Consider the following 121,049-nt stretch of genomic DNA (forward strand, 5'->3'; position numbering starts at 1 on the left):
CGTGGACACGCTTTGCTATGCAGCCGCTGCTCTTCTCCCCGGAGCGCCACTTTGTCTCCTCCCCTGCTACACGTCATTCAAGCAGCCAATCAGCACAGAGCCTCATTATCATAGCCCCCCCCGCCCTGAAAATGGAGCACAGAAAAAGGCTTTAGAAGCGGTAAAACTATAGACAGGGCCCACAGTCTGAATTTCTGATTTATGTAGAAAAAACAAGCTTTAGATTGTTTTTAAGACATTCAAGGCCTTTTTAAAATATACATTAAATGCCATAATATGTCCCCTTTAAGTCCTCTATTCTAACTTTTCCAATAACACAAGGGCTTATGGGTAATTTGCTGCCGTCAAAGCCATCAGTTCAGTATCAGCTCGTGGTTTGTGCAGCTTCTTCAATCTGTTGTAACAGTAGATAATATAATGTCTGCATGGTCATGTGACACCTATGTCGATGGCCAAAGAGATGTAATCCTGCAATATCTGAAACAAAAACAAGCGAATAAAGTTGAGTGAATTGCTTGGACGGCAGCCAGACGTGGGGGGGTCGGGTTTAGCCGAGCGTGAGAGACAGGCAAGGTTGTGCAAAGGTTATTTCTGGGTGCAGGAGTTGAGACTTTGGGGACGTGGACCTGTCAGTCCACCAGAGTCCCGGGGTCAGGGTGAAGACGAGTGGAAGACACATTTCTTTGTCAGCGCGCAGAGAGCCTGCACGGGTTCGGCTCTTTGTTGTGAAGTCCCAAGTCATTGAGTCAATAGCCAAGGAACATGACACAACCTCTCACAGTCACTCGGCATCAAGCCCAACAGAGAATGGCATGCTTTCCATTTGACTGCACCGCGGCCCCTGCGAGACCCCGCCTGCACTCCAGAAACACGGGAGCTCTCAGCCGCGGACACGACGACGATGCAACCTGCTCCCAGACCTGCACATCGCTCCCTCCGAGGAGCCCGGCCATTATCTCCGCCGGCCGAGGCCTCGCACGACCGGCGGCCGTCCACGACGGGGAGTTACATCACGGTAAAGTAAAAGCACATTTTGATTAAAGTGATGTCAGGATTTATCCTCCGACAGTGGGGAAAAAAAAGCCTCGCCTTGCCTGCTCTCTGACCGGGCGCTGACCCGGTAAATGGCCCTTTACCGAGAGCAGAACTCAAAACGCTTATAGCAAACATACATCCGGATGAAAGAGCTCCATCAGATGGAAAATCTGGTTTTCACATCAGACATGGCTGGTTTGGTTTTATCCTCTGTGAGATCCTTTAAAGATAGCTTTATACGATTTGCAAAAACATGAAGAAATAAAGATTTCAGATGTCCTATAAAAGGGAAATTAAAAAGCGGTATAAATCTACTCCCTTGGCTGTAAGGAGAACTGCACAAACCCTCTGGTGATGGGTCGTTTTAGAGGTTTTAGAGGTTTGATACATAATTATGAGGCTCAGGATGACGCCATATTGACAGGAGCTGGCTGTGTCCAACCCGGGTAACCCGAAAACGGTCAAACCTGTCGGCTCTGACCTCAGTTACAGACAACTACAGTAGTAGTAGTTGTCAGTAAGACAACGTTCACACTGCAGGCCTTAAAGCTCAATTCTGATTTTTTCCCATATCCGATTTTTTTGTGTGGCTGTTCACATTATCTTTTAAAATGTGTCCTATATCAGACTGGAGTGTGAACGCATCACGGCCCTGAACTGACCCGCATGCGCAGAGGAACAATAACAAAGACGTCAGCACGCCGTCATACGGCGGTAAACATGGAGGCAACAGAAGAGAGTGTACATGGGTATATTTTGAAGTTGTTGTGTGGTGGAAGCCGACGAAACTGTGAGCAAGTGTTAATGAAGAGGAGAAAGAGGAGAAAGAAAGCTGCATTTTTAATAATGGCTTTTTGTGGAGCGATGGCTGCCTCGTCTGTGGAGAGGTGTGTGTGGATGCCGACTCGGAGTCAGGAGTGGTGGGATCATGTGAGTGGTGGGATTATTTTGATATGCTCTCAAATACGGACCGGTTACGATTAGACCCCTCTAATTTAGCTTGTATAGTAGTGTCCCCCCAAATACTTATAAGGTCCAAGACCTCACTGTCCCTCCACTGATTAGCTCCGTCGCCGCTATCCTCCATGTTTGTCTTGACCTTTTCTGATCGCTTCCGAGTGACTCCCGCCCCCGCCAGCGCAGTATTATGACAACGGTCGCTCTCAAGTGACGTCAAAGTCGCATTAATTCCGACCTGGCTGTTCACACTGAGGTCGCATTGCAAAACATCAGACCTGTATCCGATTTAGAACCACATATGGAAGCGACCTGAATCTGATTTGAAAAGATCAGATTCCATGTGACTTGTGCTGTTCACACTGTCATAAACAAATCAGATCTGAGTCACATATGAGCAAAAAATCGGATTTGGGTCACTTGGGAACTGCAGTGTGAACGTAGTCTTACAGACAACTAGAGTAGTAGTAGTTGTCTGTAACTGTTGTAGTTAGTTATCCTAGTGTAGCTCCTGTTCATTTATGATCCTAATCCAGCCTCCTAAAGGTGGGTCAACCAGAGGACCCGGCTGCTCTGGAGATGATCTGGGCTCCGTCCTGATCAGGTGGGAACCAGCAAACTCCCGGGTCGAGCCTAATGCAGAGCTGAGATTCATTGCAGTTCCTCGACTGACCACTAGGAGGCTCCAGCATCGAGTCAATCAGAGTGGTTACATGCAACATCTAAATCCAATTATAGCAACAATCCAGTTGAGGATTAAACTGGATTAAAGTGGAGTTTCCCAGAAAATCCAAGTAAACATGCATGAGAAGACAATCGATTAATGAGTGAGGTGCGTTTGACTCCGCGATGCTACAGTAGGTGGCTCCTCACGCACTTCTGCGTTGGCGTTCTTCCAGTTCCTTCGTTGTTGCTCGTCTTCTTCTTCTTCTCTTACTGTATTGATAATCTGGTTTTCATGATGTCGTCACTTCCAGCAGGGGGAGTCAGTAGCTCGGCTAAGCGCGGGTTGGTAAACATGCTGGAATAACTTGGATTAGGAGCATTATCTGGCACCAAAAGCTCGATCTCAAGAGCTTCAGTTTGGTTGGACTACAGCCCGACTAAGGTTTACACGGGGTTGTTAAAACTTCTATATCTATTATGTCATACAAAGATGGTTATTAATATTATTATTATTATTATATTACTACTATTATTATTATTATTATTATTATTATTATTATTATTATTATTATTATTATTATTATTATTATGATTATTATGTATAGTATATCATATTATTATTAGTATAGATATCGGATAGGTGAATGGATGAATGAATGGGATGCCTGGGTCTGGGGCCCTCCGTTGTTGGGCCGGCGCGGGTGTCGCCCTGTTGGGGGGTTCCCTCTCTCCGGGCCCGTGTCCGGTCCCCCCCCGCTGCCTCCGCGGCAGGGCGCCCCTCTGGTCTTGGAGGGCCACTTTCGTGGGGGCGGGCTCACCTGCCCGCGTCGGCGGCCGGGGCGGCTCTGTCTCTCCGGGCAGGCTGGCCCCTCGCCGGGTGGGGGTCGTTGGCCTGAAGGGTGAGGGCCTCCTGGCTGCGTGTCCGGCCCGGAACGGGTGGCCGGGGATTGTCTGGGTCGCGGTCCGCCGCCGCGGGATCCCTGGCTGCTTCTTCCCGTGTCGTGGGGGCCCCGCCCGCGGGCCCCCTCGGCCGCCCCCGGGGGGGGTGGGGGGGGTCTCGCTGGCGGTGGGTTGCCTCCCTCCTACCTCTCCCCTCTGTGGGGTTGCCGGTGGCCTGGGTTCCGGGTTCTTCCTGGTCGGCCCCTGGTCTCGCGGGTGGCGGGGTTGCTCCCCCCCCTCCCACACTATAGATACACTTCAGGTGGAGCTTTGTTTGGTTTATTTACACACACACACACACACACACACACACACACACACACACACACACACACACACACACACACACACACACACACACACACACACACACACACACACAAATAGCCACATATATGCATACACACACACAGTTACATTTAGCCACACATACATATACACACACACACACACACACACACACACACATACCCACATACATACACATAGCCACATAGACATATACACACTCACGTGTACGTATACATATTCATACATTCATGCATGCACACACACACACACACACACACACACACACACACACACACACACACACACACACACACACACACACACACACACACACACACACACACACACACATAGACATACATACTGGCGTGTTCACCTGCATGCTCGCTCTGTAGTTTTTGGGGTTAGTTAGCGGTAGCTTAGCTCAGACTGTGATTTGGGTTGATTGCTGCTTGTGTTTTGGTCGGCTCCGTATTGGTTTTGTTGGTTTTGTGTTTTGTTTTTGTTTTTTGTTGCAGATTTCCAGTGCTTAACGTGTGCCTCCGTGGGTTCCTGCTTCCTGGATTTGCAGTGGATGTCACCCCCCCACCCCCCACAAATTTTTTTTTTTTTAAATCACTGGGTTTGTATGTATATATTTATGTATGTATGTGTATGCGTATGTAGGCGTATATATGTATATAATAAAATTTAAAAAAAAACTTCTATATCGGTCAGATTAAGGCAACAATTCGATTTTCTGTTAGTGTATGTAAACGTACTGAGTCTGTTGACTCCCATGTTAAGATGTCCAACTTTAAAGCAGAAATATACATTATTACAGCCTTGTTCAAAAACCATTTATATCTCAGTTGTTTGATTTCACTTCCATGGCAACTCTGAGGGGGGGACTTGTTTTTGTACAACTTTAGGATCATTTATATTAAGCATTGCATTTATTTCTAACATGATTGATTGACAGGCTGCTCAGCCAATGGCTATGTTTTATCCCTCCCTCACCTGTAGTCGCCATGTTACCAAACAGCAGTTTGTACTAACCCAGTCGGCTGAATGATTTTTTGATTTTGCCATCGAATCGACGCATTTAATGGGATATTTTGCTGTAAACGTCAGCAGAGCGTCGGCTGGTGGAGCTGGTAGCCACAGCTAACTTTGATTGACGTACAGTAGTCGTGTTCCTGTCGGCTTCCCAGGTAAAAGGGCTGCGGGCAGTATGAGGAAAACGTCACGTGACTTAATGGTTTGATCCGGCACCTTTGACCAGGGAAACGGTACCTGAGGGTCATCTAGTCGTACAGTTAACAGCAGAACAACCCATATTATCTTTGAAAAGGAAATAAGTTTCCTCTATCATGTCTTTATTCATAGCTTGAAAGTCAAATTCCCTAAAAGTAGTTAGTAAAGTTTGAATAGACTGAAGTACTTCTGTCCTTATTATACTTAATATGATTTTACCCAATTAAGTTCTTTAAAATCGTCTCCCTGTACAGTCGTCATGGATGCTAAGTCTCGTTGGGGAGATGTAAATATGTTTATTTCTGCTGTTATGTTGGACATCTTAACATTGACTTGGTTTTCAGGCCCCTGGTGGTCTTTGGAGGAACTTTATGTTTAGTAACTTCATTGCTGACGACAGACAGTTAAAGGAGCATGAGGCTCCTTTTAAGAAATGAGACTCTCTAGCGCCACCCTTCACCACGACGGCCGTTGGGGGTACTGCAGCCAACAGTGAAGCCGGCACGGGAGAACGGGGAGAACGTGCATGCAGCGTCATGTGACGTCACATCTGCAGGACAGCGCGGGAAATTCGGACTCCGAATTGCAGCACATTTTGCAGCACACAGCCTGTTCAAGGCAACGGAGAGATACACTAGAGGAATCATTCTTTTGGGTTTGGAACGCTTCATCTGACCTTATTACTAGAAAACTTAAAATGTATACAAATTTTTTTCATAAATCCTGCCTCAATCCTGCCTCATGCTCCTTTAAGTTGGACGTAGCCCCTTTTTTGTTCCCCGAGGTGGTTCTCTCTCTTTTTTTCTCTTCTCTTCTTCAGTTTCATCCCCCAGGTTTTAAATCAGTAGTAACTTTAGATACCGAAATGCATCTTTTCTGGACACGTAAGATCTTATCACCCAGCAACTCCTCATAGCTTTGTTGATATCCAGGGGTCAGACAAGGTCAAATTAAAAACAAAAATAGTATATTTAATGAATTTACAATAAACATACAATCATGTAATCTTCACCAAGAAATATACAGAACTTAAAGCTTTTGAATATAAATTCATGGAATTCAAAATAAATGTCAAATAAAAAGAAACTCAGAGAAGCAACAGGGCATTTCTAAAACTCTTGAGTAAAGCTTTGAAAATATAGGTGATGTGTATATATATATAAATATATATATATACATATATATATCTATATATATATATATATATATATGGATTTATTTTACTTGAATGCCCTTCTCAACAAAAAGAAAATAACACTGCAAAGAGCCTTGAAAATCACACACTGGAAACCACCCACAGGATAAGCAGACCAACCTCCAACCAGCACACGCTTTTTCACTCGGATCAAAGGCAACATGCTGCCTAAAGGCTTAAACCGAAGGATCGTTGGAATATGAAGAGTTTCCTGTTCGTAAGAACTGATTATTAACAACAGAAACAAAGAATCGTGGCCTTATTTACAAGAAAAAGCTGGTAACTGTCAGCAAAACGTTTGGTGAAGCCGCCCCTAGAAACACGAGTTAGTGCCAGCAAACTCTTCACACGGCAACGATCCCGAGTCCGGTAGTAAAAGTCCCACCACAAAGCAAGGCCATCATCATCATCAAAAGAGAATCATGAGAAAAAAGTAGAATGTAAAAAATAAAAACATTTACACTCTCAAGCTATTTTTTCTCATCACAAGGCAGAAACATGTGGAGCACGTCGGTGCCGGATGAAACAGTCCCGTTGCCGCAGGTTGAGAACAAGGTCCTGCCAGCGTTTCCCCGCCAGAAACACCCGGGATATGTCGGCGTCTTTAGTCGCCTTTGGAGTGTCGGAGGTTACAGTGCACAGGTTGATATGGCACAACAGGGTTCCCGTCAGAAAAGTCCCGGAGAGGAGCTGACCTCGTCTACTGTGCGGCGTCGGGCCGCCGCCCGACATCGGTGCCACTCGTTTTCAAGTGAAGCTGCGTTTCTCTTTTCTCCGTTCGGACCAAAAAGCAACAAACAGCAATCAGCTTTTGCCGCTGATGTGGAGAGAGAGAGAGAGAGATCGATCTAAATTAGACGAGATCTTCACTAGTAGAAAAGTCCTATAACAGTTGTTACATCCTACATATTACTGTTTTCTAGAGCAATGTACAATATTTTGATAGGCAAAAAGTTTTTGCAACACTTGTGTACGATTACGGGAGAGAAGTTTGGACTGGGTGACGTCACAGAGAGGCTACGGAGGGCCGGAGCGGCGTCCAGCGTGTGGAGATGTTGCAGAAACACGTTGTGTTGTCACTTTGGCACTTGTATGGCACTACTATGTACAGAGGAGTCAGTGTTAAAGACGGGTTTCCACCTGGAGGAGGTCGCTGTGGAGAAGCTGGTGATGATGTCATGATATCACCATGCCCCTTGCGTAGAAACATGGAAACTCTCTGTCCCTTCTCAGCATTTAGGTCCAGCAGTCTCCCGCGCGGAGACTGGATGCTCGTGTTTTTAATGTAGGCACTGCCTAGTCAGGTAAAAATGAGATCTTTTTCAAGGATTTAAACCTCGCAGCAACATCTCACATGTATTTATAACTGCAACACTCACACTTTACAGCAAAAAAAAAACAAGCCGAGGTTTCGATTCCGCTAAGGGCTGATGTTTCGTTGACTTGATATAATATTCTCTTCAGTGAAACTGCAGCAGCATCAACTTAATGTTTAAATCTGTATACTGTATATTCATTAAGATGCAAAGCAAAACATAGAACATGAGTAGAGTAGATCTAAGGTAAAGAGAAAACAATAGTTTTCTTAACAGCTCATGGGAACACGTCTTTTTTCTTTATGGTTAATAAAAAAAGTTTGCCAGCAGTGAACTCAGATTTTGCACAAATATCAGGTAAACTGGCCCCCGGAGGCAAAGTCCTGCTCCCCGGGGCCTCTAACACCTCTTCTATGCATCATTGAAACAACAACCATAGAATATTAATGGCAATACTTTAATTTTAGGGAGAATCTTTAGGTTTTTTTGCACATATTTTGGCTGAGTTCGGTGGCGTCTAGGAAACCCGACAAGCGTCATGCACCACGATGCATGTCACAACAGGACATTTAAAAGTCTTCTTTGTGTCAGAACACATCCTAACTAGCTATTTCTAGTAGTTCCTTCCAGATTCCAGGGTCTCTGGTCCTTCACCGCTGCTGTTTGAGGATATTGATCGCACAGACGGTGAACCGATCAAAGCGTATCTCTCTCTTTTTTGCTATAACTTCGTCCAAACCTCAAAGGGATCACACATTTTGGAAATGAAATGTATTACAATACTACATTTTTGATGCAAAACATAGAAAACACTTACAGAGTAAGCCTGAAAAAACACTACAGTATATTATTTATATGTCAGAAATCAGAGGCTTATTCATTTCCTTAAAAAAAACAAAACTGTATTCATACAATCACATCAGTGTGAGTGATTATTATCAGCTGAGGTTTAATAGAAATTAAAAAAAAAACTTATATCGCAATGCAGTATGCATTATAAAGCATTTTTATGGTCAAAAATATAATTTCGAGGCCATTTGTGTTTTGTTTTTTTTTCTCCCGCCACCAGCCGACCAGAGTCTGTAAAAACGGTGAGTTCATACTGAAGTTTATTTCCATATGCACGCATGCATTCAGCAGCATGCATATAAATGAAGGAACTGGCTGCGTCTGCCGCCATGACGGGGTCTGGAGGGCGTCACCTCTGCAGGTTCAGAGGGAGCCGGGTCTCCGGGCCTCCGGTACCGGTGCTGCCGGCGGCCGAGGCCTCCAACGCGGCTCTGCTCCAGCTCGGAGAAACAAGATCTCTGCACCGGCGTGCAACCGGCGTCACTCTCACGGGTGCAAACACACAACGGCGCTGACGAGTCGAGCGAGGAGTTTGATAGTCTGAACGAAATGTCTCAGGTAGTTTCTATCTATCTCTTGGATCTGGGATAAGCAGCGCCTCCGACAGTCTGTCGCCTCGAGGAAGAATCTTTAAAAAATAAGTCTTAGCTTCTCAAATGATAAAAATCTGATTTGTTTTTTAAATTCTACGTGTTAAAATAGGTCTCATCCAACAACATTCACGTTAAAATACTAATCGGACGGCGGAGGGATGAGCACGTCGTCTTCTTTAAAGCTCACTCCAGAAAGGTTTCGGGGGGAGGAATGGGCCGAGAAATGGAACGAAAACGTTGAATCTGGCTTCATTATTCTGTTTTTAATGATTTGTAATGGATTTAAATTAATGTTTGTGGGGTCGGGGGGTTACTAGTCCCTCTCTAATGTTGCCCGGTTCCTACGAGGAGGGTCCAGGTAACATCACGGGTCAATAACCTGTCTGATAGAACCTGGTCCTGATGTAAACCTGGTCCTGGTCTTTAGGGGGGGGGCATCTGTGATTATTCCCGTTTTGACCCTTTATTGCTGCCGATCTAAACTCTGCCATCAGTAGCAGAAACCTTCCCCCCCAGTTGACATTCTAGCTCAGGGGTCGGCAACCCAAAATGTTGAAAGAGCAAAAAATAAATATGTCTGGAACTGCAAAAAATTAAGTCTTGTATCAGCCTTAGAATGAAGGCAACACATGCTGCATGTATCTATATTAGTTATAACTGGGTCCTCGGCTGCAAATGTAGCAAATGTCTTTCCACATGACTCTTTTTGTTATGCGAATCTATGGAAGAGTATTGGGGCCAGGCAGGAGAAAAATAAAAATATTTTAGAGGAGGAAGATTTTTTTTTCATTATGCACTTCGAGAAAAAAGTCGAAATGTCGAGAAAAAAGTCAAAATGTCAAGAGAAAAGTTGAAATGTTGAGAAAAAAAGTCAAAATGTCGAGAAAAAAGTAAATTTATTTTGAAAAAAGTCAAATTGTCGAGAAAAAAGTCGAGATTAATGTTGACGTACAATTTCGAGAAAAAAGTCAAAATGTTGAGAAAAAAGGCGAAGTTTCGACTTTATTCTTGAAATTGTATTTCAACATTAATTTCGACATTTTGACTTTTTTTGTTGAAATGTAATATTTATTCTACACATTTTTACAGCATTGGAAAACGTTCAGAATGTTTGTGTCATGTTTGTCCTCCTACAGAAACCATATTAACACAAAAAATACATTTCCCTCCCCCATCTATTTCCATTTTCAAACATTTTTGAAAAAGCTCCAGGAGCCACCAGGGCGGCGCTAAAGAGCCGCATGCGGCTCTGGAACCGCAGGTTGCCGACCCCTGTTCTAGCTGAACTCGGGATGCTGGATGAACAAAATAGAGCCTGTTCTGGGCATCATCTCTCTATATTAGTATATATATATAGATATATATATATATATATTTATTCATAATTTGATAGATATGAGGTTTTAATTTAGAAGAAAACAAGAGCCCGGCTGATGAGATCGATCTGAACGAAGACACGGACGACACACGGCACATCAGCCCGGCAGCAGCAACGACCTGCACCTATAAAACCGACTCCACGTTGTCGCTCATGTCGTGGTCCTCCAGGTTGTAAATGAACTTTGTCCTGTTGGTGGGGTTCTGGGTGATCTCCTTGCCCAGGTTGTCCAGAGTCACGTTGGAGGCGAACAGCTCGGTGGGCGTGAGGTAGCCCTCGCTGTTCTTGATGTACCTGCGGTAGTTCTTGCGCAGACACTGCCAGGTGGTGGTGTAGAGCACGAAGGCCGAGGACTTGAGCACGATGGCGATGCTGACGTACAGGTGCCGGTACGCCACGTTGTCGTACAGCATGCACGCGCCCTTCTCCCCGCACACGGTGCTCCAGAACAGACAGGTGGAGTCGATGCCCATGCCGAAGATGAGGGGGGGAGGGATGAAGCCTGGTGGGGGGGAGACAGACAGACATATATATATGTTTATATATATACAGCACTTAGGCAGACCTCACAGATCCACCAACATGCTCGAAACGGAGTAGGATTGAAGTAAACACTTATCCAGTCCTACCCCTGAATCTACATACATTCTTACATATAATAAGACGAGTTTCAATAAGCTTACTTATAAAACACCCATACCTACTTTAATAACTGTTCTATACAGTGATATAATACTCAATTACAGGACTGTCTCAGAAAATTAGAATATTGTGATAAAGTCCTTTATTTTCTGTAATGCAATTAAAACAAAAATGTCATACATTCTGGATTCATTACAAATCAACTGAAATATTGCAAGCCTTTTATTATTTTAATATTGCTGATCATGGTTTACAGCTTAAGAAAACTCAAATATCCTATCTCAAAAAATTAGAATATTCTGGGAATCTTAATCTTAAACTGTAAGCCATAATCAGCAATATTAAAATAATAAAAGGCTTGCAATATTTCAGTTGATTTGTAATGAATCCAGAATGTATGACATTTTTGTTTTTTTAATTGCATTACAGAAAATAAAGAACTTTATCCAATATTCTATAATTTTCTGAGACAGTCCTGTATATATAAATAAATATAGTCAAAATCAAAGCAAATCAAAGCAAACAAAAGAAAACAAAACAAACGCCCATCATTTAGTCGTGCTACTATGTATGTATGTAATAATAGAAGTAATTATAATGTATAGTATTACATTATCATTACTTTACTATAATACTACAATATAATAGAGAACAATAGCCAGCAATGATATAACAATATACTTGAATAACTATATAAGAGTAGATATGCTATATATACTGGTTCATATATTTACCTCGTATTATATACATAAAAATGACTATAAATCTATATATCGACATATCTACATATAACTATAAATCAATATATATTAATAGAGATATAGATACACAAATACTGTACGTATAATACAACTCAATATATTTATATACATACCTACATATAACATATCTATATCCATGATATACGTCTATATCTACATATATTCATAAATGTTTATTTGCATCTGTATTTTGAATAGAATGTTTCTTTGTAACCTTTTTAAAATGGTGATATGTTTCTACTTTGTTTTATCTCCATGTTCAGGCTGTTCCACAGTTTCACTCCGTAGGTCGACGTAGAAACTCTTCAGTGTTTCTGTTGAGAACTTTAAAACTAAACTGACCCCTGGGGTCGGAGCTTTCAAATGTATGCGTGTCGACACTCGGGTGAAGTGACTTCAGGGGAGGTGAAACATTGCTCTGACATTTGCACCGCGAAGTAAAAGTCCGGGGGGGGTTTCTTACCGATCAGCCTGAGGAGCAGGAACAGAACTCCCAGGGCGTAGGATTTCAGCTCCGGACTCACGGTTCTGGAAACGAGACGGGACACAAGAAGCTGGTGAAACATCTGGAGACGTCAGCTGACGCAGGTCAACCTCACATTTCAGGGAGAAAGTTATGAGAGATTAATGCAAATATAAACTCAATAAATTACAGTTATTACTTGTGAACTTCATATACGTTGTGCACCATTTCTCAACACACAGTTGTTTCGTCAAGTTGTTAGTTGATTGGTTTTGTGTCATTTAGATTACTGTTCAGTTGTTGGTCTTCTGCATTGAACAGTCGTCTACAACTACAACTACAAATGGCTCAAAACAAGGCTGCAACACTTGTTCTTGGTTGTTCTCCAAGAACAAGTGTTGCAGAAACGCATGAACGTCTCTCCTGGCCGAGGGTTGAGGGTTGGATATCTACTATTGTACTTACATATTTCCATAGAATTATTAACACTCAGACTCCTAAATGTCTCTATAATAATATCACTTATTGTTCAAATATTCCTTCATAAAACAATCGAGGGGTGAATAGTGGTGGGATTATGTTACCCTGACCTAAGTCTGACTCTATGAAGAGGACAGAACTTTATAGATCAGCTGCATATTGGAAACTCTTCCAGGTGATTCCTGACATCAAAAGAGGATTTGGAAAGAAGACTAAGAATGTATTTGTTGCATCACCTTAACATCATATACTGTTGCTGATTGAATGAGATCAATACATCAAATTATATATGATTTGTATGATGTTTTTCTTAATTTCTTATTTGTAATTTTATTTTATTTTTTTTAAATGTACTTTATGAATTGAGATTGTGTGTTTGATTTTGTATTTTATGGTCCGGACCCCAGGAAGACTAGCTTTGGTTTTGGCGTCAGCTAATAGGGATCCTTTTAATTAAACAAATAAACGTTATATGTATTTCTTACAGCTGCAGAGCAGGACCATCACCTGAAACATACTATTCTATTACTGCATAACAAATTTTTAAGTGATATTCTGTAATATTCATCATTCCTTGGAAGAAAGTCATGAGAAATAAATGCAAATATAAACTCAATAAGTTAAAGTTGAATGCTTTAATTAATATTCTGCCTTCATTGTTCCTTGGTTCCTTCAAGGTTTCTACGAGCAGAAGCATCGCTCTGCCTCCACATGGCTTTACTTCAGGGATTTACACTTTATTCTAATATAAAAGCAAGATTCAATTCTTTTTACTTTCAATTTTTCATATTTAAACCATTTCTATCAGTGTCTAACATCTGCTGCAAGATTAAAATGCATATAAATCTAATAGATAAAGGTTTTAACAAATCTTGGCACTAACCATTGTTATACAGTATATGCAGACATTGTGTGTTGTTTGGCTGTTAGAAATCGTTATAACACAGTCTCTGCATGACGTAAGTAAAAATAAAAGGTACATTTTTGCTGGATATTTTCAAATTTCAGCCTGGACTGTTGATAAACCCACTTTTATATAATTGTATAATACACATAGGCATGTACTTATGGATATGTGTATGTATATGTGCGTATGTGTGTGTGTGTGTATGTATGTATACTGTATCAAAATAATATATTATATATATATATATATATATATATATATATATATATATATATATATATATATATATATATATATATATATATATATATATATATATATAATATATATATATAGATATATATATAAGCTTATAAGTGCAATTGACTATCTGTTAATGTTTCTTTGCTTTTCTATTGTTTCTTTGCTTTTCTATTCTCTTTTTGGTTTTCTGGAGGTCGGTAGCCACAAAAAGAAAGTTGGTAATAAAGGATAGGCTTTTATAAGCAGTTTGCTTCAGCCTATGCATATGATTTATTTATGTATTTTGTTTTATTCTCTAAATCCTAAATGCACTAGTTTATAAAAGCTAACTTTTTTTCCCCCTTTTTTTTCTTGTGAAAAGGTTAGGCGTCATAAGCTTAGGCTTTGGTCCTTGGTTAAAATTGTATAATTGTATAAAATTGTATATATATATATCTATATATATATATATAGATATATATATCTATATATATATATAGATATATATATAAAAATTATATTTTTTTGTATTACACTGATGATTTACACTTGTACTCTGGATTATTTGTGTTGTGGAATTTGAAAGGACCAATAAACTAAACTAAACTAAACCTTTACACAAACATTTTCGGTTTAGCAGGAATTCTGAACAGATTTCAGCAGGGATCTGCTGCTTTCTTTGTGCAGTGCATTGTGGGAGCAGTCATTATATCATACCACCCCCCTTGTGTGGGTATTTAATCCCTCTCTCCCCCCCAGCCAGGGCCGGCTCAGCAGGCCGACAGCGCCCTCTGGTGGCGAGTCCCGGTACCTGATGAGGATGATGACGGAGGGCGTCTGGGCCATGGCCCCGATCATGCTGCACACGCAGATCACACACAGGAAGGTGAGGAAGGCCTGCTGGCAGCCGGGACTGGGGCACTTCCCCGGCAGGGCCACGGCCTCCTCGCCGGTGCCGGACACGCACGTGCAGCTGGTCAGGTTCTGGTGCAGAGACGAGAAGAAGAATCAGAATCAGCTTTATTGGTCAGGTTCTGGTGCAGAGACGAGAAGAAGAATCAGAATCAGCTTTATTGGTCAGGTTCTGGTGCAGAGACGAGAAGAAGAATCAGAATCAGCTTTATTCGTCAGGTTCTGGTGCAGAGACAAGAGACCCGGGGTCAGCTCGGAGGTGTTGTGCAAGTTCATATTTCTCATGAACTAGTTCAAAGTTCACATAGTTTAAAAATGTTCACAGTTCACGTTCATAGTTCACCATTTTCATTTTGAACTAGTTCAAATTCAGTTCATTTCAATATTTTTATGTGAGAAGTACAAATGAAACGCGCCCCTATCCTAAAACTGTTCACTGTAGGCTACACCAGTGGTCTTCAACCCTGGTCCTCGGGACCTCCTGTCCTGCATGTTTTAGATGTTTCCCTTCAGCACCCTGATAAAAATGATAAAAACAGACTTGTGCAAGACCCGGATGACAAGCTGATGACGGCCATTGATGATGCAGGGAAACATCTAAAACATGCAGGACAGGGTTGGAGACCCTGCTGTATACAATCATTTTTTGTCCTAGTTGCAGTTGAGTCTTTAAATCTCCAACATTGTAGTCCATTATCAGTTTGTCTCCCTGTTCCAGGTAAATCCTCCCCCTGAAGGTGCAGCAGGGACTGGGGTCGTTTGGGGCTGTTGGGTCTTCTTGGTCTTTCCTGATCACTTTGTTTGATTATCAAGGACTTGCAGATATTTCCTCCCACTGGACGGATGCTTTAACTCCACATGACGTTTCAAATGTGAAGTTGATGAGGCAGACGCTCGGACTAGTTTTCTCCAGACAGGTGGACATAATTTGCACAAAAGGGTTGGATTTTTACCGTCGGACTCTCTGGGAGACGATGTGTAAAATTCCCACAGATAATGATAAGGATCATCATCTGACGTCTCGCTGACGCTGCGTCTGCAACGTCTCTCTCTTCACTGGTCATGTAAAGACTGCACCGGGCTCGGGACGCCGTTGCCATGGAGCTGGTGCCCGTTGCTATGCTAGTGTGTGCGCTGCATTGTGGGTAATGTAGTGTGAAGTCGTCGTCTAGTCCAGTATTTTAAATGTGCCGCCCGCTGGTGAAATAAGAAGGATTATTCTGTAATAATTGCACCTAAACAGTGAAGCTGAAACTCACATAATCTGAACAGTTCAGATTCCAGTTCATGATCTGCAGAATGAACAAGTTCACGTTCAAGTTCTTTACTTGCAAATATGTTGCGTTCAGTTCAACGTTCTCACAGAAATGAACGTGTTCAATGAACGCGTTCATGCACAACACTGCACCTGGGTGTCACATGGGTGTCACATGGGTGTCACGTGGGTGTCACCTGGGTGCTCAGGAGACACGGGGGAAGTGGTACGGCGAGCCGTTGTAACCTTTAATGGCTAAGTTTGACTATCCGGAACAATGCAGATATCTACAACTGCATTGTGACTAGTCGTAATGACATTGTGACTAGTCAGAATTTTCATTCAAGATATCTATAAAAAGTCAAAACTGAATTACAGATATCAGCAATGACGTCACTTAAAACCACATTCGACTCAACACATCCTAAATGACAATTGTAGATGTCTGTAATTACATTTTGACTTGGCAGAATGGAAGTTAAAAGATATCTCCAATTTGAGATATCTCTAATTAAAATTAATTTCAAGATGTCTATAACTTGATTATAGATATCTACAATGTCATTTTGACTAGTCATAATTCCAGTTCAAGATATCTACAACTTCGTTCTGACGAGTCAAAACTTAATTTAAGATATCTAAAAAGGACAATGTAGATATATCTAGAATTGAGGGGAATTAAAGATATCTTGAACTGGAATTATGACTAGTCAGAATTCAATTGTAGATATCTGAAACTGGAATTACAACTAGTCATAATTCAGTTGCAGATATCCGTAGTTCACATTACAGATATCTGCAACTGAATTGTAGATATCTGTAATTAGAAACCCCACACACATGAATGGACAAAGTGACGTCATTTGTCTTGGGCAGAATGACGTTGTTGATATCTGAAATGACGATTGTGGACAGGAAGAATGTAATTGTAGATATCTGAAATGCTCTTTTTGACTAGGAAGAATTGAGTTGTGGATACCTGCAACACATATCCAGTCTAGCTGTTAATAGAGCCATAGAGGCGGCGTCCACTCACTGGTTTGATGCAGCCGGCGAAGCAGGCCGAGAGGTAGGTGACTCCGTTGGAGCCACAGACGGGGCTCACCGACGCCGTGTAACAGTTGCAGTTGCTGATGCACGCCGACTCCGGCTGCTGCCAGGAATGCAGCGTCCTGTGGAGGTGATTAAAGACCACCGGGAGAGTTACACGACTGCAACACCTCCTCTCCTCCCTCGTCACACATTTACTCATGGAGCAAGTGTAACAGTGGAGCAAAAAGGTATTTAGTCAGACACCAATGTCAAGTTCTCCCACTTAGAAAGATGAGAGAGGCCTGGAATTTTCATCATAGGTAACTTCAACTATGAGAGACAGAATGGGGGGAAATAATCCAGGAAATCACATTGTAGGATTTTTACTGAGTTACTGTAATTATTAAATTCCTGGGTAAAATAAGTATTTGGTCACCTACAATCAAGCAAGGTTTCTGTAACTTCTTCTTTAAGAGGCTCCTCTGTCCTCCACTCGTTACCTGTATATACTGCTCATATTTCTGTAATTATACATATTTTATATATATTTTTTATTTTTTACTTTTTAGTCTCTTTTTACCCCTCCCCTGCATGTGTGTGCTAAGTGTACTGCTGCCAACAAAATAAGTTTCCCCACTGAGGGAGAAAATAAAGGATTATCTTATCTTATCTTATCTTACCTGTATTAACTGGTTATCAGTATAAAAGACACCTGTTTTAACTGGTTATCAGTATAAAAGACACCTGTTTTAACTGGTTATCAGTATAAAAGACACCTGTTTTAACTGGTTACCAGTATAAAAGACACCTGTCCACAACCTCAAACTGTCTCACTCCAAACTCCACTATAGCCAAGACCAAAGAGCCGTCAAAGGACGTGAGAAACTAAACTGTAGAACCTACACCAGGCTGGGAAGAGCTGAGATGAACTTTTGCTATTGACCAAATACTTATTTTCCACTTTCATTTGCAAATACATTCTTTAAAATCAGACAAGAAGAAGTTACAGGTCTGTGAAAGCCAGAAATCCTGCTTGTTTGTAGGTGACCAAATACTAATTTTACCAAAAAATGTACCAATTAATTCAGTAAAAACAATGTTATTTCCTGGATTCTTTCCCCCCATCGTCTCTCATAGTTGAGATATACCTGCGATGAAAATTGCAGGCCTCTCTCATCTTTTTAAGTGGGAGAACTTGCACAACTATGGAGCTAGAACAGTCTCATAATTCGCAAATGCACACACCGTTTCACAAATGCACAGGACAAGTTTCACAAATGGACACACCGTTTCACAAATGCACATGCATGCAGGAAGGCATCTGATTGGTTTCAGATCCTTCTGTGTTAAAAAAAACCTATTCGTGGATCGAGTCACGTCAGGAGAGTCTCAAAAGTCACACGCAAATCCAGCGCAGCTCACAGACAAAAAAACGTTTGTAAATCAGGTTATATTTGTGTGTGCATCAAAAATACATTTGTATATCTTGTCCTACGCACGTGTGAATTGTTCTGTGCATTTGTGAACGGTGTGTGTATTTGCAAATCGGCGTGTGCATTTGTGAAACGGTGTGTGCATTTGCAAATCGGTGTGTGCATTTGTGAACGGTGTGTGAATTTGCAAATCGGTGTGTGCATTTGTGAAACTTGTCCTGTGCATTTGTGAAACGGTGTGTGCATTTGTGAAACTTGTCCTGTGCATTTGTGAAACGGTGTGTGCATTTGTGAAACTTGTCCTGTGCATTTGTGAAACGGTGTGTGCATTTGTGAAACTTGTCCTGTGCATTTGTGAAACGGTGTGTGCATTTGTGAAACTTGTCCTATGCATTTGTGAAACAGTGTGTGCATTTGTGAAACTTGTGAACTGGTGTCTGACTAAATACTTTTTTGCCCTGCTGTATTTCCATCGCTCTGCTGCTGCACAGACGTGCAGAAACCAACCGAAGTCATCTCCCCCCCCCCCCCCCTCTGTAGGACCCCCCCTCTTACTCGTTGCTGTAGGACCCCCCCCCCTCCCTTCTTACTCGTTACTGTAGGACCCCCCCCTCTTACTCGTTGCTGTAGGCCACCGTGACTCCGGCCACGGGCCCCGTGTCGCAGCCCAGGAAGAGGAAGGACACGTAGCAGGCGGTGGACACCAGGTTGACCATCATGGCCATGCGGACGGCTCCCAAAGCCGACAGGTTCAGCTTCTTCACCAGCAGCCCCCCAAGAAAGATCCCCAGACAGGCACAGGGAATGGCTGTCATACCTGGAGGGGTAAGACGAGTGGGAAGGTTCCTTGAGAGGGGTTTCTGAACGTCAAAAATAACATTAATATGTTCTTTATATATGTATATATATACTGTATATATATATATATATATATATATATATATATATATATATATATGTATATCCTTCTTCTTCCGGCTCTCGATGAAGGCGGATGCTTTTTCTGCTCCTCTCCCTTATCTATCTGCCCTGCTACTGCTTTTGTCCTGTCTCGTCTTCAGAGTTTCTCCTTTTCACTCCTCCGAAACTCTACAATCATGGAATTGATTAACTGGTCGCTCAGCACAATTGACCAAATTTTTGCGACAAGAAGTCAGGGGGTAAGGGAGCCCTCTTGCCCCGATGGGACATTTTTTGCTGGATACAAAATGGATTCCTACAAATATTGGAAACCGTTGTGTTTGGCGATCCTGTCTGTCGAGGACGTTGAAGATGCCTTCATAATTAGATTTATGATAGCAGGATTTCTCTTGATCGGAGGAGGGGGATTCCTGGTGTACCGACAAACGCGTAAGTCGTCGACAGCTGTTTTGGCTCTTTCAGAGCTGCCGGACGTGGCTGAAGGGACAAGCAAGGCGATCAACACTCAAACTTTAACTTTGTGGGAGCAGAGCCGTAAGCTGGATTCTCGAACAGAATCGCAGGCTGGCGGCGGTCTTTGAGCTCATTGGCAAGATGGATAAGATCTTGGAGAAGTTGGAAGCTCGGCTTGGCGGGAATTGATCACAAATTTGTCTGATTGGAGTCGCCATTGATGAACCCGAGACTGAAGGCAGACGGAAAATTACTGAGTCTGTCTGTTTTGCAATATAATTGTTGATTCTATAATCTGGCCTTGACAGGGCGGTTTTGGCCGATCGCTCTGGTCACAATCTTCTTGGTGGAATGTAAACAAGGTGACTCTGCCCCCACTAATACTAACCCTCCCCTCTCAGGAACATCTGTGGACCTGTTTTCAGAACTGACCGGGCCGACTGATAACATCAAGGACATTGGCTGAGGAGCAGCTCTGAGCCCCCACACACCAACATGCAAGTCTTCTTGTGATGATGTCTGTTCCTTTGTGTGCCGAGATGTTTTTTGCACCTTGACACTGTGTATTATACTCAGTGTGAAGATGTTTATTTTTCTCTCTCTCTCTCTCCCCCCCATGAGAACTAAAACTAGATTTAGACTCATGAGAAGACATGAAATGATAAAATTAAAATTAAGGACTGATGCTTTTCATTAATTTATTCTTGTCTACTTATTTTTTTTCTACATTTGTGATTTTTCTTTTTATTTCTTATTATATGTTATTAAAACTTTTCATTATCAAATTTTCTGTAGTCTTTTCCCAATGTTCCTTTTCCAATTGTATTCTCCTTTTAATTGTTCACAATTATTCCAACGACTCTGAAAGGAATTTAGATGATAGATGACTGGAGGAACTTCTAACATCCTTACACATCACACCTCAGCTGAAAGTGAGTGTTATTTCCTTTTACATGAGCTAAAATGCTCCGATATAAGCGTACCTAGCAGCTGATTGGCTGAGGAGGTGGTGAGGTTGAACCGTACCTAGCAGCTGATTGGCTGAGGAGGTGGTGAGGTTGAACTGCTGCTCCAGGTATTTTCCCAGGAAGGCGGCGAAGCCGGCGACCACGGCGATCTCCATACAGGCGGCCAGCGTGATGCAGCTGAACACGGGGTTGGAGAGCAGGTGCCGGGTCACCCGGGGGATCACTGGTGCACACGAGAAAACATATATGTGAGGATAGTTCTATACAATATTAACTATAAAGCAAGGACCAAAAGGAGTAGACTGAAGCCTAAGCTTATGACGCCTAACCTTTTCACAAAAAAAATGTTAGCTTTTATAAACTAGTGCACATCATTCGATAGAGTATTTATATAAGCAAAAATACAATAATACATACACATACAGATACATATACATATACACATACACACACATGTCCATAGGTACATGCCTATGTGTATTATCCCTTTGTTTTATATGTATTAATCATTTTATATTTATAGATGCTTTTGAATTGTAATAACGTGCTCCACATTTTCATTTCTGTATCTAAACTGTTCCACAGATTAACTCCTGTCACTGAGATCATCGTTGTTTAACGTTGGTTCTTTGTTTTCCTGAACATAAATGTTCCTCTTAGTTCATATTGGTTAACTCTGCTTTGGAAGAGCTTCTGAATACTGTCAGGAAGTGTTTTATTGTTGATTTTAAACATAAATTGCGCTGTTTTAAGGTCCACTAAATCTCTGCATTTAAGCACATTTGAATTTACGAATAATCTACTTGTTGGTTCTCGATAATCTGCTTTGTTTATAACTCTAATGGCTCTTTTTTGTAAGATAAACATCGGGTCTGTGATTGTTTTGTATGTATTTCCCCAGATTTCCATACAATAAGTGATGAATTGGACAATGAAGCAACTGTATAACATTCAGGGAGTCATGAGTGAGGATGTCCTGGTTCTGTGCAATATTCTGATTAACTTAGATTCCTTTGCCTTTAAATGATCAACATGTGGCTTCCAGCACAATTTATGGTCAATAACACCCAAACATGTATGATCATAAACTCTTTCTATTTCAAATTTAATTCATCATAATTTCTATGTGATTATTAGTTTTCCGATATCCAAACAATATACATTTTGTTTTATATAAGGGGACCTATTATGAAAAACAGGTTTTCTCTTGCTTTAACATTTATAAAGTGGCCTCCCCTCAGCCTGCCAACTCAGAGAAGGAGGAAAGCAACCAAATTCTGCAGAGTCTGTACAGCCGCCCGGATGAGCCGTCCAGTGTGATGTGGATCTACGAGCCAATAAGATTCTGCTCCTCAAAGTTACGGAACCAAAATGCAAACCACCCACAACTATAAAACCGTGTAACTGCATGAGCGTCCGACTATCGTAGCACTGCGTGACATCGTCTCTCTGTCCATCTCCCTCCAGCAGCTGAACTTTATTGAGGTTTTTGTAGTGAAATGAGGAGGAATCATAGAGATAACTTCTCATTTCAACTAACTGGATCAGCCGTTCCTCATCATGACTGTTTCCTACAGCACTTTCAACGCGAGTGACAGGAAGAAAATAGAAGCAGGACGTCCGACAAATGTTCAGATCAAAACGGCCAGTTAGGACAGTCCAATAGAAAATAAAGCAATGGAATTGATTTTGTCGCTGACGCTCGCTCACATCGCATGCAGTTGTTATGACACGGTGTAACTCCTCTGGCCGGAGCTTCCGCCATTTTTTCGTAGCGGTGTATCGCGTCTTTCAGGCAGCGAATAAGAGAATGGGATGATAAAGACATGGTTTAGAGTAATGATGCACTGATTGTTCGGTAACCGAAATTGTTCGGCCGAAAATGGCAAAAAAACACTTTCGGTGTTCGGTGGAATAAGTGGGAAAAAAAAACGAACAATTAATAACGGCGTTGTAATATAAGGAAATAGACTGGCCGCTCCCGTACCGGTTGCACCACAAACATAAATCGTTGTCTGACCAAACCCTGCTGGGACCAAACCAAAAAGTAACCACATAAGAATTTTACCAACATTCATCAGGAGGTGGAACCAAAACAACAATGCTGGGAAATTAAAAAATGTTCAGTTTTTTTATGTTCAATAAATATTTTCTACCTTGTAATTTTGTAAAAGATTTTTTTTCTTTTAAAAGCATGACTAAATCAAATTTATTTGATTTATGCAATGGTGAAAAAATTGGCAAAATAAATGAAAAACTGCGAAGAACCATGTTCGGTATTGTTCGGTATTCGGCCAAGTGTTTATTATTATTTTCGGTTTCGGCCACAAATTTTCATTTCGGTGCATCACTAGTTTAGAGGCTGAATTTCAAATTTATTTAGCAAAAACAATCAAAAGCTTGTTTTTAAGACATTCAAGGCCTGTTTAAAATAGTGATTAGATGCCATAATAGGTCCCCTTTAAATTGAATGATAATTTATTGGTATCAAACCATGGCTTTATGGTTTTCATAAATGACTGCTCCCCTTCCTGTGCTCTCTGCAGCTCTACCTCTCAGGTGCTCCCAGACCGAGAGCCCACTGTTCATGTCGAAGCCCCGCATGGCTCCGTTGGGTTTGGAGTCCTGGTGCTCCAGCGTCAGCGAGGACGGCAGCATGGCCTGCTCGCTCTCCCCCCCGCTGTCCAGGTCCTGCTCGTCCAGCGCCTGCGGGAACCCGAACATGAACAGGGACGACAGGAAGAGTAAGGCACCGCACAGGAGGAATCCGCCCCACCAGGCCCCGATCCAGCGAGGGTCGTCCGGGGTGATGTCCAGCTTACCTGCACACAAGGTGGACAATCATCATAATTAATCATATGCTGTGACAATCCACCTCCAATAATCATGTCTACCTCGTACTACTGCACCTTTCACTTTTTAAAAATGTATATATGTTAATAAGAGCTGTCATTTGTCTATTACCTATTTACTATTACCCAGAGGTGGTAGTAACGAGTTACATTTACTCACTTACATTTACTTTAGTAAGTTTTGGGAAATGTTGTACTTTTAGGAGTAGTTTTGAATCACTATACTTTTTACTTTTACTTGAGTAGATTTGTGAAGAAGAAACTGTTCCTCTTACTCCGCTACATTAGGCTACGTTGAGCTGTTACTTTTCTTTTATCCCTTTTATCCACGTACGTATCAATCTCATGACATCACTGGGTGATTCTTTGGGAAAAATGTTTGTTTTTGCATGTTTTGTCACATTTACACAGACTCAAACACACACAGAGTTTCTATGAGTTCATGTTTGTTCTAGTTCTGCCTGGTTAAAAAAGAAAAGGCTTGAAATTTTGTGCTACTTGTGCTTAATTTATTTTTTTATTCTGTTATTATTTTATTTATTTTATTATTTATTAAAGCACTTGAATTTACTTTAAGATTATTTTAATTTAAGCTATTTTTTATTTTTCATTAATTTTAATTTGTTTTATTGATTTAATTTGCCTGAAGATGATTATTTTGTACTTTTGTCTCTTTTAATGGTTGTTTTAAAAAAATAAATCAGACGTTACTCAACAGTTACTCAGTACTTGAGTAGTTTTTTCACCAAGTACTTTTTTACTTTTACTCATGTATTATTTGGATGACTAATTTTTACTTGTACTTGAGTCATATTATTCTGAAGTAACAGTACTTTTACTTGAGTACAATTTTTGGCTACTCTACCCACATCTGTTATTACCTATCTACTGTAGAGTGAGTGAAAAAAACGAGTCAAATTCCACGTCTTGTCTGAAAAACAAACATGATTCTGATTCTGATTCTAAACAGCAGTGTTACGCCGCGACCACAAGAGGGCGCTGTTAACACTGAAGCTTTAATTTACATTAGTAAAGGATTCGGTTAAAGGGACATTTTCTTCTATTCTAAGGATTTGTTGCTGCACCGTAAAATAAAAAATAGACATAATAAGGCTCATTACTATTTCAAATCAAGGAAGAATAAGATAACATTTCACTTTCAGAAAAGAAACAGATTTTCATAAAAATCTGTATGTTTTTCTTACAATCTTCATTTAAACATAAATATAAATGTAAATGTACTTTATTTATATAGCCCTTTACAGACACCTCTAGGTGAGCCAAAGTTCTTTACAGAATAAAACATACAAATATACAACATACAATCATAAGACAGAAGAAAAAATAAATAGAATTAAAAAGAATAAAAGAATAATAAGTTTCACCACACTACTGGGTATTAAAATCCATTCTAAATAAATAGGTTTTAAGCCTTGATTTAAAAAGGCCCAGGTAAGATATGATATACGTATTTTAAATTGACTTTCCTTCCTATTTTAATTTTACAATTGGAATTGGGAATTATGGTTCCTCATTCACATGTAGTAAATAAATATATAAATATATTTATAAATATATAAAATAAATATTAATGACAATTCATTTTGTAAATATCTCATGATTATGGAATTGAATGGCATGGTCTTTTTTATTTTATTAATTTAGTAATTACTTACTGGTGTCGATAAAGAGAGCATCAACATAGACTTTGGTACAAACAGACCCTAAGATGAAGCCACAGGCCGGGCCGAACACTAACGTGGAGAATAAGATACCTGGAAAGAAAAAACAGAGAAGGAGAGAAGAACATGAAAAGTCAGATATTTTCGATGCACCAACAGCATTTAACAGCATTTATGGCAAGAAACGAGCGTGAGGTGACCGGTGCAGTTCGCCTCGTCGCCCACCAGGGGGCAGCATTCTGCAGCCTGCAGGGGCCGTCACTCACAAACGGAGCAGAAAGAAACACCTCTCTTTGTTCTAGTTATCTGAATTCACGGTGCTTCATCACAACCCTCCTAAGAACACTGTAATATTAATTCACAAGGCTGCGCGGTGTAATTGATCTCATAGCAGATTCCCAGCAGGGTTATAAATTATCAAGCAGATATGGTTTCTGGGTGGAAGTGCAGCTCCGCTTCACTGGCTCTTAAACGCGCAGGTTTTCATCAAACATCAGGCTGAGCTGGACTCCGTGTGTGGCAGTTAACCCTCTATTGGCTGACATATGAAATAACACCCCTAAAAGACTAAATACATCTTTTTAAAAATGTTTTATTATAAGTGTTGATTAAATATTGAAATTATAAAAAAAAAAACACTTCCAATTTTGTATTTATCAATTTCTAAATAATAATTTTTCCTATCACTATGAAAACAGCAGGTACGTTTATTTATGTTTTATTTAGTTGTTCATATTTTTATAATTTTTTGCCTTGTATAACCTTTTTTTTTAACCTAGATCCAACAAAGGTTTGAGAAATTCAACTAGCAGGCTTATGAGTCAGCCAAAACATTGACATATTTCAACCAAAAAAGACCAATAATCTTTTAAAAGTGTCATCTTAAGACTTATCCACAAAAAATATCAAAACAATATTCTTTCACTCATTCATGTGCATTATTCTCTCATTCGTTCATTTTCATAGTGTATATATATTTATTTTTCCTGTTTCTTATTTTCTTTACATAGTCTTTCTTTACATAGTCTTTACACGTGTGCACTTTTACGGAGCTGCTGACTAATCTCATTGTACCATTATAATGATAATAAAGGCTTTCTATTCTATTGTATTCTAAAAAGCATCTCCAGGCATCCTGAAAATTCATCCCATGATCATTAAGTAAAGTACCTCCTGCAATAACGGTTCAAAGTGCTCGTGTCTGCAATCTGAAAGAGATCTGCCACGTCTGAGCTGATCTTTGCAGTTTTAAAACGAGACTAGAGCAGGATGTAGGTTTGCAGATGAGCATGCAGGTGAAGAGGTGGCGTTATATACTCAGGACCAGGGAGGGTTCATCTGTTTTAAGATGATGAAGCAACGTTTAAAGAACAATTCACTCAGAAATACATCGATTCAAACTATATGTGTCTTATCCGAGAGTTGTTGCAATACCGGAATACCTGCCAATACTGCTGAAAATGCTGAGTATTTACATTTGTGCATCACCTAATTTAAAAACAGAATCCCAGTTCGTATCTATTTCTGTAAAAGCCAGCAAAGGAAGTTGCACCTTCTGCATTTCAACTACAGCAGAGGCATTAAAATGGCAATATCTTCTTATTTAAGGCTGAAAAAAAGGGCTGTGGTTTCAATAGTCGGTAAGAAACTGCTTAAAAATAACAAACAAACCAAAGCGTGTAAGGAGCCAATAGGTGAAAAAACACAAATTTATCAAGTTAAAGGGAAAGACGGAAGTACCGTAGTAACAAACTCTGGAGTTTGCTTTCAGAAATGAGAGAAAATTACCAGTTGGATGTCTAATTGGACGTCTGCAGAGTTTTCCAGGTCAGAAACTCATCTGAAACTGCTCTGTGTCAGTAGATGTGTGGCGATCAGCTTCATGTCAGACATTTGGACCTCTAACATGTTCAGATATCAAAACATTGATGTTGTTTTCAGTTCTAATTAATTTAATTGTATTTAGATCGGATCGATTAAAGTACAAATAATCTCTGAGCGCGTTTCAGAGACCCAGAACACCGAACAAATATTTCAATTTTACTTATTTGTTGCTGCACTTTCATTCCTGAATTTCTATTTTTAGACAGATAATCTTTACTTGAAATTAATTAAATTTAAATAAAAAATTGACATTAATTAAAAAACTGTCAAATATTTTAATTCAAAGAAGAAGCTAAACATTAAACTGGTATCAGTGCTCAGTGTTGGAATCAGAAACAAAACAAAAGGAGTCAAAATATGTTAAATCGTGACAAAAACTAAAGTAAACCCCATTTTTCAATTTTTTTTTTCTCTAACCACTGGCCACTTAAACCTAATCCATCCTTCATCCCTGAAATATACAACTTTGTGGCAACATTTAGTATAAACATGGAGTACTTCAAAATGAAAATAGACTCGATTCCTTCTGCTCTTTCATGCTTTCCAATCCCTCTGCCTATTTACAGTGAGAAGTTTTCCAGCTCCTGAACTGTTTCCCAGAAACTTCATTATGAGAAGTCGAGGATATTAACAAAAGATTGAAATGTTTTTGGCAATTACAAGCCACTTCCAATCTTGCTTTTCTCTCAAAAGTACTGGAAAAAGTCCTAGCGGTTCACCTCCAGGACCATCTTGTGCACAATCACCTCTGAAAAAGTCTGGTTTCTGTTCTGCTCATAGTACAGAAACAGCCCCGGTTCGAGTTACATCCGCCCCACAGATGGCAGCTGACCCCGGCTCATCTTCCATCCCCATCCTCCCTGGTCTGTTGGATGATTTTGACTCAGTTCACCACAGTTTACACTCCTCAACTGGCTCCACTTACGAGGCTCTAAACCGGTTCAAACCTGACCCTACTGACAGGACAGAACACATTTCCATTGGAAGTCTAGGATCCCAAACACAAACTGTCACCTGTGGGGTCCCCCAGGGAGCAGTCCTGGGTCCTACTATGTTCACAATATACTTGCTTCCTCTTGGTCACATCGTAAGACGCTATGGAATCTCATTTCACTGTTATGCCGATGACACATTACTGTATATGAAAACAGACTAAAATCCTGTTATCTTCCAAAGCTTCTCCATCAAAATCATTGTTGCGGAAAAACCTGCTAAAACTCTTTAACACGTTATTTCCAACTAGTTGAATAACTGGACTGAGAACTGATTGTCTAAGTTACCAAGAATAAGACTTGAGGGATGCTCCAGATTTTGGTAGATTTAATTATACATAAATTACACATATAATAACAGTTGCATGCAAAAGGGTCAGAACATCAGGCATCTTGATGCAGAATGAAGATGAAACATAAGGAGCATACTGTTATTAAAGCGTAGAGGATGATTCATTGTAGTAGACAAAACATTGGTGTTCCCACGTCTAATCTTTGTTTGGGAACTAGTCTGCACCGGTAGTCGGCCGAGGCTACTGTACATCCTGAGGTTCTCAGCAGTTTTGTTTTCATCAAGTTTGGGAAACACTTTTTCCCATCACAATCATCATCATCATCATCATCATCATCGCTCTTTGCAAACCCTCACTTGCTGCCTGGAGGAGATGAACGTGTGGATGGAACAAAACTTTCCTCATTAAAACAACTAAAACAAACTGAAGCCCCACAACAGATTGACTCCTCCAACATTTACTTTCTCTGGCCACAACATCCTCATTCCAGTATAAGAGTTGACCCACAACCATGTTAAATACCTCAGTAAGAACTCCTTCCATCCTCTCAGAAATATTCCCAAACTCTGCCCCATTCTTTCCTCGTCAGATGCTGAACTAGTAGTCATGCTGTTATCTGCTCCGGTCTGGACTCTTGTAACTCCGTTCTCACTGGTAGTCATGACAAGACTCTACAGAGACTAAAATACATCCAGAACAGCATTAAGAATCATAATGAGATCACAGAAATATGAACAAATCACACCCATTCTCCACTTCCTCACTCACCTGTGCACTCATGGCAACGCCCATCCCACCTCCAAGAACTTAACCTGTGTCTCCTTTAAGTGTATTGCGTGAAGTAGTGGTCGAAAATTTCTGATATCTGACTTTCAGAGCTTGGTGGGTAATTATTTAAAATGATTAATACTGCGGTGAGTAATACTCGGGTATACCACAATTTATATTTATAAAATGTTTTACTATTAATTTGCGCAACTTTTAACTACTGTATGTCAAGTTTTTTCTTTTCTTTCATATTTAAAGGGGACCTATTATGAAAACCAGGTTTTTCTTGCTTTAACATATATAAAGTGGTCTCCCCTCAGCCTGCCAACTCAGAGAAGGAGGAAAGCAACCAGATTCTGCAGTGTCTGTACAGCCGCCCGGATGATCGTCCAGTGTGATGTGGATCTACGAGCCAATAAGATTCTGCTCCCGTTGTGACGTCACGACAGGAGCATAGGTTTGGCCTCCGATGCGTGAAACCACTCCCACAACTATAAAACCATGTAACTGCATGAGCGTCCGACTATCGTAGCACTGCGTGACATTGGACACTCTCTGTCCATCTCCCTCCAGCAGCTGAACTTTATTGAGGTTTTTGTAGTGAAATGAGGAGGAATCATAGAGATAACTTCTCATTTCAACTAACTGGATTAGCCGTTCCCCATCTGTGACTGTTTCCTACAGTGCTTTCAACCGGCTTTCAACACGAGCGACAGGAAGAAAATAGAAGCAGGGCGTCCGACAAATGTTCAGCTCAAAACGGCGCGCTGCATCGCTGCGTCGCTGCGCTGCGCTGCGTCGCTGCGCTGCGTCGCTGCGCTGCGTCGCTGCGCTGCGTCGCTGCGCTGCGTCGCTGCGGCCAGTTAGAACAGTCCAATAGAAAATAAAGCAATGGAATTGATTTTGTCGCCGACGCTCGCTCGCATCGCATGCAGTTAGGACACGGTGTAAAGGCTGATTTATGGTTCCGCGTTACACCAACGCAGACCCTACACCGTACCCTACGGCTTAGGGTCTGCGACGATTTAACGCAGAACCATAATTCAGACTTAACTCCGCCGACCGGAGCTTTTTTTCATAGCGGTGTATCGCGTCATTCAGGCAGCCAATCAGCACAGAGCCTCATTATCATAGCCCCGCCCACTCAGAATCCTGCATAGAGAAGGAGGTTAGAAACGGTAAAGATAAAGACATGGTTCAGTGGCTGAATTTCTAATTTATATAGAAAAAACAGCTTGTAAAAAAAAAGCTTGTTTTTAAGACATTCAAGGCCTGTTTAAAATAGACATTAAATGCCATAATAGGTCCCCTTTAAGATCTAGGGTACAACTGGAAAAAATAGTATTGAGTTCATAAGTTTTTTACTTCTTCCTACTCCTTATTATATTTATTAATTCTCATCTACTTTGTTTACAATGCTACATTTATTATTTACTGATTATTATTGTTCTTTTTTATGTTATTGATTCATTGTTCTGCTGTTTTATTTATTTATTTATTTGTGCTTATATTCAAAATAAAAGATATCAAATCAAATGGATTGCTAATTTGTTTGACAGATAAAACCTGCCTAGATTCCTTCCTTTTAGTGGGCCGGCACTGATTCTCCCTCAGCAGAACTCCTTCCCATCACCCTGCTGTGCTCACGTACGGGAATCTGACCAATAGCAGCCTCTCACTTCCCAACTTTCTGAGTCAGATGACTTCGGCTCGGTTGACTCACTGATGCCAGAAAGGCCGGAGTCATGTGACTGAGGAGTCATGTGACCGAGAAGTCATGTGACCGAGGAGTCATGTGCCCGAGGAGGTCTGCAGTCAAACACAGCCAACTAACAACCTCCCAGCACATACTGTAACACCTGATAACCGACGCATGTGGGGGTTCTGGCAAATGCAAATGCAAAGACAATACCCTGTGATGGCCCGTCTTTCACCTGGAGATGATTAAATAAGCTCCAGTAGACCCCCCCCCCCTCAATACTGTAGCGTGTATAAATGGTGGATGTGAGGATGAAGCAGCGTAGATGATCTGATCTACAGCTACATTAATGCACAATATTCATCCCCTCAGCAGAAAACAGCTGATGAACGCGACAGAGATGTGCAGTTTGCTTCGTCATTTCGTGACTGAATAGTTCTGCAGAAACAGCTGCAGGACGCCACTATTTCAGGACCGGTGCCAAACTGCTATCTGCACTCGCTCTTCCACTCGCATATCGGAGGTCTTTTCTCTGCAGACGTGAGGTAAAGGAGCTCTAACCTGCAGTCTAACACTCCCAACTGTTGGCTGCAAAACATTTGCACTAAACTGGTTTTATTTTGTCCAGTAATGTCAGTTAGTCCCGGACAGAAAATTAATGTTTGGAGCAATTTCAGTGTCTATGTTGGAGTCAACATGGAATCTGGTTAAACAGCATGTTTTTACACAAGAAATAAACAGCAGACTGAAAACTAAACATGTAAAATTGTACAATGTTTAAAATAAGCTGAAGGTATGGCGTTTAAATCCAGTAAAATAAAGGCAGAGTGTGAATCATTTAGGACTAACTGACCCTGCAGTAACTGCAGTTCTGTTGCTGAGGATGCAAAAGTGCTGTTTTCTGTGAGCTGCATACTGTATGTCACTGATGGGCTGGAAACGTGCATCACAAACCGAGGAGTGTGAGAGGAACCTTCTTTGGGAGGATATATTTATGTGGAGACATTATTTTTTTAAACCACTTCAGCAAGGAAATCATTTCAAAGGTTCAAGATACTGGACTCAAAAGAACAAGTTGTACTGATATTTAAAGACCCAGCATGCAGGATCTAGTGGTCTATATATATATATACACCGTATTTTCTGGACTATAAGCTGCTACTTTTTTCATAGGTTTTGAACCATGCAGCTTATACAAAGGTGCAGCTATTCTGTGGATTTTTCTTCCACCGCTCGGGGCGCTCTAACCGGAATTAGAATCAAAACTAAGACAAATAAATGCTAAGAAGAATACGCTACTTCTTCTTTAGCAAATAGAAGTAGGTAGAAGCAGATTTCAAACAGATAAATAGATAAATAAATAGCGGTTATTTTCTCTTGGTTCTGTCCCGTTTTAATCAGCAAAGTTGCTGCCGTGTTAAAAGGATCTATTTAGGTACAAACATGTACATCATTTACAGTTCAAAATCCTTCTGTACATGTAGTTAATATCTAATCTAACAACATAAATATCTGCGGCTAAATATCTTTTTTTTTTAAATAGAGAGGATGCGGCTTATATGCAGGAGCGGCTTATAATTCGGACCATATATATATATATATATATATATATATATATATATATATATATATATATACATACATATAGACAGTACAGACCAAAAGTTTGGACCTTCTCATTCAAACAGATGGGGAAGTGTGTCCATATATATGTACATACATGTACATATATATATATATATAAATATATATATATATATATATGTATATATATATATATATATATATATATATATATATATATATATTCATCATCATCATATTCATCATCATCATCATCATCATTATCACCATCATCATCATCATCATCATCATATATTCAACCTGCTGCCCTGTAAAATAAAAAAACACACTAATCCATAAGAACAAATCCTGGTGAAATTATACAACAACAAGGAATACACACACTATAAATGTCATTCTACTTTGCCTTGCTTTTATTTCTATTTTCAATTTCTTTTATTATATCTTATTTTCTTTTATTTATGGCATTTTATTTATTGTGGTACAAAATGGAGAAGCGTTCCAAATTTCATTTTATGTCTGACATCCAATGACAATAAAGTATTCCTATATAAGCTTAAAAGTAATCCTGCAAGCCAACAAAGCCAAGTTTATTTTATATTCTGCAATGCACTTAGCTTTCCCGTGAGGTTTTCTGTGTAGTAACTTCAGGTCACGTGCACAAAGATGTAACTTCAGGTCACGTGCACAAAGATGACCAAAGCATGATTCCAGAGATGATTTATTGAAGCTGCTGGGAGGCTGAGAGCTTCACAGATGTCTTAGGTATCCATGCAGACCTCTGGCTGCTTCAGCTCGCTGCCGGCAAAGTGTACTAAAAATACGCTCTCCGTATCCACATGATGCTATATCTGCATGTATAATATAAATAGTCTGCATATTGTAGACATTCTCACAGAGAATTAGGGTTTACAGAGAGTTCAGAGATACAGTATCAATATTTATTACATGCTAAAGATGTCCTATGACTGAATGCAATGATAGAACTTAAAAATATAATATTTATAATCAGACACAATACTAAAAACATTTTACATTTAACTAATTTCCTGTTCTTCCTTATGCTTCTCAATATTTTAATTGAACAAACAGCCCAGGTCGACATCTTTTTGTCTCATCTCCATCACTTTCTTCTTGTACTGTATTTGTGATTTTATTCCATTCGGTGAAAGGGATCCATCTCAAACAGAGATTATATTCCATCATAAAGATCTCGTTTTCTCACTGACGTCACAACTATATTCTGATGTAGATTTTCGAGTTTGCTTTGGTTGTTGATGTTTGCTTTGCTGCATGATCCCAGGTTTATTTGCAGCCCTGATGACATCACATTTATCTCTACAACGAGCTCGTGTGTAGTTCATAGTTGACTCAGTGGCTGCAACGTGTCCAGTTCCTGTTGCAGCACAACAAACCTAAATCATCATCTCTCACCTGCCATGCTTAACAGTGGGTACAAGAAGCTTCTTATGAAATACTGTTTTGTCTGTTTTTCTGCATTTCTCCGACCATTGCAGGGAATATCAACACTTTTTCAGCTGGACTGGAAGATTGGCATCGACTCCAATGCTTTCCACCTCTTAACAATCTTTCGCACTTTTGAACTCCAAGTTGTTTGGAAATAGTTAGGTGACCCCTAGCTCAGATTATGGAACATCACAACATTTCCTACCATACTTATGCCGATGACACACAACTCTATATTTCAGTGTCATCGCGTGACTACAGTCCCCTGATCTCATTGAGCAACTGTATTGTCCGAATTTTCTCCAGTTAAATGCAGAAAAGACAGAGGTGATCATTTTTGGCCCTAAAAATGAAAGGGAAAAGATCAGCGCTCACCTCGGCTCCATGTCATTGACAGCTACAAATCCTATGGAGCCAAATCAAGGCCAAAAGTTTTGCTAATTTGAAAATAAAATTTGAACCTGAAAATTCTTTTTTACAGTTTCAATTTTATTTTTTTCAGTATCAGATCTTTTTTTCAGTTTCAAATCTTTTTATTTCAGTTTCAAATCTTTTTTTCAGTTTCAAATCTTTTTTTTTCAGTTTCACGTCTTTTTTTCAGTTTCACTTCTTTTTTTTTCAGCTTGAAATTTTTTTTTCAGGTTCAGACTTTTGGCCCCGATCTGGCGTGGGGGGCGTGGCATCAACTGAGAGGGGCGTGGCATCATGAGTGACAGCAGAACAGAGAAGGCGGGGGACGTTCCTCAGTCATGTTGCCTTCAGGAAACGTAGGTTGCAGAAGTTATCAGTAGAAGTTTGATTCAACACTGTATATACACCATATTCACGTGATTGGCAGTGGAAAAAACTGATACTAGTTACACATTTTTGTTTAAAAAGCTGTTTTAGACCGTACTTGACACCAATCGCAGTATAAAAGCAATAAACTATGCCAGACTGTACAGTTCAACAGCCACACTTTAAAGTTTGACATTTCCCACTTCCACATACTACCAAGTACGGTCTAAAACAGCTTTTTAAACAAAAATGTGTCACTAATATCCGTTTTTTCCACTGCCAATCACGTGAATATGGTGCATATACAATGTTCAATCAAACTTCTACTGATAACTTCTGCAACCTACGTTTCCTGAAGGCAACATGACTGAGGAACGTCCCCCGCCTTCTCTGTTCTGCTGTCACTCATGATGCCACGCCCCCCACGCCAGATCGGGGCCAAAAGTCTGAACCTGAAAAAAAAATTTTAAACTGAAAAAAAAGAAGTGAAACTGAAAAAAAAGAAGTGAAACTGAAAAAAAAGAAGTGAAACTGAAAAAAAAAGATTTGAAACTGAAAAAAAGATTTGAAACTGAAATAAAAAGATTTGAAACTGAAAAAAAGATCTGATACTGAAAAAAATAAAATTGAAACTGTAAAAAAGAATTTTCAGGTTCAAATTTTATTTTCAAATTAGCAAAACTTTTGGCCTTGATTTGGCTCCATACAAATCAAGCCAGAAATCTGGGTGTAATTATTGACTCAGACCTGAACTTCAACAGCCATCTAAAGTTTATCACCAAATCTGCCTATTACCACCTAAAAACATTGCTAGAATTAAGGGGATTCTGTCTAAACAAGACACGGAAAAACGTATTCATGCATTCATTTTCAGTAGGTTGGATTATTGCGATGGCATCTTTACAGGCCTGAACAAGAAATCTATCAGGCAGCTGCAGCTGATCCAGAACGATCAGAGTCCTTACAAACACCAGGAAACTGGACCACATTACACCAGGAAACTGGACCACATTACACCAGGAAACTGGACCATATTACACCAGGAAACTGGACCATATTACACCAGGAAACTGGACCATATTACACCAGGAAACTGGACCACATTACACCAGGAAACTGGACCATATTACACCAGGAAACTGGACCACATTACACCAGGAAACTGGACCATATTACACCAGGAAACTGGACCATATTACACCAGGAAACTGGACCACATTACACCAGGTAACTGGACCATATTACACCAGGAAACTGGACCATATTACACCAGGAAACTGGACCATATTACACCGGTCATGAAATCACTACACTGGCTTCCAGAGAGTTTAAAATCTTACTTCTGGTCTACAAAGACCTGAATGGTCTTGGACCAGAATCCATGCTGGATCTGTTAGTTCCTATGAAGCTCCCAGACCCCTGAGGTTCATCTGGATCTGTTAGTTCCTATGAAGCTCCCAGACCCCTGAGGTTCATCTGGATCTGGTTTGTTGTGGTTCCAGTACCAGAACCAAGCAAGGTGAGGCAGCGTTCAGTTATTCTGCTCCTCACCGGTGGAACAAACTTCCTGTAGACCTAAGGTCTGCTCCAACTGTAGATCCTTTAAATCAGGGCTAAAAACATTACTGTTTACTGAAGCTACTCCTAAATTAAATACTTACCTGATGTATTCTACTGCCCTTATTTTTACCAGCTTGTGCTTTTTATTATTTGACCTCTTTTCTTATGTCAGGTTTTGACATTTTCCCCCAGTTTGTGTTTTCTGTTTTGCCACACCTGTTTTCCATCTGCCCTGATTGTCTGCACCTGTGTCTCATTATCCCCTGTGTATATCTGGTCTTGTCTTTCCCCTTCTCCCTGTTGGTCCGTACTGTTTGCTCCCTCCATGTTCTCCCGTAGTTTCTTGGATTCCTGTTTTTGTTCTGCCCTGGCCATCCTGCTCTGCAGCGTTTTTTGGTTCTTGTTTTTTTGGGGAATAAACTCAGTTTTTGGAACTCCTGCCTCTCGCTCTCCTGCTTTTGGGTCCTCAACAAACCACACTTTGTGACATCTTATCACTTTATTTCATTTTATTTGTTATTTAAGCGTACTCTTAAATTAAATACTTGTGATTTTTGAAAACGAATCGGCACAGATTACTTTTGTAATACTGTATTTGACCCGGTATTTGTACGTTTTGACCGTATAGAAACGTAATTCTCGTCAGTTGTGTGAAATAAGACCTGGAAACAGACATTGCGGCATTCAATTGTCAAACTGGTTTAATTCACCGTACGAATTGTTACAAATCACTTTTGTAATTCTGTATTTGACCCGGTCTTTGTAAGTTTTGACTGTATAGAAACGTAATTTTTGCCATTGTAAGAATGAGATGAACCTGCTGGATCTACTGCCCTTACTCTTTAACAACTTGTGCTTTTTATTATTTCACCTCTTTTCTTATCATTTAATTTCATTTTATTTGTTATTTACTGTTTAATTGTGTCTTGCCGCTTTTAATGTTGATGTAAAGCACTTTGAATTACCTTGTGTTGAATTGTGCTATACAAATAAACTTGCCTTGCTTAGTTTTTATAACCCTTTCCAGGATGATGTGCAACATCCTCTGCTTCTCCACGACCTTTGCTTGTGTCTTTTTCACATAGTATTGTGTTAACACACCCCCCCCCGAATGCTCCAGATCACCAAAGTGACAAAACATAAAAGGTTTGCACAACTGCTGACCTTTTACTTTTGGGCTTGACTGCATTTTAGCTTATTAATATGCCTCTCTGATTAATTGAATTCTGCAGGCGGTCTGTGCAGCATCAATCTTGTCCGTGTAATTACAGCACAGAACATAGAGGGAGCTTGTTAATGTTCTGACACTTGGTGTAAAAACTGCTGAAAAGGACACTTAAGCTAATATTATTCCACTGGTGTAATGAGTCTTCTGCAGCCAGCAGTAATATCTGCAGCTGTAGGAGAGGTCAACGCTGTGTGGGACAGGCCTCCGTTACCTCGTCATGCTGCCTGCACATAAATAATTCCTCACTCAGACTCACATTATGGCACACTTCAATCGTTAGCCCTTGGTATCTTGGCAACAGCGCTTCAGAGCAGCGGTCACATAAAACAACCTGGGCCGGCTCGAGTGGACAGTGTGTGCTGACTCAGAGTCCATCCCTTCTTCTGCTGTCCCGCAGAGGAAGAAAAATGACCCGGCCGGAGTGAAAACATTTTGATGAATTGGACTCACAACTTGCAGTCTCACAGCGCTTCATTACACGCATTACTGGGACGGACACCGGCTATGATTTGATGCAAGCGGAGACAAGCGGACGCTATCTATTACAGAGCTGAACGCCACGCTTTCCACAAACTGCTCTGGGTTGTACTTTAATGCATAGTAGATAATTAAACTTTGTACTTCTGCAGTGTAATTTGTTATATTCTTGCTTCAATTTAGCACTCGGTTGCATCTTCAGCAAAGATATTCGGTGCTACTATGACTAAAGGGCATGTAACCCTTCTGTAAAGTTGGTTTGGGCAGCGGAAATTATGACTAAATATCGTCGTTAACGAACCTTCATCACCTGAGGAAAACGAGACGAGACGCAACGAAAATGCTGGTCATGTGACGATAATGATAATTAAATATATAAGGCAATATCGTTGAGGAATAAAAACAAGACTAAAATGTAGATAACAAAATAAAAACTAAAAAAAAAGCTAAGCTAAAAAAAGCTCAAATGTGTCTTCATTTTCGTTGACCAAAACGAGACGAAAAGAAAAACAAATGTTTCATCCAAAAAGAAAAAGACAGGGAGAAATGCGGAAAAATAAATATGTTGTAAACTCAAATTAGAGTCTTCTGTATCTGGAATGAATGTATTCTTGAGTCTATAAGGTAACAATAATATAATAATAAGATAACCTTGTTTGAATTGTAAAATGGGTTTGGCTAAATACAATCTTTGACTAAAACTAGACTAAAATGCTGAGACTTTTAGTCGATTGAAACTTGACACGACTAAAAGGAGAATGAACGTGACTAAAACTAATAAAAACTAAAATGATAGCTGGACCCAAAGACTAAAACAAAAATTGAAACAGACTTATAAAAACAATACTATATTTCTGATGCATCAACGTTGGCAAAGCTGCAGTTATTACTCCTCCATCTATAATAAAATGACTTAATTAATTAAAAACAAAAACATTTCAGCTAGAGGGAAAACTGGGGACTTTCCACCTACACGCCACAGATTCCTTTTTTTAATGCATTCAGACACACACGTTCCAAAGTATACACACACAAACTTAAATTAAAAAAGTTAGATATGATTAACTGGGATGAAGGAGGGTTGATCGCGGGGTGTTTGGTAATCTAAGGACCAGGGGCCTCATTTATAAAGCTTGCGTGCACACAAAACAGTGCTTGAAAGATGCGCAAGGCACCTTCTACACAAAGGTTGGGATTTAAAAAAATAAAACTAACGGAAAAATGTGCGTATCTTTACGCAAACTTTGATCCTAGCGCACAAACATTTTGAAGATATGGGGAACTGGCGACGCAGGCGGTGAGGTGGTGAAATGAAGCCAGATTCATGTCATACTGTTAATGTCATCACATATCAGACTTATAATATAATAGCGCTGATTGTGTCCCTCTGTGTGTGAAGCTCAGCGTCAGTCAGGACTCTGGTGCTGCTGCTGCTGCAGCCGCGGTGCAGGACACGCCAGGCCGGGAACCTCCTCGTCACCCACCGCGACAACTGGAGAGTGACTGAGGGCAGAACAAATGAGTGCCGGCCACTCTCCTCTTGGCCTCCACCTTCAGATCGCACCACTTCTTTTTTATTTCTGCCACAGATCTGTCCGTGGAACTCACGGCATTTAGCGCAGCAACGACGTTCTGCTACTCACTCGCTTTCTTTTTGTTAGTGATGCCACTACTGTGACCACCAAATAATGTCGTTTTCCTGGCCTCCACCTCATCCACAACATCTCCATCTCAGTCTCCATGAAATTTAGTGGCACGGTTGCCTGGCTCGACACGTCTCATTCATCCTGACGCACAGCAGAAACAGGCTGCAGGAAGCCGCTGCGCATGCTCAGCAGGCTCATTCATATGCAAATACAGTCATCAGGTACTTTGCATTGCCCATTCTTGGTAAAAAGTGGGCGTGTAGAGGGCGGGATATGAGGCGAATTCACATGCACAACCTTCCAGCTGGAATGTGATTTATAAAGCGAACATTGCGTGCAGATGTGCGTGCACACGGTTTTATAAATCAGGATTTTCTTGTCCGCACGCCATTTTTGGCTTTTGAGCGCACATACACTTTTAGTATGAATCCTACGCACTCTTTTATAAATGAGGCCCCAGGGCCTGGTGGTCTAAGGTCTGGGCTGGGGCGGCCTGGGCGTGGCACAAGGCCCATGGGTTGTTTTGCTGTAGACGTCTTTGACGCTATTATTAGTATAAGAGTGTATTTACAGGTGTGTGTACCTCTCCCTCTCTGAATATATGTTTAGAAGTGTGTTTGTGTATGTATGTACTGTATGTATGTATGTATGTATGTATGTATGTATGTATGTATGTATGTATGTATGTATGTATGTATGTATGTATGTATGTATGTATGTATGTATGTATGTATGTATGTATGTATGTATGTATGTATGTATGTATGTATGTAACAGAGACATTCAAAAATACTTACAGGCCCTACAGACCTGCATGCATCTCTCTGTCTTTCTCTCTCTCTCTTACTCATTCACTCACTCACACACACATGCACACACACACGTCTTTTTTTCACTCTCTCACACACAACAACACACTTTAGGAAAACTAACATCTGCTGCAAGATACATACCTTATAGATAAAAGTTTTACCAAATCATGGTACTAACCATTACTATACAGTATATGCAGACATTGTGTGTTGTGTGGCTGTTATTTGTTTATAAGTCTTCGCATGACATAGGTAAAAAAAAAGGTACATTTTTGCTGGAGTTTTTCAAATTTCAGCCTGGACTGTTGAAAGGATCAGGAAGAAGTTTAAATGTGACTCATTTATGAGTCATTGGGGATTGGCTTTGAAGATGTTTCTGGTTAGATAGAAAGAATATATATAATTAATTAAAGCTGCAAGCAGCGATGAACGGGCCCTCGCACTCACGGCCACCGCCCCCATAAGCATATCAGAAATGACACCACCCACGACTTCCTATGTCAAAACATTCAAAAGTTATAGCAGAAAAAAGGGACAACCAATCAGAAGAAGGGGCGGGGCTAATTAAGGCCAACAAAGCTTAAGGACTCATTACAGAATCCCATGACACCACCCACAACTTCCTATGTCAAACCATTCAAAAGTTATGGCAGAGAAAAGTATTCTAGGGGGCGCTGTTGAGCCGTTAGGCCACGCCCATTAATATATGAAATATCAAATTTATCGCCAAGCCTGGCTTGCATGCAAAATTTGGTGACTTTTGGAGAACTATCAAATATGGACCAATCAGATTTCAAAATGGCCGACTTCCTGTTCGGTTTCGGCCATGGCTCCAAGAGATTTTTCTTTAAGTTGTGCCATGATACAGGTGTGTAGCGATTTTCGTGCATGTACGTCAAACCGTATTGTGGGGCTTGAGGCACAAAGTTTTCCAGGGGGCGCTGTTGAGCCATTTTGCCACGCCCATTAATCCAAACCATGAAACATCAAATTTATCGCCAGGCCTGCCTTGCATGCAAAATATGGTGACTTTTGGGGAACTATCAAATATGGACCAATCAGATGAAGGGGGGCCGCGCCTTTTGGCGTCTAGCGTCGCCACGGTAACACTTTTGAAAGAGAAAAGTAATGCGTGTAGTCGCAGGATAGAGACGCACATTTTGATGTATAACACACCTGGGTTCACGATACGGTTTGGGCCGTATTAATTCTCGAAGGAATGGCATATATTGCTCCAAAATTACGCGATTAATTCAGAATGTTCAAAATGGCCGACTTCCTGTTCGGTTTCGGCCATGGCGCCAAGAGACTTTTCTTTTAGTTGCGACATGATACAGGTGTGTATCGATTTTCGTTCATGTACGTCAAACCGTATTGTGGGGCTTGAGGCGCAAAGTTTTTTCTATCTGAACCAATCAGATGAAGGGTGGGCGCACTTTTTGGCGTCTAGCGTCGCCACTGTAATGCTTTTGAAAGAGAAAAGTAATGCGTGGTGTCGGAGGATGGAGACGCACATTTTTATGTATAACACACCTGGGTGCACGTTACGGTTCGGGCCGTATTAACTGCCGAAGGAATGGCATAAATTTCGCCAAAATGACACGATTAATTCAAAATGGCCGACATCCTGTTCGGTTTCGGGCATGGCACCAAGAGACTTTTCTTTCAGTTGCGCCATGATACAGGTGTGTACCGATTTTCGTGCATGTACGTCAAAACGTATCGTGGGGCTTGAGGCACAAAGTTTTCAAGGGGGCGCTGTTGAGCCATTTTACCACGCCCATTAATGCAAACCATTAAATATAAAATTTTTCGCCAGGCCTGCCTTGCATGCAAAATATGGTGACTTTTGGGGAACTATCAAATATGGACCAATCAGATGAAGGGGGGCCGCGCCTTTTGGCGTCTAGCGTCGCCACGGTAACACTTTTGAAAGAGAAAAGTAATGCGTGTAGTCGCAGGATAGAGACGCACATTTTGATGTATAACACACCTGGGTTCACGATACGGTTTGGGCCGTATTAATTCTCGAAGGAATGGCATATATTGCTCCAAAATTACGCGATTAATTCAGAATGTTCAAAATGGCCGACTTCCTGTTCGGTTTCGGCCATGGCGCCAAGAGACTTTTCTTTTAGTTGCGACATGATACAGGTGTGTATCGATTTTCGTTCATGTACGTCAAACCGTATTGTGGGGCTTGAGGCGCAAAGTTTTTTCTATCTGAACCAATCAGATGAAGGGTGGGCGCACTTTTTGGCGTCTAGCGTCGCCACGGTAATGCTTTTGAAAGAGAAAAGTAATGCGTGGTGTCGGAGGATGGAGACGCACATTTTTATGTATAACACACCTGGGTGCACGTTACGGTTCGGGCCGTATTAACTGCCGAAGGAATGGCATAAATTTCGCCAAAATGACACGATTAATTCAAAATGGCCGACATCCTGTTCGGTTTCGGGCATGGCACCAAGAGACTTTTCTTTCAGTTGCGCCATGATACAGGTGTGTACCGATTTTCGTGCATGTACGTCAAAACGTATCGTGGGGCTTGAGGCACAAAGTTTTCAAGGGGGCGCTGTTGAGCCATTTTACCACGCCCATTAATGCAAACCATTAAATATAAAATTTTTCGCCAGGCCTGGCTTGCATGCAAAATTTGGTGACTTTTTGGGCACGTTTATGGGGGCAAAAAGGCCCTCCTTTCGTCAGAAAAATAATAATAACTAGAAAATTTCTGGAAATTTTGATATGGGCATGCCCTACTGCCCATTCGTCCCCTCTTGCTGCTTTGGTTTGGGGCTGTAGTGGTTGTGTTCGGGGTGGTTCTATGTCAGTTTGAGGTGTTTTTACGCTTGTATTTCATTCATTCCTGTGCTCCCAATAGTTATTAATGGGGCGCGCTTTTTGGCATCTAGCGTTGCCACGGTAACGCTTTTGACTGAGAAAAGTAATGCCCATCGAGGCAAGATGGAGACGCATCTAACGATGTATGCCGTGCATGGGTGCACGTTCCGGTTCAGGCTACGTTAACGGATAGGTTTTTTTTTTTTCACCATGGTACAAAACCCCATCCGAATGAATGGGGCCATTTGGCCTGGATTTTGACATAAAATTTCCTTAATTCCCAGCTTCATGAAATTTGAGTATGTTGAATTCCACAGCGTGCCGAGTCAGGGGACATTTGTACGATGTCTCTACGATAACCTGTTGCCTAGCAACAAGCGTCCAAATTCAAACAGAAATAAAAAAAAAAAATGAAAGGTCAATATCGCGAAAACTGTAGTAATTAGCATAATGAGGTTGTAGGGGCCGTTACTGCCAATCGGGCCGAGTGTTTGAAAGTTTCAACCATGTCTCTACGATAAAGTTCGGCCGAGCAATAAGCGTCCGAATTTTCGCCTTTTTTTTTGCTTTTTGGCATCTAGCGTTGCCACGGTAACACTTTTTACTGAGAAAAGTAATGCCCATCGAGGAACCATGGAGACGCATCCAACGATGTATGCCATGTATGGGTGCATGTTCCGGTTCAGGCTATGTTAACGGATAGGTTTATTTTTCACCATGGTAAAAAACTCCATCCGAATGAATGGGGCCATGTGGCCTGGATTTTGACATAAAATTTCCTTAAATCCCAGCTTCATGAAATTTGAGTATGTTGAAGTCCACAGCGTGCCGAGTCGGGAAACATTTGTACCATGTCTCTACGATAACCTGTTGCCTAGCAACAAGCGTCCAAAGTCAAATGGAAAAAAAAAAAAAAAAGAAAGGTCAATATCACAAAAACTGTAATACTTGGCATAATGAGCTTGTACGTACCTTTAGGGACAATCAGGCCGAGTGTTTGAAAGTTTGAACGATGTCTCTACGACAAAGTTCGGCCGAGCAATAAGCGTGGGAATTTTCGCCTTTTTTTTTGCTTTTTGGCAACTAGCGTTGCCCCGGTAACCCCTATTACGGAGAAAAGTAATGCCCATCGAGGCATGATGGAGACGCATCCAACGATGTATGCCATGCATGGGTGCACATTCCGGTTCGGGCCGCATTAACGGACGAAAAAAAGTGCGGAATAAGAATAATAATAAAAAGAAAAGGGAAACCTTTTCTAGATACTAATATATCGCCTTCATTTTCATGTTTTTCCTCGTTTTTCCGGCCGTGTTTTAGTTTTTGGGGATTTTTTTTTTCCACATCAGAGCGGGGTCATGCTGTACACCCGCTGGTGCGCAGTGGGACTTTTGCGACTTTAGCTTGTTAGCAAAATGCTAGCAACATTGCCCTTTGGGCCATTCTGGACGATTGCAATATGGTCATGCCATTACTTGGCATGCCCATAATAATAATAACGCGAAGAATTCCTACAGATACAATAGGGCCTTCGCACTGAAGGTGCTCGGGCCCTAATTAATTTGTAATTTCTTTATTAGGGCCCGAGCACCTTCAGTGCGAAGGCCCTATTGTATCTGTAGGAATTTTTTTTCTTTTTCTTTTTCTTTTTCTTCTGACGAAAGTCAGACCTGGCGAAAAATTTGATATTAAATGGTTTACATTAATGGGCGTGGCAAAATGGCTCAACAGCGCCCCCCGGAAAACTTTGTGACTCAAGCCCCACAATACGGTTTGACGTACATGCACGAAAATCGCTACACACCTGTATCAATACACAACTTAAAGAAAAGTCTCTTGGCGACATGGCCGAAACCGAACAGGAAGTCAGCCATTTTGAATTAATCGTGTCACTTTGGCGCAATTTATGCCATTCCTTCGGCAGTTAATACGGCCTGAACCGTAACGTGCACCCAAGTGTGTTATACATCAAAATGTGCGTCTCCATCCTGCGACTACGCGCATTACTTTTCTCTTTCAAAAGTGTTAACGTGGCGACGCTAGACGCCAAAAAGCGCGCCCCCCTTCATCTGATTGGTCCATATTTGATAGTTCCCCAAAAGGCACCAAATTTTGCATGCAAGCCAGGCCTGGCGATAAATGTGATATTTCATGGTTTGCGTTAATGGGCGTGGCAAAATGGCTCAACAGCGCCCCCCAGAATACTTTGTGCCTCAAGCCCCACAATACGGTTTGACGTACATGCACGAAAATCACTACACACCTGTATCATGGCACAACTTAAAGAAAAGTCTCTTGGAGCCATGGCCGAAACCGAACAGGAAGTCGGCCATTTTGAAATCTGATCGGTCCATATTTGATAGTTCTCCAAAAGTCACCAAATTTTGCATGCAAGACAGACTTGGCGATAAATTTGATATTTCATGGTTTGCATTAATGGGCGTGGCCTAACGGCTCAACAGCGCCCCCTAGAATACTTTTCTCTGCCATAACTTTTGAATGGTTTGACATGGAAGTCGTGGGTGGTGTCATGGGACTCTGTAATGAGTCCTTAAGCTTCGTTGGCCTTAATTAGCCCCGCCCCTTCTTCTGATTGGTTGTCCCTTTTTTCTGCTATAACTTTTGAATGGTTTGGCATAGGAAGTCGTGGGTGGTGTCATTTCTGATATGCTTATGGGGGGCGGTGGCCGTGAGTGCGAGGGCCCGTTCATCGCTGCTTGCAGCTTTAATTTATTAAAGTCTTGGTCATACAGACAATAACAACAAGATGTGCAATATCTTTTCTATTTCATACATAATTTGTTTCTGTTTTTTTGCACTGTTTTTTATCTCATACTGCAATATGTTCTTCCTCTGTATATAGTTTATATTTTTTTATTATATATTTTTTACTTTTTTATCCTCTGCATGTGTGGTTTGTGTGTACTGCTGCTGCTCAAAGTGAGGGGAAAAAATCTTATCAGTAGAAAAAGTCTACAAAAGTTAAAACAGCTATGAGCTGAAAAAGCAGTATTTTTCTTAAAAATAAATAAATAGGAATAAAGCAACATTTCCTAGTACTCCTGACTTTCTGACCCAGTGGAAGCGAGCAGCGGCGTATTTCTGTATGTGTGTAATAGACTTCCTGATAATCCCCTGTTTTGTGGCATATACCTGCTTTGGGACTGCAGTGTAAGTCGAAACTGGTGACGTGGAAAATTGCAGAATCTATACAAAACGTGGCCTGTGATAACCTCTCATAAGAACAGACGGTTATTGTTCCAGCTATCTGCTTCTGGGAGACCAAACCTTTCCCTCTCAGGGGCCGTCCAAGGACACCTTGTGTGTGGAGCAGCCAGACCAGAAAATGATTTACCCGGGTTTGGGTATTATCACTCTCTCGCTTCGCCTCTCGTGTTTATAGAACTGCGCAACACAAATGTTTTCAAAATAAGATAGCACACGCTAAAAAACACATTTCCTTGATTATCAGAAGTATCTGGAGAACTTAAATGCAGGCTCACATACAGTACGAGGCAGACGGGTGCTGAACAAAAGATGAACTTTATCAGTTTATCTCATCAATAAACTAATGCTATTCCAAAGCAGGAATTTGCAGGAAAAACTGAATCCACAAAACTGAAATCCAGAAACAACTAACAGGCAGGATGGACGAGGACTGTAACCATGACGATGTAGGAACATCCTCTCGCAGAGTGATGCAGAAAAACTGATTCATGCGTTTGTATCTTCTAGACTAGATTACTGTAATGTAGTAGTAGTAGTAGACTTCCTCTAGTTAGTGTTTAGTAAACCTCTAGTTAGTGTTTAGTAAACCTCTAGTTAGTGTCTAGTAAACCTCTAGTTAGTGTTTAGTAAACCTCTAGTTAGTGTTTAGTAAACATCTAGTTAGAGTTTAGTAAACCTATAGTTAGTGTTAGTAAACCTCTAGTTAATGTTTAGTAAACCTCTAGTTAGTGTTAGTAAACCTCTAGTTAGTGTTTAGTAAACCTCTAGTTAGTGTTTACTAAACCTCTAGTTATTGTTAGTAAACCTCTGGTTAGTGTTTAGTAAACCTCTAGTTAGTGTTTAGGAAAGCCTCTAGTTAGTGTTAGTAAACCTCTAGTTATTGTTTAGTAAACCTCTAGTTACCGTTTAGTAAACCTCTAGTTAGTGTTTAGTAAACCTCTAGTTAATGTTTAGTAAACATGTAGTTAGTGTTTAGTAAACCTCTAGTTATTGTTTAGTAAACCTCTAGTTAGTGTTAGTAAACCTATAGTAAATGTTTAGTAAACATCTAGTTAGTGTTTAGGAAAGCCTCTAGTTAGTGTTAGTAAACCTCTAGTTATTGTTTAGTAAACCTCTAGTTACCGTTTAGTAAACCTCTAGTTAGTGTTTAGTAAACCTCTAGTTAGTGTTTAGTAAACCTCTAGTTAATGTTTAGTAAACATGTAGTTAGTGTTTAGTAAACCTCTAGTTATTGTTTAGTAAACCTCTAGTTAGTGTTAGTAAACCTATAGTAAATGTTTAGTAAACATCTAGTTAGTGTTTAGTAAACCTCTAGTTAATGTTTAGTAAACATGTAGTTATTGTTTAGTAAACCTCTAGTAAATGTTTAGTAAACATCTAGTTAGTGTTTATTAAACCTCTAGTTAGTGTTTAGTAAACCTCTAGTTAGTGTTTAGTAAACCTCTAGTTATTGTTTAGTAAACCTCTAGTTAGTGTTTAGTAAACATCTAGTTAGTGTTCAGTAAACCTCTAGTTAGTGTTAGTAAACCTCTAGTTAATGTTTAGTAAACCTCTAGTTAGTGTTTAGGAAAGCCTCTAGTTAGTGTTAGTAAACCTCTAGTTATTGTTTAGTAAACCTCTAGTTAGTTAGTGTTTAGTAAACCTCTAGTTAGTGTTTAGTAAACCTCTAGTTAGTGTCTAGTAAACCTCTAGTTAGTGTTTAGTAAACCTCTAGTTAGTGTTTAGTAAACATCTAGTTAGAGTTTAGTAAACCTATAGTTAGTGTTAGTAAACCTCTAGTTAATGTTTAGTAAACCTCTAGTTAGTGTTTAGGAAAGCCTCTAGTTAGTGTTAGTAAACCTCTAGTTATTGTTTAGTAAACCTCTAGTTACCGTTTAGTAAACCTCTAGTTAGTGTTTAGTAAACCTCTAGTTAATGTTTAGTAAACATGTAGTTAGTGTTTAGTAAACCTCTAGTTATTGTTTAGTAAACCTCTAGTTAGTGTTAGTAAACCTATAGTAAATGTTTAGTAAACATCTAGTTAGTGTTTAGTAAACCTCTAGTTAATGTTTAATAAACATGTAGTTATTGTTTAGTAAACCTCTAGTAAATGTTTAGTAAACATCTAGTTAGTGTTTATTAAACCTCTAGTTAGTGTTTAGTAAACCTCTAGTTAGTGTTTAGTAAACCTCTAGTTATTGTTTCGTAAACCTCTAGTTAGTGTTTAGTAAACATCTAGTTAGTGTTCAGTAAACCTCTAGTTAGTATTAGTAAACCTCTAGTTAATGTTTAGTAAATCTCTAGTTAGTGTTTAGGAAAGCCTCTAGTTAGTGTTAGTAAACCTCTAGTTATTGTTTAGTAAACCTCTAGTTAGTTAGTGTTTAGTAAACCTCTAGTTAATGTTTAGTAAACCTCTAGTTAGTGTTTAGGAAAGCCTCTAGTTACTGTTAGTAAACCTCTAGTTAATGTTTAGTAAACCTCTAGTTAGTGTTTAGTAAACATCTAGTTAGAGTTTAGTAAACCTATAGTTAGTGTTAGTAAACCTCTAGTTAATGTTTAGTAAACCTCTAGTTAGTGTTTAGGAAACCTCTAGTTAATGTTTAGTAAACCTCTAGTTAGTGTTTAGGAAAGCCTCTAGTTAGTGTTAGTAAACCTCTAGTTAGTGTTCAGTAAACCTCTAGTTATTGTTTAGTAAACCTCTAGTTAATGTTTAGTAAACCTCTAGTTACCGTTTAGTAAACCTCTAGTTAGTGTTAGTAAACCTATAGTAAATGTTTAGTAAACATCTAGTTAGTGTTTAATAAACATGTATTTATTGTTTAGTAAACCTCTAGTTAATGTTTAGTAAACCTCTAGTTACCGTTTAGTAAACCTCTAGTTAGTGTTAGTAAACCTATAGTAAATGTTTAGTAAACATCTAGTTAGTGTTTAATAAACATGTATTTATTGTTTAGTAAACCTATAGTAAATGTTTAGTAAACCTCTAGTTCATGTTTAGTAAACATGTAGTTATTGTTTAGTAAACATGTAGTTATTGTTTAGTAAACCTCTAGTTAGTGTTTAGTAAACCTCTAGTTATTGTTTAGTAAACCTCTAGTTAGTGTTTAGTAAACCTCTAGTTATTGTTTAGTAAACCTCTAGTTAGTGTTTAGTAAACCTCTAGTTAGTGTTAGTAAACATCTAGTTAGTGTTAGTAAACCTCTAGTTAGTGTTAGTAAACATCTAGTTAGTGTTTAGTAAACCTCTAGTTAGTGTTAGTAAACATCTAGTTAGTGTTCAGTAAACCTCTAGTTATTGTTTAGTAAACCTCTAGTTAATGTTTAGTAAACCTCTAGTTAGTGTTTAGTAAACATCTAGTTAGTGTTAGTAAACCTCTAGTTAGTGTTAGTAAACATCTAGTTAGTGTTTAGTAAACCTCTAGTTAGTGTTAGTAAACATCTAGTTAGTGTTCAGTAAACCTCTAGTTATTATTTAGTAAACCTCTAGTTATTGTTTAGTAAACCTCTAGTTAGTGTTAGTAAACCACTAGTTAGTGTTTAGTAAACCTCTAGTTAGTGTTTAGTAAACCTCTAGTTAGTGTTAGTAAACCTCTAGTTACTGTTAGTAAACCTCTAGTTAGTGTTAGTAAACCTCTAGTTAGTGTTTAGTAAACCTCTAGTTAGTGTTTAGTAAACCTCTAGTTAGTGTTAGTAAACCTCTAGTTAGTGTTTAGTAAACCTCTAGTTAGTGTTAGTAAACCTCTAGTTAATGTTAGTAAACCTCTAGTTAGTGTTAGTAAAGACTCTAGTTAGTGTTTAGTAAACCTCTAGTTAGTGTTTAGTAAACCTCTAGTTAGTGTTTAGTAAACCTCTAGTTAGTGTTAGTAAACCTCTAGTTAGTGTTTAGTAAACCTCTAGTTAGTGTTAGTAAACCTCTAGTTAATGTTAGTAAACCTCTAGTTAGTGTTAGTAAAGACTCTAGTTAGTGTTTAGTAAACCTCTAGTTAGTGTTTAGTAAACCTCTAGTTAGTGTTAGTAAACCTCTAGTTAGTGTTTAGTAAACCTCTAGTTAGTATTTACTAAACCTCTAGTTAGTGTTAGTAAACCTCTAGTTAGTATTTACTAAACATCTAGTTAGTGTTTAGTAAACATCTAGTTAGGGTTAGTAAACCTCTAGTTAGTGTTAGTAAAGACTCTAGTTAGTGTTAGTAAACATCTAGTTAGTGTTTATTAAACCTCTAGTTAGTGTTTAGTAAACATCTAGTTAGTGTTAGTAAACCTCTAGTTAGTGTTAGTAAAGACTCTAGTTAGTGTTAGTAAACATCTAGTTAGTGTTTATTAAACCTCTAGTTAGTGTTTAGTAAACCTCTAGTTAGTGTTTAGTAAACCTCTAGTTAGTGTTTAGTAAACCTCTAGTTAGTGTTAGTAAACCTCTAGTTAATGTTTAGTAAACCTCTAGTTAGTGTTTAGGAAAGCCTCTAGTTAGTGTTAGTAAACCTCTAGTTATTGTTTAGTAAACCTCTAGTTAGTTAGTGTTTAGTAAACCTCTAGTTAATGTTTATTAAACCTCTAGTTAGTGTTTAGGAAAGCCTCTAGTTAGTGTTAGTAAACCTATAGTTAGTGTTCAGTAAACCTCTAGTTATTGTTTAGTAAACCTCTAGTTAATGTTTAGTAAACCTCTAGTTACCGTTTAGTAAACCTCTAGTTAGTGTTAGTAAACCTATAGTAAATGTTTAGTAAACCTCTAGTTAGTGTTTAATAAACATGTATTTATTGTTTAGTAAACCTGTAGTTAATGTTTAGTAAACCTCTAGTTCATGTTTAGTAAACATGTAGTTATTGTTTAGTAAACATGTAGTTATTGTTTAGTAAACCTCTAGTTAGTGTTTAGTAAACCTCTAGTTAGTGTTTAGTAAACATGTAGTTATTGTTTAGTAAACCTCTAGTTAGTGTTTAGTAAACCTCTAGTTATTGTTTAGTAAACCTCTAGTTAGTGTTTAGTAAACCTCTAGTTAGTGTTAGTAAACATCTAGTTAGTGTTAGTAAACCTCTAGTTAGTGTTAGTAAACCTCTAGTTAATGTTTAGTAAACCTCTAGTTAGTGTTTAGTAAACATCTAGTTAGTGTTAGTAAACCTCTAGTTAGTGTTAGTAAACATCTAGTTAGTGTTCAGTAAACCTCTAGTTATTGTTTAGTAAACCTCTAGTTAATGTTTAGTAAACCTCTAGTTAGTGTTAAGTAAACATCTAGTTAGTGTTAGTAAACCTCTAGTTAGTGTTAGTAAACATCTAGTTAGTGTTTAGTAAACCTCTAGTTAGTGTTAGTAAACATCTAGTTAGTGTTCAGTAAACCTCTAGTTATTATTTAGTAAACCTCTAGTTATTGTTTAGTAAACCTCTAGTTAGTGTTAGTAAACCACTAGTTAGTGTTTAGTAAACCTCTAGTTAGTGTTTAGTAAACCTCTAGTTAGTGTTTAGTAAACCTCTAGTTACTGTTAGTAAACCTCTAGTTACTGTTAGTAAACCTCTAGTTAGTGTTAGTAAACCTCTAGTTAGTGTTTAGTAAACCTCTAGTTAGGTTTTAGTAAACCTCTAGTTAGTTAGTGTTTAGTAAACCTCTAGTTAGTGTTAGTAAACCTCTAGTTAGTGTTTAGTAAACCTCTAGTTAGTGTTAGTAAACCTCTAGTTAATGTTAGTAAACCTCTAGTTAGTGTTAGTAAAGACTCTAGTTAGTGTTTAGTAAACCTCTAGTTAGTGTTTAGTAAACCTCTAGTTAGTGTTAGTAAACCTCTAGTTAGTGTTTAGTAAACCTCTAGTTAGTATTTACTAAACCTCTAGTTAGGGTTAGTAAACATCTAGTTAGTGTTAGTAAACCTCTAGTTAGTATTTACTAAACATCTAGTTAGTGTTTAGTAAACATCTAGTTAGGGTTAGTAAACCTCTAGTTAGTGTTAGTAAAGACTCTAGTTAGTGTTAGTAAACATCTAGTTAGTGTTTATTAAACCTCTAGTTAGTGTTTAGTAAACATCTAGTTAGGGTTAGTAAACCTCTAGTTAGTGTTAGTAAAGACTCTAGTTAGTGTTTAGTAAACCTCTAGTTAGTATTTACTAAACCTCTAGTTAGTGTTTAGTAAACATCTAGTTAGTGTTAGTAAACCTCTAGTGAGTGTTAGTAAAGACTCTAGTTAGTGTTAGTAAACATCTAGTTAGTGTTTATTAAACCTCTAGTTAGTGTTTAGTAAACCTCTAGTTAGTGTTTAGTAAACCTCTAGTTAGTGTCAGTAAACCTCTAGTTAGTGTCAGTAAACCTCTAGTTAGTATTTAGTAAACCTCTAGTTAGTGTTTAGTAAACCTCTAGTTAGTGATTAGTAAACCTGTAGTTAGTGTTAGTAAACATCTAGTTAGTGTTAGTAAACATCTAGTTAGTGTTTAGTAAACCTCTAGTTAGTGTTTAGTAAACCTCTAGTTAGTGTTAGTAAACCTCTAGTTATTGTTTAGTAAACCTGTAGTTAGTGTTTACTAAACCTCTAGTTATTGTTTAGTAAACCTCTAGTTAGTGTTTCGTAAACATCTAGTTAGTGTTTCGTAAACATCTAGTTAGTGTTTAGTAAAGCATCTAGTTATTATTTAGTAAACCTCTAGTTAGTATTTAGTAAACCTCTAGTTAGTGTTTAGTAAACCTCTAGTTAATGTTAGTAAACCTCTAGTTATTGTTTAGTAAACTTCTAATTAGTGTTTAGTAAACCTCTAGTTATTGTTTAGTAAACTTCTAGTTAGTGTTTAGTAAAGCATCTAGTTAGTATTTAGTAAACCTCTAGTTAGTGTTTTGTAAACCTGTAGTTAGTATTTAGTAAACCTCTAGTTAATGTTAGTAAACCTCTAGTTATTGTTTAGTAAACTTCTAATTAGTGTTTAGTAAACCTCTAGTTATTGTTTAGTAAACTTCTAGTTAGTGTTTAGTAAAGCATCTAGTTATTATTTAGTAAACCTCTAGTTAGTGTTAGTAAAGCCTCTAGTTAGTGTTTAGTAAAACATCTAGTTATTATTTAGTAAACCTCTAGTTAGTGTTTAGGAAACCTGTAGTTATTGTTTAGTAAACTTCTAGTTCCTGTTAAGTAAACCTCTAGTTAGTGTTAGTAAACATCTAGTTAGTGTTTAGTAAAGCCTCTAGTTAGTGTTAGTAAACCTCTAGTTAGTGTTTAGTAAAGCCTCTAGTTAGTGTTAGTAAACCTCTAGTTAGTGTTAGTAAACCTCTAGTTAGTGTTAGTAAACATCTAGTTAGTGTTTAGTAAAGCCTCTAGTTAGTGTTATTAAACCTCTAGTTAGTGTTAGTTAACCTCTAGTTAGTATTTAGTCAAATAATCTAGTTAGTGTTTAGGAAACCTGTAGTTATTGTTTAGTAAACCTCTAGTTAGTGTTTAGTAAACTTTCAGTTAGCATAAACTCTAGTGTTTAGGGCCAGTAGTCGTAGCTGCAGCTACATTATAGGACCAGACTAGAGCATCTGGTCTGAAACAGAGCTTAATTTCTAGATATGCTGCTATAGCGCTACGCTGCAGCCGAACACCAACATGATCCACTGAGCGGTGCCCATCACCCTCCTTCTCTTCTCTTCTTTTCTCATCTATTAATCATAAGTATCTCATAACCATCATTGTTGTCTATTGTTCTTGTAGTTTGTTGTGCTGGTCTGCTTTTTCTCCCACTAGGGGAGTTTTTACCTGCCACTGTTCATGTTATGTTTATGTAATAATTGCTCGGGGTCATGTTCTGGGTCTCTGTTGTAATAGACGCCATATAAATAAAATTGAATTAAAAATGTAGAAAAAGAACAGAGAGAACTGAGCGGTGTTTAGTGCGTGTACAGAAGAAAGTAAGGGTTGAAAAAATTAAACATTTACGCATCCTACGCTTTTTTTAATGCATTAAAAAGTAAAAGAGTTTAAAATAAGAGAACAAGAAATAAAGGTTGCAGTGCATTGTGGGAGATTAAATAAAAAGGTTTTCAACCTTGATTTAAGGCAATGAGAGTTTCAGCAGCCCTGATGCATTGTGGGAGTTTGTTCCACAGGTGAGGAGCATAAAAACTGAACGCCGCCTCGCCGTGTTTGGTTCTAACTCTGGGCTCAGAAAGTAGGCGTGACCCTGAGGATCTGAGGGTTCTGATTGGTCCATCATGGACCAATCAGAGATGTGTTTTGGTCCAAGACCATCCAGAGATGCGGCTGAAGACTGAAGGTGACGGAGCCTCTGCAGCTGAGATCTGTAGACTCTTATTCCCTTTTCCACCAAACCGGTTCCAGGGCCGGTGTCACGTCTGGTGTATGGTGTGGACCCAAACGCAGGAGAGCAGGAGGCAGGAGTTGCAAAAACCAAGGATTTATTCCAGAAAACCAAAAACAAAGCGCTGCTTGGCAGGATCAAAAGGAACTAAACAGGGATCAAAAAACTTGAGGAGGAAAAACGTGGCAGGACACGACGAGACACAGGTGCAGACAATCAGGGCAGATGGGACACAGGCGGGGCAAAACAGAAACTGAAAGGCTGGGGGGAATGTCAAACCCTGACAGCCGGTTCTGGGCCAGTGTTGGTTCTGGTTCATAACTCGTTAAATTAGGGAACCAGCTGAGAACCGGTTTTGTTTTTCCACAGCTCGGGTGCTAAGAGGAGCCACATCATTACGTCACTGCAAACGTTAGTTACGTTGTGAAAGTTGCAGCAACAACCAGGTATCTGCTCTAATAGGACTTGGTCCACGTACAGTAGCTCCTCCGTGGACACATCTCTAATGGCACTTTTACACTAGAACCTACTCAGCCCGACTCGACTCGCCTTGCCCTCGTTTATTTTGGATACCCAGATGAGAAGTAGGCGGGTTGGAGAGAAAGCTGTGACGTATTTGATTGTGTGATCTAAAAGAAGAAGACAACACTAAAGATGTAGAACCTGGAGGAGATGATAGATGTGCTGCTGGGTCTGTTGCTTGTGTTTGATATCAAGTTAAAAAATGAGAGAGAGAGAAGCTTCAAGCGGCTACGCTTTTTAATTTGTTAGTTTGTCTCGGCTGCTGAAAAGTCCGTTGGTATCTGAGCAGCTATGAAGAGACAGAGCTCCTGGTAGATCTGGTCGTTCCTTATCACTCGTCTAGATCCCTTTTTAATTCTCTCCTCAGCACCAGGTTTATGAACATCTGCACCTCAGAGTTGGATCACCAAACAGACTTCTGCTGCCGTTGCTGGTGGAATAAAATGAACAAGAATCTCCGTCAGAGTCTCTTTCTCTGATGTCACATCCTGACTCAGACGTCTGACTCCAACCCCCCGACCAATCGGTGGCCTGGAGTGTGATGACATCACAGCCCGACTCAGCAGCTTAGAACCTCGGCAGAGTAGTTACAGAAAAGTATCTACTCGGCACGTTGGTTTGGTGGGAAAGAACCAAACTGAGTGGAGTCGAGTCGTGCTGAGTAGGTACTAGTGGAAAAGCGCCAGAAAAGACAGGTTGTCTCCTCCTCCTCCCATGATGCTTTGCTGCATCCAGATTCATTCTTATTTGAAAATGTCTCCGTCTCCCAGTCTTGCTGTTGCCGTTGGTCTTAATAACTCCACCCCTCCGCTGACGTAAGCGGTTCTTTCCTCTAGACCAGCAAAGAGTTGGTGCTACCTTGGAACCGGTTTCAGTTCTTTGTCAGTGGAAACAGAAAACCTGGTTCCAAACTCAACACTGGCCCAGAACCAGAACCAGAACCAGAACCAGAACCAGAACCAGAACCAGAACCAGCCCTGGAACCGGTTTGGTGGAAAAGGGCAGCTCTGTGATCTCTCTTAAAAAGCAGCTAAAACGCATCTTTTTAACTTGCACTTGCTTATTTTTTATTTTATTTCTCGACATTTCGACTTTTTTCTCAAAGTGCAAAATAAAAAAAAATCTTCCTCCTCTCAAATATTTTTTCTCCTGCATGGCCCTAATACTCTTCCGTATCTTAATACCACACTTATGCGCGCCTTATACTGGGATTGCATTTTCATCCGCCAAAGATAATCCCAACATATATGAAGTGTTTCCTGAACACATATATATTCACAAAGACAAGTTTCCCAATGCACAAGCGTGTAGGACACATTTTGCGTGGACATGCGCAGTTGTTCTCACTTCTTTCTCCTGATTCACTTAGAAAATACGTCAAAGATTGCTTCCTTAGTAAGAGCGCTTACTCGCACGTAGAATACGACAAAGATCGTTTGACATCTAGATGTTCTACTCTGATTAGGTTTTTTAAACCCAAAACATATTACTTTCACTTTTTATTAACTATGAACGTATTTATTACCTTATTTATGTAACTTCTTTGCAATATGAACAGATTACTGTCCTTGACATAAGGGCATCAGAACAACAGATGGGTTTTCGGAGAGGAAACGATAATTTGATGCATTTTATATAGTCTTTGTTTTATTGTAAAGCACAATGTGGTTTTTATCTTGAAAGGTTATATATAAACAAATACTTACTTTACAAACATGGAAATATTACAGCTGAGCACTTAAACCCAGGTTTACCCATGTTTGTCCAACATGACAACTGCATTACCGTGAAATATGAGCGGGTTTTGTTAGGACCCCGGGGGGGGGGGGGTCTTTATTTATCGAGTAATGTTCTTTATAACCTTTACAAGATGAATATTTTGCAGAAACATTTAAGGTCGTCAGAGGAAGGACGGCATGTTCTGTTAATAAAACAGCCTGAGAGGAAGCACTCATAACCTTTTTGTGGCATGTTGAGACATTTACAGCCCAGGTGCATGCTGGGAAGTGTGTTCTGTGGCAGCTACATGTGTTGCGTGTATTTCTGGATCATTTCCTGAGCATCGTCGTGCCGGTATCGATGCGGGAGAAGATGTGGCCACGGAGGAGCAGCCTTACTCCTTCAATCTTGTTTGTGACGGCGCCCCGTGAGCAGCGCCGGCGTTAATATTTAATCATCTGGACAGATGTTTGCTAAACAGAGCCTAACTGTTCCCGTGTCACTCTGCATTATTCAGGCGGTTTCCTCACAATGCAGCGCTGTCTTCACACATCCGGCTTGTCAGGCTGCACCTCCACCTTTACACGTGAAAACTGGAATTACAGCAGTTAATCCAGACGCCGCCATCGCCAAGGAGACATTAAAAAAAAAACCTGTGCTTTCCTCACGACACGAGCACAGGGGTTTACTGAAGCTTTTATCAATCCTTTAACAAGTTGTGTTTTTGTAATTAAAATATACAGAAAAGGAACATAACCAGTACTGGAGTTGAGGGGGGATGAGGGGGGATGGCATCCCCCCCTGAAATAAAAACGGTCCAAATCATCCCCCCTGTAAAACTGCCATCCCCCCTTTACATCCCTTATGTCATTTCATCAATTAATGTGGTTTTACTGCTATTTCAACATTTAGTCATCACCAGAAAAATAACTTATTTAACAATTTTCACCTGTTTCAAGTAAATTTTCACTTGAAATAAGTAGAAAAATCTGCCAGTGGGACAAGATTTATCTTCTCATTACAAGCAAAAAAATCTTGTTCCACTGGCAGATTTTTCTACTTATTTAAAGTGAAAATTTACTTGAAACTGGTGAAAATTGTTGTTTTTTCCAGTGATGAGTCTTGTTTTAAGTGTAATTTTTTTTTTTTACTAAAATGAGACATTTTAACTAGAAATAAGACAAATATTCTTGTTAAGATTGTGAGTTTTTGCAGTGATCCATTTTACTTATCCTGTGAAGGACAGAGTCATATTGATAAGTTCAGAAAAGTGTTTTTTATTGTTGTGTTTTGATGTATTTGATGTAAGCCCAGTGGATATTTAAAGCTTACAGAAGGCTGCATTTAACTGCTGCTATGTCATTCCTGCAGTATTTCTGCAGGTGTTTTGGTCAGTGCTATTATTTGTAATATATTATATTATTTGTAATCAGCACAAATTATCTGTCCCCATATGATAAAATCCACCATCCCCCCTGATTTATTTTTTTCAACTCGAGTACTGAACATAACTAGATAATACACACATCTTAATACCACACTTATGTCACGTGCCTTATATTGGCATTGCATTTTCATCCACCAAAGATAATCCCAATGTATACAAAGTGTTTTCTGAACACATACATGTATATACTATGACAAAGCCGTTTTAACATTTAATGGCTAGGTTTGACTATCCAGAATTAACATTGCAGATATCTACAACTGCATTGTGACTAGTCAGAATTGTGATTCAAGATATATATAACGTCATTTTGACTAGTCAAAACTCTAATTGTAGATATCTGTAATTACATTTTAACTAGGCAGAATGGAAGTTAAAGATATCTCCAATTTGAGATATCTCTAATTAAAATTCATTTCAAGATATCTATAACTTCATTACAGATATCTACAGTTAAATTATGACTATCCATAATTCCAGTTTGAGATATCTACAACTTCGTTCTGACGAGTCAAAACTTAATTTAAGATATCTAAAAAGGACGATGTAGATATGTTGAATTGAGGGGAATTAAAGATATCTTGAACTGGAATTATGACTCGTCAGAATTACATTGTAGATATCTGAAACTGGAATTACAGTTAGTCGTAATTCAGTTGCAGATATCCGTAGTTCACATTACAGATATCTGCAACTGAATTGTAGAAATCTGTAATTAGAAACCCCACACACATGAATGGCAAAAGTGACGTCATTTGTCCTCGGCAGAATGACGTTGATATCTGAAATGACGATTGTGGACAGGAAGAATGTAATTGTAGATATCTGAAATGCTTTTTATGACTAGGAAGAACTGAATTGCGGATATCTGCAACACATATCCAGTCCAGCTGTTAAATATTAAAATGGCTTGTCATACATATACTAGCAAAGACAAGTTTCCCAATGCACAAGTGTGTACGACACATTTCGCGTGGACATGCACAGTTTTTCTCACTTTTTCTCCCGATTCACTTCAAAGATTGCTTCCTTAGTGAGAGCGCTTACTCGCACGTAGAGTAGAAGATCCAGATCAGGGATCAGCAACCCGCGGCTCTAGAGCCGCATGCGGCTCCTGGAGCTTTTTCAAAAAAGTCTTACCATTTTTTTCCCCTTTTTTCTTCTTTTTTTTCTCTTTATTTTCTTTTTTTTCTCTTTTTTCCTTTTTTTTCTTGTTTATTTTCTCTTTTTTCTTCCTTTTTCCTTTCCTTTTTAATCTCGACATTTTGACTTTTTTCTCGACATTTCGACTTTTTTCTTGAGATTGTACTTCAACATTAATCTCGACATTTCAACTTTTTTCACGAAATTCGGACTTTTTTCTTGACTTTTCGACTTTTTTCTCGACATTTCGACTTTTTCTTGACATTTCCCCTTTTGCCATTTGCCTTCATTCTAAGACTTTTCATTTTTTGCGGCTCCAGACATATTTGTTTATTGTGTTTTTGGTCCAATATGGCTCTTTCAACATTTTGGGTTACCGACCCCTGATCCAGATGTTCTACTCTGATTACTTTTTAAACCCAAAACATTTGAACTGTTTTTAACATGAAATTACTTTGACTATTTATTAACTATGAACGTATTTATTACCTTATTTATGTAACTTATGCGCAATATGAACAGATAACTGTCCTTAACATAAGGGCATCACAACAACAGATGGGTTTTCGGAGAGGAAACGATAATTTGATGCGTTTGAGAGATAAAGAAGGAGGTTGAGGGACATTATGAAAGACTGCACAGCTCATACAAACTCAAAAATATAATCTATCATGTCCGTGTTAAGATGGTAGATACCATGTGTGGCCGGTTGTTAGTGTCATTATTGTGAGCACATTTGTGAATTGGCACGAGTATTTAGCTGAATTATCTGGGGACATTACGTAGTTACTTTGCAGAGATGGACTTTTAATATTTTAATCTTTCTAAAACACTCAGAATAATTGAAATATGCCGGGAGGATGCTGACTCCACCCCGAAGCGACGGGAAAACCACTGAACCATGTTGCCCTTCTGATTAACATGATATAACCGCTTTAAATGTTAAAAACAGCAAAGAAATGAGCGTAACATCAGTCGTCAGAGGGAGGGCGGACCGTCGGTGCTGCACAAGCTCGGCTTGTCTGCCCTCTGTCTCCTCTATCTGTCCATCCCTCCTCCCTCCCTCCTCTATACTCCGTCCATCCCTCCTCCCTCCTCCCTCCTCCTCCCTCCCTACTCTCCTCTATCCTCTGTCCATCCCTCCTCCCTCCTCCCTCCTCTCCTCTATCCTCCATCCCTCCTCCCTCCTCCCTCCCTCCTCTCAGGCGAGTGCTGCTGGCAGAGACGCTGCAGATCGAAGCGCAGAGCAAACCACAGGCCTTCCTGCCCTGCAAAGAGATTTGAACCTGAACACTACGGCGACGACACGGCCGGCCAAGCCTGTGAGGACGAAGCCAAATGGGGGTTTTCGTCGGCGCTTTAGGACCTATAGGACCATATTTTTGTATATATGTATTTTACTATACATACATGTATATCACACCTTAAAGGGGACCTATTATGGGATCTAATACCTATTTTAAACAGGCCTTGAATGTCTTTAAAAACAAGTTTTTGATTGTTTTTGCTAAATAAATTAGAACTTCAGCCTCTAAACCACGTCTTTATCTTCCCATTCTCTAACCTCATTATCTATGCGGGATTCTGAGTGGGCGGGGCTATGATAATGAGGCTCTGTGCTGATTGGCTGCCTGAATGACGCGATACATAAAGATAAGGATAATTAATAGATCTGACTATTATAAACCAACAAATAATCTTTTTATTAAATATCATACCTTAAAATTCCATGACATAGTAGAGCAGAAAACTGTTTTATTTGCCTTTAAAGCAGCAGAAACTGCTTCCAAACTACATTCAGGATTTGTTCCAGATAAAAGAAACTATGACCTGAGGGGGAAACTCATGTTTGAGACGACGACAGTAAGAACTGATATTAAAAAGAGATGGACATCAATTAAGGCTAGAGAAATATGGAATAGTTGTAATAACAACCTAAAAATGTGCAGTTCTATCTTCAAGTTTAAGAAAATGTTTAAAGAAAATACTGTAAATAAATATAAAACACTATAATTATAAAGTATATTATCAAAAACATTCTAGAATGTGAAATGTCAATTTTATATTTTGTCTTACTTATTTTTGTCTTCTTTATGTATTGTTTGTTTCCATGGCATAAAAGCTAATGTCTCATATTTAAGCTGATCATAAGAAAAAGGGGGTAGGCACTATAAGCTACGGCTTCAGCTACACCTTTTCGGCAAAAGAAATGTTGTTTTTTCTTTCCTTTTCATCTTGTTCTGCAAAAAGTGTGTACAAGCCGAAATAAAGATTCATAACATTCAATGACGCGATACACCGCTACAAAAAAATGGCAGAAGCTCCGGCCGACGGAGTTAGTTGTGGGCGTGGTTTCACGCAGTGGAGGCCAGACTATGTAAAACACATTTTCGTTACGTAACGACGGGAGCAGAATCTTATTGTCTCGTAGATCCACATCACACTGGACGGCTCATCCGGGCGGCTGTACAGACTCTGCAGAATCTGGTTGTTTCCTCCTTCTCTGAGTTGGCAGGATGAGGGGAGACCACTTTATAAATGTTAAAGCAAGAGAAAACCTGGTTTTCATAATAGGTCCCCTTTAAACTCGACATTTTGACTTTTTTCTCAACATTTTGACTTTTTTCTCAAAATTTCAACTTTTTTCTCAACATTTTGACTTTTTTTCTCAGCATTTTGACTTTTTTTTTCGACATTTCAACTTTTTTCTCGACATTTTGACGTTTTTCTCGAAATTCCAATTTTTTCTCGACATTTCAACTTTTTTCTCAACATTTCGACTGGTGGAGTTTTTCTGGCCAGAGTTAGTTGTGGTTTCGGATCATCCAGGCGGCTGTACAGACACTGCAGAATTTGGTTGCTTTCCTCCTTCTCTGAGTTGGCAGGCTGAGGGGAGACAACTTTATATATGTTAAAGCAAGAGAAAACCTGGTTTTCATAATAGGTTCCCTTTAATCTCGACATTTTGACTTTTTTCTCGACATTTTGACTTTTTTTCTCAACCTATCGACTTTTTTTCTTGACATTTTGACTTTTTTCTCGCCATTTTTACTTTTTTCTTGACATTTTGACTTTTTTCTCGAAATTTCAATTTTTTTCTCGTCATTTTGACTTTTTTTCCTCGACATTTCGATTTTTTTCTCGACATTTCAACTTTTTTTCTCGACATTTCGACTGGCGGAGTCGTTGTTGTTCCGGCCAGAGTTAGTTGTTAGTGGTTTCACGCATCGCTCCCGTTGTTCCGTAACTTTGGGGAGCAGAATGTTATTGGCTCGTAGATCCACATCACACTGGACGATCATCCGGGCGGCTGTACAGACACTGCAGAATCTGGTTGTTTCCTCCTTCTCTGAGTTGGCAGGCTGAGGGGAGACCACTTTATATATGTTAAAGCAAGAAAAAACCTGGTTTTCATAATAGGTCCCCTTTAAAGAGTCCATGTGGTTGTGGTTTTCACCCAACAAATATGGAATTTAAGCCTCAAAATGAGTTATCATGGCACAATATTCCTGCAACTGGAGACATTGAGATGCCATGAAGCATCTTTGTACTTGTAGATGAAATAGATGGAATAACCAGAATGCGAGGCCAGTGTTTGATGCAGCAGCAGCGTCTCTGGGGGAGCGATGCATCAGACTGATTCTGGGATCCCGGCCAGGTCCTCAAGACAAAGCGGTTCCAGCCCGCTCAAGCTGGACGGGTTCATCCGTCGTACAGTAATGTTTGTGTCACTCCGCAGATTCTCCGTCACATTTAAACCCCAGTTCTGACAAGTTCATTTCTGGACATTTAAATGTTTCTTTGCTTAGGTTCAGGGTTGTTCTCGCTCTCATTTATAAAGCCACTCTGGGTACAATTCCTTCTTATTTATCTTCTCTTTTAACATGGAAACAAGGAGGTTACAATATCCGCTCAATGGACATTTTGCATTTGGTTGTTTCCAAAAATAAGAACGGAATTTGGGAAGAAAACTTTTAGGTTTTTAGCACCAGATGCTTGGAATAAACTTCAATCCCAACTGCATTTACCAAAACTCATAACTGTGACTGAATTTAAAGCTCTGGTGAAAACAGTGGAGTTCAGACTGTCTGTATGTAAGTGTTTTAATTAATTATGTCTTTATGTAATTAATTTATTTGTTGGTTTGTTTTTTTATCTTTTAATTCTGTAACTATGTTGCTGCTATCTTGGCCGGGTCTCCCTTGTAAAAGAGACCCCCGATCTCAATGGGACTAACTTGGTTAAATAAAGGCTAAATAAAAATTAAAAATAAAGGGTCTCAGTTTTCTGAAGGAAGGAAACACATTTCCTCAAAAATCCCTTGTTCATTCAGTTCTGAGCGACTTCCCGGGTCCTGCTGCTGAGAAACATCGACGCTGCCACCACCGTACTGTCTGGAGGATGCTCTTCTGTACTGGCTTTGTGCCACATTTTTGTTTGTTTTCACTCTTTTTTGGCTGACTTTTGTATGAACTTTTGTACAATCTTTGTAGAAATGATCCAAAGAGCTCCAGACTCTGCTGTCATGGCTGTCGTGGCCTCTTTGCTCCCCCGGTAATCCACCTCCTCCTTGTGCTCTGAGTGAGTTCTGCTGCTCTACCTGTTCTTCTGGTTCTAGCAGATGTTTGGTGATTCCATATAGTTCTTTATCGTCATGATGAATTGAACGGTTCCTGTGAGGTGTAATGTTTGATATTGTATCCATGATCCAACCCTCATCGATGTTAACATGACCAGGACCAAAAAAAAAATATTGATTTTTTTCACAGCACCGTCCAGCAACCAAAACGTTGCGATTTCACATTATTCAAACGTTGCAGTTTCACATTATTCTGGCGAGATCTGAAACAACTTTGCAAACAACGAGCAAGCGAATGATTATGTACATTCACTGAGTGAATATTATGAAAGTAAAATATATATTTCTCACTAGACATGTAATCAAAACGCATTTTTATGCAGAAATTAACTCAAAATATTGATTTGTTTCACTAAAAAATGAGAAATGTCTGCCATGTTTTTTGCTGTCACGGCCAGAATCTTGAAAGTCACGTGACTTGGACGCAAAACGAATAGTCAGAAAAATGTTACAGTTATACAATTCAAGGGCTATTATTGGAACCGCTATGTTTTTGCACTTTGGACCAACGTAGGCAGGTTTTTATGTGAGACTGGGTTTCCAGGACATACCTGTCAAGTCTGCCATTTTAGACGGGAAACTACCATATTTCACCCCTCTTTTCCCACCGTTTTCCCGTTTTTCCCGTTTTTATAATATAATCATTTTTAAACTGCAAACTGAATTGTCACTACCTGGTTCTTGCGAGGTTAGTGGTGACAACGGGAACAAACTCGGAACAACAAATCAGAGAGATGGATGTAATGAGAGAGAAGATATTTCTGCTAAAAAAGAGAAGACTTCGTGTAAATATCACTAAAAATGGGATTTATAAATTTACTTTCCTAAGGAGGAGCAATATGGGGCTCAGTTACAAGTTCTGAAAGATTTGTAACTGGGATTTTAGTTTCTCTCACGGGGAAACGATGTCCGTCAGCAGCACCAGGGCGGCACCAGAGAGACGCATGAGTGAAAATGACAAATTAAAATAAAATGTAAATGTTTCACTTGAAGACAATCAATGTGTATAAAAATATTAAAAATGAATAAATGTGCTTTAATTCCCTTTTGTGTTTCATTTAGGCTCTTTTATAGGAATTACACACACAGGAAAGTCCACAGCATTTCAGTGCCAACAAAAGTCGGCTTGTCAGATTCTGAGCACATAATTGTAGTTTGTAAGTGGTTGACAGGTAGTTATTTTATATTTCTTTTAAATCGTAAAAATGTAAGATGCTGGACCTCGGGTGGGCTGGTGGAGTAAAATGTCCTGTATTTTTGAATCCCAACCTTGACAGGTTTGGACCAGGAGCCAGACGAGGCCCGGGACCTGGAGCTCAGCGGTTACTGCTGCAGCCGTAACTGTACAACGATTTGTACTTTTCTGCTTCTGTCATGTTTTCTGATATTGTATTTCCAGTTGTTGCCGTTTTGAACATCGGTGCTTTTACTTGTACGAGCTGATGGATATGAAATGGTCTGAGCGTCGCCTGTTTATGGTTTAACTAACTCTGACTCTGGTGAAAACACAACAACATCTGGTCCAAAATGTCTCCACACTGTTGCCATGACAACGTAAGACTCAGCACCCTGTTCTGATTTTTTCTCCGCCTGATTTTCATCCTCATTATTTTTAATATGTGACCTTAATCGAGCTCCTTAAGACCCTGATTTGACCCGCATGTGACGCCTTACGCAGCAAATGCATGAAAGTGCAGGAACAGGAAAACGCCGGACAGAAGAAATTCATGCTGGGAAAAATGGAAATAACAGATTTGTGCATTGACGGACTGTTTCACAACATCATGATAAGAAGGAAAATTAAATTAAGAAAGTTAAAATAATGTCACAAGCGCAATCCTTTAATCCCTTCCTTCCTCCACGTTCGTTTTTGTCTTGGTGACGAGTGTTGGACCAGCGGGAGGTCAAGGTTAGATGTTCAGACTGCAGTCTCAGTTCAGAAACTCAGGTCTGCAACAGGTTCACAAACCACATGATGAAGTTTCCCACAATCCTCTCTGTGTTTTCTGCTGTTCACACCACTAATCTGGGCCACGTTCTCCTGCAGCGGGAACGTGGTCTCAGACACGCAATTATATCCTGTTATGTCGACCTGCAGTCAGCTACGGCTGCAGCTGCTCGGACCTGGTTCTGCTCAGACCTGATTCTGCTGCAACGACTCGCTGGCGTCTGGACGAAGTTCTGCCCTCCAGAACCTCAACACTTTCATCATTACATTACAACTTTTGGTATTTTTTTGTTTATGCCCAAAAAAGGAATGTTTTGTTGGACATGAGAATAATTTGTGCCTTGTTTTTGTCTTTAAATATGTTTAAAGGTATGAAAACATTAATGTTTTCAGTTATAATTGTACGTCGGCCGACAAGGGCCAAACGCACTGCAACGGCCTAATGCGTCTCAGTTAAGGAAAACGGCTTCAAGTACAAAAACGATTCAAACTCACAAACTCAAAACGAGGTACAAAAAGAGGAAACGTGGTGCAAATGAAAAAACGTGCTGCAAAAAACAAAGACAAATGCAGCATCATCAAACGCTGCAAATAGAGAAACGATGCAAAGCACAAAACGATATAAAACAAGAAACCATCTTCAAAAGAAAAACGCTTCATAACCGGTTACCAAACCTGCAGGGGGCGCAGCTGACTGAACCACAGTGTTTACATCCATGGTTTAAACATTCAGCGGGAACAGTAATGTGATTTTTATCTGACTATATTTATATACGATGTTTATATCACTGTACAACGCTCCACATTACGAGACGTTTCTTTATTATATATTTACACCAGACGATACAATGTACTTGAAGCTGTTTTCCTTAACTGAGACGCATTAGGCCGTTGCAGTGCGTTTGGCCCTTGTCGGCCACCGTATAATTGCATACATTGTCTATATTTCATTACTTTATATACTGTCTTGGGGTTACATTTGCATAAAATGTTAAAAACCAAATTCTCAAAAATGAAAAACCGAAATAGACAGAAAATAGAAAAAATAAAAACGGAATGTGGGAAAAAATAAAACTGATTTCATCCGTCTCTGTTTTCTCCCTGGATCTGTTTGATAATTCTCACCCACGATGTTTCTGAAAGCAGTTCTATCAGCATTCTGGGAGCTGATTGGTCCTTACAGCATCATTAGCTCCAATACTTGCTGTTGAATCTCAATATAATACTAGTAGTAATATGTTGCAGAACTACAGTCATATAATTAATCTCAAACAGCTCAAAAAACAGTTTTAATAACACTAACCCAAATCAATACCGAATCGGATCGAATCAAATCTTGATAATGGATTCTGAATCTTAAGAATCGGAATTGAATCGATTCTTGACATTTGAATGGATCCCCAGCTCTATCAACACTGCAACGGGACGGCGCTCAAAGCAGTTTTGTCCTCAACCTTGTCAATGCACACTGATTAATTGGTAATCAAAGGAAGTAAATCAGCAATCAGCAGGGTGCTCTGGTGGTTCCTGGTTCAACTCCCGGCAGGATGTTCTCCCTGCCGGTGCTCCAGCCTCCAAACACACATACGACAAGTCGATTAGTGACTAAACTGCCCATTAAATTGCACGTCGGCTGTTTGTGGATGGATGGATGGATGGATGGTTCTACTTAAGGACCAGACTTGTACACAACGATAGAGAGCCGGGGCAAACAGTCGTTTCCCTTCCCAGACACTTTTCAGTAATAATCCCTTCCTAAAAGGTGAAAACACTGATTCTACACGACACACATTGATTTTTAAGGATGTTGTGTCCACATCCCATAATAGCTACAATAGGTTTAAAGCTCCTGCAATCCTGCAGATGTTGATGAGGCCGGAACAAAGCCTGGATGAATGGGACGAGTTTAGCTGAGGACGAAGACACATCAGAGGAGGAGAAGCAGAAACTACTATTATTAGATCCTGGAAACTACAGAGGAAACGAGAAGAGAAGTTTCAATCATCTTCTTTTGTAAAGCCTTAAAAATAATTTTTAAAGTGTTTTATATATATATATATATATATATATATATTTATATATATAGATAGATATATTTATATATCTATATATATATGTATATTTTTCTATACGACCTCCTTTTCCTTAATGCACGTTATGGGTTGCATCAAAGGTTTTTGCTGTCTTTCACTACCGTCATAACTAGGGGTGTAATGATACACTAATCTCACGATACGGTACGATACACGATATTGAGGTCAAGATAACGATACAATACGATATTATAGCAGTATTTTTTTAATAACCTTGCATGAGGAACATATGACATATGGAAAAAATGGTCTTTTATTTGAAAGACACAAAATACAAAACAATACTGTGTGTTTGCTTTATTGCTATAGTTTGTAATGCTTTATAACTGTTTAAGTTTTAAAGAGAAAGCCAGGCCAACCATTTTCCACAAACTGAACTAAAAGTAAATGTCAGGTTTGCATTATGCATCTTCAGTTTCATACAAGTACAAATATTTTGCCACAAACTGAATAGTTTCTCTCATGTATGACTTGACTTTTTTCTTTTCCAGAAATTTAACAACTAAAATTAAATAAATAAATAAATAAAAGTAAATAAATACATACAATTTTACATCATAAAAAAGACTGATTCATGCTCACCTTATAAGTGTAAGAGGAGATTTATTTTTGTTAAGAAGGTTATTTTTGGTAATTCAGGGTTCATTATTTTATAAATATATTCTTTATATTCTGATGTAAATCAGGGACTATAATGACACTAGTCAGTTTATCTGTAGTGATTAGTCTGTTTATCCTACTAAAAAGGTTTAATTTAATAAGGTAAGGCTTAACTCTACACCAGACTTACATAAGTAAAAGTTCAGAGCTCAAAACGGGACTAGTTTCTTTTGAGCGGAGTAAGATTGTGGTCCGCAGGTCGAGGCGCGTTACTAGTCAACAGAATAGATTCATTTTAATAACCCAATATCGCGATACAGTTTGTCACCTCCACGACTTGTATTGTGACGTTTTTGTATCACAAATTTCGTGGCACGATATATTGTTACACCCCTAGTCATAACTGAGTAGTTAGTAGCCGAGTTTCTCCTCTTACATTAAGTTTTGAGTATAATCAATGATCTTTAGCTGAAAGTCAGGTTTTCAAATGAAAAGAAGATGTTTGAGGAGAGGATCTAACTGACTGATGTGCAGACTAGGTCCATTATCGTTTATTTTCTCTACACTATGAGATCATGACTGGGGTCGTTTTCTGGCAGACTTGAAATGACGGGACTTCAGTTTTCAACTAACTTCACTTTTATTAACTAAGCCCATCGTTTCATCATGGTTAATGGTGGTACTGATCTCAGCATGCGTATTTATGGGAATTATCTGTACTTTTTAGCCTAATTTCTAACCCTAAGAGGCTGTGTCTCGCAATAAGTCATCTTTAAAATGGCCTCATGGTTAGTTGAGAGGAACCTTCACGAGTTACAACAACCCCAGGTCTATTATTAGATGGTAGGCAGTGTTCTGAGGGATCAAAATGACAGGAATCAGGGCAGTTTGGAGGGAAAATGGCTCACCTGTTTGCAGTAAAACAGCAATTAATAAAAGCACTTGGGGCAATCGCCCGCTTTAAAAATAAATCGCTATTTTAAGCCTCTGCCAAGACTCAAAAATGTCAATGCTGTGTCTTTCCAGTCCCCAGCACCTCGTCTTACATCCATACAAGCTGCCTGAATGGACCTAAACTTGAATATTTATGACAAAACAGTTATAATTAGAGGTCCTGAACTTTCACCTGGAAACTCACTGGGGCAGCATCTTCAGGACTTTGTCTTCTCGTCACACCAAAGCAGAGTTTCACCATCCGATATATTGATAAACGCGTGTTAATGAGGTCTACACCAATCCGGTCACAGATACCCCCTTTTCCACCAAACCGGTTCCAGGGCTGGTTCTGCTTTACAACTCGTTCAACTTGTGAACCAGCTGAGAACCGATTTGTTTTTCCACAGCTCGGTGCTAAGGGGAGCCACGTCATTACGTCACTGCAAACGTCAGTTACGTCGCTGCGTTGGCGTGAAAGTTGCAGCAACAACCAGGTATCTGCTCTAATAGGACTTGGTCCACGTAGCTCCTCCGTGGACACATCTCTAAAAGACAGGTTGTCTCCTCCTCAGACCCATGATGCTTTGCTGCATCCAGATGAATTTCTATCTCCAAAATGTCTCCGTCTCCCAGTCTTGGTATAGAGGGTCTGCATTGACGTCACCCTCACTGGACCAGCCCCCTTACTCGCACTGAGTGGTAAAACATCAGCAAAAATGGCTGCAACTAGTAGGGAAATGGTGGAGAAGACGGGATACCAGACAATAATGGGCTTAAATTAAAGGCAGTTGGACTTGACAGTGACCCGTACAGTTACCCCAAGAACCAGTGGTCAATGGACATTAATATTTGGCTACGAATCCAGTTTTCTGATATTTATATTTACTTCATTTCTACGCCGGAGCAAAGCTTGAAGGCTTACAAAAGTCTTGATGCTTGGTCCGACTTCAAGGCAGGATTTGTTGGCGAAATTAAAGTGATGAGGACATCGGACTTAATGATTGGACCGTTTAACGTTAGCTACCCAAAAATCCAACATTACCTGATACAAAATGGGAACCGCAAATCCACGTTTCGGTGCCTGGAATCCAGTTGTTTCTGTGAATTGCAGCGATCCATTTATCTCTCTTAAGCTTATTTTTCGGCAGTCTGTAAAACGATAACTAACGATGATTCTTGCTAAATCTATGAGTACAGTCGATCACACAACAGCTCTTTCCCATTTTAGATGTTTTCCAGTCGCAAACTGAAAGTCTACGCTGCCACTCAGTCTTTCTGCCACTCAGTCTTTCTGACACTCAGTCTTTCTGCCACTTAGTGGGCGAAACCCGCTGTGAAGTCGCATTTGTGACGTCATGTGCATTCCCTCCATTGCCGTTGGTCTTAACAACTCCGCCCCTTCCACTTACGTAAGCGGTTCTTTCCTCTTGGCCCAGCAAAGAGCTCTCGGTGAAGGCGGACGCTTTTCTGCTCCTCTCCCTTCTTATCTGCCCTGCTACTGCTTTTGTCCTGTCTTGTCCTCAGAGCCTCTCTTTTTCACTCCTCCGAAATTCTACAATCATGGAATTGATTAACTGGTCTCTCAGCACAATAGACCAAATTTTTGCGACGAGAAGTCAGGGGGTAAGGGAGCCCTCTTGCCCCAATGGGACATTTTTTGCTGGATACACAATGGATTCCTGGAAACATTGGAAGCCGTTGTGTTTGGCGATCCTGTCTGTCGAGGACCTTGAAGATGCCTTCATAATTGGATTTATGATAGCAGGATTTCTTCTAATTGGAGTGGGGGGATTCCTCGTATATCGACAAACACGTAAGCCGTCGAATGCTGTTCTGGCCCTTTCTGAGCTACCCGACGTTGCTGAGGGGAGAAGCACGGCGACCAACACTCAGACTTTAACGTTGAGAGAGCAAAATCGCAAGCTGGATGTGATTCTTGAACAGAATCGCAGGCTGGCAGCGGTCTTTGATCTCATTGGCAAGATGGATAAGACGTTGGAGAAGTTGGAAGCTCGGCTTGGCGGGAATTGATCACAAATTCGTCTGTTAAAGGCAGACGGAAAATGACTGAGTCTGTCTGTTCTTTGCAATATAATTGTTGATTCTATAATCTGGCCTTGACAGGGCGGTTTGGCTGATCGCTGTAGTCACAATCTCCCTGGTGGAATGAAAACAAGTGGCTCTGCCACCACTAGCCCTCCCCTCTCTCAGGAACATCTGTGGACCTGTTTCAGAACTGTACCGAGCCACCTGATAACATCAAGGACATTGGCTGAGGAGCAGCTCTGAGCAAAGTTCATGGACTTACCGCTTACACACACACAATGATAAATACACCCTCCTTATAGTCAACGCCTTCCTCGGCCCCCCTCGTATCAGCCCCCCCAACACAGTCAACAGGTTTGAGAGCCGCGCCAATGGCTGCGGTGCTCACTTGGGGAACTTTGCCGGGATCCTCCCCGCCCCTAGAACCACCCCCCCCACACACATGTGCAAGTCTTGTGATGATGATGTTAAATTGTTATGTTGCTTTCTGTGCTGAGGTGGTTTTTTTGCACTTTCACACTGTGTATTTATACACAGGGTGAAGATGCCTTTTTTTTCCCTCCCCCATCCCCAATGTCATCCTTTCTCTGATCTGATTTAAGCACCAGTTGACTCATGTCTCATGCTGTTATTTGTTTTGTCTGTTGTCTTGATGGGTTGTACTGGTCCAAATTCCACGGTGCTGGGACGCCAGCCCAGTGACAATAAAGGCTTTCTGATTCTGATTCTGATTCTGCTACCTTGGAACCGGTTTCAGTTCTTTGTCCGTGGAAACAGAAAGCTCGGTTCCAGACTCAGCACTGGCCCAGAACCAGAACCAGAACCAGCCCTGGAAACGGTTTGGTGGAAAAGGGAAGAGACAGGATCCACCGGAGCGTCACAGGTCTGAAACGTGAGCTCTGCATGAGTGTAACTTCTAAACAATCTGAGTAATTAAAAAGCATACCGAAGGTCACATGTTTTTAATTCTCTCTGCTTCCTGCACTCCAGAACATACGTTACATCCCCAGGCTTCATCTTTCCACTCATGTGTGGAAATATGGCTGCAATTATATCCCTCACTCAGCTCGTGAGAAAAACACACTAAGTGTGTTTTCCAAAACGTGATGACGGTGCTGTTAGTGATGGAAACATCCTAATGAATGCAGTTTATTGGTTTAGTGGCGCCGACCCGTCTGAGGAGTCGGTGCTGAAGTTTCACCCCCTGAGCAACTTCAGGAATATAATTCATGCCCAAAAAGGAATGTTTTGTTGGACATGAGAATAACTGGTGCCATGTTTTTGCCTTTAAATATGTTTTATGGTATGAAAGTTCTCAGTTATAATTGCATAAATTGTCTCTATTTCATTACTTTATATACTGTCTTGGGGTTACATTTGCATAAAATGCTAAAAACCAAATTCTCAAAAATTAAAATCCGAAATAGACCGAAAATTGAAAAAATAAAAACGGAATGTGTTAAAAAAACGATTTCATCCGTCTCTGTTTGCTGCCCTGGATCTGTTTGGTAATTCTGACCCACAATGTTTCTGTTTCAGTTCTATCAGCATTCTGGGAGCTGATTGGTCCTTACAGCATCATTAGCTGCAATACTTGCTGTTGAATCTCAATATAATACTAGTATTAATATGTTGCATAACTACAGTCATATAATTCATGCAACAGCTCAAAAAACAGTTTTAATAACACTAACCCAAATCAATATCGGATCGAATCAAATCTTGATAATCAATCCTGAATCTTAAGAGTCGGAGCTGAAGTTTTACCCCCTGAGCGACTTCAGGAATATCAGAAACACCCGCGATCGTCGATCGTCCCGTACGACGCTCCTCTACAGGAGCGCCCTCACCACTTACCTATATACAATGAAGAGTCCTTCTTGTGGACATGGTCGTCAATGTAAGACACTCCCAGAGGCTGGACAGGTGTGGCTCCAATGCCAAGCAGAACCTGTGCTCCAATCAGCAGAAGGTACATCATGTTGGTGTTGGCTCGGTTGCCGCAGTTAAACCCAGAGTCTTGATTTTCTGACCTGGATTTGTTGGAGCAGATGTCCCTGCCATCTTCGGCGTGCCATGAGTCCCCTTCCTCATACTCGTACTGATGAGTCAGGAACTCTGGCAGGGCCGAGAGCAGTGCTCCCAGCGCCATGACGATGCCGCCGCAGCCGATCAGCCGCGGCCGGTGGGCCTTGGCCCCGAAGTAGCTGACGAACAGGATGAGCGCCAGGTTGCCGATTTCAAAGCTGCTGGCGATGACGCCCACGTCTGCGCTCTGGAGGTTGAAGCGTCTCTCCAAAGTGGTCAGAACGCTCACCTGGTGGTAAAAAGAGACACGGAGAGGTTAGAAATGTGGCCCTGGGGCATCGTGGAGACGGTTCACAGTGAACTCGCTCGGTTCTGAGTTTCTGTCCTATTGATCGGACTTAACGTCCCCAAGTTTGGCGTTAACTTAACGTTTCTGAGAAAAGATGTTCATGCAGATGTTTTAATGACATACATACACTAGGAATGGGTGATATTTTACCGTTCACGATAAACCGTCCTAAAAATTCCCCACAGTAAGAATTTGTCATCTCGTGGTAAAAACGATAAATTCCCGTTGATGACGTTTTTGTGTAAAGACGGATTTAAGGAAGGAAGGAAGGAAGGAAGGAAGGAAGGAAGGAAGGAAGGAAGGAAGGAAGGAAGGAAGGAAGGAAGGAAGGAAGGAAGGAAGGAAGGAAGGACGGAAGGAAGGAAGGAAGGAAGGAAGGAAGGAAGGAAGGAAGGAAGGAAGGAAAGAAAGAAAGAAAGAAAGAAAGAAAGAAAGAAAGAAAGAAAGAAAGAAAGAAAGAAAGAAAGAAAGAAAGAAAGAAAGAAAGAAAGAAAGAAAGAAAGAAAGAAAGATAGATAGATAGATAGATAGATAGATAGATAGATAGATAGATACATTCTCGTTGATGACATTTTTGTGTAACAAACATGGCGGATCTGAGTCATTCCAGTTTTGCAGTACAGGTGTAACTCATTTAATTGGTTTTTATCAATTCAATGTAATTGGTGTAGTTTAGTATTTAGTATCTTTTAGAGCAGTGATTTGGCTCCAAAGACTGAATGTGGTGATAGATTTATAGTTACAAAGGTGGAGTTGAATTGATATTTTTTTTATCGTCATTTTTATCGTTATCGGGATAAATGCCAGAAATGATCGTGATACATTTTTTTAGTCCATACCGCCCAGCCCTAGTACACACACACGCACGCACGCACGCACGCACGCACGCGCGCGCACGCACGCACGCACGCACGCACGCACGCACGCACGCACGCACACACACACACACACACACACATCCAGGACAAGATGGCTGAGGGGAAATGTTTGTTACGACTTATTTTTCACATGCATGAAGCCCTGGTCCACAGAGAGAGGGAAGTGTGGGTTTAAGCCCAAATACGTCGAAAAATAATTCTAATTATAACACTAATAATTAACATATAACACAACTATGCCTTCCTTATGAAAATAAGATGGATGATATATGTCATTCTTTCTATTTCTGCTCTGTTCGCTAAACTAAGACTAACAATTATTATTAGTTTTAACATAATCAGAAACAAAAATGCATGTTACAATTAGAAAAAGATCAATAAAGAACTGCGTCGCATCCTACACACATATATCTCATTTACTAGCACATAAAAGATTGATTACCACAAAGCTTTGATAGAAAAGAGGCGGGAGTGAATATTGATTGTGATTGATTAAACATCATTTGGTTGGAGGGCCGGCCTTTGGGAAGCTCAATACTACAGGTTCTAAGTTGATTAAAAAGACGTATATTACATTAAGGACAGGAGGAAATGCTAAGAAGTTAGTTGGGTTATGCTTTTATCGGACGTCTGAATATAAGTCAACAAAGCTACAAAACTAGTGAAACGCCATTTTATGAGGAAGCAAACTATATACATATATATATATATATATATATATATATATATATATATATATATATATATATATATACAACAAATCAAATCTACTTCTGACATCTTGTTGAAGGAGATTAAACTGCAGATCTGATTACAAGTTCAATTATTTTAACAAGAACAGACATTTTGAGCCTGATTTAGTCAATTTAATTCAATCTACTGACATTTATATCAGTTTTGCTGAAATCAGGTTTCACAATAAGGAAAAGGGGAATATTATCTGAATGCTTTGCAAAGAAATTAGCTGATAAAAGAGATGGTAGACGATGTTTTTACGAGTGCCTGCAACAGTGAAATGACTGAAAGGTGAACGTGAGTATCACCGTTCATCATGTGACGACTCTGCCGGCTAAACCTGCAGCCTGGCCTTCATATGTTGTTGTTTTTGTGTTTTTTTTTCCTAGACCAATCAAATTCCCCATATGGCACCAGCACTTTCCTACTGCAGCAACCCCCCCACCCTCCCCAGAAACAGAGACACAGCAGTGGGTCCTGCAAAACCTGCTCAGAAACAGCTCAGAGACGAGTCAACGTTCCTCCAGACCCCAGCGGTTACTAGTCTGACGGGATGTGATGGATCTCTCAGACCCGACCCGAGTCCCTGCAGCTTCTGGGAGACTATCTTCCTCTCTGACAGGCCAAACGCTGGACTAACAGATGCTGAAGCCCAGATGTGGAGCCCAGCTGCTGCTCTAACTGTGAAAACGCAGAAACCGTTCTGGTCACTCACACCTTTAAGGAGGTATTTTAGATCAATCTTACTTAAAGGGGGACCTTTAACAGACAGCAATACAATGATATTAATAAAATATGCATCCCTGCTTTATCATATTAGTATAACTGTACACCAGACTGTTAGTTTAACAGTCTGTGAACTTAAAAAACCTTCAAAAAAAATGGCTTTGATCCGTTAATTAAAGCAGGCCACATTAACATGTAATGGCTTGAGGGTTTACAGCAGCACATAACATCTGCAGATGTTCCCACATCAGACTTTAGACACACCGAGAGTACGATGACACTCAAACAGGCTCGGAATCTTATCTTTTTCACGCCTTTGAGGTTCTGAACGCGATTTTTTTGCTGTTTTTAGTGAATACAGATGCTCCGTTCTGCCAGTCATCAGAGGATATTAGTGCTGAGCTGCGCTGCCACAGGAACTGGGTGTTGGGCAGTCAGCCTTTTCCTATCCAGCAGAACACTATACCCATACAACTATCTCTTTATTCCTTCTCTAAAATCACAAAACAGTGGTTACTTGATAATCAAACATGCTGTCATAATCTGGTATAGGGCTCAGGTTATTGTTTTTACTACCTGTTTGTGGTTTTGTGTGAGCTAATTTGTTTGTGTGCTCTTGTTCTTCATTTATGTCATTATTCTGAATTATGTCATGGTTTTACTAATTGTTTGTACTCTGCGCTCTAGTGTTTTAGTGTGTTCTCCTTTAATGTTTTTTATATATGCCATCAACCTGCCAGGGACTGCAGATGTAAATCAGCCTGTATGGCTAAAAATCTGGCACATTTACATGATGGACTCAAGTGCTCGTGTCAATTAATGTGCGTTGTCCCTTTTTAAATAAATAAATAAATGAAATGAAATGAAATAAGGAGGAAGAGGCTGCTGTCTCCGTGTTGTGGAGAAGATCACGTCATCTCCTCCAGGCCCCACTGAACCGCACCGGTGTCGGAGGCCTCCTGCATTATTTACCGAGGCGTGTGTGTGTGTGTGTGCGTGTGTGTGTGTGTCTGCACACTGCAGCAGGTTGGATGAACCCCCAGACCCGCGTTACGGAGCCTGTGGACATCATCCACCCGAGCAGCGTGGCCGTGACGCGGTCATTGTCATGGAGATGATGGCGCAGAGGCCTGATGGATGATGGATGCTGCGCAGCGGCTTATCAATCAGCCCGAGCTGGAGGAGGATGCTGATGCTGATGCTGATGCTGTGATGTTGTGATGCTGATGCTGTGATGATGTGCACGGCAACAACACGACCGCATCAGCTGCTGAAGGGCGCTGCGTGTCACCCAGGGGTGCGGGTGGCCCACAAAACACTCACCAGATACGCGCCCACGGTGCCCTGTGCCAGCATGAGCGCGCATTCCGACACCAGGAAGATCTTGATGTTGGAAAAACACGAGGTCTTCTTCTGGTTGTCATCCTCCTGCTCCGGGTCGTCGCTGCTGATGGGTTCTGCGCAGATCCGGTTTTTCACCTGCATCCTCCTCCTTCTTCAGGCTCCGCTGGGGCTGGACGGCGTGAAAAGAGACGGGTCCGGGCCGAAGCGGATCATCTGGGTGGGTTTTGGTGCTGGTGCTGGTGATGGTTCTGGTTCTGGTTCTGGTGATCAGCTGCTCAGCTGGGGGAGGAGGATGCGCCGCCGTCCACGCAGCATCACGCACCGGCCGTCCCGGTCCGCTCCCTGCAGATCACACACATCCCAGATCACGCGTGGATGATGGTGGTGATGGTGACGGCTCCTCGACACAACCACGCAGGATAATTTCACGGTGTCGTGTCTCGCACATCCGGGATGTTTCTTCCCCTCCCGCCCGGATACACCGGCTCGTCTCAGTCTCAGTCTCAGTCCGGTTCCGAGATGCAGCTCTGCAGCCTGTAAATGGCGCTGTAACGCTCCTCCTCTCCTCTCTCTCTCTCTCTGTGTCTCTGTCTCTCTCTCTCTCCCCCTTTCTCTCTATCTCTCTCCTCCTCTCTCTCTTTCTCTCTCCCTGTCTCTCTCTCTCCTCTCCTCTCTCTCTCTGTCTCTCTCCTCCTCTCTCTCTTTCTCTCTCTCTCTGAGTCTCTCTCTCCTTCATCATGATGACCATATCATTCTGATCACCACACCTCTTATAATATCTACTCCTATAATAACTATATAACTCCTATAATAACTATATAACTCCTATAATAACTACATAACTCCTATAATAACTACATAACTCCTATAATAACTACATAACTCCTATAATAACTACATAACTCCTATAATAACTACATAACCCCTATAATAACTACATAACTCCTATAATAACTACATAACTCCTATAATAACTACATAACTCCTATAATAACTAAATGACTCCTATAATAACTCTATAACTCCTAAAATAACTACATAACTCCTATAATAACTACGTACCTCCTATAATAATTACATAACTCCTATAATAACTACATAACTCCTATAATAATTACATAACTCCTATAATAACTACATAACTCCTATAATAACTACATAACTCCTATAATAATTACATAACTCCTATAATAACTACAAACCCCTATAATAATTACATAACTCCTATAATAACTACATAACTCCTATAATAACTAAATAACTCCTATAATAACTAGATAACTCCTATAATAATTACATAACTCCTACAGTATAATAACTATACATACTGTAACTCTTATATTAACTATTAACTTATATTAACTGTATTTTTTAACATGCATGTTCGAAATAAAATCTTCAAATGATCCCAAATCAAATCAAATCAAGAATGATGGCTTGCATAAAACCCCTCCAACACATCCCCGTGTTTCTGTTCAGGGTCGCAGGGACCTGCTGGAGTCTGTCCAAGGTCTCTTCAGGCAGAACACACTCAGGTCAGCCATCTGTTACTCTAATCTAAAATATAAAGTTCACATTCAGTTTGACCCAACACAGTCATGTATTAGGGCCATTTGAAGGGAGACAAAGGTGGAGCAGTTGGTTATAATTCGAATGAAGAAAGAAATTATAAAAAAAAAGAGTAATTTTATCTATGAATTCACAAATTTGTAAAAGAAAGTTCATATATTGCAACTTTAAATTGGCACATTTGAAAGCAAGCATGCAAAATCCTTCTCAAAATGTTGTAAGGGAACAGAAACTGTGACTTTCTAAATTTGCAAATTCAAACTAAAAAGAGCTCAGAACACAGAACGGTATGAATTATGTGCTCTGCACTGACTTTTTATTGACTATTATTTAAGTGACAACAATATTGGCAATAACTCCTATAATAACTACATCACTTTTATAATAAAAAAGATAACTTCTATACTAACTACATAACTCCTATTATAACTATATAACTCATATAACTACATACCTCCTATAATAACTACATAACTCCTACATACCTCTTATAATATCCATATAACTCCTATAGACAAGTTTTTGAGTCCTCCCGTCGATGCTATCCACTGTCGGTGTTTGGATGTAAGAACTGGAGAAAGCACCTGAACGAGTGGTCAGATAGAGAGTGCTACATCCACAAACCAGCTACGAAGAGGCAACATCCATGCGCTCCGTTGTTTACTTTCTTTCGGAAGCCTGGAATCAAGGAGCTGGCTGAAGGTATTAAATAAAAAAAAAACACCCCAACATTTTTGTCTGTTCGCATCACTTTGTTGACAAAAAACCAACAAAGGATAATCCTTTCCCTGAGTCGTGGTTGGGTTACAATCTCTCTCCCCAGCCAACGAGGCGTAAACTCACCCGCTGGGCCACTGCCTCCCCCCCGGAGAAACAAACACTTTAATCTGAGGGTAAGTTCAGCAACTTTAGCTATGAAGCTGACAATACTGTTCATTATGAAGAAGTTGTCATACACTAACATTGCTACTGGTATTTTGCTAAGGCAGTTGATGGTTTTGGAGATGGGACAAACAATGCCCACCATAGTTACATTAATTGTGTGTGTGTGTGTGTGTGTGTGTGTGTGTGTGTGTGTGTGTGTGTGCGTGCGTGCGTGCGTGCGTGCGTGCGTGCGTGCGTGCGTGCGTGCGTGCGTGCTTGCGTGCGTGCGTGCGTGCGTGCGTGCGTGCGTGTGTGCGTGTGCCTGCGTGTGTTAGTCTACATCATAAATACAATGCAATGTAGCAGGCTGTTGTGATGATTGTGTGCCCACCATAGCAACATTATTAATAGAGTGAGTGTGTGTGTGCCTGTGTGTGTTAATCTACATCATAAATACAATGCAATGTAGCAGGCTGTTGTGATGATTGTGTGCCCACCATAGCTACATCATTAATAGAGTGCGTGTGTGCCTGCGTGTGTTAATCTACTGTACATCATAAATAGTAATAGTAGAACCGTGTTCCCTTTGCAATGACATAGTTGTCGACATTAAAAGCTCACGAGCAGCGAGTCTTTGCTTTAGTTTAGCATCCACATCGCTGTGTTTAGACCGGTAGATGCTGTGCAAACCCCTTCCGGCGGAAATTAAATGCATTTGTGTAGGGTAATGGCAGCGCCCAGGTTTTGGCGCGTAAAACTTGTCTATAATAACTATATAACTCCTATAATAATTATATAACTCATATAACTACATCACTCCTATAATAACTACATCACTCCTATAATAACTACATAGCTCCTATAATACCTACATAATTCCTATAATACCTACGCAACTCCTGTATTAACTACATAACTGTTATGAAACGGTTGTCGGATCCAGATGTATGAGAGAGCAGGAGGCAGGAGTTCCAAAAAGCAAAGATTTATTTAAGCAAACAAAAAGCGCTGCTATGCAGGATGGCAAAAACTCAACAAGAATCCAAAACTACTAAACACAAGGGAAAATACAGAGAGAGGGAACAGTACGGACCAGCAGGGAGCAGAGGAAAGACAAGACCAGATATACACAAGGGTTAACGAGACACAGGTGCAGACAATCAGGGCCGATGGGAAACAGGAAAGTCAAACCAGAACTTCAACACAAGGACACGGGCTTCAAAATAAAACAGGAAATGTCAAACCCTGACAATAACTCCTATAATAATACCTCATATAACTATATATAATACCTCATATAACTATATAACTCCTATAATAACTCCTTTAATAACTACATATCTGCGGTAATAACTCCATAACTCCTATATTAACTACATAACTCCTATAATAACTATATAACTCCTGTAATACGTAACTCATATAATAACAACATAACTCCTATAATAACTACATAACTCCTATAATAACCACATATCTTCTATAATACAAAACATACCTTCTATAATAACTACATAACTCCTAGAATAATTATATAACTCCTATAATACCTACATAACTCCTATAATAACTACATAACTCTTATGTTAACTACAAAACTCCTATAACTACATAACTCCTATAATAACTACATAACTCATATAGTAACTATATCACTCCTATAATAACTACATAACTCCTATAATAACCACATATCTTCTATAATACAATAAATACCTTCTATAATTACTACATAACTCCTAGAATAACTAAATAACTCCTATAACTACATAACTTCTATAATAACTACATACCTCCGAAAATCTTCTGTATCTACTTAAAGAAATTATTTAATTAAAGCAGCACAACGGAACTTTCAGCTTTGTTGAGTTTGGCGCCTCCTTTGGACAAAAATCGGTAGTGCTTTACCAGAAAGAACACTCCATTTCCCATGAGCACCAGCGCGTACTGCCGGAAAACCCCCGTCCCCGCCGCTGCATTTGTTTTGATGAGAGAAGACGGGACGGACTTTGAAAACGACTTTTCTGTTTTCACCGGTCGTTTGCAGGATGGATAATGAAGAGGTAATGTATCTATTTTTGGCTAAACAATATAATATGACGATGTTGAAAAACACTAAGTTCAAATTGGTTTTATTAAGTTGTTTCAGCGAGATAATGCGCCCTACAAACTCATACGCTCTGCACCTTTTTCCTGTCACGTTTTTTAGAGGGACTTCGTCATAAATTAGTAGTCCAACATACTTACTGACAAAATAAAAAAATACTTTATAACCTGTGAATAACTGAATGCCCATTCCTTATATTTTGCAGATCAGCCCTGCACAATTTTACAGTTCTCAGGAAAAATACTAGAAATGTTCTATACATTTTCTTCGCATTGCATTATTTCCTCTAGTGCTGTAATTCTATTCAATTGTATTATTATTTTATAAAGCTTCCTCATTGCGAATTACACATTTTTATGATCACTATTATTTCTCTGTCTGTTGTTGATATTGTCAGTAATTTTAGAATTACCAAAAAACCCAAGACGAATCCCCTGTATGTGAAAACATTCTAATTTTGATTCTTATTGATCATAGAATTCTACATTTACATTTGTATCATAACAATTCTGTCTCTTGTTTTATCAGGAATCTGCTGTTCGTGAGAACACCTCTACCTCTGCACCATCAGAGTTTGAACCCCCACAAAGACAGAACCGACACGCAGCATATATATCATATACTGTATATATGCATATATATACATATCGCCAGTTTGTGCTCTGGCAGCATGATGTTTGGAAAATAAGAGACACCTTTCCAGACCCAATGGGACAGTACACTGGTTTCAGGGCTCCCCGTCTTCTCTAGAATGGAACCTTTATGAAGATTACTGCAAATATTTTGATATTGTTTTTTTTTTGTTCCATTTTTTCCTGTACAGTTGTTTTTGTGTGTTTAAAATAAAGACATTTGTGCAAAACAAGACAGACTTTTATTTACACACCTTTCAGAAAATAGAACATTCTTGAACTTTGTCATTTGCATAGTGACAGCAGTTATCCCATACATTATTATAAACAATAAGTAATCTGTATCACAGTAGCAGTAATGAACAACTGTATGACAGGATAAATTACTGTGAATAAAGTAAACAAGTGTAAATAGAGTAGTAGAAAAATAAACTAAAAATAATGAACTGATAATAAAAACTGAACTATGAAACAGTGTAAGAAGTTACTGTAAATAAATACAATGACTATAGTAGCAGTAGCATCTTGTGTCCGTCCATGTTTCGTGCTGGGAGAGTCCGCATGCGATTCACTGCTGGAGTGTAGGAGAACCTTCCCTGCATGAGGATGTGATTCTGGAAGTTTTCCAGATCTGATGTAGTCCTGCAGAGTGTGAGAATAAAGATACAAAAAACATTATGTCTTTCTGATAATTACTGACCTATAAATCATTCAACATATTTTGTTGATCACAAGTTTGAATTTTTTTCTTTGTTGAAGTCACTGTAATTATGCAGAAAGTAAAAGCAAGTAATGTATAGCTATAGAAAAATTAGAGAAATGTATATATTTATACACTCACAAGATAAAACGACACATTATAAACACCATAAGGTTTATTTTACTACTCTTGTTATTATTTCAATATAATTCCAACAAAGTAAATTTATTTTATATGCTTATATGTTGTTTATATTGTATTTTTTTCATCTGGAAGTGTATACTTTGCCTATATATTTCATTTTTCTGGCTATATTTTACTATATCTACAAATGTGTTGCTTTTACCATCAGTGTATAAGTATCTGTATATACAGACCTGAAGAGTCAAAAGGTTTACATAGATATTGACATTTGATACAGTAGCAACACTTACGCCAGCTGTAGTAGTTTCAGGATAATTGTTTTTGTAAAACACACTGACATAGGTGTTGACAGAAGTGCATACCTGGAGGTGATGAACGTCTTTACATCCTTCAACCATCTCGTCCAAGACGACGGCGCTACCAGGGCTTGTAGCGAGAGAACGCCGGGCCAATGTTTATTCTCCACCGGGCATTTAGCTTGTTACTCTCCCGCTTTCTTTTTTTCGCCTCCTCCGCTCCGTTAAAACTTTTATTTTCTTCGTTTTTTTCGCTGCTTCGGCCATGATACCAGCTCCTCGTTTAGCTCAACACCAGCTTCTGCTGAGCTCAGCCTCTGCGCTCCAAGCCCCGCCCATTTTTGTCTCAACTACGAATCGGGAAGGAGGGGGAAGTGACGTATGTGCCGTAAAGCAGTCAAAGCCGTAAAATTTGTAGTTTTTTAGTGTGGCAGGGTTCCTACCATGCTCCTCAAAGTTACATAGTGCCAGTGAAAGCGATACAGACCCCCTCAGATCATGACAGAGGTGTCATTAAACCTGTTGGAAGTTGATGTACCATCACAATGACTCTGGAAATATGATATTAAGGTGGAAAAGTTACGTAGTGTCGCTTTAATTAAAAGATTCATAGTTCAATGGAAGAATTTCAACAATTTAAGAATGATGAATTTTGAAAGAGAGGGAGGCTGTGACGGCCGGCAGAGAACCCAAAAGCAGCACACAGAGCACAAAGTGGTAGTAGTCTGAATCACTTTATTTCTCAACAGGAGCGAAGAGCAGGCAGGAATGCAGGACCAGGATCAGGCAGGAATCAGTGTCAGGTTTGGAAGACAAGGTCAGGCACCGGAGAGCAGGGGACAAGGCAGAGTCCAGGAACAGGCAGGGTCGGCAACGGGGGGTCAGGGCAGAGAACGCTGGAGAGTCTTGCATGGCAAAGAGACAATCCGGCAGTGGGCAAAGAGGAGAGTGGAGTTTATATACCTTCTTGATTGCTGAGGAGCTGCAGCTGGGAGAGCAGGTGAGTGGAGTGAGTGACGAGGTGGGCGTGGCTAACGAGGTGGGCCTGGCTGGCAGATGGGGGAGCAGGAGAGAGCGGAGTGGAAAACCACTGAAGGCAGGTAAGAGCGGAGGACTGACCATGACAGAGGCTACAACCTCAGGGGTCAGTTTAATTTTAAACTTCTCAACAGACGCACAACACTGACACACTTCTGTATGCCGATCTGCGGATGAAACTGTGGAACAGCCTGAGCATAGAGATAAAACAAGGTCAAAATATATCACAATTTTAAAAAAGATACAAAGAAACATTCTATTCAAAATACAGATACAAATAAACATGTAGATATGTACATTTATTATTATATATGTAGATATATAGACGTATATTATGGATATAGATATGTTACATGTATGTATATAGATATATATACGTACAGTGTATATGTGTATCTATATCTCTGTTAATATATATTGATTTATAGTTATATGTAGATATGTCGATATATAGATTTATAGTAATTTTTATGTATATAATTGGAGGTAAATATATGAACCAGTGTATATATAGCATATCTACTCTGATATAGTTATACAAGTATATTGTTATACCATTGCTAAGTAATGATAATGTAATACTATGCATTATAATTACTTCTGTTGTTACATACATACATGGTAGCACAACTAAATGCTGGGCATATGGGTGTTTTATAAGTAAGCTTACTGAAACTCATCTTATTACCGGGGTAGGACTCTATAAGTGGTTATTTCATTTCTACTCCGTTTCAAGCATGTTGGTGGTTCCGTGAGGTCTGCCCAAGAGCTGTACATATATACAAATTTTTTACTTTTTTGTATTCTTTTTTATGTTATGTTTTTATGCATGTTCGAAATAAAATCTTCAAATCAAATCAAGAAGGATGGCTTGCATAAAACCCCTCCAACACATCCCCGTATTCCTGTTCAGGGTCGCAGGGACCTGCTGGAGTCGGTCCAAGGTCTCTTCAGGCAGAACGCACTCAGGTCAGCCATCTGTTACTCTAATCTAAAATCTAAAGTTCACATTCAGTTTGACCCAACACAGTCGTGTATTAGGGTCATTTGAAGGGAGACAAAGGTGGAGCAGTTGGTTACAATTCGACTGAAGAAAGAAATGATTAAAAAAAGAGTAATTTTATCTCTAAATTCACAAATTTGTAAAAGAAAGTTCAGAAATTGCAACTTTAAATTTGCAGATTTGAAAGCAAGCATGCAAAATCCTTCTCAAAAGGAACAGAAACTGGGATTTTCTAAATTTGTGAATTCAAACTTAAAAGAGCTCAAAGACAGGAGGTATGAATTATGTGCTCTGCACTGACTTTTTATTGAATATTATTTAAGTTACAACAATATTGGCAATAACTCCTATAATAACTAACTCCTATAATAACTACATCACTCTTATAATAAAAACATAACTTTGATGAAGCATTTTGACAGCACGTGGCCCCCTGCAGGGACAACAACGCTTTGCAGGTTGCCCCAGTCTCATACCCCCGCCTGCAGGGCTTTGAACTGGACTCAACACCTTTTAAGTAGCTTCAACTTCCTATCCAGCTTCCTACCCCCCCTGCAGAGACGACACCTTGGAAGTTGCCTCAAACAGACTTGGAACACTAGAGCACCCCATGGGGTGATTTGGAACTTAGTGACAGTCATGCCAAATGCCCGATGGGGACATTTGGCCACAGATCACATCCAACTGTAAATTACTTTTCGTCTGTGACCTATTGTCTCACACAAGTTCCGGCGTCTTGAATCCCTGACGAGATGCCACCGTGGGAGTGGCTTTGACTCACAGCTCCTGCAGAGACGAGGACCATATATGGACTTCCTGACTACTCAGGGGTAGTCCCAACACTGAAAGTTCACACCTGACTGTCTCTCACTTGGCTTGTTTATTCCTGTCTTTGTTGATTGAACCTTTGTATAAAAACCCTGTGGCCAAATCAATCTGGGTCAGCACACCGACCAAGACACTGCGTCTGTGTAGGTCTGCTTACCGCCGGCTGAATAAAATCTCTCATCCCACAGCGGATTCCTGAACTGGACTTTGTATTATTCATAGACAGGTAAGCCAAATTTGGCAGTTTCTCTTGCTGCATGGTCAGCTGAAGCATTGCCTAGTGAAACAGGGTCCTTGGACTGGGTGTGGGCTTCACATTTAACAAAGCAATAGATGAAGGTAGTTGACAGGCTTCTAATAGTTCACCAATCAATTTACCACGTTTAACGGGTGTCTCCGAGGATGTGATAAATCCTCGGTTCGCCCACAATATATAAAATTGTGTACACAACCAAAAGCATATCTGGAATCTGTATAGATTGTAACAGTTTTACCTTTTGATCAGTGTATATAGTTTCATCTACTTGGGTGGAGCTGGAGGAGGGCAAGGTGGCGCTTTCAACAATTAAGAATTATCACAAATTGTATAACCTGCGTATGGTATTCCGTTTTTATAAGCAGAGCCGTCAGTGAAGAAAACAGGAAAAGTCAGGACGAGTGTTAAAGACAGAGGTGTCAAACGTATTCACATTCATTACTCAGGTAGAAGTATAGATATTAGAGTTTAAAAATACTCCTGTAGAAGTTGAAGTATCAACTCAAGTTTTTTTCTCAAGTAAAAGTATAAAAGTACTGGTTTCAAAACTACTTAAAGTATAAAAGTAAAAGTAATATAAGGGGGGACGAGCCATTGAGGCTAAAAGCCATTGAAAATGAATGCCTCGTAGTATAATGCAAATATATTAAAGAACCATATATGTGTACTATTGAGCATTAACATGTGTTTCAGAGAGCAGACACGTACAAACCAATAGGCTGTCGGAGTGGTATTATGTTTATACTTCTCATCCAACCACAACCAAATTCACTCTATCCAGATGGCACAATTTAACTGGATAGTTTTTTTTAAAAAGGCCGAAATGAAATAGAGTAAGGCTGTTTTTAGAATGTAAGGAGTAAAAAGTACAGATAATTGCGTGAAAATGTAAGGAGTAAAAGTAAAAACCGTCTGAAAAATAATTACTCCAGTGAAGTATACATAACCAAAATTTCTACTTAAGTAAGGTAATGAGGTATTTGTACTTTGTTACTTGACACCTCTAGTTAAAGATTAGTTAGACATGCTTTCAGAGAAGGCTTATAGACACTATAGTTGGCTCACAGACAGATTTCCATGCGTTTACATGATGAAGTCACCATAGGCAGGATAAGATTATGTGGGCTCACTAGCAGTTTTCATTTTTCTTTGTTTGAGACGTGTGACGTGGGGCCCTTTTGTTGATTGGTGTGAATTAATTAATTGGCTGGTTCCGCTGCGCCTCCTCTCAACCTGCTGTAGGAAACACTTTTGACAAACATTAGTATTTTCATACATTTCAGATTCTTTTTTTTTGTTATGCAGCCCTACCCTTTGTTGAGGGCAATTAGCAAATATATATTTTGCATGTACCCTGGAGGAAATCCATCAATCTGATCTCGTGACAGACCACAATTCTCTTTTGCTGTCAACATTATTTTAGCATAAAGTTCCCTGGCATTATCATCTTTTCCTTGTTTAAGTTTTGTGGGAGGAGTAAAGTCAACCTGTATTACTTCCCTCTGAACTGTTAAGGCAATAAATATTGTGAAAAGGTCTGAGCCTTGCTTTTCAAATCATGTGGCAAAGTTAGTTTAACTGAGCCTTGCTTTTCAAATCATGTGGCAAAGTTAGTTTAACAGTTGTTTCCTCTAGCCATTTTTGTTTATTTATTTAAAATCTCTTACCATTTAACTGGTTCTCTAATTTAATTTTTGTCTGCGTTGTGTTTTTAAATTCTTCTGTTGAGCTTTTTATTTTGATCAGTAAGCGAAGCTATTTGGGATTCTGCATTACGGCGTCTACTTTCATCCCTCTGAAGATCTGAAGGGGTTTGAAGTGCTTTTAGTTATTTTAACCATATTTAATACTAACTAGGTAACAAATAAAACTAACAAATAAAACTATCGATACCGTGATTACCATACATGTATTTAAAAGGACCAGTCAACTCTTTCTCTGACTCTTTACTGAGAAAACTTCCCAAAAACTTTCCATTTTCTTTCCGTAAGATCCCTCCAAAAAAACTTTCAATTACACTTACTTTTACCCACAAATCACTTGCAAATTTTTCAAATTCTTCAGTCTACTTGAGCATACAAATCATTCCTGTTAATGTAAGGAGAGCGAGTCGATTCTTACTGAAATGAAATATACCTCAAGTATTTTGAGAGAGCGAGTCATCCCCATTTATAAAAAACAGTTCTTATGGACCTCAAGTCCTACATATGCTTATAAGTCCCACTGGACTATTCTTTTGGTACTCAGACCAACCATGGCGTTCTGGCCATTTCTCTCTTTAATGTTACCCGAGATATTAAACCTTTTTAGAAGAGCGAGTCAAATTCTAAGGCAGGAGAGGCAGGGCATTCTCACAACACAATCAAATTCAAGTGTTATGAAATTGTCAGCATTGCTAAACATCTCTACAATAACTTTTCCCAATAACCCCTTGCTCACAACCACACAGCAGACTTACCTAAAATATCAGGATGACGTCAACCATTCTCCGGCACTCCAATTCAAAGACTTTTCGGCAACAACCCAGCAACAATAATTTGGGATTTTGCAAGTGGATCCCTTACCTTTGAAAATTTAGATAGAGTCGCTGGTTGTGCCTTTGTTCTTGAAAAAGAGTTTACATCGAAGGTCTATTGTCAATCCAGCTCACAGCACCAAATTGTTGAGGAATAATACAAAGTCCAGTTCAGGAATCCGCTGTGCGATGAGAGATTTTATTCAGCCGGCGGTGAGCAGACCTACACAGACGCAGTGTCTTGGTCGGTGTGCTGACCCAGATTGATTTGGCCACAGGGTTTTTATACAAAGGTTCAATCAACAAAGACAGGAATAAACAAGCCAAGTGAGAGACAGTCAGGTGTGAACTTTCAGTTTTGGGACTACCCCTGAGTAGTCAGGAAGTCCATATGGTCCTCGTCTCTGCAGGAGCTAGGTGTCAAAGCCACTCCCACGGTGGCATCTCGTCAGGGATTCAAGACGCCGGAACTTGTGTGAGACAATAGGTCACAGACGAAAAGTAATTTACAGTTGGATGTGATCTGTGGCCAAATGTCCCCATCGGGCATTTGGCATGACTGTCACTAAGTTCCAAATCACCCCATGGGGTGCTCTAGTGTTCCAAGTCTGTTTGAGGCAACTTCCAAGGTGTCGTCTCTGCAGGGGGGGTAGGAAGCTGGATAGGAAGTTGAAGCTACTTAAAAGGTGTTGAGTCCAGTTCAAAGCCCTGCATGTCAAGGTTGACATTCCCCCAGCCTCCAGTTTGCCTTCAGTTTCTGTCTTGCCCCGCCTGTGTCCCATCTGCCCTGATTGTGTCCACACCTGTGTCTCGTCTTGTCTCGTTATCCCCTCAGTATATCTTGTCTTGTCATTCCTTGGTTCCCTGTCGGTCCGTACTGTGTCTTCCTCCATGTCTCCTCGTACCTTTTTGATGATCCTGGTTTTTTGTTCATCCTGCTCTGCAGCGCCTTATTTTGCCTTTTTGGATTAAAACCCTTTTGTTTTGAGAACTCCTGCCTCCAGCCTCCCTCTGTCTTCTGCACTTGGGTCCTGAACAAACCATACCATGACAGAACGGACCGACCAGGTGGACCCAGCGGGAGAGTACCTCACCATGTGGTACTTCCTTTGCCGTGAAGCGGCTAAAAATGTGCGTGAGTGTTGGGACCCCTTTTGGGGAACACGCCTGGCTCTGGGTGGACCCAGGAGCCTGCAGATGCAACGGCGACGGCGTCAGCGCCAGCGCCAGCCCCAGCCTGTTCCGGCTCCAGCTCCTGCACCTGTCCCGGTTCCTGTGGTGGTCCCAGACGCACCTCCCCATGTTCCTGTGGTGGTCTCGGATGCACCTCCCCACGATCCTGTGGTGGTCCCGGACGCACCAGCCCCTCCTCCGGTGATGGTTTCGGACCCCCCTCAGCCGGCTCCGAGGACTCGTGTCCCCCCCCAGCCGGCTCCGAGGACTCGTGTCCCACCCCAGCCAGCTCCGAGGACTCGTGTCCCCCCCCAGCCGGCTCCGAGGACTCGTGTCCCCCCCCAGCCAGCTCCGAGGACCCGTGTCCCCCCCAGCCCGCCCTGGATGTGGACTCTGGGGACATCTGGGATCTGTCCCTTGAGGGGGGGCCGGCGCCCCTCGAGGGGGGGCCAGCGCCACGGACCCGGGTACCCCCGCAGCCGGCGCCCAGGACCCGGGTACCCCCGCAGCCGGCGCCTCGGACCCGGGTACCCCCGCAGCCGGCGCCTCGGACCCGGGCTCCCCCGCAGCCAGCGCCTCGGACCCGGGCTCCCCCGCAGCCAGCGCCTCGGACCCGGGCACCCCCGCAGCCAGCGCCTCGGACCTGGGCTCCCCCGCAGCCAGCGCCTCGGACCCGGGCACCCCCGCAGCCATGTCCCGTTCCTGAGCCATGTCCCGTTCCTGAGCCATGTCCCGTTCCTGAGCCATGTCCTGTTCCTGAGCCGTGTCCCATTCCTGAACCGTGTCCCGTTCCTGAGCCGGCCCCGCAGCCCTCTGTTCCTGAGGCGGCCCCGCAGCCCTCTGTTCCTGAGGCGGCCCCGCAGCCCTCTGTTCCTGAGGCGGCCCCGCAGCCCTCTGTTCCTGAGGCGGCCCCGCAGCCCTCTGTTCCTGAGGCGGTCCCGCAGCCCTCTGTTCCTGAGGCGGTCCCGCAGCCCCGTCAGGTTCCCGAGTCCCGTCAGGTTCCCGAGTCCCGCCAGGAATCCCTGTCACGCCCCCCGCCAAGACCGCCAAGCCCCACGCCGAGACCGCCAAGCCCCACGCCGAGACCGCCAAGCCCCACGCCAAGACCGCCAAGCCCCACGCCAAGACCCACGCCGAGCCCCACGCCAAGACCGCCAAGACCACCAAGACCCATGCCAAGCCCCACGCCAAGACCGCCAAGCCCCACGCTGAGCCCCACGCCAAGACCGCCAAGCCCCACGCCGAGACCCGCGCCAAGCCCCACGCCGAGACCCACGTCAAGACCCAGGCCTAGGCCTCGTGGGCGGCCCCCGGAGCGTTCTCGCCGGTCTGGTCGGCCTCGTGGACGTCCCCCCGAGCGTTCTCGCCGGTCTGCCCGGCTTCGTGGGCGACCCCCGGAGCTGTCTCGCAGGTCTGCACAGTCCCCAGGATGGCCCCCGGAACGTTGGCCGTGTGTTGGCCTCCCTCTGTCTTCTGCACTTGGGTCCTGAACAAACCATACCATGACACTGCAGGCGGGGGTATGAGACTGGGGCAACCTGCAAAGCGTTGTTGTCCCTGCAGGGGGCCACGTGCTGTCAAAATGCTTCATCAACTTCTATACTAACTACATACCTCATATAATAACTAAATACCTCCTATAATAACTACATAACTCCTACATACCTCTTATAATATCTACATAACTCCTATAATAACTATATAACTCATATAATAATTATATAACTCATATAACTACATACCTCCTATAATAACTACGTAACTCCTATAATACCTACGCAACTCCTATATTAACTACATAACTCTTATAATATCTACATAGCTCCTATAATACCTACATAATTCCTATAATACCTAGGCAACTCCTGTATTAACTACATAACTGTTATGAAACGGTTGTCGGACCCAGATGTAGGAGAGAGCAGGAGGCAGGAGTTCCAAAAAGCAAAGAATTATTTAAGCAAACAAAAAGCGCTGCTTTGCAGGATGGCAAAAACTCGAAACAAGAATCCAAAACTACTAAACACGAGGGAAAACACGGAGGGAGGAAACAGTACGGACCAGCAGGGAGCAGAGGAAAGACAAGACTAGATATACAGAAGGGTTAACGAGACACGGGTGCAGACAATCAGGGCAGATGGGAAATAGGAAGGTCAAACCAGAACTTAAACACAAGGACACGGGCTTCAAAATAAAACAGGACATTTACATATCTCCTATAAGAACTCCATAACTCATATTTTAGCTACATAACTCCTATAATAATTATATAACTCATATAATAACTATATAACTCCTATAATAACTACGTAACTCCTGTAATAACTACATAACTCCTATAATAACTACATAACTCCTATAATAACTACATACCTCCTATAATAACTACATAACTCATAATAACTACATATACAGGACTGTCTCAGAAAAGTAGAATATTGTGATAAAGTCCTTTATTTTCTGTAATGCAAAAATGTCATACATTCTGGATTCATTACAAATCAACTGAAATATTGCAAGCCTTTTATTATTTTAATATTGCTGATCATGGTTTACAGCTTAAGAAAACTCAAATATCCTATCTCAAAAAATTTGAATATCCTGGGAATCTTAATCTTAATATGTAATCCATAATCAGCAATATTAAAATAATAAAAGGCTTGCAATATTTCAGTTGATTTGTAATAAATCCAGAATGTATGACATTGCATTACAGAAAATAAAGAACTGACATTTCCCCCAGTTTGTGTTTTAAGTTCTATCCCTCCTGTTTTGCATCTGCCCTGATTGTCTGCACCTGTGTCTTGTTATCCCCTGTGTATATCTAGTCTTGTCTTTTCGGTGCTCCCTGTTGGCCGTACTGTTTGCTGCCTCCATGTTCTCCTCTAGTTTTTGGATCCCTGTTTTAGTTCTGCCAGTTTTGATCCTGCTCAGCAGCGTTTTTGTTTTTGTCTTTGTATAATAAATCCTGCTTTTTGCGAACTCCTGCCTCCTGCCTCCTGCTCTCCTGCGTTTGGGTCCTCAACAACCACACCTTGACAGAACGGACCAACCAGAATGGACCGAGCGGGAGAGTATATCACTCTACTTGAGTTCTTCTGCCAGGAGTCGTTGAAGAACATGCGCCGGGTCGAGGAGGAGGAGTCCCCCTTCCGGGGAACACGCCTGGCTCTGGGGGGGCCCAGGAGTCTTCAGGCTCAGGGGAGACGACGGGGGTTCCCCCCCAGCCAGCTCCGAGGACCCGGGTTCCCCCCCAGCCAGCTCCGAGGACCCGGGCTCCCCCCCAGCCAGCTCCAAGGACCCGGGTTCCCCCCCAGTCAGCTCCAAGGACCCGGGCTCCCCCCCAGCCGGCTCCAAGGACCTGGGTTCCCCCTCAGCCAGCTCTGAGGATCCTTTGTCCCCCGAAACTGGCTCCTCGCATCCTGTCTGCTCCAAAGCTGGATCCTCATGTTCATCCCGACCCGCCTGCTACGCCCCAAGGGCGACCCCCCGAACTGTCTCGCCGGTTAGCAGGCCCCGAGGGCGGCCTCCGGAACTGTTTGCCCGGTCCCGAGGACGGCCCCCGGAACCTCGACCATGTGTTGGCCTAGGCCCTCCTCCGGGCCCCTTCCGCCCACCCTGGGTTGGGTTTTTGTTGGGACATCTGGGATCTGTCCCTTGAGGGGGTGGGTAATGTCAGGGTTTTGACATTTCCCCCAGTTTGTGTTTTCAGTTCTGTCCCTCCTGTTTCCCATCTGCCCTGATTGTCCGCACCTGTGTCTCGTTATCCCCTGTTATATCTAGTCTTGTCTTTCCCGTGCTCCCGGTTTTGGCCGTACTGTTTGCTCCCTCCATGTTCTCCTCTAGTTTTTGGATCCTTGTTTTTGTTCTGCCAGTTTTGACCGCAGGCTAGCACGCAGCTCCCGAAGCTCCGGCCTGCAAACATGCACAAAAGAGAAAAAAGGGAAGAAAACTACATAACTCATATAATAACTACATAACTCCTATAATAACTACATAACTCCTATTATAACTATATGACTCCTATAATAACTACACACCTCCTATAATAACTCCTATAATAACAATATAACTCACAACTCCTATAATAACTACATAACTTTTATAATAACTATATAACTCCTATTATAACTTTATGACTCCTACAATAACTACATAACTCATATATAACTACATAACTAAAAAACAGCTTTAACAACTAATAATACCAATGATTAATGGTCCAGAAAAAGCTTTACAGGTTTTGTATTCCACAACATATGTTGCATAAAATGTAATTGACATTTCATTTGATTTATGGAGGGCTTTAAGATGTGATATTTTCCTGTGTCTCAAAAACAATGGTACTTGTAGAGTCGGTAGCCAGCTGAACGTAAAAGCAGCTTTGGCTCGACTCATCCATCTTCATGCTCGGCTGGGCTGTACTTTGCTTGCTCAGGACAGTTAAAGTCAAAACGTACCTCAGAAGAACATCACACACACCAGCAGCTCATTATTGTCCTGCCCTAGATGTTCCACAAGAAAACACAGCCTGCAGCAAACCCCCCTGTTACCGCTGGCTTGTGCCTTTACATGTTTACCACATTTATCATACGATCTTGAACGTGAGCGCTGAGCTATTTTAACACTTAGGGTGGACTTATGGAGATATTACATCAGAATGTTGCTCTGAAAGCTGCGGTTGTGGCCACCGGTCGAGCCAAAAGATAAAAACGTCCATGATAAGCATTGATTTTATGCAACAAAACATAACACTAATGGAATTGCTGGCTATTCTACTGCTCCTGTGATCACAGTAAATCTCCAATGTGCTGCTTGAGCTATTTAAAGACCTCCTTGGAAATCTGATAAAGATGCGACGCTTGAATCAGACTGGCAGCAGGGGGAATATGTGGGTCTAAATTGATATTGTGCTGGACGTATTGTTGATGAATAAAGCATGATTTGCCTGGTGTTATCTGATAACATTAAAAGGTTGGGTTCTGCCTGCAGGGATATGAAAGAAAATGTATGTCCTTTCTTTGACATTTTTCAAACAGAACAAACGACAGTGACAGAAAGAGAGAGCGGTGAGTGATGGAGGGCGGGTTTCCCCCTGGTATGATTGGGAAATAAGCGAGCAACGAGCACCAAGGTCACTTACCCTGCAGCATTTGGCTCCCAACATTCCTCGGACAATTTAGATGCTCTATTAGGACCAATTCAATAGCATCTGAAGCAGCACAATCTATCAGGTGAAGTGTGGACTCAGCAGGGAAAGCATCCATTTCTCATGGAGTCATTCAGAGTAACAGCAGTGATTTAAGATCAACCAGAGTGCCTGCTAATGCAGTGCAAGCCCACTGAAGTTTTTATTTTAGGATGCCTCTTAATCACAGAGTCCACTGAGAGGATAATGCATTTCTGCATTTCCGCTCTAACTGCCGAATAAATTGGCAAACATCGAGGTGGGATGATTACCAGCTTTACTCTCCACGCAAAACCCTTTGATTCTCATGGTAGGTGTTGGTTTCACGCACACTGATGACTGCACTATTTTTTTACGATATAGTTGGTTTTTAATGGCGCTCATTCATCATTAATGGATAACTGTAAAGAGAGAGGTTTTATGGGAATGTTCACTTTGATTTTGAGGGTGCAAACATGTTGGCGCAATCTGAGCTGTTGTTCTTTTAACCCGTTGCACTGCAGGTCAGAAGCCAGTGGGCTTTGAAAATAGGCGGCAGCAAAAAAAAAAAGAACATATATATATATATATACATATATATTAATGAAATAAATATATATGATATATTAAAATATATATTATATATAAAAAATGCATATATATATATATATATATATATATATATATATATATATATATATATATATATATATATGCCTTAGGTTTTTACCAAAATGTTATTAAGCATTAATGCGGACGAAAGAAAGAAAAAAAAAGAAAATAGTCTGCAGCAAAAAAAATAAAAAAAAATAAATATATATATATATATTAATGAAATAAATATATATGATATATATTATATATAAAAAATGCACATATATATATATATATATATATATATATATATATATATATATATAGATACATATATATATATATATATATATATATATATATATATATATATATATATATATAGATACATATATATATATATATATATATATATAGATACATATATATATATATATATATATACAGTGCCTTGTGAAAGTATTTGGCCCCCTTGAACTTTGTGACCTTTTGCCACATTTCAGGTATTAAGTATTAGTAAGTATTAACTTAAGGGGGCTGAATAATTTTGCACGCCCACTTTTTCAGTTTTTTTTTTGTTAAAAAAGTTTGAAATATCCAATAAATTTCGTTCCACTTCATGATTGTGTCCCACTTGTTGTTGATTCTTCACAAAAAATTACAGTTTTATATCTTTATATTTGAAGCCTGAAATGTGGCAAAATGTCACAAAGTTCAAGGGGGCCAAATACTTTCGCAAGGCACTGTATATATGCTAAAGGTTTTTACCAAAATGGTATTAACCATTAATATATATGCAGACAAAAAAAAAAAAAGAAAATAGTCTGCAGCTTAAAACATCCCTTTAGTAGAACAAGGCCAAATTAGGGCTTGATAGTGATCTACAGGAAAGAAATAAAAATATAGTATTGCTTTAATGTGTAAAATAATTAATAACAACATGCTGGGAAACAAACTCACCAAAAACAACCGTTTTTAGAGGCTGTTTTCTCAGTAAAATGAGCAGAACTGGTTCCCTCTGCTTCCCCTGGTCTCTGTGAGCTGCAGAGCATCATTTTGTTTTATGTTCTATCGACAATATATCTGTGTCTGTCCTCTCTCTGTTCCTCATCCCCTCTTTCCTGTCTCTCTGTTCCTCATCCCCTCTTTCCTGTCTCTCTGTTCCTCATCCCCTTTTCCTGTCTCTTCTCCTCCTGCGGTTCCTGCTGGTCTTCAGCAGGACACCCCCCCTGTGTTTTTAAACTTTATTTAGCACAAAGAAAGTACAGATCAAGGCAGGATGAAAAAGGTATAAAATTAGAAATAATTACAGCAACAATGGTGAAGATAACAGATTCACACAAGAAACAAAAAGAAACAAAACAAACAAAAAGCACAAGAACAGCAAGATACAATAGAATCAAAAGAGCAAGGACTGAGTTATGGATGATACAGTTTCATGGCAACCCTATTTATATTATCAATCTTTTTCATAGATTTAAAGTAATTGGTAAAAAAAAGTAAAAACATAGTAAAGGAGGGAGTATTTCCACTCCACTTACAAGTGTGAATATGATATTTACCCAAAATAATCACCAGGTTTATAATGTTTGAATATTTAGGATCCAAGTTATCCATATAATAAATAACATCATTGTAGGTAAAAACAGGAATTTCATCCATTTTTAAAGAGAACCAATTATGGATGTCAGACCAAAAGGACTTTGTAAAAGAGAAATTAAAAAAAAGATGTTCAATGGTCTCGGCCTCAGAAGAATAAAATCTGCAAGGATCAACTTCCAATTTAAACCTTCTGTGTAACAAATCATTAATATAGCTGATGCTATTTTAAAGTGGGTTTTTTTGACTTTAGGGGCAATTGGTAACGATACGTAAAAAGAGAAGGAACGTTTTCTTAAGGGGATTTCTATATTATCATGGACAGTTAAAACAGAGTTAAAATCTCCCCAGTTTTTCAGCTTAAAAACCAAACTGATTATTTTGTTGTCACTCTTTTTATCTAACAGCTTTATATCCCCCAATTTTAAGGATGGAAACAAAGGAGAGACAAAGGAATATTGCATGCTATTCTGTATTAAGCGAAGTAAAGGAATGGGAATTGCCTTGCAGATCTTGTCTTATCTTTTTCTTGAAATAGATATGTTAAATTTCCTTTTAAAACATTCAGTAAATCATTAACAAAAGTGAGACCATTGTTGTACCGGTCAGTCTTAAACAAAGATTTTCTATTAATGGTAATAACCCTGTTATTCCATATTATGGAATTGTGAGGTGAGAAATTATAGGTAGAGTTTCTACTAGTGGTGGGAGAAAAAATCGATATTGCAATATATTGTTGCGCTCTCTGTCGCAATAAATAATCGATAAACTGATGGCAAATATCGATATTTTATTACAACACACATAATGGATTTATGTGGTTGTCTCCGCACTATTGTTCATGCACTTTAATTAGTCCGGCTGTACAGTGTTTACATTTACAAGACTAGGAGGCAGTGAGGTACAACTATGCAAAATTAAGTTGCTTACTAGAAACAAAGCAGTGCACTGTCCTGGTTTATATAAAACATGTTATTAATGGTCATGCACTTTAATTTGTCCAGCTGTACAGTGTTTACATTTACCAGCCTAGCAGGCAGTGAGGTAAATATATACAAATGCTCTTTGTTTGTTACATTGTATGAAGTTTTGGCATTGAATTAATGCATAACTACAGACATTTCCCTTTTTATGTGTATTTTTTCTTTTTCAGTCACATATATCGTGATATATACAGTATTGTTGATGAAATTTCTTACAATATATCAAATATCGTAGATATCGTGTATCGTAATATTATCGTTATCGTGGGCCACATATCGCCACAGTATTGAATCGTGAGTTTCCCGTATCGTCCCAGCCCTAGTTTCTACCCTCTTAACGGAGCTTGAGGCCGGATTGAGGCAGGATTTATGAAAAAAATTCGTATACGTTTTAATTTTTCTAGTAATAATGTCAGATGAAGCGTTCCAAACCAAAAAGAATGATTCCTCTAGTGTATCTCTCCGTTGCCTTGAACAGGCTGTGTGCTGCAAAATGTGCTGCAATTCGGAGTCCGAATTTCCTGCGCTGTCCTGCGGATGTGACGTCACATGACGCTGCATGCATGTTCCCCCGTTCTCCCGTGCCGGCTTCACTGTTGGCTGCTGTACCCCCAACGGCCGTCGTGGCGAAGGGTGGCGTTAGAGAGTCTCATTTCTTAAAAGGAGCCTCAAGCTCCTTTAAAGAGGAGTTCCTCGTTGCCATTATTTGTTTCAGAATTGCTCCAGGGACCAGCTCCGGGTCTCTGGGAGCCTGGAGACGATGTTTACTGAAATAGACACAGTATGAATAAAAGAGAATTGAACTTAATTAAAACTAATAAGATAAACTGGATAAACCTCAAGGGACGCCACGCATAGAAGAGGCTTTTGAAGGTCTAAATAAAACAACTACACCCCTAATTATGCGTCAGTTTGTGGCTTTATCTCATTTTACCTTATGTTGTACCAAAATATCTGGCTATGGAGACCAAAACTCGTTAGTGAACCGTCCTATAAATATGCAGCGATAAACATTTTAACCTTGAGGTCAAAGGTGACAGACATGCCTCTAGTGGTCATTCAGGGAACTTACTGCTCCCCGGGCGCCGTGCCATTGCACGGCAGGGCACTGCTACTAGAAAATGGGTTAAATGCAGAGAAAGAATTTCCCCATTGTGGGAGTACTAAGGGAAGCTTTCTTTCTTAATATTTATTTCGGTCAATCACAAGCATAAAAATCAACAAACAAGATAACAAACATCCACAGGTTTTTCCCTGGTCAACATTATGATTATTTTGACCCAAAAGGGCTGGGCTTGAAGCATAAAGCTTATCTTGCCCACCTTTTAACATAATAGAATATACAAAAAGAACAAATGATGATGATGGACTGAAGCCCAAATACACACATGCGCCTTTCGTCTAGCCACCCCCCCAAAATTATTTTTTAATTTACAAATGTATCTTTTTTAAGTGTAGAGCTGGTCTTTTATCATAGTTCTTCTCTCCTGAATAGCTGAGCATGCTCCTGTGCATACGTTCCAAGTAAAGGTGAGAAACAGTTCCTACATCTCCTCGGATATAGACGCCTCAAAGAAAGAAAACCTTGGATTATCTTACAAGAACAAGGTGATCCGAGCCGGAATCAGACGGGTCACGGTTGTAGTTCGGTTGAGCTTCACGTAAACAGCAGCATTCAGAATAAACATGTTTATGTTAGTGTTGAACACGAAGGCCTGCTGTACACATCACCTCCATCTGGGTGTAACATTGTTGTTAGTATCGTGGTCGTGTTTTTGTGATTGTAGAATAACTGAAGAAAAGTAAAACAAATATAAGTTGAGCAGATTTTTGAAAAAGCAAATATAAATTGGTGCATTGGAGGTTCATTTGACGGAAAATATTTTACTGGTTGAAAAGTGTTCAGATGAAGTAAATACTGTATCACTACTTGAGCTGACTTTATCCCTTTACTGAATAGTTATAAAGACCCTGGACAGGACTGAGGCGACATCCAGTTCCGAGGAGTCTCCAAGAAGTTTCCAAGAAGCATATATGCATATATATATATATGCATATATGCACATATGAAACGCTCAGATAACAGAATGTGACTGAAATATATTAAATAAAAGCAATAATAAATAAGTGATAGCTGTTTTTCTTCTTTTTTTTGTGTCAAATGAACCTCAAAAACAACAGATCTGCAGAATGTTTCTACTCTTCACTGATATTTGAGGGTTTGTTGTTGTTTTTTATACAAAAAAAGTGAAATTTCCTAAAAGAGTCTTTGCAAACTCAGACTTGAATCTCTAATGTGAAGGAACCTGCAAGAGGTATCTTAGTGAATCTAACACATTTATACTTCAATGAACCAGATTTAAAACAAGTAAATTGACCACCGAAGTCCAGTTAAAGCATCAAACAGCCGACACGTCCTCAGCTGACGGCAGGTACGTGTGTGTTGTCATATTTCTTCTTCTCCTGATTTAATTGGCTAAAGTTCTGTAAGGTTTTCTGAGATTTAAAGACCCATTTCTAGCTGAACAAGGACAGGTGTTCAGGTCCTGCAGCCCAGTGGGGGTGTGATGAGAGATGACGGGGCTACAGGGGCGTCATTCTGCCTCTTTAAAGAAAAGCACAACAGATACTAGTTTTAGAAAGAGAAGCTCGAGAAAAGGGGACTGTTGTCCTTTAACGCTGCACATGCAGCACGGTAGGTTTCTCTTTGACGTAGGACATTGTTTGAGTCTTTTCTCCCTCATCTTTCACACGTTGCCCCGGTGGGAGGAAGCCGATGCATGTTCATGTTCCTGCCATCTGTTTTCATCTCCCTGCAGCATCCCCCCCCCCAGCTGTCCTCTCGCCAACTGTCTGCCATCAAGTGGGATATTTCTATATTTCTGCTCCGTCGTCTCCACCAAGGACATTCTGTCAGTGCAGGAAACGTCAGAGGATCATTTAGTTACGTTAATACAGATCACACTCTCAGTGTGTGTGTTACAAATGGAAATTACTTAGAATCCATATAGATTATAGATAGGGAGCTTAAACTAACAATATATAACAAAAACACAATCCTAGTTACTATGTATGAAAATTGCATTAACTTGAGTTAAAAAATCACAACTTTTTTAATGCAATTCATTTGCTTGACGAATGAAAATCACAAAAAATATAAAAATACTGAATTCAAATGGGTGGAAATTTGCAACATAATTAAAACGTATAAATCCTGCGGTTGGAGCCGATTTACCAGGACAACCAGGACAGTGCAATAACTTTGTGCAATATTACATAATACTTATTTCTTTTTTATCCATATAATTTTAGTTATGGCACTGCACTTTTTATTTTTATTTTTTTAATTTCTATTTCTGTTTTTATTTTTATCTTTATTTTTAATGTTTTTTATCTTTTTATCTTTATATGGGTGTTTGATTTGTATATGACTGTCACGGATGGTTGTTTGAGGACCCAGGTGCAGGAGAGCGAGAGGCAGGAGTTCGAAAAAAAAGACAGGGTTTATTCAGCAAAAACCAAAACCAAAAGCGCTGCTGGGCAGGATCGAAAAGAGGCAGAACAGAAACAGGGATCCAAAAACTACGGGACAACATGGAGGGAGCAAACAGTACGGACCAGCAGGGAGCAAGGGCCAGACCAAGGACCAGATATACACAAGGGGTTAACGAGACACAGGTGCAGACAATCAGGTCAGATGGAAGACAGGCGGGGCAGAACAGAAACACAAAGTTGGGGAAATGTCAACCACTGACAATCACAGTGCTGTGTGAGTGAGATGGAGATTAGAGTTTCCCCGAGGGAACCTCCTAAAGGGATCAATAAAGTCGTCCGAATCCGAATCTGAAACTGATTTATTTCTTCTATCATTTATTGATTTATTGAATCCATAAATGAATGCACACAAAAGGTCCGTACGTCAGCGGTTGTGTGTAATCGTAAAATTCAGAAATGATACATAATAAAGGTCGACTGTCTGAAGCCAGCGGATAACACAACTCTGGGGTTGTGTTTAGTAGTGATGTTCGATACCACCGATTTCCTTTCCGATCCAATATTGAATCAAATTCAGGCTGCAAAAACACCTAATTTAAAAAAAAAAATTGTGTATTTTAGATAGTTTAAGGATACAAAAGTCACTTATTTAACTGTTTATTTTAAAGTCAGAAGTTTACTGAGGTAACAGCCTCATTCACAAACAGCTGAGCTGTTACAACAACAGAAAGTGTTGAAAAAGGTGTTTCCATCAATAAAAAAAGATCCTCAGTAAAATAATAAAACCATTAAAATAAATAAGAGAATAATAAACAAAAATAAGAACAACTATAAAAATGAAAATGAAGAAAAGTAGTTCCTACCAGCAGCGTGTCATTCAGACACAATCTGAATAGTTTAGTTACTTTCCAATGTATTCCTGTTAATGATATACATTAAATGAAAAGTATCTATTTTCATTCTACTTTAAGCGTACAGATCTGGTATCGTAAGTATCAATATTTCAGTATTGATCCACACATCACTAGTAGTGTTGCATGCCGGTACCACATAGTTCAGGAAACGGTGAGTCCAGGGTCCATAGAAAAAGCTCTCAGAAACTACAAGTGTTTTTAAGAGTCGGAAACGGTCCCTGAACCAGAATCATGCTGAAGTTATTCCGGTGTTTATAAGTTGAAGAAGATTCGTGAACGTGAACTTTTTGATTACGTAAAAAACTGAGCAAAAAAACCTCCCCTGAAAACTCTTTCTGCTTCACGATGATCAATTATTTATATTTTGGAGCAGCTGCTTAGAAAAACCCACAAAGTTGGTGAAGTCTTTACGTTATTTTTGTATTCAAGAATTTCAGTGTTAAAGATTTGATGCTTGCATCACCTGGCAAGACAAGACAAGGCACTTTATTTCTATAGTACAATTCAACAACAAGCTTTACAGAGACATTAAAACATAAATAACAAGCATGATTTAAAATTTAAACAAAAGAGAAATAAATACAAACAATTTTTTGCTGTTACTCACAAAGTTAACGAAACAAAAATCACTTGACCTGAAGCCTCTAAAAACCCCGTAAATACACCACAGGAGTCATCTTATAAACCTTACATCTTATAAAATAACAGAACTTGAACACCTCCAGGTTTTGTTTAGTTTGGATAAAAAGTGAAAACCTAACTCAGACGATCGACTCCAGCAGAGGGATCCAACTTTAGACCCGTGAAAAAAGGTTTTACAGCAAGTATTCAAACATCTTTATCTGTTTTTCATGAATTTCTTCAATGTGAAGTACTGAGGATGTAACAGCATACAGTTAAAACAAAACTCTGAATTGTGTTTGAAAGAAAGAGTGTAAAGAGGCCAGCCTGAGCGTTCACTCACACCATCCCCTGGAGGTTTTCTAATATTCACAATTATTGATTACTTTCCATCAGGTTTAATTTCAGTCCACAAAGAATCCAAAGGTCTATACTCCCTTCCTCTAATCCACAGAGATTTCAAGCGTCTGAAATAATCCTGAACACTTCCATAGTGACATGAAATTAATGGTTTTTGTTCCAGTTGGTACCAAAGATTTACCCCAACGGACGTAGCAGGAATCAAGGGAAAGCTTTTTCTGCTCTAACAAAATAACCTTTTTATTCCAACATACATGAATATAACAACTAAATGCTGTTTTTAATAATACATACACATTTTAGCAATGCAAAGAGCAGCCGCTACTTTAGTGAATAATATTTCTACGCGTTGTAAAACAGTTTACAGCTGATGCATCCTATGATTTGATCCTGGATCTGGGCTCGTTGTGTTTTCCCTGTCACCAGTCAGCTGAGGTTTGTCTGGATGTCTCCAGGTCTGATCTCCTGTCCTCGTCTCTGCAGCCCCCGGTATTTGATTTGGACTTAGTTCAGGCGGCTGTGGAGACCAGATGGGCCGGCATATTGCTGCAGGAGCAGCTCTCTCCGTCTGAATGATCCACACAAGTCCGGGGTCGCTTTTCACTTATTCCATGATTCAATGTGTGTAATGTCACGGTGAACTTATATTAAATTATTAAAAAGGTTTGCAAATAAACACCAGGAAGGAAGCCTTGCAATATACATTAATTAAGAAAAAGAAGGAAGGAATCCTTTTTCAAACAACTAAAAAGCATATATCAAATGTGAATATGCACAAATCTGATTGATCAAACTTAAAAACAGAATTTATAGCTGAAAATATTTTTTTTTTTAAACATATCAGACCTTTTGTACATTTTTAGAAATGCACTGATTCTCCTGCACTAGATGGCAGCAAAGTCAATCCCAAAAACAATCCCTGCAGCTTCGGTTGCCTAGCAACGCAGCGTCCACACTCACTTTACTGTATCCACACTGTTAAAAACGCCCAGTATTTATTTATATTAGACATATATATACATATGTTGTTACTGATTCACCCTCTGAGGTGGATGAGGATCTATCAGACAGAACTGTGGTCAAAACTTGGCTGGAAGGAAGACTTTTCTTCAAAGGAGGAGCAAAATAAAGCATCTCTCTTTTAGTTAACCAATACAGAACTGTGTTATGTTGCAGTTTTATACAATTAACTGTAGCCTGTAAAGGTTACTCAAATGTCTCTCTAGAATGATATCAGGACACATAAATGCTTATTCAAAGAATCATTTCTCGTCTTCACACCGACCTCACCAGAGAGCTGCCTGGCGGGTGAATGTGACAGACTCTTCCTGCAGTCACGATAGTAATTAAAAACAGTTTATCTGCGTCTTCCTCCGCGGGAAACCACATTTTGCGACAGTCTATCCTGTTTTTTTTCAGCGCCTGACCTTTTTGGCCTCTGATGTCAAACGGGGAGCCGTGAGTTTGGGCTCAACAGATAATGGCCGGGTTTCCCAGATCCAACCTCTCTTAAGGATTTAAGAAGGTTCCAAAGAAGGTTTGAACTAAGAGAGAACCCTAAGATACGGGTGTTTCCCAGATGACTTCTTAACACCGTCCTTTAGTTTCGCTCTTTCAGAAGCTCTTTGGAGCAGCTGTCCGGTTCTGAAACCAAATGAATCGATGCCAGGCAAATCGATCACCGATCACTATCAGCGCATTTTCACACGCAGCACTGCTGCCTAACGCACTAATTCACTGCTGCCTGTGCGTTATAATAAAAAATTAAGATGATAAATATAATTCAATTACCCTTTTTCATCCAAACGGTGCGTTACTCCGTTATTTCTGGCTACAGTGAGGCTTTTTTCCCCCACACGCAGAAACCGGGAGGAAACGGGGTGGGCGTGCGTGTGCATTCAAAAACATGAGCCAAGAGAAGGCGAGTTTCGCAAATCGCAACGTGGAATTACAGCAATCCCTGGTTTTTCGCATGGGTTATGTTCCAAAAAGAACCCGTGATAAGTGAAATTCTTTTTACAATTATAGAGGGCTTCAGATTGCAGAGATCATCCCCGCCTCGCACGTATTCCTCCTCTTCTGAATGATGCGGCATCCCGACTCGCGCTGTATACAGCGCGAGTCGGCAGGTGGGTTTTTTCAAGAGAAGAAAATAGTTATGGGTCGTTGTCTTCGCTCTTTTTTCTTCTGGGCAAAAAGATTCTTTAATATAAACCGACACCATTGATTATATTTGAGACTGTAATGAACGATTCATCAAAGGATCCCGTTGATCAGCTGCTGCTTCCCTGTCATCACATAGATGCGCTCGGGCGCGGCGCAGGAGGATCGGTGTCCCGGCTGCCTGACAGCCCGGTCCGCCAGCACGTCCAGGGGACTGAAGTGCTGACGCACCAATGCGTTCATATAAACAGTTCTGCTTCGCGCACGGTGACGCGGTTGATTTGCAGCGAGAACATGCTGTATAGCAGCCAAATTATCAAATAAATGATATTCATGATGATTGTTTTATTTGTGCGCATAAAGCATATACAGGAACACACTTGTTATTCCTTATTTTTCTTTTTTTCCCCCTTTGCTGTCACCAATAAATGCTAAACAATATAAATCTAAAGTATAAAATAAATCAAAATTTGTGCGGGGTGCATTGTTTTAATATCTCATTGCTTGGTGTGATATTGATTTGCCTGACGCGGCTGGATCTGTGAGTCTTTGTTCACTAAGATGGTTGTAAAGACTGGGTCAGCAGCATCTTTCATTTCCTTCTTAATGAAAGAGATACTTAAGCTAAGAGCAACTCTGGGAAACGCGATTTTCTTTCACAGGCTCCTTAAGAAGGTTTGAAAGAAGTCTTTCGCTGTTAAGAACTACTTAACTGATCTGGGAAACCCGGCCAATAAATGATCTTAGTTCAAAAAGTGAAAGCAGCTTAACAGGCTGCATCTCTGGCAGCTCCAGCGGTTGCCGGCGGCTTTAATCAGACTGAAGCGTGGAACCACGCTGCTTCCTTAACTCCACTGAGCTGCTGGTGAATCAGCGCTCACCTTTCATTTTGATGATAGACAGGTGGAGGGCCGGTACGGTAAACAAGTCACTCCAGTCGTATCCGGTTTAGCTTTGGAGTGACCTATGCTGGCCTAACATACATGCCTCTGCCAGGGTCGGGTACTAGGCCTGCGTGGAAAAAAATCGATTTTCTGACTCCCATATTAATTCCTAAAAATCGATTCATATGTCTAAAGATCGATTTTTTTTCATCATTACATTACAACTTTTGGTATTTTTTTGTTTATGCCCAAAAAAGGAATGTTTTGTTGGACACGAGAATAACTACTGCCATGTTTTTGCCTTTAAATATGTTTAAAGGTATGAAAACATTAAAATTTTCAGTTATAATTGCATACCGGTAAATTGTCTATATTTCATTACTTTATATACTGTCTTGGGGTTACATTTGCATAAAATACTAAAAACCAAATTCTCAAAAATTAAAAACCGAAATAGAAATAAAACTGATTTCATCGGTCTCTGTTTCCTCCCTGGATCTGTTTGATAATTCTGCCACACGATGTTTCTGTTTCAGTTCTATCAGCATTCTGGGAGGTGATTGGTACAGCATCATTAGCTGCAATACTTGCTGTTTAATCTCAATATAATACTAGTATTAATATGTTGCATAACTACAGTCATATAATTCATGCAACAGCTCAAAAAACAGTTTTATTAACACTAACCAAAATCAATATCGGAATCGGATCGGATCAATTCTTGATAATCGATTCTGAATCTTAAGAATCGGAATCGAATCGATTCTTGACATTTGAATCGATCCCCAGCCCTATCGGGTACCCACCTGGATGAGGGATCCAGATCCAGATCCTGTGTCCAAAAAGCATCGAACCAAACCCTGAAGCGATACAGAGAGAAGCAAGTGATCAACGAGGACCACAATTATAAAGACCCGGTCAAGACTTGAGGAAAGAAAGCAATGTAACCGGTGGAGGTTAGCTTCTGCGTTGTGTGTTATAGGTGACTGGACTCAAGCCGTTCAATTATCAAATATTATTTCCGTTCCCTTTCCCCATTACAGAACATCACAGAAATAAGAGGGTCACAATGATTTAATATGAACATAAACAAAAAACATACATGAGAAATGACACAAAATACTGAATTAGAAGCAATAAAATGCTAAATTAAAAGTACAAAATAAGAGCTCACCTTTCCCCGAAGACATTACGTAAAATAGAGGGAAAGTTTAGGTGGGACAGAGCCTTTTATAGGAGTGTTGCCCCCCCCACCCCAAATAAAATGTACAAAAACACAGACTCAGAAACTAAAGTTCCACTTCCACCTGAGGAAAACCGTTGTACTAAAGCATGAATAATTTGGGGGAATTATTAACCAGTTAAATCGACCATTGTTCCACTAAATACAGGTGGTTTAAGGAGGAACCGGTGACTAGAAGATGACTGGAAGCATGAAAAGGATGAACGAAGGGAAAACTAATGAATAACACAACAATCTTACTGGGTTCAAGCTAGACTTGTAGTTCTGCAGACCGGTCTTGGTCTCAATAAATATATGGATAATATTTGCATATTGTTGTGATTCATTAAGCATCAGGTCCATTTCAGTGATGCTAATATACAGTGTAATCTGATTACTATAATGGTAAATAATGTGATTTCAAGTTGATAATTGTATCTTTAATATTTAAAATTCAGGTTTTGGGCCGCTTGGTGGTGCAGTGGGTTAAGCAAGCAGCTCATATACTGAGACTACAGTCCTCCTGCAGTGGTCGCAGGTTTGAATCCCAGCCTTTGATGCATGTCATCCCCATTCTCTCTCTCTTTACCCCCTTCCTGTCTGCAACTTCAATAAAAGGGCCACTATAGAAAAAAAAAAAAAAATCAGGTTTCATCTCTGAATGAAGTCCAATTTAAACAAGTAACATTTACTATTCCTTCCTTTTCTGAGGTGGAGGGGGGTGTTGGAGCTGGTATTTCTGCTAGAGGACTTTGGGACTAGTTAGTAGTCGTGTCAATCCTTAAAAGCACTGGAGTCAAACCTCCAATAGTGTAGAAATAGCGGTAGTGCAGTCGCCACACAGATCTGATCTCAGCTGATGGATGGAAACATTTATAGTGAGTTCAACATCATCATCCACTTCTCTGTGTTATTGAGCTGCAGTTGAATACAAGCTCATATGGAAACTAGAACCAGGATGATGGAATACAATCACGCAGGATCAGGACATTACTAGGTTTGTTTTTTGGTCTGGAGCTGAACTAGTCCTGGTCTTGGTCTCGGTTTCTTGACTACAAGTCTAGTTCAAGCTGAAAGAGCTTTTCAGTTTTCAAGCAGGACCTTCATTTACGTGTAATAGTTGGTGAGTAAACTGTGATTTGACAGTAACGTTTAACTGTCCACGCCTTCATCTGTCTCTCCCTCTCACTCTGTTTTTCCACCTGGCTTTGTGTTGTAGTTTTATTTCCACCAGTCAAATGCAGACTGTTGTCCTCGTCTGTGACTCCACGAGACGCCGAGCCTCTTTCTTCTCTGCGTTTCATGTAATATTCATCTCTCAGCTGCAAGTGAAGAATCGTTTGATGAGTTTAGGAAGTCATGAAAAGAAAAAGAAAATACGATGACACGGTGTTAATTTATAACCAGAGAAAGTAAGTGTTGAAGGAGACAAAAACATGCACTGCTAAATCTTTTAAAGTGTCTGTTAATAGGAATAACTCCAATAAACCGTCCTGACTGACAGAAACTGGTTCTCCACCGTTAGACAGATATATTCTTAGTCTGACCCGATTCCTCTCAGCTTTAAGTCCTTCACTGATGTTTTGACTCTGATCCAGCTCGACAGGAACATAAAGATGCCCTCTGCTTGAAACATCAAATAAAAGCAAAATATCTGATTTATTTATTTGAAGGAGAGAATATTCGCTTTGTAAGAAGTAAGACAGCAAAGATGGACTGAACTGAAGTTCAGTTGTCAGTATCGTTTTTGTTTGTTTGCAAGAGAAAGTCTAATGGTAAAACAACGGGCTCCCTAATCCAACCACACACACAACAGTTCAGTTCAATTTTAATTATAAAGTGACTATAGAGGGAATGTGCATGACGTCACAGATGAGACTTCACAGCAGATTATGCCCACTGAGTGTCAGAAAAACTGAGTGGCAGAAAGTGTCAGAGCTGGTATGGTGAGGACCCAGATGCAGGAGAGCGAAAGGCAGGAGTTCAACAAAAAAAGGGTTTATTTACAAAAACCAAAAACTTGGCAGGACACATGGAGGGAAGCACAGTACGGAACCACCAGGAGCAAGGGAAAGACAAGACCAGATATACACAAGGGGGTAATGAGACACAGGTGTGAACAATCGGGGCAGATGGAAGACAGGCGGGGCAAAACAGAAACACAAACTGGGGGAAATGTCAACCACTGACCAAAGACTGAGTGGCAGCGTAAACTTTCAGTTTGAGCAACTGGAAAACATCTACAATGGGAAAGAGCTGCTGTCGGATCAACTGTACTCATAGATTTAGCAAGAAATCGGAGTTATCGTTTTACAGACTGACGAAAAATAAGCTTAAGAGAGAAAAATCGATCGGTTCCCATTTTGTATCAGGTAATGTTGGATTTTTGGGTAGCTAATGTTAAACGGTAAAATCATAAAGTTCGGTGTCCTCATCACTTTAATTTCTACAACAAATCCTGCCTTGAAGTCGGACCAAGCGTCAAGACTTTTGTAAGCCTTCAAGCTTTGCTTTGTGTATTTCCCCGGCGTAGACATTAAGTACATATAAATATCAGGAAACTGGATTCGTGGACAAATATTAATGTCCATGGACCACTGGTTCTTGGTAACTGTACCAAATATTAATGTCCATGGACCACTGGTTCTTGGTAACTGTACCAAATATTAATGTCCATGGACCACTGGTTCTTGGTAACTGTACCAAATATTAATGTCCATGGACCACTGGTTCTTGGTAACTGTACCAAATATTAATGTCCATGGACCACTGGTTCTTGGTAACTGTACCAAATATTAATGTCCATGGACCACTGGTTCTTGGTAACTGTACCAAATATTAATGTCCATGGACCACTGGTTCTTGGTAACTGTACCAAATATTAATGTCCATGGACCACTGGTTCTTGGTAACTGTACCAAATATTAATGTCCATGGACCACTGGTTCTTGGGGTAACTGTACGGGTCACTGTCAAGTCCAACTGACGCTAATTTAACCCCATAATCGGCTGTCATCCCGTCTTCTCCACTAGTTGCAGACATTTTTGCCACTCAGTGCAGTAAGGGGGCTGATCCAGTGGGGAAGTGACGTCAATTCATTCCCTCTATTGCAACACAAGTCATCTCAGAGACCAGATTATGACCCACGAGTAATTATTACATAAACAAGCAGGTAAAAACTCCCCTTTTAGAGGGAAGAAACCTGGATCATCAGGGGGGACCACCAACCCGGTAGAGGAGGAAGAGGGAGACAGGAAAGAGACGATGAAGAAAAGAGAGAGGTGAGGTACAAAAATACCGTCAATGGTACCAAAGACAAGAGTCATCATCAGCTCACTGGAGGACTAAAGCTCATATGCAGATATGACTGATACCTGGTCAGCAGGTAAACAGCCTCATGGCCGCTGAGAAGCAGCCTGGAAGATAGAACCTCTCAGGGAAACGACAACGATTCTGAGGAGAGAACTAGAAGCCAGAAGAACCTAAAACTAGTGCCCACGAGGCTTGGAGAAGCTTCAGCAGGAACTTATATACCAGCCTCCAGGGCTGGCTGCAGGTACCAGGCTGAACATTTTCATTTATGATAAAAGGCAGTGAAAGATCTGGAAATATGTTGCAGGGTAAGATCACCTCCGGGAAGAGAAAGAAATCCCCCGGCTGCTGGGGAGAGAGGCTGTAAGAAGACTAGGAACAAGGAGAGTGAGGGCGTAGAGAACCGATGGAGGCAAGTTAGAACCAGAACCAGAACTTCTGGGTGTCTGGAGAGCACCTAGAGACCAGATGTACGGGAAGAGATGCCAAATAAATAAAACTGAATTGAGAAACATGGAAACATGGATGCAGTCTGTTGCTTCTGCTGCAAATTGTTCTCCAGAAAATCAACAAAACAATAGAGAGTTCAGATCATTGCTGGTGAAGTGGCAGGACTCTGCACGGCATCTTTCTAAATGGGAAGAGTTGAGATGAAACAGAAATTACTCTCTTGGAGGAAACTACAGACTAAGTCAGTGATGTAAATCAGAAGAACGGGTGTGTCACATGGAGAGTGTCTGAAATGATCAAGCGCTTGGGGAAATGCTTGGGGCCCCATAAAGGCCTGGAGCAGGCCTGGAGCAGGGGGTGAATCCCCGATAACAAACCCTGGATCATCATGACCTTGAGGAGCCTTCAGGGACGGAGATGGGGACGGGGAATCATCGAGGTCAGCCGAAAAACGAGGAGGAGGTGTTGAGGAGGAAGCTGGGGAGGATCACAGACTGCACCTACAGAGACAACTGCTGTTGTAATAGATGCTATATAAATACAATTGAATTGAATGGAATTAAACATCTGGCTGCAGATGTTACTCCTGATCATCTCCAGACATGTTTATGAGGACTTTTGAAAACCTTAAAGGTGATTTCAGGCCTTAACGTCGGCAGTCTTTGGTGGTTTTGTTGATGTTTTGCGGTGATTTTGTAAACATTTTATGTACATATATATAATGTTTATATAATACAGTATATATAATGTATATACTAGGTAGATTTGTTTAAATGTATGTATGTATGCATGTATGTATGTATGTGTGTATGTCTATGTATATAATTGTGAATATGTGTGTAAGTATATCAGATGGAGTTAATATCGAAATAGTATGGTGTAAATAAGTAAATTTATATAAATATTTATATGGGCATATGTGTACAAATATATTAAAATATTCAACTATATGAGTGTATGTATAGGTGTGTGTGTGAGTATAATTATACTATAGTTAGTTATTATAAATACTTGTTAATAAATTATTAGTGAATGGAGGTAGGATTAAATAAGTTTACACTTCTTCCTACTGCTTTTTGCACATGTAATTAAGATATTAAGTGTTAAAGTATTGCATTCTTTGTGTTGTTGTTTTTTTTCATTTGCTTTGTTTTGTTTTCTTATGTTCTCTTTTAATTGTTGTCTTTTACATGTACAAAATAAAAATCAAATCAAAGGTTCATGTCTAAATTTCTCCATCATAAACTGGTTTGTGGTTCTTGGTCGGTGCGTCGTTTGCTTCACAAACAGAGCAGAACACAAACAGAACCACCGTAACGGGAAATATTTAAAGTCATAAGAGGATGTAACACCACATCCAACTGTACACCAATAAGCAACAAATATAAAACCACCGGAGGTAAACATACACCATTTTTATTACAATGCAGAGTTTCAGCTTCAGACCCATCCTGCCGTCCCCCGATGTTCTGGTCCCAGACGCCACGAACAGGTCACCCCCTTTGCGCTATTCTTCTTGAGGAGAATTGGACTTACTGAAATAGGAGAGGAGCCAGCTCTGATTCTGGGCCGTCTGGATGCTGTAAGGGAGAGAGTTTGGCTGGTCACTGCACGTGGGAGGAAGAGAAGGCTTGAAGGTCAGGGAGCAGCCGTGTCCTGATTACTCACCCAGGCGTTGCATCTGGGCCGGTTCTCCGTCCAGATTCAGGTCAAGAAACTTTATCTACAGGAAAAGTCTTTGGAATCAAAGATAAACATGTTGTTTACATATTTCTCAGATGAATTCACAGGAACGGAAAGCCGCCCACATGATTCCAGACATGTAAACCGGATGAGCAGATCTGAAGATCCAGTCGGGTCGGGGGGGGGGTGAAGCGTCTGAAAAGGTCACCGGCCTTTAATACCGCCTTAAGTGACAAAACCGGTTACCAAAGATTGCAGCGCGTCTGCAGCTCCGGATGTCTGTCAGATATCTGCCTTTACCTGCATCGACCCGCGGAAATGCATCAGACAGAGAGATCGCTAACAAACAGTCTTTAACAATCACCTTATCATCGACTCAAAGATTTAAAAAAGGTGTTGAAAGAAACCTTTTTTCTGTTCAGAGCATCACGGTGGTGAGCACTCCTGCCTCTCAGAAAGAGGGTCCCTGGTTCAAACCCTGGCAGGGCCTTTGTGTGGGTCCTCCAGGTTACCTGGTGATTCTGATAGGATGTGTGGGGTTGGTTTTAAGCCCTGCAGGGATACGGTGCAGCTGACCCCCCTGACCTTGAATAGGAAAAATCAGTTATGGACGGACAGATGGAAGCTCCTCTAAAGATGCAGGGCAGTAATAATGAACGCCCGTACATTTAATGGGAATTCACCTGCTTTTCTTTGTCAAAATATGCTCAAATATTCTATTATTTTCCGAAAAATTAATTAATTTTATTCACTACGATCACAGCAAGAACACAATATTTATAACAAATTCACCAAATGTGGTCAATTTTCAAAGTTTATTTCTCTACCATACCCCTTTTCCACCAATCCGGTTCCAGAGCTGGTGCTGGTACACAGAGAACCGGTTTGTTTTCCCACAGCTCGGGGTGTTGAGGGGAGCCACATCATTACGTCACTGCAAACGTCAGAAGCAACAAGGTATTTGTTGTGAAATGTTGGTTGTTCATACCCAGATGCAGGAGAGCAGGAGGCAGGAGTTTCCCAAAAACACTGATTTATTTAATCAAACAAACAAAAAGCGCTGCTGAGCAGGATGTAAAAAAAAACAGCGCTCAAACAAGAACCAAAAACCACAATAACCTGAAATGGAAACACGGAGGAACAAACAGTACGGACCAGCCGGGAGCAAGGGAAAGACAAGACCAAATATACACAAGGGTTAACGAGACACAGGTGCAGACAATCAGGGCAGATGAGAAACAGGAAAGTCAAACTAGAACTTAAACACAAAGACACAGGCTTCAAAATAAAACAGGAACTATCAAACCATGACAGTATTTGCTCTAATGCGGACTAAATCTCTAAAAGACAGGTTGTCTCCTCCTCAGACCCATGATGCTTTGCTGCATCCAGATTCATTCTTATTTGAAAATGTCTCCGTCTCCCAGTCTTGCTGTTGCCGTTGGTCTTAATAACTCCACCCCCTCCGCTCACGTAAGTGGTTCTTTACTCTAGACCAGAAAAGAGTTTGTGCTACCTTGGAACTGGTTCTTCTGGCCCGGAGCCAGTTCTTTGTCAGTGGAAACAGAAAGCCCAGTGTTCTGCCAATTTCTGCTGCTTTGCCAAAAAATGCTCCCTAATGGTTTTCTACCTTTGTAGAGCTACAATTTTACTGTGTTTTACTCCCTAAACCACTTCCTTGTCTCTTGCCAGGCCGTCATTGTAAATAAGAATGTTAATGACCTGCCTTGTTAAATAAAGGCCAATGACTGAATGAATATCAAATAAATCGATAGAATTGTGTTTTTTTTCCCTCTTTATCGTATAATGTTCACAAAGTGTAATGCGATTCATGTCATGGGTAGTGTATTTTGAAGGATCAAATACTCAACATCCCATATTATCAATTTTACATCGTGCAAGAAATTATGGACGTGCCAATCAAACTTTGAAAATCCACTGTGCGCGTGCGCAGAACCACAAAGTAGCATTTCTCGGCAGGTAGCAGAAATTGGCAGAACACCGGTTCCAAACTCAGCACTGGCCCAGAACCAGAACCAGAACCAGCCCAGGAACCGGTGTGGTGGAAAAGGGGCATCGGACGGTTTTCTGGCTGCTCTGCTCCCTGCTCAGACTCTGCAGTTATTCTGACCAGGTTTGCACGTGTGACGACGTCTCAGAGAAAGATAGAAGCAACAGGTTTTCTTTTTTTTTCCGCAATATCTTTATTTGAGTTTTATAGCAGCACAAGACAATCAGTAAAAACTTTTCTTATAGATTAGCTGCCAAATATAGTAAAAAAGAAAAAAAACACAGCTTAAAACAAAACAATCACAATAAAAACACAAAATGAACAATATGCTTCTCTTATTGTGAAATAATAGTGATAATAATGATAAGCTACGGGCTTTAAAAGTAACAGAGAAAAAATAAATAAATATATATATACATACACACCATACCCACAGTTAGTGATCATTTTGGTTTTCTGTTAAGTCTGAGTTCTTGACATATTCAATAAAAGGCTTCCATATACCTTCAAATACATGCTGTTTTGCTTTCAAAATATAAGTAATTCTTTCCAACGGTAGGGTTGATAGCATTTGTTTTAACCATTGATTGGTACTTGGTTGATGGGTTCTTTTCCATAGTAGTGCAATACATTTTTTGGCATTTATCAAGCAGCGACAGGTTTTCTTGGTAGTTTTCAACACAAGAACAAGTCCGTGCTCATCCACGTGGCTTCAGCAGACCGGCGGAGTTGGAGTTGGGTCGGGGACACCGACCTCACCGGTGGGTTCAGTCTCCCGGTCGTGTCCTCGGCCGCAGGAAACAATAATGCTGTGGTGAAGTGACAAGTGTGAATTACGTAAGATCCCTGAACGGAGCAACAGATGTGTCTAAAGTTAAATGTTAGTCCTGGTTTTTAGTCGACACCGGATTATTGTTGGCTGCTGATGACACCGGCCCGTCTGTTTCTGACATCTCTGGGATGGATGTCGAAAGGAGACCTGTGTGATGTTCTCATGTTCCCATGATGCACTCTGCTCTCTCTGAGACGTAATCGCAGTCGACAGGGCCAAAAAAAGACCGATCTTTGAGGAGGGCGTGAGGAGGAGAACATGATATCTGCCAAGTTCAGTCATCAAACACACAGTCAACTCGTCTAAAATTAGAAGTTACTCCAGGATGAATTACTGGGATCACAGCAGGTGATCCGCCGGATTAAAACTACTTATTTTCTGGCTTTGCAACTGAATCTGTGTTTGTTTGTTTTCCACCGAGCCAGAGGCTGCCTGTTCTGGTTTATTTGTCCTTGACTAGATGTGCTGACTGCTCAACTAACAGTTACTTTAGCTCCGGGCTGTTGAGAGACACGATAACGTCACGTATGTTGAGCCTTCAGAGGAGAGTTGACAGCTCCTGACGTGGAGTTACCAGGAAGGATACACAGAGCAACCACACGACGGGTGGAAATGAACACAAATCATCATCAAACATGACAGCGGTGTCAATTTTCTTGGGTAATCAAACTATTTCTGAGAGCTAAAGGAACTTAAAAACAGTCCCGGGACTATTATTGGATGGTGTTGAGAGTAAACTTAGTTAGGGGCCAAAACAATTTCAATCAGTAGTTTTGAGACGGAAACAATTGTTGCTGGAAAATGGACATTAGTGTGTTAGCGCATGTTTTATTACACATATATATATATATATATATATATATATATATATATATATATATATATATATATATATATATATATACATTAATATATAATAATATAATATATACATTAATTGTCCACAAGACGAATCCTCCCATAGTTAGACGTGAGGTTCCTCCTGCAGCATCTGCTTCAGCTGCAGCGGCACCAGCCCAGGCTCACCAACTCATGACCTCCGTACATTAATCTCATATCTTCCCATCTTAATCACATTTAACCAGATTTCTGCTTTCATACTGGAAATATTTTCTTCCGCCGTCGTTTGGTGGAGCAGAACCTGCGGTGAGTTATGGCCCTGTCCGGGGCACGGCGGCGGCACTTCATCAGGCCTGCTCGGTGCTCGTCTCCTGTAATTCAGGGAGACGCCGCCGAAGCTGCTGAACCATCGGATGCTCGGCGCCGGCAGAGACGTGAGGTGAATATTTAACGGCCCCCGAGAGCTCGGCCGGACACGGCTGCAGTCCAGGACTTAGACACGTAAATAAAGAAAAGATACAACTAAACATGTTAAAAGTGTGATTCTTATCATTCATGTAAATTTACTTATCCCATTTTCTCCCCTCAAGATCTTTATTTAACTTATTAAAATTAATCCAATCCTCCATCTGAAGCCTGCAATATATTTAAAAAGTTAAGTCAGTTAAGTTTTTTGTTATAGGGCTTGGTCGTCTTGACGTCATCACTTGGTGGAGCCGCCATGTTGGAAGCTCCTTAGCTGCTCTTCGGACCACTGCGCACTGTGTACAGACGTGCTCCCTCTTCGTTGTGTTTTACTTGTAATCGTTACTTTCTGTTATTCTGTAACCATAGTAACCCGTTGCTGTGTTGTGGAGTGCAACAGCTCCACACATAACAGACGTGGGGAAAAGATAGCTAATGGTTTAACTTGTTCCCAATGTTTGCCGTCTTTATGATCTGAAGCTCCTGCACCCATCCATTAGTGAACTGCACATGAGACTCCAACGACTTATAACAACGGAACTGCTCCGGAGTGCAGGCGCTCACACCGCAAACAAGCTAGCCGAAGACGTCGGTTGTGCAGAACTGCGGCAGTAAGTCCTCGTCGGAGCTCCACTCTTTAGTAGGGATTTCATATGGATCCAAACCGTTTATAATCATTATTTTCTCCATATACCAGTTCCTGGCTTCCTTGTTTAAGGTATCCCGGTAAGTTCCAGTTCCACTCACGAGGCTGCCAACATGGCCGCCGCGTCCCAGAATGCAACTTGGCAACCAAGCCCTATTTTTTCTTGCAACATTCAGAAAAACCTTCGACACTGAAGATACAAAGTGATGAAGCCTTTAGGGATTTATTTCTTTTTAAGGTGCACCAGGCCAGTCCAGCGTCCTCCTCCTCTTCCTCCACCGGGCCTTTCTAAGATGACAGTAATAGCAGCGTATGTTGCCCTGAGCACTTTTCTTCATCACACACGTGTAAACGACCTTCGCAGAGGTCACTGGTACGACCTCATACGCCCATGTTGTTTAGCTTGTAACGGCTTGAGTGAACCGTTTCATCATTTGTCCAGAGGTCAAAGTGACATCATCACTCTTCTTTAACTCTCTGTTGCTCAAAACAAACATCATTCAATCATTCACTGAGGGACGTTCATATTTAATAGCTCAGTGACTTTCTCACGTTTGTGGAGACGTGACCATCGTTGCCTTACAAAGATATAGCTTTTGTACCAAATTATAATTACAAATACCATAAAAAAATACATAATATCATACTTGACTGTATTTGTCAGTATTATATTGTATTTTAAAGTATTTTAAAGTATTGTATAGTTGCTGTTGCTCTTCTTTTCTTTTTTCCTTTCTTTGCAAACGAGAGCTGCAATGTCAATTTTACTAAACTTGTCTAGCAACAATAAAGACATCTATTCTATCTATTCTATTCCATTCTATTCTATGTGTTTTAGTCTGAAACAATGAAATTAAACTGAAAAGGAAATGCTTAAAAACACAAATCTTCAATCATAATTTTTCATTTGATATAAAGTTGTATAAAAAGTAATAATCTGGATCCAACTATTTATCCTGAAGGGAAATATTGTACCTATCAAGATGATCGTTGTTTTTAATATAAAAGCATGTGAATGCGTATTGAAACAACACAAAACAAACAAAACAAGTTCCGACTTCCTGTTTCTGAGATTTTGGAGAAAAGCTGAACATGTGACTGTTGAAGTGTGAAGGAACTAGTTTATGTTTACGCTATCTCCTGTTACATAAAGTAAGTAATAAAAAATGATAAAAAAGATTTATTCTGACTTATTCTGACTTCATTCTTTTTATCATTTCAGTTTTGCCTGCACAGTACAAACTGGAGTCCTTCATTAGAGGCTCCTTCTTCTTCTTATTGCTCTAACTTTGAAGGATGTATTCTGTTATGAGGCCGAAGCTTCCTAAAAATAACTTGTTCAAGGAGTCTAAAAACAACAACCTCCGAGTCCTGAACTACTCCCCCTTGTTGTTGCCGTTATCCTCAGAAAAGACAAGCCTGTCTGATTTTCACTCATCTGGTACCCGCCGCCGGCCACAACAACCCTGAGTTAATTAAAATCATACTACAATTTCATCTTTATTTGATTAAGCAGTCGGAACAAAGTTAGGAACACGTCAGGTTCAAAGTTGAGTTGCTCGGAGGCTGGTGGGTCGTGACGACCCTCAGAGACT

General features: G+C 40.3%; 1 protein-coding gene across 1 annotated transcript; it reads right to left on the reverse strand.

Moving 5' to 3' along the window:
• Positions 1–10,048: 10,048 nt before the first annotated feature.
• Positions 10,049–78,610, reverse strand: LOC133464730 (solute carrier organic anion transporter family member 3A1-like). Its single transcript, XM_061746883.1, is given in 11 exon segments — positions 10,049–10,957; positions 12,322–12,386; positions 14,742–14,914; positions 17,134–17,269; positions 19,181–19,379; positions 20,963–21,127; positions 23,457–23,726; positions 25,433–25,531; positions 73,885–74,385; positions 76,868–76,877; positions 78,067–78,610. Coding segments are annotated over 11 exon segments (2,157 nt in total). The 5' UTR covers positions 78,229–78,610; the 3' UTR covers positions 10,049–10,580.
• Positions 78,611–121,049: the final 42,439 nt, after the last annotated feature.

Source organism: Cololabis saira, chromosome 2 (assembly GCF_033807715.1).
Source record: "Cololabis saira isolate AMF1-May2022 chromosome 2, fColSai1.1, whole genome shotgun sequence".
Taxonomy (NCBI): domain Eukaryota; kingdom Metazoa; phylum Chordata; class Actinopteri; order Beloniformes; family Belonidae; genus Cololabis; species Cololabis saira.